This window comes from Sorghum bicolor, chromosome 2, assembly GCF_000003195.3.
Source record: "Sorghum bicolor cultivar BTx623 chromosome 2, Sorghum_bicolor_NCBIv3, whole genome shotgun sequence".
NCBI classification, from domain to species: Eukaryota; Viridiplantae; Streptophyta; class Magnoliopsida; order Poales; family Poaceae; genus Sorghum; species Sorghum bicolor.
The window spans coordinates 63,326,447-63,438,359 of record NC_012871.2 but is presented as its reverse complement, the minus strand read 5'-3'; the positions used below and the strand labels follow the sequence as shown (position 1 = coordinate 63,438,359).

The window sequence follows — 111,913 nt, the reverse complement described above, 5'->3', positions numbered from 1 at the left end:
TTCCTAAAACTTATTTCTAATTTGCTAATCTAGTTTTTTTAGACGCTCTAAATTATCTCATCATGAGCTCCAAATACTTTATTTGGATTTCTCATGTTCCATAATGTCTCTGGTAACTTTCCTCGAATTTTCAGAACTTTTCAAGTATTTTTCTAGCTTAAAAAGTAATTCTAGATTTTTTTCTAAAATTACTTTAATACTGAAATCAATCAATTCCAAAAGTAATTAATCCTAAACCTAATACTACTCGGCCACGTATGATGCATATAAATATACGTTGGTCACCTCCGTCACCTAATGTTCGTGAATATGTAAACCTAGTCACAAGCCGTCCCTCGCCTCTCACCGCCGGCCGCCCCTACACACAGCCTCGCACACCCGTGCCGCCGCCGCCGCCATAAGTTTGCCACAAATTCTTCAGTGTCGTGTCTAATCGGCGACTCGGCGTCCACGCGTGAGTCCAAGGCAGAGTTTTCTATCTGCCGGTGAAGTCCGTCACGGAGTTTGACTTCTAGTCTAGTCGAGGTGCTCGACCTGCAAGTTCCATCCATAAAGCTGCTGGAATTGCTGGCCGTCGTCGTCGAGTTTTAGCGAGCACTGCTGCTGCTATCCCAGGTGGAGGAGGAAAAGTACGCCACGTTAATCGAAGGTCTGCTGCCTGGGCCCGTTGTTGCCGTTGCGGTGAATTCCAGAGGTGAAGGCGTCGTGCTTTTGGACCATGGTCACATGGATCGAGGCTGCAAAGCTGCTGTTTGCTTGGTGAATTTGCTGCGCATCAAGCCAAGCAATTCTGTTGCCGTGGGTGTGGTGATTTTTGGTGAGTTTAACTACAAGATCCAGCAATTAAGCCTCATCGCCTTTCATGTCTATAGATGTGAACATATGCATAATCCATATCCTACACGTTGCCATTAACTCTTTGTGGTGTTTCCTCATCTTTGTTTCGTTTTAGTCTGTTCAAGTTGAGTTAGACTTATAGCAATGCAGTCCACGTTCTAATATTATTGTTAAATATATTGTTGAATCTTATAAAATAAATATTAACTCAATTAGTATTTATGTAACCGGTTCTATTAATAAAATTAGTATAGGAGTTGCACTTTGATATTTTATAGGTAGATCTTAAAACGATTTAATTGAATTTGTTTTGAAATTATAATTTGATTAGTTTTAAAATCTTTTAATTGTTTGGTGTATTGTTCTAATTATAGCTTGTTTGCTCTGTGTATGATTGACCAATGGAACGCGTGTTGTTGATTGATCGAGTTTAGTCAGTGAGCTTTACGTTGGTGATCAAGGCCAAGCTTTTGACGACCAGCAGGCTCAGGAGAGCTTTGATCAAGGCAAGTATAGCATTTGGATTTTATTTCTGTGACTGTGATCCTGTGACTGGATTAATGTTAAGTAATAAACGATAAAAATGACTTTTTAGCAACTTGATGATTTATCTGTACGTGATCACCCGGGACAACAGTGCAACCATGAGGGCTATAATGGCTCTGGCTTTAGCTCAGTATGAAGACCTTTTCTAGCTTGTTAGAGGTTACCCGAAAGGGCGGAGGGGCTGAACCGTTTTGGGTATAGTGTGGCCTCTGTCTGTATGTGTATAGGCTGCGCGTCATTGTGCCATCGGAAGGGGGGCTCTATATCTGCGCGCAAAGGAAACCTTGCGGCCTTAACATGTTAGACGAACTTTTGAAAGGCTTCATAGTGATCCCTGCCGACCTTCCTTGGAAGTGGGTTAAGAGGCTAATCACCTCGGGCGAAAGGGTAAATCATGACTCATGGGTAAAGATGTGCAACCTCTGCAGAGGGTTAAAAACTAGTATATTAGCCGAGCTCACGGTCAGGAGCGGCCTTGGGGACATCTACATTAAGGGTGATGAATCTTGTGTGTTAAATATGCTCATTGTTTATTGTTTAATGCTTTACATTATTTATGTCACATTGATCATGAGATTGTGGGATCTATACAATCTAGTTGCTATACTTGTGGAGTTCGACATGGACTCACTCTTGCTATTTTCCCCAAACCTCAGGAGAAATTTAGGCTTGTGATCAACCAGTCAGTTGGATCCTGTGGAGAGGAGTTAATACCCGATGGTTGGAGTTGTCTATCCGTTGTTTGCTATCTAAGGTTATCTCTTTTATACTAAGTACGTTATATATTTATGCATTGTCATTTGATATTACCCTTTATTTGTAGCTATATGTGAGGTTTGACTTCTAAAACTCACATATGGTGCATATCTGGTTTTGTCCTTAAAATCGGGTATTACAATGAGAATGTTTTGTTATCCAACGGGATCGCATCTTCTACTAATGATTTAGGTTAGGTGTAACCTTATTTTAAAAAAGAAAGTGTTTGATGAAGTTGTATGAGAGGATGTAGAAAAATTGAGATATTATTTGTTGCTTGAATAAGCAGATGCAATATGTCCATCTTGTGAGATTGACACATGGATGCCGCACCTTGCCCCTGCATCCACTAAGCTTGGTTGGCGAGTGAAGCTTAAACCGGACATATCCCGCATGGCTATATCTACTCATGTATAAACATAACTATCCAAACACGTTGCTCGCTCAGTTCTATATGGCTCCGCCCAAGTAGAACTATCATTTTGTTGCCTAAAAACAAAGATGCGAAAGTCATTCAGCAATACAGACCCATATGTTTGCTAAATGTATCTTTCAAGATCTTTACAAAGGTAGCAAACAATAGATTATCTACCATAGCACAAAAATTAATTAGACCCACTCAAACAGCGTTTTTACCAGGCCGAAATATTATGGAGGGAGCAGTAATTTTGCATGAAACTCTACATGAGCTGCATTCAAGAAAGAAAAATGGGGTCATTTTCAAAATAGATTTTGAGAAAGCTTATGACAAAATTAACTAGAGTTTTCTACAACAAACTTTAAGAATGAAAGGCTTCTCAGAAAAGTGGTGTGATTGGGTTAAAAGTTTCACCGAAGGTGGTAACGTTAATATAAAAGTTAATAATCAACTTGGTCCCTACTTCCAGACTAAAAAAGGCTTAAGGCAAGGTGATCCCATGTCGCCGATACTTTTTAACATAGTAGTCGACATGCTGGCTGTTTTGATTGCGAGAGCAAAAGAAGCAGGACAGATAGAGGGAGTTATTCCTAACCTTGTCGATGATGGTCTATCAATCCTCCAGTATGCGGATGACACAGTTATCTTTATGAGTCATGATTTGCAGAAGGCGGTAAACATGAAGCTTTTGTTGACCACTTTCGAGCAATTATCAGGCCTCAAGATAAATTTTCACAAGAGTGAAATCTTTTGTTTTGGTGAGGCAAAAGAGTATGAGATGTTTTATTCGCAGCTCTTTGGTTGTGTAGTAGGAAATTACCCTTTCCGTTACCTGGGCCTCCCGATGAATGTGAGGAAATTAAATAATAATGATTGGAAATTAATAGAACAAAGAATGGAAAAACGCTTAAGTGGGTGGAAAGGTAAATTGCTGTCAGTAGGGGGACGCCTGGTTCTTATTAACTCAGTGCTCTCTAGTCTACCGATGTTTATGATGTCCTTCTTTGAGCTACCAAGAGGGGTGCTAGAAAAGTTGGATTGTTATAGATCTCGCTTCTATTGGCAGAATGACCAACATAAGCGCAAGTACAGGCTAGCAAAGTGGGAAACCCTTTGTCAACCAAAAGACCAAGGAGGCTTAGGAATACTGAATCTAGATGTCCAGAATAAGTGTCTTTTAAGCAAATGGCTTTTCAAACTGTTGAATGAAGAGGGTTTATGGCTGCAATTGTTAAGAAATAAATACATTAAAGATAAAACCCTTGGGAGTTGTGTCAAAAAACCAACGGATTCACATTTCTGGAAAAGTTTAATGAATGTAAAAGAGACTTTTATGGAATTTGGTTCGTTTAAAATAAGGGATGGGTCTCAAACCAGGTTTTGGTATGATACTTGGCTAGGAGATAAACCATTAAAAGATAAGTTCCCTGCGTTATTCAATATTGTCAGAAGACAACAGGACTCGACTCGGTGGCAAAAGTGTTGGAATCAAACCCACTGAATATCTCCTTTCGTAGGAATTTAGTAGGGGCAAACCAACGTGTTTGGCTTAGAATTGTTGCTTCTATACAGGAGTTGAATCTTGAGGAACAAAGGGATGTCTTTATTTGGGGTTTACATGCTTCTGGCTCATTCACAGTCAAGTCCATGTACGCTGCGTTGATTAACAATGGAGTCCGTGTGTCGCAAGATATTTGGCATATCAAAGTACCAATGAGAATAAAAATCTTCATGTGGTATTTGAAAAAGGGTGTGGTACTAACTAAAGATAATTTAGTTAGGCGTAACTGGAATGGTGATAAAACATGTTGTTTTTGTCATTTGCCGGAAACAATACAACACCTCTTTTTTGATTGTGCATATGCTAAGTTCTTATGGCGGGCGGTGCATTTATTATGTGGGTTCTCTCCTCCGTTAGGAATGTCTGACCTCTTTGCTAGATGGTCAAAAGTTGCAAACAAAAGGATTAATTCTTTGTTATTAACGGCAGCGTCCGCGATTTGTTGGGCAATTTGGCTGACTAGAAACGAAGTGGTTTTTGATAAATGTAGACCAAAATCTTTTTTGCAGGTACTTTCCAGGGGAACACACTGGCTTCGTCAGTGGGCAATCTTGCAACGACATGAGGATCAGCAGTCGCAATTACTTCAAATGGCGCAGCACGTTGAGACATGAGCTCTGCGTTTTTTTAGTTCTAATGGATGGCTCTCCTCAAGATACATTGGTCTCATTTAGACTCTTCTATTACTTTGTTTTTGTAGCCTCTTGGTGTTGCAGTTCAAGAGTGTCTTGTGCAAACGTTGTAATAATTGGCCTGATTCTATCTTTTGATGGATGAAGCCGGATATTAAATATCCTTTATCTAAAAAAAAGGCTGAGCAGAGCCGACCAATCAAATACACCTATTGTTCCTGCTAAGAGGTGTTATAGGGACCATGATGCTTAAGCTGGAATGGAGTGAATTAGGATTTTAAAAAACTTTACTCTATGGCCTCTTAATAACAAAACCTATGCAAGAAAGAAATCTATCTAGATGTGCAACGAAGGTTTAGTTGAAAAGGATTACACAATCTATCTAGTTGATAGTATTGGAACCTAGGTTGCATAACCCTTAAGATGACCTTTTCATTGACCGCTTCTTGCCATCTTCACTATCGAGCTTCCAGCCAAATTGCCTAGCCTCATTCCCTCCTTTACACACTCGGCGGCCACACCAGAAACATGGCTGGTGTGTAAGATTACAAACCCCTATGTACAAATATGTACGCGCAAGCACTAGATAGCAAGAGGTATGCAAACCTCACTAAACACTAGGCCTATACCTAGAGCAAGTGCATAAGCAGTGGTCGTCTAACTAACCTTTTCTATGAGCACTGAAAAGTTCCGGTGGTCACTAGAGAAATGGTATATAACCCTTCTTTTCTGGTGGTCACCGAGAATAGCATTGGAGTTTTCCGCCACCGAGAGTAGCATTGGAGTTTTCCGTTGCTCAATTGTCAGCTAGACACACTTTCGTACTTTGATCGTGGCATTTTGATTCGAATCTCTTGGACTTTTTGAAAAGCTAATAAAAAGATATATATTTTTGAACTGATGTCATATCAATTTGAGCAAATCCAAAATCATGAGACAAGTCTAATTAATCCATCTCTTTGTCGTCCTGGCTTTAATGACACACTTTCTTTTATGTCTTCGTGTTGCCTTGGCTTGAGCTTATGAGCCGAATCTATCAGCCATTCAGCAATATTTTTCTCTCATAACAAATCAGCCAACAGTACTTTCTGTTATGGCTTATCAACCAAACGAACAAGGCTACCTACGACCAAAATGGGAGCGTTGCCTAGGCTAGGCGGCTCCACCCAGGAGAGAACGCTCCTAATGTCTTGCTTGAGGGCTGATCGTCATCCCGACCTCTATGTATGTTGCTTAAGTAAGCTAACTTTGCAGCCATTTAAATTTAACCTTGTATAGTAGCAAATTTTACTAGTCCAAATGATCACATCAAACACCAAATCACATAACGGTCCATACAAGGTGCCATTTTTTTCTTAAAAAAGGTGCCATTTTCCTTACAGGCGCTGCTGAAGCAATCGTTTTTCATTTATAGGTTGAATAATGTGTGCACAACAATAGCTGAATCAACGGCGTGTTCTCGAGTTCTTTTTCCAAAAATAGTAATAGTAGCAGATGTCAAACTAAAATTTTAGGCAAGTAACTCTTTTTGTCACGCTGACAAATGAATACGGTCAGGCACATGCATCTGCATGACTAGATACTCCTAGCTAGTAATAAATAAGTTTTTAGGCTAAAAAAAGAAACCGTGTTCTGCCGCCTGACGTACATTCATAGCAAATTGATCAAAGCCCAACTCCCTCTAATAGCCCGGCTGCAGCCTATTTGTTTGATTGGGCCTCATGCTTCCACTGCCCGGGCCGAGTTCCCAACCGGCCCCGACAGGCCGGCCCAATTTTTTATAATTTAGCCTTTTTTAAAAAAAATTATACATTTGGCCCCCTAAGAAATTTAAATCGATTTATGGACCCAGGGGATCGGCGCCAAGCGTCCTGGCTCCGAAGGAAGACATCTCGGCGCCACAGATCTGGGCGCTGACCAAGGCGCCATGTGGCCTGGTGCCGAGCTCGGCGCCACAGATCTTGGCGCCGAGGTCGGAGCCAGAGATATTGGCGCCGAGCTTTGGTTTAAGGCTCACCCGCCATCTTCCCTGCCCGAGCCTTGCCTGACCGAGAGAGAAGCTCTCATTTCTTCATTCTCGGGTTACTCTTCTCTATCCTCTCAATCTCTTGAAATATTTCATTTTGACCGTTAAAATTTGGATTTGATCCGTAGATCTTCACTAGCAAGGTAATCTCTCGCCCCACCTCATTTTTTATGTTGTGATTTGGTATATATTACATCTATTTTTTACTTAATGTTGGAAGTAATTATTAATTTATTTTTTGTATAATGTTAGGATGCCAAGGCGTGGTAAAGCTAGTAAGCCTAGGTTATCTCTAAATCATCAATTTTAGATTAAGTTATCATTTTTTTCCAATAGATGAACAACCTAAGTTTAGTGTTTATACTTTTTATTTTTTGCTTATTACAACGTAAAATGTTGAAATTATAGTTATGGACGAACGACTGGTAGTCCGTACGACCTTAAGCCTCTCCCTAGCGGTGTTCCAAGACCTATGTGTTTTTGTGGTGATCCTTGTAAGGTAGATATTTCTGAAGATGAGGAAACCTATAAGCAGAGATATTGGATGTGTTCCAATTTTGCATGGGAGCCTACGCCGTAACAACGCCGCAGCAAATTTATTGTGAGAAAATTATATTGTGCATTGCTTAGTTTATGTCATATGAAGCATTATTTTTTGTAACAATTTTATTTGTTGCATACCCCTCCACCGTTGTGTGATTTTGAGCAGTGGATCGACACTGAGATCAAGGAGTCAGACAAGCAGCTTCTAGAAAACCTGAAGGAGTGGGATGCAGAGCGTGCAAAGATATTCGAGATGAGACGCAAAGAGGAGGCTCTACAGAAGGAGCACAAGGAAGAGGAAGAAAGGCGACGTGTTGCTATGTTAAGGGAGGAGAGAGAGAAGAAGCTTGAGCGTGTGCGCCGAGCGAAGGCAGCGATGGAGGAGAATCCCGATGCGCAGAGGAAGGGAAAGTGGCCTCGTTGCACTCAGTAATTATCATTAATGCTAGTTGTATGGTTGTGTTGGACTTTGCAATGTCATATCATGTAATGGACTTTAAGTAAGGTCGTACCTAAGTCATGTTATGTGTTAACTGGTTTTTATCATGTATGAAGTTTTAGTGCACATGTTATATTTGTTTATGGTTTTATTATTAGTAGTGGTTATATTAAGTTCAATATTACAGAAGTAGTAGAAATAAATTGTAACGAACTAATGGAGTTACATAATTGACACCACAGTAGACATTAAATGGCATGTCAAAACATGTACCAAACTAGGGTACAGAGGTCCTGGACTAAACCTAACATGCCATAGGCAATTGAAACCAACAATAAGCACATAAAATGGCATGTAAGAATATGTGCCAAACTAGGCTACATAGTTCTTTCAACTAACCCTAACATGCCTTAGGTAATTGAAACCAACAACAAACATATGGATATGGCGTAAGAATGAGTTCGTTTTGAGCTAGTAGTGTGGCCACATAGCAAATTGTGTTGCACCTTCACCAAAGTATGCACCCATTGTTGGTGGTGGTGGCGGCGGCGGTGGTGGAGGAGGGCCCTTATTCTTGTGATTAGGGCAGGTGCAGTATGGATCATTGCACAGTGCATCTTGTGAACCGGCACCATTGTTATTTTCTTCGTCTTCGTCATCTTCGTCGTCCTTGTAACCACTGCTAACTTCCCTTTCTAAATCAAAGATACGGTCTTGCAGGTAGTAGATGTACTCCGCATGCGGATGAATAGGTCTAGGATCAACCCACCTAGTGAACCCACAGTTTTCTTTGGACAAGGAAGACTGCAACAAGTATGTTCTATAAGTATGCAGTACAAAATAGTAACCCATTGAAGCAACAAATAGTATAATCAATTACCCATGTCCGTGGGCATTTGAAGAAACGACGGCCTCCATCCATCCCCTCCGTGTACATTTGCACTAAGCAATCCTCACCATGCATGCATTTTGGCCACTCTTCTTTTCGATCATCATATCCTCTTAGTGGTGCGTCTTTGGTGAAATCATGTTTGCTCTCTAAGGGGAACCTATCATAAAGTGCCTCCTCAAAGTCTTCAGGACCAAGAGAACCCTCCCACAAAAAGGGCGTTCCCTCCGTCCCTGCTTTCCCCTTCCCCTTCCCTCTAGACGACCCTCCCGACATTTCTTCTTGAACCTAACAACTTCTTGTGTGAGATGAGTAGCAATACTTCCACCTCTGCGTATATATAGGCAGCCCAAGATTTAGTAGGCATTGTGTGGTGGCATAAAAGTTGATGACAATGCCTATGTCATAGGACACTGGACACCCTAGATTCGAGTATTGAAAACCCTACACGCCCCAGACATGATCGGTCACTGAAAAGGCTACATGAAAACCCCACTCGCTGATGACATGATACGTCACTGAAAAGGCTACATGCTATGGGTGCACTGTACATATGACATGATAGGTCACTGAAAAGGCTACATGCTATGGCTACTCTAAATGTCTGAAAAGGCTAGATTCTTTTACTAGCACGTCAGATGGTACAGTTCGTGTAGAAAGAAGGTTTCACGGAAAATTCTTTTACATGAAAAAGCTTGTTACGAGCACTTCCAACCAACTCAGAAAACAACGGCCGATCTTCAAACATGAGAGCCACTCTTTGCATTCCAACAAAACTAACGTTCCAAAACTCATCTTCCTCCACACTACCGTCGTAAATAATATTGACTACGTTGTCCATCTAGGTGGTATGCAAAACACCAAAGTTATTACGGGTATAATACACTAAGATATAATTTACTAAAGCATAACTATCTAATTAAACAACTATGATGTCTAATATAGCAACATTTTTAAGTTGACGGGCCGAATAATTGGACTTGTCTATCTAGCTAAATAACCTACAAACATAACTAAAAAATAACAAAACTAAATAACCATCTAAATTTGCTAACTACCTATATAAACTAGAACTACAATAAGTAAACTTTTAAAGAAAAATAATCCAAAATAATCTAGATTGCCTATCTAGAACTAAAATAAGTAAACTACAACTAAATTATCTAGATTGCCTATCTAAAATAATCTAGATAGACTATCTAGATTGCCTATCTAAATTAAACTATATAAACTAGATTCCCTATCTAGATTGCCTATCTAATTAAACTATATAAACTAGAACTGCAATATGTAAACTAGAACTACATTGCCTATCTAGGTAGACTACTAATCCAAAATAATGGTAGAATTAAATAACTAGAACTAAATCAGCTATACAACTAAATTAGCAAAACACATTACATATATAATCTAGATCTACAATAAGTAAACTATTAAAGAAAAATTACCTGAGCACGTGGCCGACCACACAGCCGAGCAGAGGTAGCCGACCGCGGAGAGGTGGCCGAGCCGGTCGCGGAGCGGCGCCGGGGTGCCCGCCAACCCGCAGCCGGCTCCGAGCAGAGGCACGGCGCCTGCGGGCACGCGGGCACGTGCTCGGCCGCGTCGTGGAGCAGGCCCGCGCGTGGGCAAGGGCACCCACCGGCCGGTGGACGAAGTTGCGGCCGCCGGTGGAGAAGCTCGCGCCCGCCGGTGGAGCAAGCCGCGGCCGCCGGTGGAGGAAGCCGCGCTTCGTCGCGGCCGCCGGTGGAGAAGCTCGCGGCCTCCGGTGGAGCAAGCAGCGGCCGCCGGTGGAGGAAGCCGCGTCCGCGCGGTCTCGGAGGCGCCTGGAGACAGAGAGGGAGGAGGAAGCCGCGCCCGCGGATTTAGGTGAAGCTCGGCGCCGAGATCTGTGGCGCCGAGCTCGGCGCCGAGATCTGTGGCGCCGAGGTCAGCGCCTAGATCTGTGGCGCCGAGACGTCTGCCCTCGGAGCCAGGGCCCTTGGCGCCGACCCTCTGGGTCCATAAATCAATTTAAATTTCCTAGGGGGCCAAATGTATAGTTTTATCAAAAAAGAGCTAAATTATAAAAAATTAGGTCTGGCCGGCAGAGGTTGGTTGAAGAGGTTAAAGTTGAACAAGTATTTTTGTTTTATTTAATAATTAATATTTAATTATAAATTAATTAAAATTAAAAGATTCGTCTTACATATTCTTTTCTAATATATTTTTAATTTTGTAAATAGTATATATTTAATACTTTATATATGTATATACTATATAAACATTTGACGTGATATGTGTTAAGTTTAACGTAACGAACCAAGGTGCTTGTCCACGGACGCAGGCATCTCCGGGGCAACCATGCATGCATGTCGCCGTCGGCTGCCCGTAGCTCTGTCCGTGTCCCCACTCCCACACAACAATGCAACAGCAAGGCCTACACTACAGCTAGACAAGCGATCGACGACGACAGCCGCCCATTTACTCCATGCACTACCCTCTCCAGCTGTTACGCATGCATTGCATTGCATGCAACTGCAAATTAAGCACGGCGCCGGCCGGTCAAAACGCACAGTGCTCCCGTCATCTCAGACAACTCGCTCCTCATGCAGTCGTGCTGGCCTGGCCGCACGGACAGATCGACCCCGTTCCATCTGTCGCGGCCGGTTAATGCACTGGTTAACGTGCATGCCTGCCATGCTAACCATTAACTGGCAGCTGCTTTTTCATTCCTCTGGGTTCCAATAATCCCCGCCCTAGCAGCATTGTTATTATTCCGACTCGAAATATGTATCTTACAAATTACAGTTAAATTGTATAATTAATTGTTTTTAAATTATATTAATACTGCATGTATGTGTTTAAACATTTGATATGATAAAAAATCTTGAAATTTTTTGGAACTAAACAAGTGGTTTGCGGCACAAAAGTTTGAGTTGCGACGGGTCGGAGCTACCGGCCACTTGTTTATTTATATATATAGGCGCGCGCCCACACGTACGTGTGATGTGTGCAACTGTGTACTGCAACCTGAGCGCGGTACATGACACACCAACGAGTTTACGCGAAGTCCCTTTTCCCCATTTTCCCAACAAGCACGCGCTCATCTATCTGGGGGGTAGATCGATGCCAGTTGCATGCGACGTGATCGATCGATCGATCGGCCGGCGTTGACCACCCATAAGCGCATGCCAAGCAGCAGGTATAGCTGCCGCGCGCGTATGCATGCATATGGTGCAGCGAGCAATCCATGGCAGGGCAGGGCAGGGCCACGCGCGCCTTCATCCCACCGAATCCGGGGCAAAAGCAGCTGCATGCCGCGCCCGGCCGGCAGCTCTCGTGCGCGACGTGCGTGCGTGCATGCATATGTGTGGGGATTACGTACATACATGCAGCCATTGCATGCCCAGCAGGCACCCAGTACCGTTGTCTGCCGTTGGCCCCCCTCTCGTTAATTAGTAGATCACCCTGCAACAAATTGAAGGCGAGCCTAGAGCGTGGCAAAAAGAGATCGATCGAGGCCATAGGCGAGCGATGACCGCGGGAAAGGCAACAATTGAAGGCGAGCGGCAAATGCCAAATGCAGACAAGCACCATGGCGAGCGAGCAGTGCCTGTGCGCTGTGCATCAACTATAGATGTGTGTGTTATGCTCCCATTTACCGTGACCTAGGTCAAAAATTTTGGCAAGGCCTATGTAGGCAAAAGATACCCTTCTCAAGGGTTGCATAGACTTAAAAGATGAGTCTCTGATCAGGATTCGATAACAAGAAATTTGGAATGAAACGATACATGAGATATGACAATACAGAAGAAAAACAAAAACAAAACATACCTCTTCTCGCATATGACGATTGCATTGGCCTAGCACGAGACAAAGACGAGGCTTTGAAAACAATCCAGGTTTTCTATACTAATAAAATTATTAATTTATAGCTACATTCAAAACTGAAGTGCATAAAAGGGACTACAAAAATTATGACAGACACATGGAAAACAAATCCTATTTTAACATTTATGAATTATGGGTCAATAATCGATTCTTTATGTACATGTGTGAAAACCTGAAAGTAATGAAAAAGACATGACCTTTTTTTTTCCTTCGTGAGAAACTGGGCACAAGTGGAAACAAATACAGTCAAAGCATGGTGCATAACAAATGCAATAGAGTAGCATAAATAGCAGGTTACATATCAACAACTCGCTGGTGTCAGTGATGGCTTCATAGTTTTGTTTTGAAATATGCTTCCTCCAATCAATGTTGGTGTGATGACGAGTTCGACTAACGACTGCTAGGTAATAGTGTCATAAGCAAACATTAGCATTATTGTGATAAATATAAAGATATTTAGGGAAAAAACAAGTACGGATATGTTAGCAAAGCATATGATTATTCAAAATTTAAAATTATAAGAGGACCAGAAATATTAAATATTTTTAGAAATTTAGACAAAGATTTTATCGAGGTAATGAAAGAGCTAAAGGGTACAAGCATGTCGCCATAGCAAAAATTTTACATGGCCACTAGATATAAGTGAAATAAAAAGGAAGATGTTTTAAGAAAAAAATTTTATGATGATGCATAGAGTTTGTACGTATAGATATATTTGGGAAGCATCAAGAAGAAAACAGTTACGGTCAAAAATAAAAAATTCAAAATAAGTTATGTAAAAAAAATCTAATGGCTACAATAAAAACACTAGCTCCATGCGCTATTTGCGCGGGTCACCTTGGTCTCAATATTTGTGATACGAAACAGGTATATACTATACGAACATATTCCACAAAATGAAACTAAAGATACTTATTTGCTATGATAAATATTAATATTGATATTTTTATATAGATTTAGTTAAAGTTAAAATGATTTAACTTCATCTACCTGCTACTGTCTCCCGGTCCATAAACACTCTCCATCAAACCCTCCCAATCGTGCGGTTTGTAGATTACGTGGCTAACAGTGACGTTCTCATAGGTTTTAGTTAGGCCTTGTTTACTTCCCAAAAATTTTCAAGATTCCCCGTCACATCGAATCTTTGGTCGCATGCATGGAGCATTAAATATAGACGAAAATAAAAACTAATTGCACAGTTTACCTGTAATTTGTGAGATGAATCTTTTGAGTCTAGTTACTTTATGATTGGACAATGTTTGTCAAATAAAAACGAAAGTGCTACAGTAGCCAAAACCTAAAAATTTTGCAAACTAAACAAGGCCTTAGTTGTCTTGTCGACTCTGATGGCGAACCGGTTGATATAAACTAGGCGGCTTGGACTGTCATTTGTGAGTGCCGTGCCTACTCATGACAGTATAACATAAAAACTCTTCTCCAAGTACCGCCGGTACGTCTCGGTCGCTAAGCGTCAAGGCGAAGCAATTTAGTAGGTCTTCGTCAGTGGCGCAAACGAACGCTTGGTCAAGCTCAAATAAAGTAGCTAGATCACGTAATTGCTTATTTATCCCCACTGTCTGATGCTAGCTAGCAATCTATATATCACCGGCGTTTTCAGATCAGATAAGCTCTGCACGCGCGCTAGATCGACTTACTGAAGTTCTGATGATGAAACAGCCATCAGTTCAGTTATGTTAGCCATCACTGAAGAAAACACATGCATTGACCTGCATTGTGCGCGCTTACTGCGTACACTCACTAAAAAGCATGGAACCAGCCGGCACCTCAACATTTACAGATCAATTGAGAGCACGTACAAATGTAGAGGAGTGGTACGAAGCCATGGACGGGATCGACATACGTACGTTCGTACATGGTCCAACATTCAGAGATGGGAGTGAATTCATGGTCCAACAGACTTAACTAGTACAGTAGTACTACCAAGCAACTCCGTCAATAACGCTCTTTTCTTTCTGAAGATGTAACCGTACTAAGGAGTCCAGGACCAACTGTAATTAAGTAATTGATCTGAGCCATAATTCGTCAAGACGAAATCATATGCAGTGCAGACATATATGCATGGTATGCACAAGGAATTCATGATCGTGCATCAGTGCCTGACATCTTCAGTACAGTAGTTCAGTTACGGTTACAGTAGTAAAATAAACTGACGAAAGACTTGAAACCACTAGTCTCTGTCGAGTGTCGACTCATCGACTGTATCCTTCTCAATTTCATCAGGCTTCCCCAACTCTCTTGCTTAAACAACAAAAGCCCCTCTCTATTCACACATATCACTGAGGTAATGATTTAGTGATCTTATAGGGTGCGAAACAGAAAAAAAACATAGAGCTAGCACAAATGTCGAGCGGGAACAACCGGTGTCAGAACTCCGGCAAGAGGTCGTCCTCGGGCGAGTGCTCCGCCGGCGACAGCGGAGGCTGGTGAAGCTTATCGAAGTACTCCACCACGCTGAACCCGTCGCAGGAGACAATGTCATCGGCCGGCGCGGGGATGTAGGGCGGCCGGGACACCTCCCCTAGCAGGTCCCACGCCACCCCGGCGAAGAACGGGTGCGCCCGGACCTCGTCGGCGCCGCCGGCGAAGCCCAGCCTCCGCGAAGGATCCTTCTCCAGCAGCCTCGCGATGAGGTCCGTGAGCTCCGGCCACCGCCGCCGCGCGTCCGCCGTGAACTCCGGCTCCCGGAGCAGCACGTTCCGGAACGTCTCCTTCCGGTTCCGGCCCCGGAACGGCGTCCGCCCGTGGCACATCTCGTAGACGAGCACCCCGAGCGCCCACCAGTCGACCGCGAACTCGTGCCCGTCGCCGCGCACCACCTCCGGCGCCACGTACTCCTCCGTGCCCACGAACGAGAACGACCGCTCTCCCGCTGCGGCGGACAAGAAGCTCGAGAGCTTCTTGGCGCGTTCCATCGGCGATACCCTGGCCGATTTCGCCTTCTTGATCTGGTCGACGCCGCCTTCGATGCTTCTGTCCAGGTACCAGGCGAGGTTGCGCGGTTCCTCCTCCTGTCCGGAAGTAGACGCGGTCACCGCGGACTCGCTCCTCTTGAAGATGTTCTTCAACCGTCTGTGGCTCTGGGCCTGAGGCGGCGGCGGGGACGATGTCGCCGAGCACGACGACGAGGTCGACGTGGACGTGGACGCGGCGGGGGACCTCGGAGGGAGCTGCCGCGAGAGGTCAAAGTCGGTCAGCATGACGTGGCCGTCGGCGCGGAGGAGCACGTTCTCGGGCTTGAGGTCGCGGTACGCGATCCCGGTGGCGTGGAGCTCGGCGAGCGCGGACACCACCTCGGCGACGTAGAACCGGATGGCCGCGGGCGAGAACACGCGGTCGGGCTGCGCGTGGCGGAGCTCGTTGAGGTCCCCGCCGGGGCAGTAGGGCAGCGCCCACGCCAGCAGGTCGGGCGTCTCGGCGCAGCCGAGCAGGGACGGAAGGTGCGGGTGCGCGAGCCTGGACAGCACGGACACCTCCCACCGCGCGCGCCGCGCCGCGTCGGCGCCCGCGGCCGGCCTCGACGCCGCAGGGGAGCGCTTGTCGAAGACCTTGAGCGCGTAGGCCTCCCCGCTGCTGGCGGCGCCGTCCACGGCGAGGAAGACCGTGCCCATGGCGCCGCGGCCCAGCACGCGCGCCGCGCGCACGTCGTGCAGGTCGATCTCCATGGTTGGCGTCACTGGCATGAGCGTGAGCGTGAGCGCGCGGGCTGTGTGGCCGTGTCGTGGCGTGTCGCGGTTGTTGCCAAGGGCGGGCGGGGATTTGGAGTGCCGTGGCGATATATGGGAGGGGGACGCGGAGGAGGGGTAGGGGCCGGCTGATCATAAGGTGGCAGCTTAACTGGTTCGCTTGTCTTATCTCGTCTTCACTGCAAAAGAAAACAAATCAAGTAGTGTTGCCGCAATGACACTTTGAGCAGAATTATATATATTTATTTGGTAGCCTCCGGCACGGATTTGGCGTTTCTTTCTTTCGATCAGCTCATCAGTTTTATCCAAAGCATAGTTATATCTTTTTTCCATTCTAAATTATAACTTCTTATTATGTACACATTTCTTTTGTGTCAGTCGCCTGAAATTTACGTGTGCTATGTAGATATTGCTTCACGATTTATCGACCTGAGCGGTGCAAATACCTGTCGTCTGGACATAAGCCTAATTTTAGGCACCTAAAGTATAGCAGATCCCTATTTTATATTAAGTCAAACTTCAATAACATTAGCCACACTTATTATAAAAATGAATTAACATTTATACATACAAGTTTCAATAAATACTAGTACGTTACCAAGAAATATTTTATGAAAAATAATAAAACTAATTTAATGTTGGCCTCAATAATCACATCAAATAATTACCAGCAGAACTTATATATCCGTTGTGTGGATGAAAACTATGACAACCTTGGATGATGACAGACCATTTTACGCTTTGAAAACAACACTGCTTGTTTGGACTAGTAGAGCTCAGAAGTTTGGACTGCAAGTCAAAATTGATTCGAAGTTAGTAGTCTAAACTTCTGAATCGATTAGTTTCCATTTCACAACGAGAATTTCATCTGCTGTACAACCAGTTACAAACTACTATGTACTATATCCATTTCAAATTATAAATCACTATAGCTTTGTATAAACTAAACTTCTCTAATTTTAACTAACTTTTAGTTTAGAGATGATTTGACAACATTTATAAGGTTAGATGAATAAACTATCAAATAATATTTGAGAATGAGTTAATTAAACTAATATGATGTTATAGACGTTGGTGTATTTTCTATAACTTTAATTAAGACTACATACGTTTGATTTAGAACAAAACAAAAACTGAGCTATAATTGAAAACTGACAGGATGTCAGGATCTATGCGTGCCTGCTGGTACGAATAAATCAAACCAAAATCGCTGAAATGATCATTTCAGCGGGTGGTTGGACAAGCTAATATCAATGATTCTGGACCGGTTATTCGGTTGCTTTAATAGTACTACTGTACAGTATTTTTTAAAATCGAACACGAGAGAGATCATTGGGCGTGGAGCTCGAGGCATGAAAGCGGAAGCTGGGCTCTACACGTGTGGACAGTAGCAGGAATCACGAGGAAATTCTTTTCAAGAATGGTCCAATTCAAACAAGAAGAAAAACATGATTAGTCACCAATCATGCGATGCAACGGGACGGCCATAAGTAGTATATACCATATACTATCTCCGGCCCAAAAAGTACTCTCCTTTTACCCTCCAAAAAGCCACTCACTTGGTAAATTGGTCATTTTAGATTTAAGCTAAACCAAACTTTTTAACTTAACTAATATTTTACAAAATAGTGTCAATATTTATGTGTCTAAATAGGTGTACTATAAAATGTATTTCACAATAATCTAATAAAACCTTTTAGTTACTATTTTTAATTGATTTAGTTAAATAATGAAATTATTGGATTTCTCAAAAAAATGTGAACTATATTATTTTCTAATGGAAGGCCTACAATTTCAGTTAGGTTATTAGTCAAATTTTCTAAAATGATCAAAATATAAAAGATATCAATATTTACAATACAAAATAGATCTGCTATAAATATACAAAATATTAATATTCTAAAAACCATTTGTTTCTATTCAATCCTATAGACAAGAAGTATATTAATATTCTTATACATATTCCAACTCAGATATTGATTGGACGGGCTAACGAGGAGAAATTTCAGTATTTGACATTGAATTTGCAAGTCTCACAAGATTTGATATTTGATTCATCTGTCTTTCGAAATTTAACATTGGGGCAGCTAATTGGTTTGATTTAAGGGATTTCACCCATTTTCTCTCCTTTTCCTTTTCCTCTAATCATTTCACCTCTTCCCAGCCACCTGAAAGGACCAAACTATGTCTAGATATATATTAATAAAAACAAGGTATCTAAAAGAAGGCAAAACGTCTTGAAGTTTGGAATAAGGGGAAGTACACGTATCGTGCCCTTCATGAATCTCTGAATTCCGAAACGGGGTGAGCAAGCTAACAACCATGAAACTGCACATGAAACATGATCATCCTTCAATAGAGTTTAGTGGATTGCACAATAGAGGGTGTTTTGTTCGAGGGATGAGGTAGTCCATCATCTATTCATTCCTCACTTTTTTGTTTGGTTTGTGGAATCTAGTAGTAGGTTAACGTATCATCTCACCTCATTTCTTACAAACTAATAAATAGTACTGATACGAGGAATGAAGTCATTTTCATTTACACCACCTCATCTTAAATGGAATCATTCTTCAGACAAACATAAACACGCTATAACCTGGCTTGGGAACTGTTTGGCTTAATTCATCGAGAACGTGCAAAATCTTTTCCATGCATGTCAAGATTTACGATGTTTGCAAGTTTGGAGCGGCGGCTCCACCATCAAAGTCTATCGATCCTACCATGACAAAAGATATCTGGTGTAGGTGAGGATTGTTGGTTACATAGCATTTTACATTTTTATTGGTCCATAAAGAAAACTCGTTGACTTACTCGTACGGTTTGGTGGTTTGCTTTGTCTGAATATATATGTTTTTTAAAGAAGAAGAAGAAGAAGAAGACTTTGTTAGATTGATCTCAGGCCCAGCCCAACGGCTGGGGCCTTTTCCCTCTGGATCGCGCCCTGATCGGGGGCGCCCAACCGATCCATGGTTGGTGGGCCCCTGACGCGCTGCGCTATAAAAACAGGAGTGGGGGCCGCAGGCACACTAACCTTAGTTCGCTGTGCACACAACCCCACTCGACAAACCCTAGGCCATCCGATCGGCTCGCGCAGTGGCGTCGGGAAGCACCACCGCGCCGCCACCGTTCTACTCCTTCCCCACTGTCGTCGGGCAGTGCCGCTGGAGGCACGAAGGTCGCCGTGATCTACATCGTCGTAGCAGCAACACACTCGCCATGGACCCCTCCGGATCTGCTCCCGCCGCTAACGACGACCAAGCGCTGAATGCGATGCACTTCATCAGTGCAATCCCAAAGCTGACGGGGTAGAACTATGTTCTGTGGCGCGAGAAACTTGATGCAGCTCTAGCACTTGCTGAGATAGATTTGGCTCTTCAGGAGCCAAAGCCCACTGAGCTAGAGGAGCCCGAAAGGGCTCAGAATGAGATCGATGAAGCTTTTGCTAATCGAAAGTGAGATTTTGCTCCCATCAGAGCAAAGTATGATCTTGAGAAGTACAAGTGGAAAAAGTCAAACCGCAAGTGCAAGATTGTCATCAAGAAAACCATCACAGAGGGCCTAAGAGGTGCCATCCCAGAATGTGAGACAACAAAAAAATACCTTGAGAAAGTGAAGAATCAGTTTACTGGTTCCACCAAAGTTCATGCTTCCACCCTGATCCAGAAACTCACTAACATGAGGTTCACAGGGGGGAGTGTGAGAGAGCACATTCTGAGCATGAGCACCATGGCAGCCAAGTTAGAGAAGCTAAAGATGCCCCTCGCTGATGGTTTCATCATTCACCTAGCTCTAAACTCACTTCCTAAAGAGTATGAGACATTTGTTGTTAACTACAACACACAGCCTGAGGAGTGGGATTTAGAGAAGGTGATTGCTATGTGTGTGCAAGAGGAAGAAAGGCTCAAGAATGCAAATGGTGGTTCTGTGAATTTTGTGAAAGGAAAGAACAAGAAACCATTCTACAACAAGAAATCTCCAGATACCTCCACCTCCCAGAACAAGGGAGGCAACTCTTCACAGCCTAAAGCACAGCCAAAGCAAGACAACCAGCACAGGCAGGAGGATCCGGATCGCTGTAGATGGTGTAATGAGACAGGGCATTGGAAGCATGAATGCCCTAAGTTCATGAAACATTGCCTAGTGAAAGGTGAGGACATTATAACTTTTGTTGATGAATCCTTATATCTAAGTTATGCTAGATCCACATGGTGGATTGACTCAGGTGCAACTGTTCATGTTGCAAACTCTTTGCAGGGATTCAGTGGAGGGAGAACCCTTCAAAGAGGAGAAAGACAGATTAAGGTGGCCACTGGTGTTGCAGCTGAAGTTCAAGCTATACGAAATTTATCTCTAGATTTAGCTAGTGGCTTCACACTTGAGTTGCATGATGTTCTTTATGTTCTCTCTTTAGCTAGAAATTTAATTTCAGTTTCATGTTTGTCAGACTATGGTTTTGATTGTCATTTCAGTAAGAATGATTGTAAGCTACAGTTAAATAATAAATGTGTGGGTCTTGCCTTCCGACAAGACAAACTTTATTTATTATCTATGTCTGAGAATGTGAATGCTGAATGTAATAATGCTGATAATGCAATACCCGTAGATGCTAGCAAGAAAAGAAAGAGAATTGATTCCTCATCGAAATTATGGCACTGTCGCTTAGGCCACATTTCGAGGGGGAGAATAGAACGCTTAGTCAAAGAATCAATCCTCCCACCACTAGAACTCTCAGAGTTAGAGCAATGCGTCGATTGCATTAAAGGCAAGTTAGTAAAGAACATAAAGAAAGGCGCTAAGCGAAGCATAGGAGTACTAGAATTGATCCACACAGACATTTGTGGACCTTTTCCAGTGACATCTGTGGATGGTTTTGATTCCTTCATCACATTCACAGATGACTACTCTCGTTTTGGATACATCTATCCAATCAAAGAACGCTCAGAAGCTTTAGACAAATTTAAGATATTCAAGGCTGAGGTTGAAAACCAACTAGACAGAAAAATCAAAGTAGTAAGATCTGACCGTGGGGGGGAGTACTACGGTCGACATACCCCTTATGGACAAGTTTCTGGACCTTTTGCAAGGTTCTTACATGAAAATGGCATAGTAGCCCAGTATTCGATGCCAGGGGACCCACAGCAGAATGGAGTAGCAGAAAGGCGTAACCGTACTCTAATGGATATGGTGCGCAGCATGATGAGCTATTCCACTCTGCCACTGAGTTTGTGGATGGAGGCCTTAAAAACCGCCATTCATATTCTCAACAGGGTTCCAAGCAAGTCAGTACTTAAAACCCCGTATGAGCTGTGGACCGGCAGGAAACCCTCAGTCAACCATCTGCGTGTCTGGGGGAGCCCTGCTGAAGCAAAAGTATTTAACCCAAACATAGGAAAGCTAGACCCCAAAACAGTAAGTTGTCATTTTATTGGCTATCCAGAAAAGTCGAAAGGTTATCGTTTCTACTGCCCTGGTAGACATACCAAGTTTGTGGAAACGAGACACGCCAGTTTTCTAGAAGATCAGATGATCAGGGGGAGCAAGGCAGCGCGAGAAATTACCCTTGAAGAGAAGCGGGTGTTCGTGCCCATTCCCATGGTGCAAGAACCCTACTTTACGCTGCCTGTTGTTGTCAAGGATAAAATCCGGGATCACGTCATAAGTCTTGAACATATAAGCACAGAAAAGATGCTAGCGGATCCGCTTACGAAAGGCTTACCGCCCAGTGTGTTCAGAGAACATGTAGCCAGCATGGGTTTAAGGGAAAGCCTGTGATTCCTGGATAGTAAAGGGCCCAAGGCGAGAATTTATCTCTAAATAGAAAAGTGGTTGTGGCCGTCTAATCTAACAGTGATAACTGTTAAGATGAAACATGCTCAATACACTGATTTGTGATGGGGTGAGTTGACAAAGCGAGAAAGCACAGATGAGATCAAGGGGGAGAATGTTAGATTGATCTCAGGCCCAGCCCAACGGCTGGGGCCTTTTCCCTCTGGATCGCGCCCTGATCGCGGACGCCCAACCGATCCATGGTTGGTGGGCTCCTGACGCGCTGCGCTATAAAAACAGGAGTGGGGGCCGCAGGCACACTAACCTTAGTTCGCTGTGTACACAACCCACTCGACAAACCCTAGGCCATCCGATCGGCTCGCGCAGTGGCGTCGGGAAGCACCACCGCGCCGCCACCGTTCTACTCCTTCCCCACCGTCGTCGGGCAGTGCCGCTGGAGGCCCGAAGGTCGCCGTGATCTACATCGTCGCAGCAGCAACACACTCGCCATGGACCCCTCCGGATCTGCTCCCGCCGCTAACGACGGTCGAAACCCTAAACTCCTGATCTACTTAGTTGTAATGGATCTAGTGTATATATATGTATCACTGTTTACTACTATTTGTACCCCGACTCGATACACAGATTCTGTTTCTATCAGGCTTGATCATGCACTGAGGGCGAGAGCCACGCATGTGGGCAGAATCAGAGGCGAAGTTGACACAATGCATGCTTAGGTGTCACCTAATTACAGTGTCAATGGGCTTTTCATTATATTTTGCTGCCTCTGGCACGTTCTTGTACGATTTAATTAGCAATTCTTTTTTGGTGCATGTTGCCTTTTCTATCGCTTGATTGCGGTTGCAAAGTTTGCAACTCGCAACAACCAAATACTCCTAGACTGGAGCTGCCAGTTGCAGGAGCCTTGCTGCCTTAACATACTGTAGTAGCACGTAGTTTTGCCGGCTGCTGATCCAGTAGTCATATATAGCAAAGGCTATAACTGCCATTGTGATTATAATCTGCTTCAAATATGTTGAAAATCCCAATTAAATTCGCTACTTCTCTCATGATGTGTGAGAGAAAGTTGCGAAAAATGAATCTTTTCCCTACTTTTCTTTTATACGCCGCTACGGGCACTACTGTATTGTAGCACAATACGACACTCCTGCTTGCAGACTGATGGGTCCTGCCTGGATACATGATTCAGGTCTATTGATGTTGTGACTACTGACTAACTAATTTGGGCTGCCATGCCAGAGTGCCTGCTTATACTAGGTCCACCACTGTCCACTGTCCACCAGATGACAAGCAACAGTGTACGTACATACATGTATTAATAAGTTGCGAATCTATCATGTGATAAACAAGCTACCCCTGTTAATTATTCAGAAAGAAAAAACTCCAGCATGGCAGCATGAAGATGGCCTATCTACAATCTACTCATCATGACTAGGACACATCCAAACATGTCCTCAGAAATCCAGAGTATTACAGGGCAATTCCTAGCCAGTAGTACATAGTATTGTACTTTGTTTTTTTAAAAAAAAAACTTAATGTAGAGTTATCTTGAAGCTAATATAAGTGTCATCTACTCGACTACTTTTGTTCTCTTCTGAGGGGACGTTTGGTTTCTAACAAATGCTAATAAGTTTGATGGAGAGAATAATCTTAATTATCCTGTTTCTGTCTCTTGTGTGGGTCGTGGATGGAGCCCGCCCGGCCTGAATTTAAGGGCACTAGGGCACCCTTTAGCTACACATATCATTGTTCATTAGGAACCAAGAAATTGAACTGTACTAAGTTCTCTAGCTGCATCCTGACATTTCAACCTACAACCAGGCTTCGTCTCTATTAGGGTATTCTATTAAGGCGCGACAGCAGCACTATGATGACAGAATCACTAGGGTTTTTTTTAACTTCTTTCTTCGTCCGTGCATGCCTCTGGTAATAATGGAGTTCGAAGTGGATTAGGATTTGCAGGAGTCTTCTTTCATACACAGGTGTTGCTACTCATGTGCTGCACCAATTGGGATATATACGTCCACACTCAAATTGAATCGATGGAGTGATGGGCACTTGTGCTTGGCTAAGAGCCTTTTCGCTATTCACTGATTTTTGTGAGAGAAAAACAGCAGATATATAAGCTATGTGAACAAGCTCTAAGATGGTGTGGTCTCATATATCCTGATTACCAACCATTAGCACGTTTAGGAGGCCCCGTCCGGTGTGGTCAAGGCTAATACCTCGTTAGGTGGTCTGATGATGAGCCGAACCATTGTTTGTTCCATTCATGAACCAATTATTGCGCGAACAAACAGGGTGTCGATCTTGGAATAATGTGGATAAGCGTGGCGTGTTTGTGCGTGTCACGCATGCAGCTGCAGCTTGAGGACTAGAACTACAGGAATAGGATCCCCCCTGTGGTACTTCGGCGTAGTTCGGCAATCGGCATGCTGAGAGTTGTCGCTCACTGTGCGTTTTGAGCTTGAGTACGAGTAGCAATAGCTAGCCCTCTGGCCATTAACAAATGGCAAGTGGAAGATTACACTGATGAGGTCGTAAAGCCGGATAGCGAGTTGCCAACAATGCTAGCCCGCCACCACCACCACCAGCAGCAGCAGCAGCAGTGTGCAAACGGCAAAGGACTTGGGCTGGAGGAGGAATCGAAGAGGGACTCCTCGTCCTTTTTTCAGTTTTCTATTGCCGCCCTGGTCGGCCACTGCGCTGCAGCTGCCGGCGTTCTAGAGAGGAGGAAAGCCAGCACGTACGATTAACGCTCATGGTTTGAGTAACTGAAGGCTTTTGGGGGCACTTCAGTGTGTGCCCTTGTCTTCTCTTGGCCTAATCAGAACCATGAACATAATTAAGCTGATGATTGATTAAATGATTAGGGGACATAATCAGTGACCAGAAGTATATCTAGCTAGTTCCTTTGACCTTTTTGGCACGGCATGCAGGAGCGGTTAGGGGCGACCGAATTGGATTACCTCAATCTCCTCCTTTTGTGAGTTACAGTGCTGATCGATGATCAATCTTCTTGAGGCGCAGTCATAAAGCAAGAGTACGTAGCCAGGACAAGTCATGTCATGTAGGTAAGTAAGGTTTGCTGACTTGCTGTTGTTGGGTAAAGCAGCTCGGAAAGCAGTCAAAGCCGACGATATTCAGGCTTCAGAATGCCGCAAACTCATCAACGTCAGTGCATCACCAACCATGACTGTTCCTGTTGACAGACACACTGATGATGTGCTACTGTTTCTCGTGTCGGCTACCAGCCCGTCGGGCCACACGCAGCCCATGGAGGTCCACGCCTACGTTTTGGTCGAACAGTGGTCTCTATTGTTGGGCCATAGCGCCAGACGCTAAACAAGAAGGCCAACGATAGGCGACACTAGCCCACAACCACAAGGCATCGCAAATTTCTGCTCCTGGCGCCGAGAGAAGTGGGCTTAAAGCTACTCTTGGAGACATGGGCTGCAGCCTCAGCTCCCGACTCGCGAGAGAAAGTGGGCTGAAACTCCATCGCTGCTGCCCGACAAATTTTCTGGGCTCGGCCTTGCGATTGCGAACTTTGACTTCTCCCGCCGTGGCCCGTAGCTGGTGCCTCCTGAAGCTCGGTTCGGCTGTGTGCCTGTGTCGGGCACTTGCCGCCAGCTGGAAAAGGTCAAAAGCAATATGAGCAGTTGACTCGTGCGGATGGGGTTTCGAAACTTCGAGAAAAGGATGCGTGTTCCTTTTTTTTAACAAAATCCAAAAATACTACTAGGACGTGTTCATCCGTGCTTGGCTCTGCTTTGGAAAGGCGGACACTTCACCATGTGGAGACGCTTCGACGATCCACGTCAAACCCGGAAGTAGAAATGGGCATCTTGGCACTACGCCCACTACCTGAAAAACTGGCGATGATTATGAGGCACCCGCCTCATCTGTGAGAACCCTCGGAAAAACATTACACCAATTTTTACACGTACATAAACACAACTCAGGTAATAAAAAGTTTAGTCGCTGCTGCCACGCGCCAGCTGAATAAAAAAAAAAACTGTAGCACCCAGCGAAAACAAAGAAGCAAACAACTAAACAAGCTACCAGTTCAACGAACGCGCTGCGCTGGCACGAGGACACGTTCGCGAAAAAAAAAAAGAATGCGCCGCGCTGACCGCTGTTCCTGTGCAGCGCATCGAGCAGCCGAATTACTAGCAAGCCTCTCGACGCATCGACGAGGAACAGCACAAATCGCCAACCATCAGCAATACTAATCTAGTAATAATGAAGGGCGATGACGGATCAGCAGGGGAGAACAAGTCAGCGGCCAGCAGCCGGCGGCGCCGGTCAGGGCTGCGGCGGACTGCGATGGCAACCGCGCGGAAGAAGACGAGCGGTTGGCCGGCCGGCCGGCCGTCCAATGGCGCCTCGAGCGGAGGAGAGGCGAAGGCGGGTGGCATGCGTCTCCACTGCGGCCCGGTCCATGTGGCGTCCGCGAAAGCGACGGGCACGGGACCCAGCCCAGTCGGCCCGGGAGATGACTATGTGCCGACCGCGGCCGCGATAATGCGGTTCCATTATGGAGCAGGTGGGCCACACACGGGGGCATAATTCTTCTGCGGAAAGAGGAGTTGATCGCTTCTCAATCTTTCGGTCTGAAAAAGTCTGTAAAAAATACTTCCGGGATCGGCAGAGATGATTACTAGTATACGAGCCTGCCTGACGAATGATTGACCAATCATCGCTCGTGCTGGTGTTTTCTGTACGAGAGAGACGAGAAACGTACTCGTAGTATAATAGTTTTTGCACAAAGTTGCGTGTGACAGATACATACACCCAACCCAACCCAACCCAACCCAACCCATTTGTTCATCGTTTTGGGCCCTCAACCACCACCACCACCATTATTATTACACTATTCTTCGTCCACCTCTTTTCCTCCCATTCCCGTAGGAAAATTATATAAAAAAAAAGGAGATTAAAAATCAAACACGTTCAAGAACAGCATAATAATAACACCGAAGACGAACTTTCTTTCATCTGCATGCATGCCTTTACCCCTTCCGCCCTTTGGATGGATCTCCCCTCTGCAATCTCTTCCTCCGCCTGTCCGCCGTCGTCGATCAGAACCTAACGATCTTGGCCGCGCGCACCACCGGGTTCTCCCGGGCGATGGCGTCCCTGCCGGCGCCCTTGTAGTCGTAGCTGCAGCCGTGCCGGTCCGAGTACCGGTGCGCGCCGCAGAAGAGCTCGCCGCACCGGCACCGGAACCCCGTCAGCCCCACCCGCTTCCGGCAGCTGGAGCACCGGTTCACAGCAGACGACCTCGCCGCCGTGGCCGCCGGAGCGGCGGCGACGACCTCCATAGACTGGCCCACGGCTGCGGCATCCGCAGAGGCCAGCAGCTCCACCGCTGCTGCGTCTACGAGTGCCGCCGGCCTCGGCTGCGACACCGCTGAAGCTGAGGAAGAGGAGGTAGGGGACGACGGCGACGACGACCTCGACGCCGTGGCCGCCGAGAAGCAGCTCTGGCACAGGTTCTGCGTGGCCGGGTTCCCCGGGAAGCCGCAGTTGTTGGCGCACAGCGTGATCTCCGGCGCCCGGAGCTCCGTGGGCTCCTCCTTCTTGTCGCGCTGCGCCATGCTCGTCGTGCACCTGGCAAAAGGAACCCGAACGAACAACCGTGCCTGTGCCTGTGTCTGTGTCTGTGTGTACGCGCGCGCGGGCGGCCCGGGGCCGGACCTTGCTTTTCGGAGGGTGGGGGAAAGACGGAGGAGGAGGGGGGGGAGCTTGCGAATTGGGTGGTGAGCCTGTGATCCGCGGGGAGGGGAGCGAGTTCCGCGAGGAATGGACGAGAGGCGCGCCCGGGTTTTTATCGGGGGGGGAAGTGGGAAGACGGGGACGCGTCCCCTTCCGCGGACGCGCAAGCGCAGCGGCGAAAGGCAACAGCGACGCGCCCGCCCGCCCCGCCCCGCCCCGCGTGTTATTTCCGTCCTCGGCCTCGTTGTCGCGTCCAGTTGACGACGCTGCCCCGGCGCTAGCGTGCCTGCCTCCCGGTTTCGGCTGTCCACCTGTCGCGACCTCGGCCGCCCTGGCGGAAACGGCGAAGGAACGTGAACAACATGGCGCGCTGCGGGCCACTCACGGGCTGTGGGTGCGTCCGCAGCGGTTAAGGCTGGGATCCAGAGAGCCGGCGCACGGGGCTGGGTGCCGAGGGGTAGGATGGTCCCGTTTAGTTTAGTGCGCTCGGATTTCTATCTAGGACGCGGTCGCACGGACGGGTTCGTGTGCTGGTTGTTCCGTCCCGGCCGTGCGTGTGCGTGTGCGGGCGGGCGGGGTGGGTTTGGATTGGGACCGGGTGGGGCAAGTATTCCAGCCGCCCGGGCTGACCGAGACCGACGCGGACGCGCAGGCCGAGGGATACCATCTGAGGCTGAGCACAGCAGGAAACCAAGCGAAACCGCTCAAAACCAACCGTCGGCGCTCGCGCGCGCACCGCCGACTCCAGGCAGCCGGGATTGGCGTACGATGGACGGCCGCAGGCGCAGGGGGGCTTGGGACATGGAAACCGTCGTCGCCGTCTCCCGTCTACCGCACCACACGAACGTTCAGCTTGATCCTCCCTCCCCGTTCGGTCAATCAGTAAAACTAAAGCCAACCTCGCCGCGCATGGCGTCGCTTTCGGACGCTGAGCTGTCTGGATTAGCATGGCCATCCCTCTTTCTTTTTCCGTCGTCTCCCTCGCCTGTCCATGTCACCATACCGCCCCCTCTGACAGGCTGATGCTAGCACCAGCTAGCTGAAAGACGAGAGGGAGAATACTAAATCGAGTGAGCGACCTCTTCTCTGGCCAGATTTGCATGTCGACATGGGGGCGAACTCGTGGCCGTGCCCGCCCCGGCCCGCGCCAATTTTTTCTTTTGGCTGCCGTGCATGAGGCCACGACGGACACCTCGCAGCCGCGCGCGTCTGTTACCAATTCGCTCCACCAGAAAATTCCATCAGCGCGACACAAGGCGGGATACTACGTTGTCCATCATGTCTGACGTTAACAAGGTGGCCAACCGGGGACGTACGCGATCCCTTCATCGATCGGGATAAGCAGATGGATGCTCTCTCGCCACGAGCACGACAAGAGCAGCTTGCTTTTCCCCAGCTGGCTGGCGTCGCTGCAGCGGCACCCGAAAACTGGCAACTCGCCAACCATGCCTTAGCTTGTGAGCTGAACACACGGTGCCCCGATTATTACGGGAGGGAAGCGTGGCTGTAATCGGATCACGCGTGTAGCCACGCGAAGATTGGAGGGCTGCCGGCCGTGATCACGATCGCACGGTGACACAGCGGCGCGTGCTGCCGACATCGGATTCGGATCCGTCGGCCGGCCTGCATGCGCTGCTGCAGGGGCCAGCTGCGGAGGCGGAGCGCAGCATAAAAAGCAAGACCGCCGGCGCCGGTCCGTCGCTCGAAAGGGTGGAGATCGAGCAGTGCAGCTTCAGTTCAGATATCTGACAGCTCAAGAGCAGCAGCTAGATGGCTAGTTGGATTGAGTGCTTTTTCTCACCGTGGGCCGTCTCTATCGGCAAACGGCAAACGATCCTCAGCTTGGGAGGATGAGAACCAAGAAGAGGCCAGCCGTATCCCCGGCGAGATATTATGTGGATTGGTGGCACTATGTGACACATCGCCAAGTTGTGCAAGCCCCACCAGCAGATGAGGGATACAGATGGCAGCAGATATGAGATATCTATTCTGGATACCTGGAATCACGAACTGAACCTGAACCCCTCAAGGCGATAGCTACTGCTGCTTTCTGGCGCACAGGATGCTCGATATGTACATGCTGTTTTTAGATAACAAAGTGTTAAAGTGTAGGATACAGTGGTCAGAGGCTGAGAGACACGGAGACAAGAAATGGGGGCATCAGTTCAGATTTTTCGGGCCCTTTGGAACGCAAGAATTTCCTGAACTCTGTGTGTTTTAATTAGTTCACAATTTCTAATTAATATAGTTGAGGCCCATTTGGATCCTTGAATTCAATTCATTCTAATAATTACAATTTAGACCTAGATTAATTAAGCTAATATGGTTGTATAAGAAATATATTTGTATATTTATTGTTAGGAATACAAGGGATATACTTATATGTTGCATTTTTATTGTAGGGAAAAGAGTTGAAGAATGTGTCATAAGTTGGAGAATAGAATTATAGCACAGTGATCTATAGAATTGTTTCTATTTCTATCTCTTCTTTTGAGGGAACATAATCTATTTATATCTCTCACCCTATTAATTTGAGATAGACTTATTTGTGAGCGTGATAAAGTTATGAAATGTCAAATTTTAAGCTAAATAGTCTAATCCATTATGTAGATTTCAGTTCCTCCAAAAATAAAAGGATTCAAACGACCCCCTAGAATTACTCCATTTCAAAGGAGTCCTTCCCGTTTTGATGCTGCTGCCTTTGCTTCCGTTTTGTCTTCAATTTCGTTTCAGTCATGCGAATTGTGCAGTGGATCGATACCTAAAGTTCAGTACTTCATTTTCAGCCTTCTGCTTTGACTTTCTGGCATGCGGGTACATTCCTTTTTTTTCATGTCCCAAAAAATCAATATTCGAATCAGAATTTTGCATTTTTTACTCCAGAGTTTTGCACAAAATCTCTTGCCAGAAACATGCAAAAGAGCACCTAGCCACATGTACAGATGTGCTTGCACTATCGACATACACGGCAGTCCGGCACGAGCCAATGGTTTGAACTGTGAAATTCGGGCTCTTTTCACTTTTTTAGTATTTGAGACGTGGAGTATTCACAATCACACATCACCAGAGCCTCTGCACACAGCAAAGCACTGTCAAGCATGAGCATCAGCATTGGCAAAAACACCACGCTTGATCACCGTTCCGCGAGTACCTCAGTGGAGTGGGTGTACGAGTCCTCCTCCACTGCAAGGTCCTGGCAGATCCTCTCCACGACCTCCTTCCCTCTGTCCGCGTTCTGCGTGAACCTCTCCGCGCACCGCCGCTCCACGAGCTCGGCCAGCTTGGCCGCCACGGCCGCCAGCGGCGCGCACCGGATGGTGGTCTCCTGCCGGAACAGCGTCCACTCGTCGGGCCGCGCCGGGTGCGGCTCGTAGCTGCACCGCTCCTGCACGTCCACGAGCCCCCGGAGCGTGGCATTGCGGGATGCCACCCGCATGTCCCGCGCGGGCGCGTCCACGTCCGTGCGCTCGACGCAGAGCACCACCACGTCGCCGCCACCGGCCGCTCCTCCCGCTACTAGGCCGCGGAGCAGGAGCGGGAGCGGCGGCGTCCGGCCCGCGATGGCGCGCACGGCGCGGAGCCGGCCCGACACCGCGTCCACGTCGCGGGACAGCGTGTGGACGTCGAGGATGTGGGAGAGCGCCCCGGAGTCGGCGGCGCGCGCCGCCGGGTCCGTGAACTTGCGCCACGCCGCGGCGGTGACCCGGTGCCAGGGGTGCCGGTACACGTGCTCCTGCGTGTAGGAGACCACCATGGCAGCGTGCGGCGAGGGCGGAGGTGGCGGGGACGCGCGGTTCTCCGTCAGCCGGCGAGAGCGGCGGAGCGGGATGGAAGCAAGGAGGACCTTGGAGACACGTAGCGTCAGCGTGGGGGTCTCGAGAGGCGGAGAAGAGGAGAGGAATATTCGCGTGGCGCGGGGAATTAAACCCACAAGCGCGTTTTTTTTTCCAGCTCTGCTTTGCTGTCGAGCCTGTGCGGCTGTGCCTTGGGCCTAGGACAAGCTTCCATTCGGCAATGGCGAGCAAAGCAGAAATCGCAGCTCGGCGTCGAGGCAACCAACATCATCAGCTCAACTAGATGCTTGTCTTTTGTACAACTCCAAGTAATAGGCGACAAGCAAGTTTGTCATCTTATTGGCAAAAGATTTTATTGGCACATCTGGCAGGGCAATATGGTGGTCTTCACGGGCACTAGCAGAGACCTAGAAGAGGGTGTAGCCGTCGTCGTAGGAGACGTGCCACCCGCGCTGGCACGGCGGCGCGTCCTCCTCGCGCTCCTGGCAGCAGCTCCAGCGCTTCTTCCAGTTGGCGCGGCCGGTGTTGGGCCGGCTCCCCTCGTCGTTCCAGCGGTACACGATGATCCCGCTCTTGTCGCTCCACTCGCCGTCGATGCCCTGGTGCGGCGGCGACATGGAGAACAGACCCTTCTCGCCTGCGATGCCACACGGCAGGGTTTACACAACAAGTTCACATAACCGGCGTCAACACTGGGTGGCATATTGGGTTTGTATGGGCCTCCATCTACATTTTAGTCGTGGGTCGGCATATGGGCCTATTATAAGATTTAAGTACGAAGCCCAAATAAATAGCTGTTGGGGAAGATATTTTGTAAGCAGCCCACCGTAGGCTGGAGCACAGAGGATGATTTTGAGAGGATAAGACTCCACCTGTGATGTGGCCATGGAAGGCGCAGGCGGTCGGGTGGTTCTCCTCGTCTCGGTAAACGCCGCCGCATCTGAGGCACCTCTTCTGCTCCTCCGTCGCCGCCGCCGTCGAGCTGCTGCTGCTGCTGCTGTTGCTGCCGGGAGTCGCTCTGGCTCGCGCCGAGCGCGGCCACCGTGCACTGCGACGAGGAGAGCTACACGGGGATGGGGGCGAGGGGCGGGGCAGCTTGGGCACTAGGGGCGAGTAGGTCCGGGTGGGTGCGAGAGGAGACGACGCCATTGCGTTGCGTGGGATGCGATGCGAGTATGCGACACGGACGGAACTGCGCCCGTCCGCGGCATCTCGATGATATGGAAACGTGATATGGGGCTTACTGGGCCTGTTAGTCTCGACTGGGCCGAAAACAAAGCCTGGATGTGAGCCCAAGAAGGTATAAAAATGGTGAACCTGAATGTGGTACTGGTACCTGACGTTGACTGCCGGCGATTTGTTTATTTTTTTTTTCTCCAACGGGAGCCAAAAAATAGTTTAAGAGTTTGTGGACCTAAGACAAATCTCAGTACAGAGCTTCAATACACAGTTACCAAGAATGGTACATCAAGCGAATGGAATAGTCCACCTGAATACACAATTTTATAGGTTAGCCACATCACTTAATTGTTATATGATGCTAGGATTATAAATTAAATGTATAGCCTTGCAATTGCGTACAATTCATTACTTATCTCACATAGAAGATCATTGAGAGTGCATGAGAATGAAACAAATCAGTCTCGGTGGAGCGAGGTTTCATTGTGTTGATAAAAAATATGATGGTGGTTTCATCATAATAAAACTATTTCTCTCTTTCCTCGTAAATACCATGCCAACTAAGCAAATCTCATGATGTGTCATAGTTTTAAATGAGAATGAAACTCTTGTGAAACCACCACTGAGACTAACCTTAGTGTCACCCTTGACAAGTTCAAAAATTGCGCATGTTTTTTTTTCGATAACTACCGGTAGGATAATAGAGGAGACGAAAATTGTTGATGCATTTAACTCAAAAGATATTAGAAACTAGTATGTTTCCACAAGAATTGTATAACCTCTTAAACAATTTATCACAATAAAACACATAACTTCAAAACAAATTTGTGATTGCATATCTCAATCTCAAAAGATATAAACTATTTAAAATGAAGGTAATACTTAGAAAATATTTGGATCTAGATAGCTAATTGTTAGCAGCTTAAATTAGCTAGTGTATTCAAACAATTAGCTATTAGCTCAAGTAAAAGTTTACAATACTATTTGCTATTTTTTCCTTAAAAAAATGAAGCTACATATTAGTAGGAGAATCCACACAAGGCTCACATAATAGCATAGTGAGTTTCCATATCTACACGCTAAGGCTTAAGGATGGCAAACGGGCGGATTCGGATAGGGTGGAGTCCCTATGCACCCGAACCCGAAATTGAACCAAACACCGATTCGAGTGAAAATCTATCTTCAAAACCAAAACTGTGGATACCGAAACCCAAATAGATACCCGAAACCCGCTTTGTATGACAACATAGTAATAGCAATAAGGAATTTCTATGAACATATCCAAGATATATATACCCATATTCACATGTATAAACAAGAGGCAACAAATAAAAATATTTTCATGGGTAAACAAGTTATTAACTTAGAATAAATTTAACTATCTAAGTAAACAAGTTATTATTAGCATATTATAAAATATAAATTTTAATTCTAAATAATTTATTTCAGATATCCATTGGATATCCACGGGTGGAAAACTAAACTCAAAAATCGTGGATAAAAAATCATTCATAAATCCAAACCACGAGAACTGAAACTCGCAGATATTCGACCCGAAACTACCCCGTTGCCATCCTTACTAAGGCTAACCATTAGTTGACTAGATCCAAATATTATTACTCACTTGTCGAAAAATAATATTAATTTAGTTTTTTGAGGAGTGAATCAATATCAACATTTCGATTACAGGTTTATAAAAAACTATATCAACATTCTATAAACAGGTTTATTGTAAAAATATATTACTAGATTAAAATAATATATTAGTATTCTTAATATAAATGATTCAATTTGAGATTGATCGACATGTTGAAAACCTATTTTTTGATGAGGGAGTATTTTACTAGTTTTTTTTGAACGAAATGCATGTTCTACTGTTGAGGGGAAAAAAAAGAAGATGCACTGACATGCAGTTCGAATGTACTTTGGCGCACCAGCGTATCAAACTTTTTACGCAGCGAGTGACGAGACGTTACATGGCAAAGTATGTACTGACAAGCTGAAAAGATGGAAGGCTGCTAAAGAAAGAGTGCAGTCTCCGGCACGCTGCCCTCCGTCCTCCACATTGCTTTGCACGCCGCGTCAATGCAACCCCGGGGTCCGGGACGCAGATGAACTCGCTTCGGCTCGATCGGATGCACAGCACAGCTCCTAGAGTGCAAGCAACGCCAACAACGCCCGGTGCCCACCGATCTGTCGCCGGCGTGCGAATGCGAGAGACCACGCATCCTCGTCGTCCTCGCGGGAAAGCACAGCACAGCCCTGCAACAAAAGAACGGCAATGGCAATGCCCCATGGCCCTTGCACCGGCACGATCAGAATTCAGAGGGGGGGGTCCCGTTTGATTCCCTCCAGTGCCGGTGTACTGCAGTTTTCCCTTAATTTAGGCCCAGGAGACGCGACGAAAACTCATCATTTGACACCAACATAACATCACATGGTATGGGTACTACTTCTACTATGTGCGCGCGCATCCGAATCTGACGTTCCATCCATCAGGACTGCGCACACTTTTTTTTGTCGGCCATTATTCCACGAGCCTCTCAGGTGAGCCAAAAAGTTGATCCTCCGTCGATCTTGTGAAAAGAAGATCCATCTGATGATTTCTGATCCGGCGTCTCCAAACTCGACAGCAAGTTGTGCGAGCGTGTCTCGGTGTCTGTGTGTTAAGCTTGTGTCTCCGCCGGTTCCAGGGTCTGGTGCGGTTGCGCCCTTTTCCTTTTTCTGGGGTATGCAAAACAAATGGGGAATACGACTCACAGCCTTTCCGCGAGCAGGCTGGGATGGTTGCAGCCTCACAAGTCACAACGCTGACGCCTGGTTGGTTAGTGTTGAATGTAGATAGATTCAGCTGATAAGCTCAAGTAAACAGAGCAATATCAATGTAAATTGTCATGTCAAATATAACCGAATATTATATTATAGGATCTAGGAAGCATGCATAGTGAATTTATCCATTTGCATGGCTCAAAAAATTCCTCTATTGCCTTCCAAGGGGAAGTAATCACTAGTGGAGATGGGGTCAAAGGATAAGAAAACCTACATTACATAAGTATAGTTCAAACATCAGGCCATAAGAGGTGAGGGGTAGACGCCCAACATGCTTAAGGGCAACAGATCTAAGGAGGCTGGGGATAGGATCTGGTCGAGAGCATTGAAGATTTGGTTGTGCCACTTCTAGATGTTCCGATGGATGAGGAGGGAAGTAGACAAGAGTTGAGGGTGTGAAGGTCCAATGTCACTCTATCTAGGCAAAATTTGCAATAGAACGCCGCAATTCAGAGGCTAGTGAAGAAGAGGCGCTCACGATGCTCTCAGTCACAGGATAGAAGGGGCATGTCATCATGCCAAGAGTGACATGATGGTGAAGGAATTCTCACATCCTAGTGTTGCCTCACAGGACCCACAAGAAGACATGAACCTTGACTGGGGCATGGTTGTACTAGTTGATCTCAAAAAAGGGTGTACCAGAGCTAGTATCCATGAGAGTGTAGAATGCCTCAATCTTCAATACCAGCTTGGGGGGCCAGAACAAGAGATGGGAGTTGTACCAGTCGTCGAACTGCACAAAGTTGAGGTGCTCACAAAGGTTGCTTGACAAGCTCCACATAGGTGGAGTGATTGAGGCAAGGTTGCAGAGGCAGGGACATGTCGTTGGCAAACTCAACCACCATTGAGATGCTTGTACTAGTGCAATGGGGAGGGTTTGCAACGCTAGCACGAGCGGACCAAGGTTGGTCTAATTGTGCTACAAGAGGACAAATTCACCACAACTGACCACCTTGCTGTAAGATTCAGGTAGAATGGTAGAAGGGCATAGAACAACTTTGAGGTGGGAATTAGTATGGTGTGTCATTCATTTGTGTACTAGAAACACACCTAGTCCAACCAAGGGCCGACGACCTTGGATAGGTGTTTATTTGCTTACTTGAGGAGGAGAATGGTGTTCTTGATTCCATTGTAGTTAACGCCAAGGACATCTTCATACTTGAGGTGGCAAGCAACTAAACAGGCAACGTAGTTGTCACTATTAGAGTAACAGGAGTAAGGATGAAAATAGACAAAATAATCTTGTCTCATCTCATGTCCCATTTTCTACTTTTATCCCACATGTTCCCATATTTATGGAAAAATATGGGGATGAGACAGGAAACTAGGAAGTGGGATTCATGCCCATTTTTGTTGCACACCGTTTTATTCTAGGATGAACCCGTATTTATCCCATTTCAATCTATATGGGATATGGTTGTGCTATATTAATACACCTACTAATCACCTATTACATATTAACACACATCGTCGTGCAAGTGAATATTAGACCTACCACTTCATACAACATGTATATATATTGTTGTGTGACTTCATATATGCTTACTTGAGAACATTATATCATGTGATCCTATCTTAATTTTTGACTCTCTGTTACTATTTCCCTATATTTGTATGTCTCAATCCCGTTTCCTAATCCTAACATTTTTCGAACATGATCCTATTTTTTGCCAAAAAATATAGAAACAAAAACAGGAGAGGGATGTTCTTGCCCACTTCCATATATTTCATCGCTAAACGGGAGACGTCTTTCCAAAGCATGCTCTGATGCATCTAGTCCATGCACCACACCGTGAAGTTGGGAAGCAAGAACACAACCATGATGTAGACGGGTTTCGTAGAGATCATCGTATTCGATGGGATGAGCTGGTCACCCCTAGTAAGCACTTGAACGCTCAACAGGGGCGAATGTATACTATCTTTAGGGGGTGCAGATGCACCGTACCACCCCAATTTTGAAAAAATAGTAGTTTTGGCTTAAATTTTACCATATATGCACCATCCCTGATATAAGCATATGCACCCACAAGGCAAGTGCACCACCCTTTAATTTGCTCTAGCTTTGCCACTGACGCTCAAGGTGGGGATGCGATGCTCGATTAAGATTGACAATTTCATCCAAGACATGCACAAGAAGCTTGAGAGTCAAAGAGAGGGGGGCTAAGGTAGGTTTGCCTGAAGCAGTCCAACTTACATCATAGTATGGGCATGAGCAATGCTCCAGTGTCTGGCGGGACGAAATTACTCTTCTAGAAGTTGATAGCGAGTCCGGTTGGCGTAGTGATGGTGATGAGGACAATCTTGAGGCGCTAGACCTAGGTCGCCTTGACCCACAGTATGATGAGTGGGTCATTGGATGTCATAGGGCATGACTTGTCATCAACAAGGGGTTGGATTAGGAGCTTCCTAGCATGGGAACCCATGGCCATGTGGTAGAGGAGATTTGGGACGAGGGTGAAGACGTAGGCGCTAAAAGGACCTTGCCTGAGCCCATGACTGCAGAGGATACATGGTATAGTGCACTCTCGCTCTTCCATCATAGTGGCTTCATCAGCTTTCGTGCAAAATCTTGCTTGACCTTCACCCCTTTGTTAACCACAAATGTAGACATTTTGCCTGTAAGGGTACATGCCCTCATGTGTATCACCGTAGAATGCACATGGGGGCATCCAAATGGTGCATGCACGCATGGGGGCATATAGCCTTATGAGCAAAAACAGCATTACCTTCTAGTTAACCAAAGAGGGATATTTCTTCAACACCTTGTTGTGTTTGGACGATACAACAATTAGTGCTTTGCTCGTTTACATTTCAGGATCTATCACAACAATATGCGCTCTCTTGTACTGAACGAGATATGCACGCAAGGCGACAGGATCAAGTGGCTGGTACCCTCTAGCCGTGAATCGATGACTCCATCGTTTCCGAACAGTGCATCGATCGATCACATATTGACAAAGCAAGCTAGCTGTTGAAATATTCATGCCCGTGATTGATTTCTCGTGCCAGTGATGAGCCGTGTGCAGTACTTAGCTAGGACACGGCCGGAGCAGATAAAAAGAGAAGATAACAGCAGCGCTGCAGCAGCTGCGAAATGAAAGAAGAGCTCGATAATCTCTAGTACAACAGATTTTCTTTTGCACTTGCATTGCACCGCCGGTCGGCCGGCCTGTCGATCATACGGTCTTTTGTAGTATGTAGTATATAAGATCGACCTGCCGGCCGGCCGGCCGGCCGGCTAGTACGTAGAGTGCTCGATCCATATATATATATATGTAGATGCGCATGGCATGGATCGCGTTACATCGACCTGCTGGCCGCCGTGGCCCCGTCGTGCTGATCGACGTCGGACACCGCGCCGTCATCATCGTCGTCGAGTCCTCCGCCACAGCCGGCGCCGGCGCCGGCGCCGACGACGAAGCCGTGGCCATGGCCGAAGGCGCGGGCGTGGTCCTTGAGCGAGCGCTTGTGCTTGAACTCGGAGCCGCAGAGGCAGTACCAGAGCCTGCCGCAGTTCTTCTCGTGCGTGCGCCAGTCGCCCTTGACGGCGAAGGCCTTGCCGCAGCGGCGGCAGAGGAAGGGCTTGAGCCCGTGCTTGCGCTTGTAGTGCGTCTGCAGCGTGCGGAAGTCCTTGAGCGGCTTGGCGCGCGGGTGGTCGATGTTGTTGCGGCACCCCGGCGAGCAGCAGTAGCACGGCAGCCGCAGCATCGCCGTCGGCTGGATGCCCCGCAGCGACTCCGGGCCCTTGCGGTACTGTGACCCGTGACCCCACATGTGCATCTGCATCGCATCGCATCCATCCAGAGTTTAATCAATCACCCACGCAACAAACGTACATATACGTACGATCGAAAGCACAAAGAAACAGCGCGCATATATGAATACCTGTACAACATATGTGCAGTGGCGGAGCTAGAGCAAATATGAGGGGGTGCGCTTGCCTTGTGGGTGCGTAGGATTTTTCTATGTGGGTGCAAATATGGTGAAAATTTGATCATAATCACTATTTTTTGATATTTTTGTGGGTGCACCCGCACCCACAACCCTCTACATAGATCCGCCCATGCATATGTGCAGTGTCCTAATGTACGTACATATGAGTATAGCGTACTTTTTTTTTGTTGTTGAACGAACATATATAGCGTACATGATCATATGCTGCAATATCAGGTATAGGGCAGTGCTCATGTGATCATGCATTCATGGATGCATAAGAAGGTAAAACATTAATTATTACTACTGTGTTACTACACTTGAGTTCAGTGCATTGATCTACTGTATTACTTTCTCGAAAGGAAATATAATTTTAGCCTAGTACCATATATATCAAACCGTATTGAGTGTAACCAAATTTATTTATAAAAATAAATGTTAGTATCTATATATAATATCAAATAAATAGTCTTAGATCCATCAAAGATTGATACTGCCTTTTATAAATTTTGCTAAACTTGAGATTTGTTTGACTGGAGATAAAACTAGAATGACTTCTAAAAACAAAAGATAAAACTGGCGCTAATGATCAAGTAACCCAGTGGCAGTTTGAACGCGTTGTTTATTTCGAGAGGCCATACACCTGCTATGCATATTATGCATATGCATGCGCATCTCTTTGACATATTAATGGTTGCTTATGATCAGAGAAGACTGGCTCCCGTAAACAGTGTTCTCCTTTCCACAGTTTTTTTTTTTTTTTTTTTTTACTTTTGCACCATGTCAGTGAGTGGTGAAACCGGATCAGAAGCCGCATGAGAGCAGAGGCCTCGCAGTCGCAGCATGCAAAGCGAGGGCTGTCTAGCTAGCTTCCAGAGACTAGCTTGCTATAGAGTACTACGTACTGTATAGATCGTCGCTCATGTGTGTTGTTTCTGTCGGACAGAGAGAGACTACCGTGTACGTGCGCGATTGCGTCCGCGCACAGTGAGCGTGGCAGGACGGCATAGCTAAGCTACAGCAAGAACACTGCACATCTCTTGCAGTTCTCGGGAAGCGTGTAGGAGGCACACAACAACCAGCGAATCCCAAGTCAATGGTCAATCAGTGATTTCACTGATGCTGGTACTGTTTACTAATGTGTTGTTGTTTACTGGTGTGTTGTGAGACAAAAAAGCTATAATAGCTGATAAGCCGTGTTGATAAATAGTGGTAATGTTCTGGGAGATAGACCGTGCATGCATCAGGGGGCAGGCCAGGTGTGGCTCAAGTGGCTGTGTGTAGACAAAAGAAAGTAGCGCCATGGTCTACTCGCAGAGGCTCTCAGCCTGCCGTAGCGATTTCCACACATCGACCAGACACGCACTACCTGATGACCAATGCAAAGCTGCATTCATATGCATGCTCATCTCTTTCCATGGCCACACTGGCAGGCAACACTGATGCAAGATCTGAATCTGATGACCAAGCTGCTGCATCCATGCCATGCCCAAATGAAAATTAGACCCAGAGACTGCACACTGCAGAAATCTGCAAAGACGGAGAGAGACTGATCTTCGCATGGATCTCCACAGCTCCATCTCCATGCATGCATGAATGCATTCCCTAAAGACGAACTCCCGGGAAAAAGCGAGACGATGGCCTCCCGGAAAAGCTCAAAAGTACTAGCATGCATGCATGGCTTCTCCTGGCCTGGCCATGACTGGTCTTGTTCAATTCAATCACACGAAAAGGCGGCAACTGCGGCCGGCCGGCCTGCTGATGGCCTTGTTTCTGAGCTTAATCGCCGGTCAGGGGGCGCCCGGCCGGCCACAACAGACATGAGCACGTGTATGTAATCTATCTGGCGAGCTACCTGCTTAGACCCAAAGGACAATGGCCATTGGAGAAGAACCAAAGCATCATGTGCACCTATGCTACACTTCAATCAATAAAATAAAGAAAGAAAGAGATTTGCGAAGCCACGCCTGTGGAGGATCTACATATATACATTTTGGTATGTTCTAGTACCTACGACTTCCGACAAGATCAGATCATTGTTACACTAGCATGAATCTAGACGGATAACATGTAGCATTTCATCATATATATATGCTACCTAGGACTATCACATAATTCCAAGATCAGATATTCAGATCGGCGTACTCCATATATCATATCTACATGGAAAGCATATGTTTGCACTAACTGCAATATTTTCAGAGTTTCATCGGTAGAGTGTGAATCTGTAGCCTTTATTCAATAGCATACGTTAAAGGGAATCGACAGTTAGAACATAACAGCAGAGATGACACAGATTGTTCCACTCTGTCCCGACAAAAAAACCGTGGCTATTTACAGCAACAAGCTGTCTGTGTGGGTTCGTCGTCCGTGTTCATTATTTCCTCATTTCACATACAACCGGCCGGGCTTGGCGACTGTAGAAACTTTATTTAACCTAGCTAGCTACTGCATGCCACATCATTCAATGTTAGGTAACTAGTTCCAATTATTGGGAGGGATGAGCTGGGGATCGACATCACATCTACGACGTTCCCTTGTGGCTAGCTTGCCCAAGAAACTAGCAACCCCAAAATTATTTCGTCGTTCGTCCTCATCAATAGACAAGAAAATAAAAGTCTCCGAGAGTAAATGAAGAAGACAATCGATCAAACACAGCTAGTTTACTGATCACCAACGGAAACGAGTTTAATGGCTCAAGAGAAAATTCAGTTTGGGGAGAAAACCACTTCGATTTTGTTAGTTAGTTCGATTATTTCAGTTAAAAAAAAATGGGGGAGAAATGCATGAATGGTCCATGGTGCAAGCGGCAAGAAGAACAACGGCAGCTAGTAGCAGCGTACGTGAATGAAATGAAATGATTAATCGACGTGAAGGTGACTCGATCGATCGGCTCACCTGCATGTTGTTGTATCGGTTGAAGGTCTTGAAGCAGACGGGGCAGGAAAACTGCGTGGGGCCGATGAGGATCTGCGACGGCGTCGGGATCCAGTACTGCCCCATGTTGAGCCGCCCGATGATCGGCGTGGACGGGAACCCTAGCGGCGCCGCCACCGCGGTAGTCTCCTCCTCTTCTTCCTCCTCCTCGCCGCCACCGTTCTCCCTGTCGTCGTCCTCCTCCTCGCCGCCGTCGTCGTGGTTGTGCTGCTGCCTGCGGGCGCCGGCGGCGGGGAGGTCCGAGACCTGCAGGTCGGCCGCGCCGGTGCTAGTAGTAGTAGGTGCCGGCGGCAGCGGCAGCGGCAGGCCGATGCGCAGCGCCACAGTCACGTCGCCCACCGCGGAGCCGGAGCCGGAGCCGTCGGCAGCCTCCTCCACCTCCACGTCCATCGGGTCGTCACCCGCCGCCTTGGCGTTCAGGTCGGCGAACAGCGCTCCCTGTCCCAGGCGCTTCTGCTGGCCGTGGTTGCCCCCGCTCTCGGTGGGGCCTTCGTCCTCCTCTTCTTCCTCGTCTCCCTCGTCCTTGTCCTCTTCAGAATCCAACGCCGGTGCCCGGCGGCCGCGGCGCTTCTCGTCCTGCTGTCGCGTGATACCGATACCGCGCGGGGGCGGCGGGGCGGGGGCTAGAGAGAGCAGCGGCAGGGCTTCCCGGAGCGGGGGCGAGGGCGGCGTCGGAGCAGGCGCAGGTGGTGGCTGATGATGCGCAGCGAAGAAAGGCAGCAGGGAGGGGTAGGCGGTGGGCGCCGGCGCCGGTGGCGCTGCGGGGTGGTAGTAGTAGCGGTGGTGGTGGTGCTGACTGGGATGGCTGTTGATGAAGCTCGTGTAGGGATTCTCCATGGCAGCACAGGATCGGAGGTGGTAATGGTAGTAGCTAGCTAGCTAGCTCCTGGCCGGCCGGGTTACTACTACAACTCGTCGGTCCGGCCGGCTACGTACACACAGTGGTGTGGTGGTAGACACGCTTGTGTGGTGTTGTGTGCGGCGAGGTGGTTGGCGTTGGCGACGGGTTATTATAGGGGGGTGCAGTGGGTGCGGTGCGGGCACGTTTGGAGTATTCACAGTGGCGCTTCCGTCCTGCCTGCCTGCCTGCTGCTTGGCTGCTTTGTTGGGTACTTGGGTTTGAAGAGGAACTGTGAGGGGTGTGAGTGTGACTGTGTACTTGCGGTTTGTGTGTGTGTGTGTGTGTTTCTTTGAAAAGAAAGCCATCTGCTATTTTGAATTTTTGATGGCGCAATCTTTTTCAAATACAGAAGCTGCTTTTACGTACTGCACGACTTCTTCTCCCTCTGGCTCCAACAGGAATTTACGGTGTGTTTTGGTTCGTGGAGTCACCTCATGAGTTCATCCTATGATGAAATCAAACTCAATCCTCGCGTGTGTGTATATATATATATATATATATATATATATATATACTAATTATTAACTCGTATGGAATGATGTGGTGTTGGATCAATTCATTCGATTTATTCCACGAACCAAATACAAAAGGTGAGGAGTTAGAAAATAATAGTCCACCTCATTCCTCAAACGAAACGTACCTGCTCGTCGTTAAATTCCTTTCTCAGAGAACTGCTCCCTGCGATTATTCATGTTCTCCAAAAACAGGTGCTCAATCACAAATAAGCGAAACAACTCCCTAAATCAACTTGGTATTTATTCCAACTGCGTATCTAGGGGTGCCGCGCGTGTAAATTTCCGCACTTGCTATCACATGCGTATCGACGTGCTCGCAACCGCCTGTGCCCTGCTCGCCCTCGCCCGGCTCTGCTCGCCCTCGCCCGGCTCGTAGGACCTCGCTGGGGATGTCGTGGTCGGCTCGCCGTGCCGCCGCACGAGCAGGAGCACAGACGCAAGAGCGCGGGAGCTCGCCACAGTTGGCTGGGGACATCGCCGCAGTAAAACATCGTCGCAGTCGGCTCGCTAGGGACGTCGCGGTCGGCTCGTCCTCGCCCCGCTCACCGGACGCAGGAGCGCAGGAGCTCGCTGCGCCACCGCGCGCACGGGGGTGATCAGGAGCCCGCCGCACCGGCTTCGATCCGGTCCCCTCACATAAATTGATTACTCTTGCTAGATTATCTTGCAAAGTGCCATGACTCATTGAAGTCACAGATCCGGCCTCCGTGAATTCTTTGAAAGTTTGAGGTCCCTTCTGAAAAGTGCATGTCCTCATCAGAAACTTGGATGCGGCAATGACAGGGAGGTCCATCTGTCATCCTCTATTTTTACCAAGTGAGAATAGCAACTTGTTGGAGAGAGATCTTTTTTTGACTTGCCAAATGAAATAGCAACTTGCTAAAACTCAAGATTTAGCAAGTGATTTTAACTAAGTTGTTGGGCAAAAAGTATTATATTGTAATCAAAATTGGGTTTGGCTGACTTCATCTGAAAGGGCCACCTTATTTCTGAGTGTTGCACATGTCATACAATATACAACATATATGGAACATGAGTTTGAACATAAGAAATATCATATTTCTTCTAACAAAAATATATAGACTCTACGAAGAGATGAAAACAGTAAGGATATTTTTCGACCATATTCGAGATCGAATCCATTTTGAGGAGTTCAAATTTGTCTGTATCCGAGTTCGGATATTCAACATCTTATGTTGTTTCTGTATCCAAATACTCAAATCACATATTTATAATGTCAACATCCAATTGTATCATATCTGGCATGGTTGGTACTATCAATATTCGAATCTTAATCCGACCAGAAATATGAAAACAAATATAATATCATTGATATATGTCTGTATTCAATATGTTTTCATACATACTTCACATATTGGTGATCTGTAATCAAGATTCATCCAAAAGTTCACCTTATCGTTATCCTATATATAGAACCAAAAAGTAGTTACTGCATCCATTCCGAATAAATTATAAGTCATTTAACAAATCTTGGAGAGTTAAAACATCTCAAGTTTGACTAAAATTATAGAGAGACATATAAGAATATATGATATCAAATAAGTATACTATGATAACATAATTAACAAAGAATTTAATGTTATTTAGTTAATATCATAAATGTTATTATCTTATTATATAAATTTGGTTAAATTTAATTAAGATATTTTGACTCTTAGATTTTTAGAATGAATTATAATTTAGAATAATGGGAGTATCAACTTATTTCCCCACTATTAAAGATTATATCGGCCGGACTAGTTGACATTGTTTATTTTATTTTATTCTATTATACTCCGTACAACCTTTTTTTGTTGCATTGGGTCCTTTTGCACGACCTTTGTCTCACTTAAATGCAACCTTTTGGGACATCATTATAGCTCCCTGGAATTTCCTAGCATGCAAACTTGCCGAACAAGTGTGATTGAAGGCCTATTATGTGAGATATATAGTCAATATATAGTACTCTAAAACACGTAATTTTTAAGGAAAATTAATTGAGTACCTATTTGAGATGAAAATTCGTCTGTGTCCAGGTATACAATATAATACGCAGAGACGATGTACCGCGTATTATATTTGGTGAAGAAGCTGGTTTATGTCTCTCTCACCCTCATCATATATATGAGCGACAGGCAGGTGTCTGCACAGTCGATCCATACACATCAGCGTGTGCTACTTGCGATCTCGTTTTCTCTCAGGTCAGGGTCTACCAGTCACGGATTAATGGAGACGAGCCGACGACACTGTCTGCCGTGTTGTAATCAGGACACCGACACCTAAAGCGCAGTCCGTCCAATATATGGCCAATATGGCTGAAAATATATTGCAGATAAGCTAGGAGCCAAGAGAGAAGTTTGCAATTCACACATGTGTATATGTGGCAAACAGCTTGTACTATAGCCAGCGCTAATGATGATGATTGGACCTTGCTGCGTATATATCGAATCCCTGTAGCGCTAGTTCTTTGGACAAAATGTGTTGTATGAGATTCGTGATGTGTGTTAGCTAGCCACTAGTACACAATTGATTTTAATGGTTGATATTTTTCTTAGTGGCCGTTTATAATGTATAGACGTCACTAGAAATAAAATTGTGGGTCTAAGCTATGAACTGTTTAGGGCTTTAAATCTCCATTTTAAAATTTGCCGGACTAAATACTAGGGAATATTTCTGTTGTTTAGTCACAAGTGAGTTTGAGATGTAGTGGTAAGGTGCGTAACACCTGAGACTTGAGGCGTTGAGTTTGATTCCTAGGAGTCGCAATATGCATGGAGTTCTCGCAAAAATTAGAGAAAATGCTTAGGACCATGTTCTAGCTACCTCGTGCGAGCCTCCTTGGCTTTTTTACTATTTTTAGCCTAATTTTTAATTTAAAAAATTATTTACAAAAAAGTTGCCACTATAAATCGATTTATAAGTGTAAATAATTATAGTGGTGTCTACAAGACGCCCATGAAGTTTACGATTTTCACTAGCCTTTTGTATTCGTGCCTAAAATCCTATACAAAAACTTTGGTCTTTTCATGAACACTAGGGAGCCTTTAATATACATATATAAGGCCATAAGGGTGTTGTGCAACGGAGGATCGCAATTGGGCTTATTATCGTCTCTAATCAAGATGTGCATATGTAGAGAGTCACCCCCTTTTGTGACTTGCTCTTAATTATTACCATTGTCTAAAGTCAACCCAACACATTAGCCCCCTTGGTTGAGCGTAGAGCATTGTGGTTGCCAATTTTTTTTGACAAAATACACACTTTTATTAGCAGCAACTAGCTGCAATGATAGAGAAAGGTTTCCAGGATACAGATTGTAGTGCCATTAGGAGGGGCAGCTACTTGCATGAGAGACATTTGAACATTTAACACTTGCCACATTACAAAGCATTACAGAGAATTTGGAAAGCTTGATTAGCTAGTGTATGAGCTGTAACATTCATATTCCTTTGAACCTTGAGCACTTGGATCCTTTTGTTGGCCACTGAGTTTATGAATCTTTGAGTGAGGGCTTTGCATCCCAATGTGGTGGATGGTTGAGGTCCGGACCATTGAAGTAGTTCACCAGGAGTTGGCTGCCAGTGAGGAAAGAAACTTCCTCAATCTGAAGCATAGAAGAAGCTTTGGCTGCAAAAGCCATAGCCGCAGCTCCGGTGCAAGGGTAGCCCAAAAAACCGAGTGTGCTTTGTAGTAGAGAGAGCAAAAAAAACAATGTGTCATCAAGAATAAAAATAAATTTTATGAATATAATATTCCTTAGCAAACTGAGAACCTATCCATCTGTGTTTAAGTTCTCAACTTGACACGGATACTCGTATATTCCTGAATTATTTTATAATTTAACGGCGTTATTCTTTCAGTGATAGGTGACGTTTCTGTTGACAACGAGGCACTATTGGTGGCTTTGGTAATCTCGAGATGTGCTTGCACAACCTTTCGGAGGTGCTCATAGGAGTAGGTGTGGTGACTTCATCGTCAATCTAGAGATATGTTGGCATAGTCTTTTGGAGGTGTTTATAGGGGTAGGATTTACCTACCTGTGTTCATAGAGGGTGAGGTATGTGCTATCGTCTGCGTCTGCACTTGTGTAATTTGCAAAAAAAAAGAAACTTCCTTAATTATTAATTAAGTGACTAGTATATAAAAAATGAAAGTACCTGAAATTAATATTGTTTGGTTAAAAAAGTATGCCTTGTTATGCTTTATAATAGTTTTTTAACAAAAGATACTAGTCAAAGTCAGTGTTTTGAATAGTATTTATATTCAAAAGTACATCTAGTATTTGTAACCGGAGAGAGGGTACGTATATATGTTTGTCACTCTTCTTTTTTCATCCAAAAATTATGCATGCCCTACATTTTCCTAGTATAGAGCAAAAAAGAAGCAACTTGATACTTGACAGAGCAATGGGCCCAATAATTGTGTATTAATTCAAACCCAGCATTCAAAGCGCGCACTGTACCATAGAGGCGGCCTTTACCAGCTGCAAGCCACACTGTTCTGATTTATTTAGATGGTCCTTGCAATTTCTGTAGATTGATGTGGAGATTAAGCCCGGGGAATCTTGGAATAAATAATCCAGTTGATCTACAGGTAGTAGTACAGTTTTGTTCTTCAAACAATTCTACATTCATGACTCCCAATTAGAAGTGCCTTAATTGTGCTTCTGAAAATTTAAGCAGTATGGCTGGCTGTAGTTATTCATGCATGCTGCTGCTGCTGCTGCTTTGTGGCTAGGAAATGAAGTGTTGAACATTCAGATTTAGAGGGACTCTAACAGTAGTACACGCTTACAACTTAACTGTGTGCTTGTACTGTTTCAATTAAACCATCAATATGAGAACTTCAATCATGTAGATTATTATATGCCACCTAGCTAGTTTCTTCTAGTTCTAGGCTCCTCTAGTTATTGATTTGAAATACTATATTTCCATATATTTTTTTAGTAAAAGTGTCGGCTTGCAAACCGTATGGATGTCATGTCAGATATTTAAGTAAATTTTGGCAACATTTAGTTTAGAAAATAGCTAAAAAATTATGATATCACATATGTGATTGCACGGTCTATTTGTGGCAGTAAACATGATGAACACCGTAATAAACATTGCAAACATATTGAATATAATGAATCCAGTAAGATCATGTTTGCTTGATGTCTTATTGGATCACGCGCAAAACAGCAAACATGGACCAGAAAATCCAAAATCATCTTATAATTTATAATGAGGAGAGTAGTTGATTATAAAGTCTGTGTAAAGTCATCCTATAGATGCAGTCCTTGCAATTACACAATACAACTCAGACTCATGATGCATATACACGTACACAAGTAAACTCTATCCTTATGAGCATCTTCAAAGACTTTATACCGGCAAATCCTCGAGATTGTTGTAGTTACTACAGACATCTCGCTGTCGACGGAAGCATCGTTGTCTAAAACTAAAAGCAAAACGCCTAAGTCCTAAAATATTCGCTCAAACTGAAAACCAAATCTTAGGATTTAAGGTGCTACGTAGGCTCTTATAACCATAATTTCGCGTTGGCACCACACATATATATATACTATAGCCGGTAACGGAGCAGTAGTTTTTGATCATCGAATGCTGATGCAGGTACTTTGTTCGCTTGTCTGTAAAAAGCTACGAGACTGAAAATACAAGCGAACATGCGCGCTCGTGACGACATCGATCGCGTGTAGCTAGGTGGCGCAGGCGGGCCGGCATCACCGTGTTGGCCTGTTCCAATTAATTAAAGCAGCTGGTGGCCTCAGCACCGTGTGTTAGCCGGTGGGGATTTAAAGGGTAATTGGTCCGGGTGGAGGCACAACGACACACGGATCGATCGATCCCAAATTCATGGCTGGCCGGGGACGGGGAGCTTCACCCCGTACCTGCGTGCGTGCGCGATCGGGCCTTCCGGCCGGCGTCTATTTCTGTACTGTACGTACGTCTGCAGGAACGTACTGGCGCCGTAACTTAAGTTTGTTCAAGAGCTCACCGTCGTCTAACCATGTGCTTGACGGCAGCGTCTGCCCGGCCGGCAATTCCAACTAGAACAGGGCTGCCTGTGGTTTCTTCCGTGTTTTTAATGTTGATTGATCGGTCGCAACCGTGCATGCATCGGGATGGATGGGGAATGTTCGGCTGGGGTGTAGAGGATCCGAGGCAGACAGAGTGGGTTCAAGGTATAAGCAATAACTCGGCAGCAGTGCGGGGAATTGAATGCGGAATAGTGGCCAGAGAACAAGGCGTTAGGCGTGGTGGTGTGATGCGTCCAACAGTGATGTGGTTGGCCGGCGGGCCGGACGGGGGGGGCAAGGGAAGGGAGAAAAGTGGCGCTGTCCATGCTCGATCGGTCCCGATCCCATCCACCTCCCGTCCCGACCTAGATAGAGGACAGGGCGCCGCTCTCGCTCGCTCTCTCTCTCTCTCCCTCGAGTCGCAATCCAGCCACGTTTCCTCCCAGGCGGGCCAGCGAGACAGTACAGTACAAATCGGTTGCTCATGTGAATCGAATCAATTCGCGGCCGTGCTGCGTCTGATGATCGAGTTGGTACTTATTAATTTCAAGTGGGTAGGATGTGATGCGAGTACATACAGCACTCCCTGCACTGAGGCAGCGTGCTTCCTCCGTCGGCGCTGTGCAGCTGCAGAGATGAATCGGAACGGGAAGAACCCCCGCAGATCGGCGGGGCCCGGGAAGGATTGTGCAAGAGCGAGACTGGCGCGAGACAAGAAGCGTCGATCGATCGGCATGGGCCGGGGCGCGGGGGCTCTGGCAACTGGATGGATTGAATCAAAGAAACAGGACTGGATGGGCCGGCATTCTTATATCAAACGGTGTGGGTCGGACTTTCCGAGTACTCTCGTCTCGAGTCCAGTGGCTGGGCCGCCTAGTTCAGGCCCCCGATTTTGAGCCATTTCTCCAGGTCTCTAGTCTCTTCATCCCGAAACCCGAATTCCTTGTGTTCGAGGCCTGCCCTTTCCACAAAACATGTTCATATACCACGCTCCTTCCCAAAAAAATAATAAAAAAAGATCATATACCAAGCTCCAGATAGAACACAGCAAAACCTCAGTCAGCTAACATGTTTTGACATGCGGAGTGGAATATGATTACTTTGATGATGATGCTCGCTAGCCACTGCCAAACGGGATAAGCTTAAGCTTCATGCCATTTCTGGCATTGATAGGCTAAGGTTCCAATTGAAAAGATACCTTTGGATCGATCTGCAATTCGCTACCCATCTTTTGACTTTTCTATTTGCTAGCGAGAGAGCGCAATCATCAGAGATCAATCATTAGGTTTGGCAGGCAACCACCTCTATCCTGAATTCTTGTGTTTCCTGTTATTCTTCAGATGGTTCAGGAGAAGAAGAAGAAATCTCTAGAGTCAGTGACAAAGGTAGAGAAAATTGCAACGAATTGAAATTACAAGAGGATACTAGTATACTATACAAATTCCAGATATGCATGAATGCATATCGAATCTTTAACTAAAAATATCTATCCGGACTCATAGCTGAACAATTAATTATGACCCCGAATCCTCCTTGGGCCAATGCATGAGACGCAATGGCACTGACGACGCACTGTACAGCTTGATGAACATACTAGTACTAGTAGTAGGCTAATTGTCCAATGGTTTTAAACCTGCAGTTTACGACCGAGTATTGCAAAACATCTGATCGTATCCTGTGCAAGCTCCTAAGACTGCTATGCCATGCCAAAAACCAGAGAACCTGCATCACACCAACAGAGACAAGGAATGAGTTCATTTTCTGTTACACCATCTGAGACCTGCAAGCAAATGTACTATGATGTAAGAGTTCAGTTCATCATTACCCAATGTTGGGAGCAGGATCGTCAGAGCTGCGACGCCGACGATTTTCAGCGGCGTTCCGGTGACCACCATGTCCCTGATGGTGATGTAGCCCGTGCTGAACCCGACGACGTTCCCGGGGGACCCCGTGGGGAGCAGGTACGACAGCTGCGCGCCGACGGCGCCGGGGACCATGAGCAGCAGCGGGTGCACGCCGATGGACTTGCCCAGCTCGGCGAGCAGCGGCAGCACCAGCGTGGTGGTGGCGTCGTCGGAGGTGAACTCCGTGATGACGCCGCTGAAGACGCAGGCCACGGGCGCGACCGCCAGCACCGGCGCGCCGCGCAGGAAGCCCAGCGCCTCGGAGAGGATGTCCGTCAGGCCGCTCGCCTTGAACCCGTCGGCGATGGCGAAGCCCGCGCCGAGGAGCAGGATGATGTTCCACTGCAGCTTCCGGCACTTGCCCCAGTCCATGAGCTTCTCGCCGTCGTTCTTGCCGCTCGGGATGATGAAGAGCAGTGTCGCCATCATGATCTGCACACATGCGTTATTTGCAAGTTTGTGCCCGATGAGCTCACGTAGCAAAGTCGATCAAAAGTTGTGGATTCTTTGGGCTACTCACAGTGACCGTTCCATCCCCAACTTTGCCATCGAAGAGGACTCCCCACCCAGGGATGTCGTCTGTCAGACTCCTGGTCATCCAGAGCACGATGAGACCCTGCACGAATTAGTCACTGAATCCTTTGAGATTTAGATACAATAATAACCCTAATAAAATCTGAACTGGCACAGGAACTTACCCCAAAGACGGCCAAAACCATCTTCTCAGCAAATGCCATTGGACCTGTCATAAATCAAGATGGAGACCCATCAAAAAAAAAACTGAAGGCAATCATCAGCTCTGTTTTAATGCTTCAGTAACTTTCAAAGAAAATAAACAATCAATAGTAAATCGTGGCTAAATTAGAATATTCCATCCTTCACAGGGAAAGCTGCACATTGGACGTTGATCAATCGGACCGTTAGCGAACATGCCAGACATTGCTCTTGTGAGTCAAGCAGAGCAGGCCAACAGCCAGTGAAGAACCTACCAAGCAAGCTGAGCTCCCTTCTGAGGTGGCTCCTGTCGAGGTAAGCGGAGAGCGCGCTCCCGGTGTTCTTGGAGCAGTACATGAGGCAGAGCGTGGCCCAGAGCGCCACGAACAGGATGAGCGCCATGGGGAGCCCGAAGGCCATCCAGCTGCTGAAGGTGATGGGGTCCTGCTCAGGGAAGTAGGTGGACCACATCCCCACCAGGATGATGTTCACGCCGGTGCCCGTCAGCGTGGCCATCCCGCCGACCGCGGACGCGTACACGACGCCAAGCACCACCGCCTTGGAGAACCGCTGGACCACGCGGGCATCCGAGCTCGAGCCGCCCTCCAGCTCGCCGCGCGGCAGCCGCTGCAGGATCCCCGTCGCCACCGGCATCATCATGACGGTGCACGGCGTGTTGTGGATCCACATGCTGATGAACGCGGTCGTGCCGCAGATGCCCAGCAGCAGCAGGTGCGGCTTCACCGGGTCCCCGCAGAACAGCGCCGTGATCTGCGCGTCGGAACGGAACGAGCAACAGCGCGACAATGTTACACACGTATCGAGAAACTCTGGCTGGTCGTTGATTTCATCGGCATGCAAAAGGCGCGAGCGCGCGCGGCGCACAGCGAACGTACGTTGAGGGCAAGGCGACGGTGGATGCTGTAGTGCTCGATGGCGAGCGCGAGGATGAAGCTGCCGAGGACGAGGGAGATAACGTCGTCCATGTAGGCCTTGGCGACTGCGTCGGAGGAGGAGATGCCGAACGCCGGGAAGAGGAACAGCGGCGCCATGGACGCTACGGCGAGCGGCACGGCGTCCGTGATCCACCAGAGGAACACCCAGGCCAGCACCCCGAGCATGTTGCGCGCCGCGGGGTGCCCGCCGAGGTCCACCAGCGCGCAGATCAGCGCGCACGCAGCCGGCCCCGACGCCACCGCCAGGTACTTGCTGGCGAGCAGCGTCCGGAGCCCTGACCAGGAGGAGAGCTCCCCCGTCGTCGTCGGCCTGTCCTCGTCGTGCGTCGGCAGCAGCGGCCTCGTCACGTCCTCCGAGGAGCTCTCCCAGTAGCCGCCGTGCCGTGGATCCATGGCCCAGGAAAATCGCGGTAACAAAACCTTGCCGGTGCTCTGCAGCCGTCACAGGTTTGCTTTTGCTTGTTGGAATGTGGTGTCCAAAAAGTTTGGCTCCTTTTATAGGCGCGGGAACAGAAAACAATTAAGAAAACGAAAGTATTGCTGTGAGTTCTTGTGGCCATTAAAGTTTTCAAAAAAGTTCTTGTGGCCATTTTATTTACACCTGGAAGGGTACAGCAGCAGTCTCCATGTCTTTTTTTACCAAACAAACAATGGTTTGAGGCTCTGTTTGGATCCTATATATAATAGCTATTTGTTAATAATTATCCTTTAGACCCAAACAGGTGCAGTTAATAAAAATAGCTAATTGTTAGGATCTCTAAATAATAACTATCTTACTACTTGGACTAAATCAAATAATAATAGTTGTTTTAGTAGTTTTTTTATTAGTTGTGTATCCAAACATCCTCTAGCTAATAGATAGCTAATAGTTAACTAGCTAATACGTATTAGATAAGAGTCATTAAGTAGCTAATTATTATTAGATTATGAATTTAAACAAAGCCTTAGTCAAGCGAGAAAAGGCGGTCCAAGATGAGCGTGTGCCACGACATGCCACGTCAAATAATGCTTAGATGGAGAAATAGTTTAGTACAAAGACATGCACTTTCTCCGCTGGCTCCTACGCCACCCCCAACAATGTTTAAACAGTGTGTGGCGCCGATTTGGCGTCCAGATCAGCACGGGCCCACGCCCATCTTGAAACCGGATAAGACTCCTGCCGGCGACGCCGCCGTGTCCGCTGGCCTCACGCCTCCGCAAATGCTCGCTTGCCTAGCCCTTGACAAACCCAAGAGGTGGCCACGGACACGGTTGGTGCACCGTGCACGCGGCGACCTGCGCGCGCACGGCCAGCCGCCAGGCCGCCCGAGGCCGGGGCCGGGCCATGTCGACATTCCGTGGACTTTTCCACGCACCTGCCGATGTCTCCACGCACGACGTGCGGCACGTGATATTTTCACAACTCGCTATCGCTAGGGACGGCGACGGGCGACGGGCGACCGGCGCCGCGTGTCCGGTCGATTGAGCAACCGGCGTGTTTGGTTTAGTTAAGGTTCCGACTGAACCGAGCCTTTTCTCGGACCGGTGTGGCAACACGTAATTGGTCTTGTCGTATTCGTGTCCAGGACGTTATGTTTCCGGTCGTGGCAGGCGTGTGTCGCGTAATCCCTGCTGGAGCTGTTCCGAACTTCCGATGATAGTATCTGTGCACGTGTCAGGCCATGCGAACTGTGTTTGCGTAATGGTTCACGTCTGATGAAAGTCCGGCACGTTACATTATATATATACACAAAGCCTGACTTTGTTCGGTCCTTACTTGGCGATGCATTGCACTTACACACTGGCCACCAGCAGCCGTGCTTGCCTACGGGATGACGTCAAATGGAAGCAGCCGTCTGCCGTTTCTCCCTGTAGTACTCCTGACGATTCAGCCTGGATCATTCATCAGGTGATCGATCCTTGGCGTTTCCAAGGTCAAAACAGTATCGAAGTACATATACATACTACTAATAAGAAAGTTCCAATTGCTTTTTGCGACGGTTTTTTTTTATGGTACTGAATGCACGTTCCGCCCGAACGAACGATTGGTGTCGTGGTCGGCCCTGTGTCCTGCCTCCTCGCCACAAGTTCAGGGCCGCGGCAACGGGTCGCCGTCGCGGGGCAGTGGCTGCGTGGGCCCTGGCCTTTGTCACGACTCACGACGTGGGCGAAGCGCAGGCGTTCTGTCCAGTCCAGCCTTCTACCATGGGGTCCGAATCGATCAACCATTAAAGTTTTGTTTGGATGTTTTTGGATTCAACTCAATCCACATGTGTTGGAATGGATTTGGGTGGAATTTAGTTCAAGTTCCACTCCAATCCACCCAAATACATATGGATTGATGCGAATCCGACTGCATCCAAACAAGACCTAAGTAGTATTTCTCTTTCATAATAAATCAGACAATAGTATTTTCTGTTATATCTTATCGGCCAAACGAACACTGATCTTCTTCCGCGGGCATTGGTGCAGTGCAGAGCTGCAAATGCCACGTAGATTTATCCGAATCTTTTGATCTGCGCACTTTCTCACGCCTTCCGTGGAAATTCGAACGGTGCATACATGGTAAGCTATGAGAGCCTAGAAAACACTGAACAGATGTCTGTCTACGCAGAGTAACGTTATACAATTTGTGGACAGTGTACGCTGAGGGCTACGCACCGGACGTGCCATCCCGGTCGTGATCGGTTTGGTGGTTGCCGTCGACGTCGGCCGATACAATAATTCAGGCGACGAGGGAAGATCCCGTGCTCGCGTGTCTGGTCCGGCCTGCCCAGGGCTCCACCGCGATAGCGAGACGGTGTGAGCAAGTTGGCTAGCAAGAATAGCAGCAGAACCTGCTGCCAGCTATGGTGCCGGCGACCGGCGTGCAGCGCACGGCCGGGAACGGCTCGCGGCGGCCGCAGGCCGCAGCTGCGCGGCCCGTGGGGTGATGGGATCGGTCGCCAGGCCGCGGGAAACGGAACCGCGCGCTCTTTCCTGGCCGTCGCCCTATCGATTTGGATTTTCTGTACAAACTGAAAAGATTTGGGCCGGGACCTAGGGCCCCTAGTCGGTGTGCATCGCTGGGCCGAAAATTTGGGGGCCATTGTGTTAAGAACTTAAGATTCGCTGCTATAATTCCCAAAATGTTGCGAGCCAAATTATACCAGAGAATTTTATAACAAAAGAAAATTTTATCAATCCAAAAAAAAGAAAAAAAAAAGAAAAAGGGAGTCTTTCTCCAAAACCACTTCAGGTGTTGGCTCAACTTTTTGTCAGATGAGAGCAATGCTGCCTCTGCAAGGCTCTGCTCATCTGCTAGACTACCGTTCCAACTTCCAAGTGACACGGTGAGCAGGACCATATGTGGAGCCTGAGACAAGCAGCACTACACGATGTCGCGTTGGGGCTAGCCTTTCCCTGTCCGGTGCAGAGAAACACTTTTCGGTGACAAGTCTAGACGAACAAAACTTGAGAGGGTTCGAACGCATAGTAGTAGTTAAGGCCTTGTTTAGTTCGTCTCAAAATTCAAAAAAATTTCTAGTTTTTAACTATTAAATATAGATAAAATAAAAAAAATAATTTTATAATTTGTCTATAATTCACGAAACGAATTTTTTAAGTCTAATTAATTTATGATTGATCAATAATTACCAAATACAAACAAAAATACTACCGCACTTAAAATTTTTTCATAAAAAAAAAAACTAAACAAGACCTAAGTTATAACCAGCAGAACACAAGAATATTCTCTGTATAGGCCGTCAGCTTTGTATGTGGACTTAGGGTAGTGGATAAGATTACTCTGCTGACTGTTAACTTGCTAAGCTGGATAACGTTCATGCCACCTCTGGAATTAGCAAGCTGACACGAAAAGGTTCCAATTGAAAAAAGGCATTGTTTGGAATGTACTACGCTGCAAGTCAGGGAGATAAGATATAGTAAATCTCATCTGTACATATGAAATCATTTGCGTACAAATCTCTAACTCGGAACTGAAGCAAGGAATACACAATCAAGACAATACAACCTCATTTTCTTCCTGAGGCAATGAAACTGATGAACTGTACAGCCTGAACACTTTACAAGTACCAGACTAACGTCTAGACTGCCTACAGTCTCTTTATCTAAAAAGGGACAGCCTACAGTCTACATAGTGAAATGTTCCAAACGAACACATGAACTAAAATCTGCAAGAGTTCCATTCATAGGATGATAGGAACCAGCTCAATTCCTGCAGGATTAGAAATAAATCCCACGTATCATAATGAGCCTGATAAATGTTGGCCGTCCAAGTTCCTACATTTTCGAATCCATGCCAAAAACCAGAGAACCTGCATAACAAGGAAGATAAGAAATAAGCACAAGAGAGTTGGCAGGAGTTGGCAGTTTTATAATTTACCTAACGTTGGCAGTAGTATCGTGAGAGCTGCGATGCCGACGAGTTTTATTGGCATTCCAGTGACCACCATGTCCTTGATGGTGATGTAGCCGGTGCCGAACCCGACGACGTTCCCTGGCGTTGCGGTGGGCAGCAGGTACGACAGCTGCGCGCCGACGGTGCCGGGGACCATGAGCAGCAGTGGGTGCACGCCGATGGACTTGCCCAGCTCGGCGAGCAGCGGCAGCACCAGCGTGGTGGTGGCGTCGTCGGAGGTGAACTCCGTGATCAGGCCGCTGAAGATGCAGGCCACGGGCGCGATGGCCAGCGCCGGCGCGCCCTTCAGGAAACCCAGCCCCGAGGAGAGGATGTCGGTCAAGCCGCTCGACTTGAACCCGTCGGCGATGGCGAAGCCCGCGCCGAGGAGCAGGATGATGTGCCACTGCAGCTTCCGGCACTTGCCCCAGTCCATGAGCTTCTCGCCGTCGTTCTTGCCGCTTGGGATGATGAACAGCAGCGTTGCCATCATGATCTAGGTAGAATTGTTGCAAGTTGCTGTCAGGTGAGCCCACGCGGCAAATCGTCATCGTCACTGAAGAATGATCAAGAGGGGTGCGGATTTTGTGCACTTACAGTCACTGTTCCATCCCCAACTCTGCCGTCGAAGAGGACTGCCCATCCAGGGATGTCATCCGTCAGGCTCCTGGTCATCCATAGGACAATGAGAGCCTGCAAGAATTGTCCATTGATGATTTGAGTGAGACTCATGCTATCCAAAACCTGAATTGGCACAGAAGCCACAAATGCATGCATGCAACTTACCCCAAAGACGGCCAAAACCATCTTCTCTGCAAATGCCATCGGACCTGTCACAGTTCAAGACAGAGACCCCATCAGAAAACAGAAATAACTGTCAAGAGAAGCAATTCAAGCCATTGTGAAGTCCATTTTCAGAATATTCTAGAGACCGTCAGAAGGGGGGGAAAACCTACCCATCAAGCTGAGCTCTCTTCTGAGGTGATTCCTGTCGAGGTAAGCCGAGAGCACCCTCCCCGTGTTGTTGGTGCAGTACTTGAGGCAGAGCGTGACCCAGAGCGCCACGAACAGGACGAGCGTCATGGGGAGCCCGAAGGACATCCAGGAGCTGAAGGTGATGGGCCGCTGCTCCGGGAAGTAGGTGGACCACATCCCCACCAGGATGATGTTGGCGCCCGTGCCCGTCAGCGTGGCCATCCCGCCGATGGTCGACGCGTACATGATGCCGAGCACCAGCGCCTTGGAGAACCACTGGAGCTCCCGTGCGTCGGCGCCGCCGCCGCCGTCCAGCTGGTCGCGCGGGAACCGCTGCAGGATCCCCGTCGTCACCTGGATCATCATCACGGTGCACGGCGTGTTGTGGATCCACATGCTGATGAACACGGTGGTGCCGCAGATGCCGAGGAGCAGCAGGTGCGGCTTCACCGGGTCACCGCAGAACAGAGACGTGATCTGCGCGTCGGAACGATCACGTTAGTCTTTTTTGTTTTGTTTTGTTTTGTTTTGTTTTTTTTGGCCGCGTTCGAAACTTCAGTGGCGCGCGAGCACGTACGTTGAGGGCAAGGCGGCGGTGGATGCCGTAGTGCTCGATGGCGAGCGCGAGGATGAAGCTTCCGAGGACGAGGGAGATGACGTCGTCCATGTAGGCCTTGGCGACGGCGTCGGCGGAGGAGATGCCGAACGCCGGGAAGAGGAAGAGCGGCACCATGGACGCGACGCCGAGCGGCACGGCGTCCGTGATCCACCACAGGAACACCCAGGCCAGCACCCCGAGCATGTTGCGCGCCGCGGGGTGCCCGCCGAGGTCTCCTACTCGCAGTGCGGAGATGAGCGCGCACGCCAGCGGGCCCGACGCGACGGCCAGGTACTTGTTGGCGAGCACGGACGACCTGAGCGCGGAGCACCAGCGTCGTCCCGCACCCGCAGGCCGCCTGTCATCGTGCACGGGCAGCAGCAGTGGCCTCGTCACGTCCTCCGTCGAGCTCTCCCAGCAGGCGCGTCGCGGATCCATGGCAGGAGAAAAATCGTGCCGTGCCGTGCCGTACGATCGCTTGCTTTCTTGAAGAGTTAGGTTGGCTGCTTTTATAGGCGCGCGAAACCGGGGGGACACACAACTGTTACAAAAACGAAAAGTGCCACGGCAGTGAGGAGTTCATCCAAGCATGCATGTACACGTAGGCACAATGGCCAATACTACAAACGAATTTTCTAAAATTTTGAACTCTAAAAAGTTTCTAAAAAACTCACAGGTAGGCCCAAGTGTCCTAGCGGAACTTTCCAGCCGTGACGTGTCATCGACGTGCCATGTCAGATAGCAGTGCCCAACTGGGGCAGGCTCCATTTGCACGATCTGGGCCTTGTTTAGTTCATCCCAAAAAGCAAAAAGTTTTCAAGATTCTCCGTCACATCGAATCTTGCGGCACATGCATGAAGCATTAAATATAGACGAAAGCAAAAACTAATTACACAGTTTAGCTGGAAATCGCGAGACGAATCTTTTGATCCTAGTTAGTCCATAATTGGATAATATTTGTCACAAACAAACGAAAGTGCTACAATACCGAAATCCGAAAACTTTTCGGAACTAAACAAGGCCCTGATCTCTCTGCCACGACCAGCATCGGATGCCAAGTTGGCGTCCAGATAAGCACGGTCCCTGGCCCTGAAACCGGATAAGACATGCGGTCGGCCCGTCGATGCCGACGCATCTGCTGGCCCTCTCCCTCGCCTCGCGCCTCTGCCACGACCGGTCGCGCCACCGCCTGAATCCAGCCCTTGCCGGACTGAAGAGGCGGCACGGCGGCAGCGGTTGGTGCACGGGGCGACCTGCCCGCGCGTGGCCTCACAGCGACAAGCGTTCACCTGCAGTCCCTTATCCGGACAAGTCGGCCAGCCGGCATTTGCCCGACCCCGACACGGACTTTTCCACGGACGGGACGACGCTGCCACATGGAGTATCCAACGCACGCGACGAGCCGACGAGACGACGTGGTGCTGTTCGTGGCCCGGCGGGCGCGGCGAGGGCGAGGCCCGAGGCCGATCAGGATCGGGCGAGGCAGCTGGGAGGAGAGAGAGAGAGGAGGCCGCGCGCTCGGCGCTTCCGCGCTTCGATCGGTCCATCATTGCGCTGCAGCGACCGCGACCGGCGGGTCCGCTCGGCGCTACGGTTGCAGGCGGCGCCTTCCCGAGATGCAACCGCGCGCGGCGGGGCGGTGGAGCAGGGTTTCCATCTGATGTGATGCGTCATGCACGTCGAACAGGTGCATCCTCGACCACATTCCGACGGCTTGACACGAACGAGCACCGTCTGTGTCTGACCGATATCAAGACCCATGCCCATCGTCACGGGGGTCGAACTCCTCGTGTCCTGCCCTGGGCTCGTGGCCCGGGACGTCAGTACTGTACGAATGTTACATGGTCGTTGCAGCTGGGCAGTCTTTTGCGTTGCCCTGGGCTGCTTGCGACCGTGTTTTCGAGCTGTGTGGCTCAGATATTCTTGTTGCACATGCATGCCGTATTGCCGTCCGTCAGGCGGCGCCATTGCCACCGAGAGTTGTGTTGCGTCACGGCGCACGGATGCTGACTTGGAAATATCAGATGCTCGTATCGTATCGACACTTCGGCGGCGTATGATTGCTCGTACACGTTACAGGCGCTGACTTCGTCCGGTAAAAATCCGTAACCTGGCAGGTGCGTGCACACGCAGCCAGCGAGCAAGTGGTTGGTTGAATCGGGCCAGCCAATATGGTTGCTTGCCTACTGCATGACGTCAAATGGTGTTCCGGTTGATCGGTCGATCCTTGGCGCTTGTCACTTCTGAAGATCCAAGGCACCATCCATTGTACTGCGACAAAGTTCCAAACTATCTCTGCGCCGATTTTCATGCTACCGATTATTCTCGTCTTCCTCCGGATGATTAGTGATTTCACTTGATTTGGTGTGGGCGTGTGGCCCTCGTCGTTGCGCGCTTTGCTGTCCTGCTCCTGCCTTCGCGGCACCGCCACGAACAACCTCTGTCCTCTGCTCAGGTCAGGGGGTCGCCGTCGCCGGCCAATGTGGCTGCCTTGCCATATCACACGTAGGGCGTGCAGTGCAGCCTGCAGGCGTGCGTTCTGTCAGTCCAGCAATCAGCCGTAACTTTCTGCCGCCGTCCTGGTCCTTCAGTGCAAGCTACAGGTGGCACGTAGACTTGCTCGAGATCTCCCCTAGGTGCCGGAGGTCCGCGGTGAAGCGCGGCCGTGCAGGCGTGTCCTGGCCGTGCTCTAGAATCCCAGCCTCCACGGAGGATTACACCTTTGTCGTCTGGACTCTGGAATTCGCTGTTTGTAGCACTTTCGTTTGTTTGTGACAAATATTATCAAATCATGGACTAACTAGGATCAAAAGATTCGTCTCGTGATTTACAGCTAAACTGTGTAATTAGTTTTTGTTTTCGTCTATATTTAATGTTTCATGCATGTGCCACAAGATTCGATGTGACATAGAATCTTGAAAACTTTTTGGTTTTCAGGATGAACTAAACAAGGCCCAGATAGAAATAAGTTTTGTTTTTTTAAGGAAAGAAACAGTTTTTTTAACTGATCACAAATGCTCGTAAGGTGGTTCGGAAAAGGAAAAGAAGGTCCTCCATCATAAGATGGGTGGGTGTGCGTGCTTTTGTAAGGTTGAGACAGTATTTGTGTCATCGTCTTGTTCGTTTGACTGATAAATTATGATAAAAAATATTATTAACTGATTTTTTATGAGAAAAAAACACTGTTGAATGACTGAAAGATTCAGCTGCAAGCGAACAGGCTATAACGTGGACCTTGGAATGGAAATAATAATAAAAGAAAAACAGTGGTCTCTTGACGATCAAGCCGCGTTTCTGAACCACGTGTGACCTGGCCTTCATTTTCGTCCAGTTATCAGGCAGGCAACACATAATCAGGCTGGCAAGCTGCTTTGTCCGCAGTCCCGGCCGGACACCAGACGCCGGAGAAGAGCCAAACCGGCGAGCGATGCGAGGACCCGTGCAGGCACCGGGCATCGGCCAGAGCTAGCCGTCCAACCGTGACGACGACATGTCACGGTCGCGCGCACCATGCCCCGAGGAACATCCTTGGGAGAATCTCCCGAGGGTTGGAAACTTGGAACAGACCTCGCTAAAGCTAGTATAGGATTACGTGAGGATATACGTACTACGGAGCATGCCTTGATCGTGATGAATTGGTATAGGATTGTAGCTAGATTTGTAGTAGCAGAAAGTAACGAGATGTGTCGCGCAAAGGTTGCCTGGCGTAGGAGCTCCCCGAGGCGTCTGATTTTGGACGACGGGGTGGAGATGGATGCCTGGCCGGAGGAACCGAACCAAACAGCCCCGCAGTGCGACGTGGATGTCCATAGAGTATTTGGGACTGTTGGAGCTTAGCGAGACATGACTTGACTCTTTTACGGCCCTGTTCATTCGCTTCTCATAACAAATAATTTTGCCTATAAAACATGACGTGGATCTCGGTTTATAGTTTCGTCGCACGCCTCTCGGCTCTCGTATGCGCGCGCGAGCTCGTGGACGGTGATGGCAATGGCGATGCCCCAAAAGGCAACATCCATTGTTCTGGCTATGGTGCTAGTCCGCCTTGCGATGCTGTCCCTGGCCGCGGGGACGACTACCGCGACTTTCTACACCCCAAGCTACACACGTATACGCGTCCCAATTAATAAAGCTCTGCTTGATCAGCCAGCTATATATTAATCTCTTGTAATGATATATAGCATGCTCATCCCCTGCGTGTTCGTGCAGCGTCGGCTTGCTACGGGTTCCAGGACAAGGGCACGATGATCGCGGCGGCGAGCGAAGCCTTCTGGAACGGCGGCAAGGCCTGCGGCGACCGGTACGAGGTCACGTGCAAGGGCGCCACCAACGACGGCGTGCCGGAACCGTGCACCGGCCGGAGCGTCACCGTCCGGATCGTGGACCTCTGCCCCGCCGCCGGCTGCCGGGGCACCATCGACCTCTCGCAGGAGGCCTTCGCCATCATCGCCGACCCGAACGCCGGCAAGGTCCAGATCGAGTATCGCCGGTACGACCCGTTATATTGCTTCAGCTTTGTTTTTCTCTCGTTACAAATCAGCAAATAGTAGTCTTGATATAGAGTACAGCTAGCTGAAATGTAGTGTACTCCTGCACGCCACTACTCATCACAACAAATTATTTGCAGAATTGCTAAAGAGCAACCGATTGTTTAAGGAGTTCCTAATAACTGATTTTTCTGATATGCTGGCCAGCACACCACCATTACCTAGAGCCTGGCGTCCGAGAGCCAACCAGCCAACAACACCGGTTTCCCTTGCTGTGTTTCGCATGCCGATTTTCGAAAACAGAAATGCTAATGGTCAACCGGTTGATTTGGAGCTTCCAATCAACCGGATTCTTGGCCGTTTGATCCGCCGAGGCACCGCCCTTGCCAAGCCTGCTGCCCACCGATACTAATGCCGTGGCCTGGTCCAGTGCACATCGCGGATGACTACGTACGTGCACGTCCGAGCATATTGACATGCAATCGTCGTCTACACATCGTAATTTTGCAAGCTAGCTAGTGTGATGCAGATCAACTTTCCAGTTCGTTTGTTTTCATCTTTCCGGTTCGTTTGTTTTCATCTAGATAATTTGTTCTAAAATTTGTGAATAATTTGATGATATTTGTGAATAATTTGACATATATTTCTATGATATCTGGAATACATAGAAATAATTTGTAACTTTTTTTTGAAAAAATTGGCATATTTGTGTTATTCTTAGATTACATCACTCTGTCCAATAAATTATACCGAAGAGATTATTATAAAAATAATAATAAGGTGGTGTAAATATAACTATAAGATAGTGTAAATACATGTAAAAATTTCAGTTGATGGAAAAAGCTAAATCAACCGGTTATTGGCTAGACAACTCCTTCGAAAATCACCGACTGCACGGCTACCGTTTTGCGAAATTACTACAACATTTGGATAATTTGTTCTAAAATTTGTGAATAATTTGATATATTTGACATGTATTTAGCTGCGATAAATGAAAATAATTTGTAAATTTAGCATATATTTATTTGGAATATGTAATTATCTTTAAATTATATCACTTTGTTCAATAAATTATACTAAAAAATCATTATAATTATATTGTAAATATAGTAATAGAACAACACAAATATAGCTATAAAATAGTGTAAGTACATGGACAAAATCCAGTTGTTAGAAGGGGCCAAAACAACCAAATGTTGGCATTTTTTGACATATATACACATGGCTAATGCCTAATACGTACTAATAGGTTGACGATTAACTGAAATGTATGTGATCAATCGTGTATAGGATCTGAATTTCGCAAGGCGACGACTGCGAAGCAGGAGTATTTCGTAAAAGAGTTAATCGATTGCGCCTTCAGAAAAATAAGAAGAGCTTGAACCTTTAAGGCGAATGTGGGCGAATCTCACTAACTCCATGTTGTACTTTGTGTGGGGAAAGTGAAATAAAAAAACAGTGCTGCTCCTGTTTGGTTTGCATCTTAATAACGATGCATATTGTTATAAAAAAAACGAAGCATAAACCAAGCAAAAAAAAAATATTGCCTGCAATATAAATTAGCTGACATTCTAAGACAAAATTCTAAGAAATGTGATTCGATAAAAAATAACAAACTTTGCAATGTCATTCGATACACATGTACTAAATAACACAATACGATTTTAATTTAAGGATCAAGTTGAAACTATTCACAAAATACAATTAAATAAATTGTGCATGCATGATTGAGATTGAAATCTCACGTGTGATTCCTAAGCAACCTTATACTCACATGGTAGGTGTACCAAACAACAGTTCAATGTATTCCCTCTTAGTGGTGAAACTAGAGTAAATCACGCACTTGGCTTGTGGGTGCATATAGGGGTGCATATATGGTAAAATTTTAATTAAAGCTTCTGTTTTTGCAATTTTGAGGGGTGCATTTGCACCCCTTGGAACAACACAGCTTCTCCCCTGTCCCTCCCCCCCCAACCCCCCAAAAAACGAACAACAATTCAATCTTGATCGACTCTGGTTTTGGGACAAATCCTCGACCTCGCTGCGTGATGGATGATTTTATCATATTAGCATTTAGCCAATAAAAATTAAACAAAGACATGGTTTTTTATAGAAAGCTGTTATTGCCGGCACCGTTGTAGGGTAGGGTTGTAGGCCTCGGGGGGACGAAGGCTAAAACGCCAAAGGGCCGAGAGACGTGGGCATTGGAATTGCATCGAATCTCGTGATCACCCTGAATCCAAGATCAAAAGACTCCTCCATGCTTGCACGCGATGGAAACCGAGTGCCAACATTCGTGTCCCGATGCCTAGTTGCATGGACCACATGGGCCTCGTCCTCGATGACCTGATGATCAAGTCCTCCATCGTCTTCACTTGACTTGGTCAATTGTCGTCTTGACTTGTCAACACAAAGTACTCCTTCTCGGGTACTCTTTGCTTGTTTTGATGATCCCAAGAGTTAACATTTAATTGGGATTCGTTTTGTTTTCAATACATATTTTTTGAACATTTGGCGAATTCATTTTTATTGATAAAATTAATTTATCGCAGATATGTACACAAAGCGACCCATGTTTGGGGGTTAAAATTGAATGCAACAAACTAGAATAGAACGATAATTAACGTGAGGAAAAAAAAGAACCGAAAATAGTCTATTCGTTTTCTTTCTTCATCCTGTGTTCTGTGTTTCGCCCTACTCTACGCCAAGCGCTACCATCGCCTGCGATTTCCAGTGCCTGGCCTTCTCAAACCCATTGGCGTAGCACTCGAAGTCGTTGACGGTCATGTCGATCTCCTCCTCGGTGTTCATGACGAACGGGCCCAGCTGCGCGACGGGCTCCCCGATGGGCTCGCCGGCGATGAGCAGGAAGCGGAGCGGCCTGTCGTCCGACCTGTTCCACACCTCGACGCCGTCGCCCTGGCCGAGCAGCAGCAGGTGGTGGGCGCCGACGGGCGCGCCCCGCTCGGCCCCGAACACGCCCTCGCCCTCCAGCACGTAGGCGAAGGCGTTCCACGACGCGAGCACGGGCTGCCGCACCACGCCGCGGGGCCGCACCGTGAAGTCCAGGTACATGGTCGGCGTCCGCGTGCACACCGGCGACCGCACGCCCATGGCGTGCCCGGCGATCACGCGCACCGTGACGCCGTCCGCGGACGTGCATGCGATGTCCTTGCTCTGGATCTCCTGGTACCCGGGCTCCACCCTGCACGCACGCACGTCGTTTTCCGATGTCAGTCACCACGTTTTTCTCCATCCCAGCTTGCAATGATCTCGATAGAATTGACACTTGGCTACTAGTAGCTGCGCCGTGGCGGCGAGCGTGGAGACAAAGAGGAAAAGGGTCACGTACATTTTGTTGCCGGAGGAGAGGTTGACCCAGAGCTGCAGGCCCTTGGACGTGCCGGGGCCGGCGGGCATCTCGGAGTGCACGATGCCGCGGCCGGCCGTCATCCACTGCACGTCGCCGGCCTTGATGGTACCACGGTGGCCCTCGAAGTCCTCGTGCGTCACGGCGCCCTGAAACAAGGGGGAGGAGGAAGTCAGAACTCAGAACATGACCCTGATTCGTTTTTACACGAGCTCATTACTTTCTTATCAGAAGTCAGAACTACTGGTACCAACTGATGATTATGGCCCTTTCACAACTTTTTTTCAAAGACCAAACACACACACACACACAAATTGTTTACGGGGACGATGGCACTATGATCTTTCGGTAATGGCTTTCTGGTGCCGTGTCCATCCCTTAATCGCGGAAAAGTATCGCAACGCGGGTGGTGGTTGACGGGCGCGTTGAGGGGAATGGGGGGAGGGAAGGCTACCGAAACCGGGGCCCGTCGGGACGGATTCTTCGAGTGCAGGGGAAGAAACTTTGAGAGCAACCCAACCGCTGGGATCGGCATCATTTGGCCTTGTTGTTGATGTTGACAAACGGCACCACGCGCGCGGTTCGTTTCCTAACGCCGGTTTGGTTGCCAACGAGCAACGACGCTGCCGTCTTTACGGCTCAGTGGGTCAAGCAAGAAGGAATGCCTTTCGTGGTGAAGCCGCCGCAGAGGACGCATGGCGGCTCGTTCAGGTTTGCTTTGCTCTGACGAAAACGGAAGAACAGATCGACCAAAATGGCGGAGATTGAAGATGAGCGTACCTCGAGCATGTAGGTGACGGTCTCGAAGCCTCGGTGCGGGTGGTCGGGGAACCCGGCCGGAGCAGAAACTGCGCGGAATTCGGGCAAGGAACCGGTTAGTTCATCCGAAATGGGGGCATGTAAGTAAGATGAATATCGATCGCTCAGAAAGAGAAATAAAAGGGGCGAATGGATGATGGGGAGCTCACCGGAGAACTCGTCGAGGACAAGGAACGGATCGAAGTACCTCAGCTCGAACCTGCGCGGACAGAATTCCATCCATCCCCCAATCAGCAAACCAAGCCAAGGAATGCATGCCGAATGGCATGAAGATGAATGAAACCTACCTGCCGATGCTGCGGCGGACGACGGCGCCGACGCCCTCGTGCTGCGGCCGGGCCAGGAACTTCCGCACCACCTGCCGGGGCTTCTCCATTGCCGCCGCTACCTCCAAGATCCAAGCTCCTCTGCTCTGCTTCTCCAACCGCCAGCAGCCGACCTCACCCGTGTTCTTGTGCGAAAGTACGACGACGACGACGACGATGGCTTTGCCGTTGCCGTTGCCTTTGCGGTCCGTTATATAGGAAGGAGCGAGCAACTCGTAGGAGTAGCTGGGCGCGCGCGAATCCGCCTTGATTCCGTTACGGCGCCCTAGGTCAAAAGCGACAGCTGCTCTCGCCCTCCTGGCCTCCCCTCCCCTCCCCTCCCTCGTTTTCCTGGCCGCTCTCCTGTCCTGCTGTGCGCGGAGAATATTATAAAAAAAAAAAAAACAGGACGCCGTGAGGACTGCGTGGGCGCATCTCCCCAAATCCTCCTCCTCTTGTAAGCCTCGCTTCGCTGCTCACGCTGACGCCAGGCGCACGCAATGCCCCCGTCGCGACGCTCCTCCCCGGTGCATACGCGCGCCTTGTGACAGCGTCGCATCAGCAAAGCGGGCGCCGTCATCGGAGTATGTAGTAACCCTTGTGGAGCCCGTTGGATTGGTCGAATTTATCGGTCATTTATTAGTGTTTTTCTATCACAATAAATTAGCGAATAGTATTTTTAATCAAAGTTTTTCACACAAGATAACAGGCTCATATTAGTGAAAGGTACTCCTGCTGTAGAAGTAGGAAAAACTTTTTTTACTGGAAATTCTGGACCAGATTGATCGTGTAGTGGAATGGAACGGGACCCTAACTTGGACGAGCGCCCGCCGCGGCAGGGCAGGCTGGCAGGGAACGCGATCATTGCCTTGCGTGGGGATTTTTGTTCTTCCAAGCAACGCTGGATCCATGGGCCATGACCAGATCACCGAGGCGAGCGGCTGCCTCATCTCATGGCTCTAAGAATCTCTGATTCTGACTGACAGAGAGGGGTTTCACACGGCCGGGCTTGGCAGAACCGATCGGCTGGTGATGGTAGCCTGACGTACAAGTGAGATCACACTCGCCGGCAGGCAGCTAGCTTCCCAAGTGGCCAAGTCTAGCTTCGTGGAGGTTTCCCGGATGCAAACGCCAATTGGCATGTGCCCAGCAGCAGCCCAGATGCCGGTGCATGCCATCCTTTTCTCACATGGAACAGCTGCCTGCTAATCGCCGGGTAATCCAGGGCATCGTTATCATCATAGATAAACAAAGTGCAGATTAGCCGCAGGTGAAGTATCTCACTCGAGTTGTCTATCTTTTTGTTAGTAAAGTCTGTGAACTTAAAGTGGGGAGCAGAAATGGAATAGGCCGCTTGGATCCCCCTCTTCTTTTTTTTTAGCTTTCTGGCCACCCAACGAACGGCCCCGCCCATAGATTGATTAGGGCATGTTTACATGCACTTAAAAATCTAAAAGTTTATGAGATTCTTTATCACATCGAATCTTGCGGTACATGTATAAAACATTAAATATAAATAAAAAATAACTAATTGCATAATTTACCTGTAGATCGCGAGACGAATCTTTTAAACCTTAGTGTTATAATGTTAAAATCCAAAAAAAAATTTACATCTAAACAAGGCCTTAGTGTTGTCTGTGGGTCCTTCCGAAAGCTTCTGATGAAGGCACAAAAGGTCGTCTACATCTGCTACAAAAGGCATAAAAAATCAAGATATTTTCCAGGATTTTGGTGATCGAAATGCGTAAAATACTACCAGATGGTCAGTGCACACAATCCCATTTCTTTATGCAGCAAGTCCTTTTGACTGACTGAGTTTTTTTTTTCTTGGTTGATCTGGAGTTTCAGACGCTATACTATGCCGAGAAGAATTGAGGACGATGACATTGACAGTCATGCCTGGAGGTGATGATGCCGTCAGGATCGGACGACCGTGTCCGTGACAAACAAATTAAGGCCTTGTTTAGTTCCAAAATATTTTGCAAAATGTGAATAGTACCAATTTCGTTTGTATTTGACAAATATTATCCAATCATAGACTAACTAGGCTCAAAAGATTCGTCTCGTCAATTCCGACCAAACTGTGTAATTAGTTTTTATTTTCGTCTATATTTATTACTTCATGCATACGTCTAAAGATTCGATGTGACGGGGAATCTGAAAAATTTTGCAAAATTTTTTGGGAACTAAACAAGGCCTAACAAACAGTTGGCAAATCTGCAGCGGGAAGCTAGCTTTCTTTCGTCGAGGTGAACGAGATGAGACGGGATTCCGGATCAGTACGGGTACGTGTTCTTATCAGCAAGCTCTCGCTCTCGCCTTACCTAGTTGGCGTCTGTCATCAGCCTGACGTCTGTGTGAGTCACGACGACGCTGTCATGCTGGGCACGAGACACAGGTATCAGGAGTTTTGGACACAACATGGGGTGAGACGTCCGCGTCTCATATTCGCATAATTCGCATGTCCAGGCCATCATTATAGGGACCCCTTAGCTTACTCCAGCAAAGGGAAAAAAACTACTTTTATGTTGCTGCTTATAGGAGTAAGCGATGTACTAATTAAGACTGTATTAGTCACTTCATTAGGAGTGCTGCCTTGAACTGACAGTTAGCTTACCAGAAACATACTACGTTCTTGAGTTTTATGCTTATTCATTCAGCTCAGGCGAACCTAACTCTTTATCACGATTTGAAGTATAGTTCATTATATATATTAACCCATACTCTAGCAAGAGTTAAAAACGTATGAGACACAAAGCATATAGATTAGATATTCATGTCTAATACCCTATATCTAAGATATTATTTATATTAACAGAATAATTTTAACAGAATACGTACAGAGACTTAAATACCAATCTATATGTTTCTTTATCTTTATCTGCTGTTTTTTTCTCTCTGTACGGCACATTCGAGTGTCTTAAATACACATTTAGTTGAAAACCGTAGCTTTAGTTATCGTGTCTCTTGTTGTGGCCTATGTTACATAACGACATAATGCCATGAATTAAAGTAGCAATTAACATAAATTAGTATAATTTAAATAACTTGTTAGTACCATTCTTGTAGGAACACTTTCATATTGTTGAATCATAGTATATATACTTGGATCATCTATCATAACAAAAGGTGGGTAGTTAGATATAAATTTAGAAGTTACTTTACATTATGTTATATAATTAATGGCACATGTTGGTAATTTAATATCATGTTGTTTTCATAATGGCAGAGGTAGTTGACTATTTAGAAAAACTAGGTGAATTCCCCGCGCGTCGCTGCGGGATTTTCTTAAAAATAATTCATTATATATAGCATTACTACATGGTATTCACTATATTTTGTATACATATATATGAATTTGACTTGCATGTTATTTTGTTGTATTAAATCTGGTAAACAATAGCTAAGTTAATAGAAGAAAAACAGTAGAATATTTGATTACATTATAGAGACATAGGTGATCAAACAAATAGCATATGTAGATGACTTGTATGTTAATAGATTAAATATTTAAAGTGTTTCACATGATATAGATGACATGGATATTTTTTGTAATTAATATGGGATGACATAGACTTAGAGCATCTCCAAGAGACTAGGTAAAATTATAGTCTAAACTACAAGATTTAGCCATTGTGTAAAATAAAATACTCACTCAGAGCATAGAGTTCCACAACAGCCTTTGTATAGGATATCTAGTGAGGACGACATGCTATATATGACAAGCGAAAGTTTAGGAATAACAAACTTGCTATTTTAGCAAACCAGATAGCACACCTATTGGACTTTAATTTTTTGCTTTGAAAATATAAAAATAGCTTAGATAACATGGATAGCATATCTGTTGGAGTTGCTTTCAGTGGAGAATAATGTGCACACCTTTCATGAAGAGATAGAACATTTAGTGGGTCACTTAGTGGAAAATAATGTGGACACCTTGCGTGAAGAGAAAATTCATCTAGTGGAGTTTAGCTTTATAAGAGTATATTATAGAATAGGTCAGATGAATAGTATTATCAATGGTGTTATACTCTATCAAAACGATGGCCAAATCTTTTTGTCTTAGAATTTCTACAATTTATCATTTTTTTCTTCTAGTGCATCTCATGAGGATTAACGCGGAGCTCTAATGTGGACCCCTAATTAGTAATGCTAAGATTTGTGTTGTCATCTTTTACATTGCACATATGTGGGTATTTAGTTGAATCCTAATCCTAAGCTTAAATATATATAGCTATTGTTGCATCTTTTTATGTGACATCATGAATATTTTAGTTTTCAACCTTTGATATTATTAGTTGTCACAGATATTTATTGTACAAGTTAAGTTGAAACCGTGTGCTTATTATATCTTTTTTATCCAAAATTTTATTTTATATTTATTAAAAAATTCTAGGTTAGTAACTATGTCGTATAAATAGTCGTCTCAACTTGCATTGCAACATTCAAGATACTTATTTGCTATATCAAAGAAGGCAAATTTTGTTGTTGGACATGTGAAAGTCCAAGTTTGGTTTTGGTAATTAATGACACCAAGTTGCTAATGCCTTGTGTTTGAGTGATGTGAGTTAGGCATAGCAACACATGTGATGAAGGTGCATGGTGGCATGGAAAGGTGGCCACATGATCACAAAGGGATGAAGCATAAAGTGAAGATCATGGTGATAAACGAGGAGCAAAGTTATCAAGGCAAAGGTATAAACATAGGGTTTTACTTTTGCCGGTCTAAGATGAGTAGAGAAGTGATTGACCGGGTTTAGGATAGATAGCCGACTATCAAGAGGGGAAATCACGGTCATCTCTCGAATCAAGTGCTACTAGGTCCACTTCTTGAGCATATGCATTAGGATCTAGTAAAGTGCTAACTTAACTCCTTTGGTGAAAATGTTTGTGAAAAGCTAACACACTTGCACTTTGGTGGTGGACACTTGTTGGTGTTGGCACATTTTCGAAGGAGGTGGAGTTCCTAGGGTTGAGAGGGGTGTGGATTCGGCGCTTTTGAGAAAAATAAGTGTATATTTTCTATTGCGCCGGTGGGAAATTTTGAGAAGTCGCGGGAGTGTTTTCTCACTGAGAAACACTCACCGGACGCTGAGTGCGGAGGCACCGGACGCTGGCCTCAGCGTCCGGTGTGCTTGACCCTGCTAGGGTTGAGCACCGGACGCACTCTGAGAGCGTCCGGTGGTTAGCGTCCGGTGTGAGGAGTTTTTGCAACCCTCTCTGCGCACGAGTCCGGTGAGCACCGGACCGTCCGGTGCCCAGCGTCCGGTGAGGTCGCGAGTTTGACACCCTCTCTGCGCACGAGTCCGGTGTGGACTTGCAGAGCGTCCGGTGTGTTGCAGGTAGCCGTTAGGATCTGACACGCGAGATTCAAAGAGGACACGTGGCCAACTCCAGTGCACCGGACGCAGGGAGTCGAGCGTCCGGTGCTCACTTAGTAGCGTCCGGTACCCCCGTTTTCAGCCTAGTGAAAACAGCCAACGGCTAGTTTCTTTGAGGGGCTTATAAATAGAAGGTGGCCGGCTTTGGGAGGCTCTCTCTTGCACTTTTGAATACTTGAGGCATACTTTGAGCTAGAGAACACTCCCTCCACTCATCTCCTTGCTTGATTGCTAATCCTAGTGAGATTGAGTGAGATTCAAGTGCGTTGCTTTGAGAGTTGCATTTAGTGGCACTTGATTCTTGAGTTTGCTGCGGATTTCTTGTTACTCTTGGGTGTTTCCCGACGCCCTAGACGGCTTGGAGCAGCGGTGGTGTTGAGCTCGTGATTGGAGATTATTTCGAGCCTCACCAAGTGATTTGTGAGGGGTTCTTGAGCCTTCCCCGCGGGAGATCGCAAATTGGTTACTCTAGTGGATTGCTCGTGGCTTGGAGGATCCCCATCTTGTGAGTGGATGTGCGGCACCCGCTGAGGGTTTGGCTTTGGATTGCCAATTAGCTCGTGATCCATCAAGTGGGTGTATCGCCACAACGAGGAGTAGCTTGCCGGGAAGCAAGTGAACCTCGGTAAAAAATCTTGTGTCATCTTTTGCCGAGGTCTTTCTTGTGATTGTGAGTGATTGGTTGGATATATCTCTACTCTACAACGTTGGTATAACAATCACTCTCCACTCCTTTACTTACTTGTTTATCTTGCTAGTTGTTTAGCTTGTTTAGTTTAGTCTTCTTGTTTAGGAGTGTAGCAAGTTTCTAGTGTTTAGCTTTCTTGTTGTAACTAGTGTTTAGCTTTCTTGCTAGACTTGTGTAGGTGGCTTGCTTAGCTTAGTTGTGCTAGTGCTAGAATAGCTTCGCCTTTTGTTTTACTAATCAACTTGTCTAGTTGAAGTTTGTAGAAAATTTAAATAGGCTATTCACCCCCCCTTCTAGCCATTTGGACCTTTCAACATGCCAAGTGACGGCTCTTTGTTGGTGGACACCTGTTTTTGAGTAATTTTTGAAAAACACCCTAGTTCTTAATAAATTGGTTGGTGGACACCGTACCTAACAAAATACTTTTATAAAATAGATATAAAATTATATAAGTGCTCCAAAATTATACCATAAAATCTTCTAGACTCTACACGATGAGAACCATACAGTAAAATATTGTTTTACACTAAAATTGACTATTTTGCCTCTCTTCATAAATAAACAAAGTTAACCATGGTTAAATTGTTCATGTATTTGTAGGACACTTAAAATCTTGGAAAAACATAGATTACGTACATCACCAAATCATCACCATGCTAAAAATATTGGCTCAAAATAATAAAGTTTCATATATCAATTAAGTTTGATAGGAGATAAATCTATAACTCAGTTATGCTAAATATATCATTATGAACTTTATTATTTTCATCACACAAGAATCTTATTTTGTTCGCACGTGATTGTGCCACCACTAGTTATGGCTTTGGAGCAGACACGCACCATGTCCAGACTCCAGACACCTCAGGGTTAACCGTTGAAGCGGTTAGCTGATGTTTCCTCAGGCTAATAAGCTTAAGCAGCTGATGTTTCCTCAGGCTAATAAGCTTAAGCTGGAGTGCCCGCATCATGGTGTCTTGCGTCTTCTTGGCACTGTTAGGCTTGACCCATCCACACTAGAACAGGCGCGCACGACAGCACGCGTCCTAATCGGTCACACGTGCAGTTAATCGTCGTGCCGCTCCGTTCTCGGTTACACTTCAGATCCGTGTTGGCCGTCACATGATTCTGTGTCTGCGTCATACAGTACTCACCTGCGCGTAACGGTCGTGGTTCGTCTGTCCTGGTGAAACAGTGCTTTACCTGATGTATAGCGGTCTTTTCCTGTACTAATCTTTACTTATTATTAACTTTGCTAACTATTTAACAACATTTTTATCTCAATCGTAACTTTTCAGCCAAGGGAGCCGGGCCGTTATCCGCGTGGCGTGACCCAACAGTGGAGCCTCGGCCACTCGCGGGCCGTTGGGTGTGGTTTGACAGAGCTCCAAACAGGACCGAAAATTCTTGCGCTAGCTGGGCCCTCAGCGCCACCTACGGGCCTTGGGCTCTAGATTTCGATACTGTACTCGCATCTGCCGGCCTACTTCAGGAAATAGGCTCAGTTCTTTTTTTTTCTCTACTCCTTCCGTCCCAAAAAAGTGATATTTTTTATTTTAGATATCTCTAATGATAAAATAGATCTTAACAAAATATATAATATTTATATAAAAAATTAATAAGATGAATGATCAAATAATATGTTTGAAATTCTAAAACAACTCGGACGGAGAGAGTACATATACTACTAAAGAAATTATGGTTTTATTGATCGGTTGGTTGTTCGATATTCAACGACATTTATTTACACAGAAATTTCTTTCCGCATGCATATAAAATTTGAGTAGATGTTGAGGGCACCTAACGCGGTAGATGAGGAAGGACGACCTTGATCCCCCAAATTGCACTAAAATAATGCCGCAGCTGGTAAATCACGGCATAACAACGACCAATGGGCATCTTTGCCGTATGACCTTTGCGACTTAGAAGACATACGTATATATATATTCCTTCCGTTTTAAATGTATAGATTTAGTATCAGGAGTTTTGGGCACAACGAAACATGGGGTGAGACGTCCGTGTCTCACATTCGCATTTTCGCGTGTCAGGCCATCATTAGAGCAACTCCAACACTACCCTAAACTTCACTTGGCAAATCTTGGATTTTGCCAAGTGTAAAGCTCAAATGCCAAGTGAAAAAAGAGGCTTCTCCAACAGTTAGCTATTTTTTTGGCAAATTTGGACTATCTTGTGATTCCTGAAAAAATCAGAGAGACTTTTATGCAAAAGTTGCAATCTATTTAAGGCATGCGTGCATGCTGAATGTGTGGGTCCCACCGCGTAGGCAGGATGCCAAGCGCTCCCAACGCTCCTAAATTTGAGCCAGTTGGTCCTCTTTTTGCCAAGCATCCTATTTCGCCAAGTGCATATAGGGTAGTGTTGGAGGAGATTTTTCCATGTTTTGCCAAAAATTAGGATTTGCCAAGTGCATATAGGGTAGTGTTGGAGTTGCTCTTATAGGGAACACTTAGCTTAGGCCTTGTTTAGTTCTCAAAAAATTTTAAGATTCTTCGTCACATCAAATCTTGCGGCACATATATAGAGTATTAAATTTAGACGAAAACAAAAACTAATTACACAGTTTGTCTGTAAATCGTGAGATGAATCTTTTGACCCTAATTAATCTATGATTGGACATTATTTTCCACAAACAAATGAAAGTGCTACGGTACCTAAAATCCAAATTTTTGCCAACTAAACAAGGCCTTACTCCAAAGGAGGGGAAAAAACTACTACTATCTCCATCCGTAAAAGAATATAATTCTCGATTTGAGAAAATCAAACAATCTAGAATTTGATTAAACTTATATAAAAAGTACAAATACTCACGATACAAAATAATACTATTAGATTTTCTATACTATTAGATTTTCTATAGAATATATTCTCATAATAAATTTAGTTAGAGACATAAATATTAATACTATTTAGTATAAATTTGATCAAACTTGAGCTCCATTGACTGAGACAGATACCATAATTGCATTCTTTTATGGACAGAAGAAGTACTTACTACTTTTATGTGACCAATTATAGGAGTAAACGATGTACTAACTAAAACTATTGGTCATTTATTAGTAGTGCTACCTTGAACTGACAATTAGCTTACCCACAAGCATAGTATGTTCTTGAGTTTTAAGCTCATTCTGCTCTCAGACAAACCATAATATATGAGTATCGTAATTAGAACTATAACAACGCAAAATATAGAGTTTGAATCACAAATTGAATCGAATACCAAGCTTTCTAGGTGTGTCAACACCAATTCCCTATAGCTAGAACAAGATATACAGGTAGATTGTGAACCCTAAAGATGAATTCAAACAATAGAAGCTCAAAGCAGCAGCAGCAACAGCAGCAGCAGCAGCAACAACAACAACAACAACATTAACAAAAAACAACAACAACAACAACAACAACAACAAGGGGCAAGACACAAAGGTTTGCCTACATCCTCATTAGTGAGGGAGCCACAAAGGCCTGAAGTCTGTTCCAACTACCACATCTAGACTCAAGCGAACCACAAAGACCACGCTTAGGGGTTTTCACTATTGGTGCTCAACCATGTCCAATTGGGAGCTTTTGAGCAACCTCTAGCCATTTAGGAGCCCAAGAAGCACCAAGAGAAATGAATTCAAACCACAAGCTAGAGGGAGAACCAAGTCCTCTATGTTGAATCCTTGTCTCACTAGCTCTCTAATTCACTCTTTAGCCCAATATCTCAAATAAAATCACCAAGAACCAAGGGGAGAGGTTGGGAAGCCTTCAGTGGAGCAAGGGACTTAGTCTAGTTGGTGTATTAAGTTAGTAGATACGTGATGGTAAATTATCAGCATCTTTAACCATTGCTTTCTCGTGGATAAATACGATACTCTAGAATACTCTCGGGTAAAAGCTATAACGATATTCGTGCGCTTGCGGATTTTTCTATGTGCCTTAATAAATATCAACAGAGATAAAGTTCACGCTATGGGAAATCTACGGGTACAAAGGAAGCCTTTGAGCCACAATGTCTTGGTCTCCCAATGCCAGAAGGAAGAACTAAAAGAGAGGCTTTCCATTCAATTGAGGAGCGCCTTGAGAAATGACTAGATAACTGGAATGAGAAGGACTCCTTAGCTACTACAAAAGAAATTCTTATCAAATCTGTTACATGAGCCCTTCCAGTCTACTATATCAAAGTTTTTAAACTAAGATTTATGTGAAGAACTTATGAGGAAAATAAGGTGGTCTTGGTGGGGAGGTGAGAGGTGTTCGAAAAACGCACTCGTGTGCATTGGAGACATTGATCAAAACAAAATCTAGAGGAGGGCTGGGCTTTCGTGACCTTTAAATTTTTACTCAAGCCTTAAAAGCAAGACAAGCATGGAGTTGATACAATTCCTAGATAGCCTGTATTCACGCGTATCTGTTCGCTTGAGCTTATCAGCCAAATCTGCCAGCTATTCAACAATGTTTTTCTCTCACAACAAATCAGCCAACAATACTTTTTTCTATGGCTTATCAGCCAAATGAGTTTGGACTTGCTAAAGAAAGGAATTATATGGTATGTGGGGAATGGACCTAGTATCTAGATTTGGCGTGATCAATGGATCCCGAGAGAAACGTCTCTTGCTGTTTTAGGGGAAAACACCATAATCAACTTTGTTGGGTGTTGGAACTTATTGACCAACATAGTAATAGTTGGAATATGGAGTCTGTAAATGAATTATTCCATCCTCCTGATGTTGATGAGATTCTGAAATTGAAGCTTCCTTTGAGAGGCAAAATGGCTTTGTGGCTTGGCATTATGAAAAGAGTGGTATTTTTTTAGTCAAAAGTGCTTATAGGTTGGGCTTTTGCCAACAACAGCAGAATACCAAGCTTCCAACACATCTCTAGATAGATCTCGGTCACTATAGAATAATATTTGGGAAGCAAATGTCCCTCCTAAAGTAAAGGTCTTTGCTGGAAAGACCGCCAATGCCTGTCTCCCAACAACACAAAATAAAAGGAGAAGAAACTTAGAAGTTATGCCAACCCGTCCTATCTGTGGAAGAGAAGAGGAAATAAAGTTCCGTGCTCTCATCTGCTACTCGAAAGCTAAAGCATTAAGAGAGGCTATGAGAAGGGAATGAGTTCTTCCACTAGAAGAAACAATACAGTTAACTGATCAAGATTGGCTTCTTTTAATCTTTGAACGTTGTGGGCTACAGATGCGTGATAATTTCCTCCTATTGTTATGGCGATGTTGGTACATGAGAAATTAGACTATATATGAAGGAGCTTCCATGCCAATTGAGGGCTCCGTTTGTTTTTGGTTAGCTATCAACAGAGCTTGATGGGAAGTAGTCAACAAGTAACAAGTGATAGTAAAAGAAAAGGCTAGAGTGAATACCATCCCATGGAACCACAAGCCTAGCGCTCAGGCAGATTGTTTGCAATATTGGTGGCAGCCATCAAAATCTAGGCATGTAAAAATAAATGTTGATGCATGCCTAAAGGATGGTCATGCTGGTTTAGGAATCATTGCGAGAGATGCACATGGTTTGATTTTACTTGCTTCAAGCCAAATCTGTTTCATTACTCTCATCCGGAAGTTGCTGAACTTATGACACTATCTGAGGGGTTGAGATTGACGATTCAATGGATTGATCTTCCTGTTGTTTTGGAGACCGACTGCCTGTCTTGCAAAGCTCTAAACTTTAATGAAGATAATCGATCTAAGCTTGCAGTACAGCTAAAAGAAGCAAAGTTGCTTGGCGATGAGCTTAGAGAGGGTTGAGTTTATCCACTGTAATAGATTATGTAATAGGGTTGCTCGAATCAGGCCAACATACTTGTAAACATCTCTGTTTCAAGGTGTAAATCAAGAGAGCGCCGGACTTTATTGGCTGATGCTGGTAATCTGTTCATCTTGAAATAAAGCTCAACCTTTTCCCGCAAAAAGAAAAATTATAATAAATTGCAGAGTTGGCAACAGAAACAAGCCTCCAAAAATACATACAAACATATATATGGGTGGAAACAACTACCAAAAATTGGTAAAAAATTGAAACAAAATCTAGCAGCCTAGGAGGAGATAGAGTCCAAACATAGCGAAGGAGAGCTGTCTCGGTTTCTCACGCAGCACACTTGTTAATGCCCATTGCCGTGCGTAATGAGAACGCACGGCACCCCAAGCCCAACGCAACTCACGATCAAAAGGAAAAAAAAAACCACGGCAAAGGGGGCAAAAAAAACCTCAAAAGCCATCCCTGCTTCGATGAGAAGCCAAACAAGACGCCAAACGAACCGAGGAAGAGCGAGGAGAGGCCACGCCCAGACAAACCATCTCTCACAGTCCCCACCCCACCTCCTCCAGCTTCCTCCCCCAAATTCCGGTCGTCCTAAACCCTCGCCCCCCACCTCCTCCTCACGGGCACGACCTCAATTCCGCCCTCCCCGACCCCGATGAACCCGATCTAAGCATGTCCGCCGCGCTCGCCTGTCTCCGCCGCACCTCCAAGCGCCGCCGAGACGCGCCCGATCATGCCCTCCCCCCATCGTCGAAGCAGCCGCTGATGGCCCACGCCGGCGCCGGCGCCGACGCCGCCGAGTCGTCCTCGTCGGCCTCGGCCTCCGCTTCGGGGGGCGATGGCGCCTCCGCGGCGGCGGCGGCGGCCTCCGCCTCGTCACCCCCCGCGTCGCCGCGGGAGCTGCACTTCTTCGTCCGCGCCACCGATTCCAGGACCATCGCGATGCACGCGGCTTGGGACGACACCGTCGGCGCCGTGCTCGACCACCTCGGCGCCTGCGGGTACGGCCGCGATTTGCGGCTCGTCTACGCGGGGCGGCAGCTCGCGCCGGAGGCCACCCTCGCCGAGCTCTGCCTCCTGCCGGACTCCACACTTCACCTTTTGGCCCGCCTCAGGTCCACCCAGCACCCTCACGCGTGGCAGCTCGCGTCGCACATCGCCAGCACCGCCGCCGCCGCGGAGTCCGAGCCATCTAGGATCCCCGCCGCCGCCTTCTCCCTCGACGAACTCGTCAAGGAGTTTATCCTCCGCGCCCACCGCGCCAACCTGGGGCTTTCCCGCCACGATCGCGCCTCTACGGGCGAGGACCGGGCCCCGGCGGACCACGCCGCCGAGTACCTCGACATCTTCCTCCAGGCGGGCGCCGCCTTAGCGCTGGTTCGCCTCTACCTCTCAAAGTCCCCCTTCCGCTCTTACGCCGAGACTGCCATCAAATGCTTTGTCGCCACGGACCCTTCGTCCTTACCGATGGACGTATTGGTCGTGACGGCACCAGTGCTGCTTGAATTCTGCCGCTTGCTTTCCTTGGCTGCGGGCAAGAAGGAATTGCTGTATAGATCATGCCGTCGTACACTTGCCTCAGTCTTATCCACTCGCCCCAGGCTGCCCCCTTCTATGAACTCACCAACCAGGTTGATCGAGCAAGTCCTGCCATTTGCCCGTGAAACAGTGGATTTGGTCCTTGATGGACTTGCATCAATGCCAATGATTATACCGCCTAGTGATCTTGATGAGTTCTCAAACTTCCTCAAAGTGATGTGCCAGCAGGCACGCCATTGGATTTCAGGTGAGGGGCCGATGCCCAGTAATCTGTACAGCAGGGAGTCTGAGCATGGTGACACATGGATATGGAGGTTCCACAACATGTCGATGGATATGTTGAAAAGGTTGGATGAGTGCTTGAAGACATTGGAGATGGACCTGTCATTATCATCAGAGAGTACTGGGGTCATGGATAGTCAAACCACATGGGCTGCTCGATCACACATCCTGGTCATATTGACTGAACTTGATTTCATCTCGGCGATTTATGAGGATGTGGGGCACAACCTACAGCTTGTGTTGCTGGCACACAGGGCGCCACTCAATGCTCTTGTCCGTTGTTCCAAGAGAAATGAGCGTCTACATTGGCTCGTGAAGCATAAGAATCTCCTTTGCTTCGAGGCAAGAAGGAATTTAGTCTTCATGATGCTCCCTGAAGGGAAGGATGACTTTGGGGAGCTGCATGAGATGTTAATCGATCGATCACATTTACTTGATGAATCCTTTAATTACATTGCACAGGCGAAACAAACTGAGCTTCGTGGTGGGCTGTTTATGGAGTTTAAGAATGAGGAAGCTACAGGTCCTGGTGTTCTGAGGGAATGGTTTTGTTTAGTGTGCCAAGCTCTTTTCAGTCCGAAGCAAGTTCTCTTCTCGCCTTGTCCTGAGGATAAACGAAGGTTCTACTTGAACGAAAGTAAGTGTCCTGGGTACTAGTAAACTTACCACTTTCTACAGTATGTTTCATGCATCAATCTTGATATTTTTGAAAACATTATGATAGTCAAAGCTTCTAAAATTTGAACTCGTTTATTTCCTATATGACATCTATTTTGTGACCTGATGCACTACTAAATACTCCCTCCTTTCAAAAATCTCCAGCGTATTAGCAATTTTTTTTTTTCTTCAAAAGTCTCCGTCGTTTAAGTCTGGGACCACGCTCCTGCATCGTTCCAGGCACCCGCGTAGCTCCTCGTACGCGTACACATTCACTTCTGCAATGTTGCCCATCGCTTCGACTAGCCCCTCCGTTTCCTCCCGTTAGAATGCATACGTGAGTGCAGGCGTTCGGTCTTGCGTGCGCTAACGGCGGCGTTTTCAGCGGTGTTTACTCGGGCAAATGAACGGACGCCGGGCGTTAAGACATGCATGGCGATTAAATGAAAATCGGCGCTTCTGGCTGCATGTTTCCATGCTTCTTGGTCATTACGTCCAGGGCTTAAACGCTGGAGATTTTTGAAAGGAGGGAGTAGTAGTTTGACATTGCTTGGCTGCTTAATTGCGCACATTGTGTGTGTGTGTGTGTTACCGAATACAATATCTTTTTTTGATCAACGTTAACGAAGGGAAAAATGCGGCGACTATAAAGTATATTTTTGAGCTTATCACTTAAATTTGTTTTGTTGAGCTTATCTATCCTGATAGCTGCCTTATCTGATAAGCCTATGCTTCACCAAAGAGGTACTATAACACTTTTAATGTATCCAACAGTAGGAGCCCTTATAGCTTTCATGATTATGCTTTCATGAAATGGGAAGATTATGATGTAATATGTATGTTGACACTCTGCCTTTATAAAGAAAATAACAATACTTATCATAGTTAGAATGCAATCTTTTGTCTTTCTTTATTCTATTTAATTGATTCTTATTTATCTATTATTATCTGTGAGATAACTGATGTCCGAAGTGATGTTTCCCCGATATTCTCTAACCTTTGACAGCTATATGCATATTGCAGCATCTGCTGTGGATCCACTGCACCTGAAGTATTTCACTTTTGCGGGGCGAATAATTGGATTAGCCTTGATGCATAAAGTGCAAGTTGGAGTTGTGCTAGACCGTACTCTGTTCTTGCATCTTGCTGGGAGAAGTATTACATTAGAAGATATTTCTGTTGCAGATCCTGTCAAATATGCAAGCTGTAAAAAGATTCTAGAGATGGATGCTGCTGAAATTGATAGTCTATACCTGACATTTTCCCGTGGAGCTCATGAATTAGGTACTGAAAAGGTTATTGATCTTTTCCCAGGAGGACAGGATATCAGTGTGAATATCAGGAACAGAGAGCTTTACATTAATCTTCTTATTAAGAATATCTTTGTGGACTCTATTTCATCTCAGCTAACCCATTTCACGGAAGGATTTGCTGACATACTAGTTAATCCAAAACGCCGGGAAGAGTTTTTTGAGTGTTTAGATCTAGAAGACTTGGACCGACTGTTAGGGGGAAACAACAATGCAATAAATCTGCAAGATTGGAAATCACATACTCAATATAATGGCTACAAAGAAAAGGATCGTCAGATTACCTTGTTCTGGAAGGTACGCTGTATTATTTGTGTAAATGCATTCAATCATGAATTATATGTTTGCTGTACAGCTATACATTTTGACCATTTTTTCTTCATGTGTGCTCAATTTCACATGGCAACATACCATTTCTCACTAAACTCTGTGTTAGATTATGCTGAAAAATGCCAATCATTTCCACAGATCGATTAGGTCTGTGCATGTGGTACATGTACCAAAGTTGTGGTTATAATCCTAATATAATTGTATGCGTTAATAGCATCATTCACTTATGAGACATATTTATGATTTATTTAATATATGGCTGTAGAGAATTATGTGCTTCAGAGTATGGTATTTTGTATTTTTGTTCACTATGCTCTTCCAGGCTAACCTTTTATTTTGCCTCCAGCATTTTCCTCATAACAGTTCATGAATTTAGTTTGTTATTATGTATATATATAGTTGTCTCTTCCAAGACATGTCAGCCATTATGTCTGGGTGTATGTTTCATGTGGCCTTATTTTTTTTTGTTGTCTTGGTTATCACAACCTTAAAATATAGTGAACTTGCAGCGTGTGAATGGAGCCAAAAACCTTGTGTAAAGGAAGTGAAACAGTGTCTTGTTTGTGTGTGTGGACTCTTTAAATGGCAGTTTTATCTGATCAGATTTCTATGAGGTTGAACTTTAGTGTTATGTCATGTTTAGTTGATCTCATGATGAGATGTGCCGGTTGGCCAAACCCACTGTTAAGAATTTTGATTTCATTGCCCTCAGGATTTTTAGTGGGCATGTCATTGTGATGAGATCCTTTTTAAAATCTTTAAACTGATTGCTATGTGGGCTGTTTTTCTTAATTTTGTTTTACAATGCATGAGTAAACGGGATGAACAATAAGGTGTCTTTAATTTAAAGGAGAGTGCTGGAGTGGGACAGTGGGTACTTTAACCCAAGATCTTAACCATTAGAATCTTGCACTCTACCATTGGGCCATGGCTGTGTATGTTTTAGCATCAATGGAGTACATGATTGTACCATCTTTCTAGCGTTCTGGAAGTCTAGAGCAAATAAACAATCACTGTTCTTTATTCATTTTGTAAGTTTAGTTTTGGTACCTCATACAATCCTTGTTGATTCTTCTATAAGTGAGATGAGAAAGATGAAACAGCTTTTCTCTAGTTATTGCGGATTCATCTTGGTTGGAGCTTCTATCAGCAGGCGCCACGATCTGGTGCTGTTACTTGATATATGGACCAGTGTTTATATATTGGACCGTGACATGTAGTGGTAAAAGTGACAATATATTGTGCTGCTTTAGTATTGTTTGAAACACGGTTATCAAACAAAAGATGTCCCTTGTTACCTTGCATGCATATCAGTTTAGAAATCCTGCTGAAATCTATATCTTTCTTATATAGAAGCTCTATTATGTATTGGCAATCAGTTTTGTGCACGCTTGAATAGTTTATCTGTTGACACTGCAGGCTGTTGAGCGCATGTCACTTGAGAGACAGAGGCAACTCCTCTTCTTCTGGACTTCAGTGAAGTATTTACCATCAGACGGATTTTGTGGGCTGAGCTCCAAACTTTACATATACAAGACGTCCGATTCACCTGACCGGCTCCCATCATCTCAGACCTGCTTCTACCGGCTCTGCCTCCCTCCTTATACATCCTTGAAAATGATGGAAAACCAGCTGCAGAAGATCACACAAGAGCATGTGAGCTGCAGCTTCGGTACATGGTAGTTGCTGCTGCTGTTCTGGATCCTGAACCGGTATATTCTGTACATATGGTAGGCTAGTGACACCCTACTGTCTCATTGAATCTGTTCCTAGAGCTTGAGGAGGTAATAGGCTGTCTTTCTTTTTCATGTATCGTGAGTTAGTCTCCGAGACTTTTATTTAATCTATCTAATGCAGAAGGAATTGATAGAAAGCAGGTTCCTTTTGTTTTCTAAAGAGCAGTGACGCTGTGTAGTCCAGCCGGTGGCAGTAATGTAACATGTGCATGTAGCCGCATTGTTCTCAGTATTGACCCTCCGATTACCAATGAACGGCTGGTGGGCTATTCTAGTTGATCCGTTACTGAAACAATGCATGTCATTGATTTTTTTCCCCTCTCTTTTGATTTTATGAAACTGACACACTTCGGTCAGTTCTCTTGTAGCAAGTAATATGCAGTTTTCAGCTGACGCTTAGACGTGTTTTGCTTGGGACTGAAGCTCATATGAACCATGGCAGAAATTTCAGAAGAGGCCTTGTCTAGTTCCCAAATTTTTTAAAGATTCTCCATCACATCGAATTTTTAGATGCATATATGGTAGATAAAAAAATAACAAATTATATAGTTTGTTTGTAATTTACGATACGAGTCTTTTGACCTTAGTTAGGCCATGTTTGGATAATAATTACCAAATACAAACAAAATTACTATAGTACTCAAACCCTTTTTTTTAAACTAAACAAGGAGTCATACGTGTTTTGCTTGGGACTGAAGCTCATGTGAACCATGGCAGATCTTTTTTGAGGAATGGATGGACCAAGGCTTCCCTGCCCGACGCTGGGAATCTGAAACTGAAATTCTGAATGACAACCGTTTCTTGGTTGTGTTCTGGAATTCTGAATCACATCCATTTATTTTTTGGGATCTGAAATCAGTCATATGCATGTCCAGTTGAACTGAACGCTGGTGCATTGGACACCTCTTCGTCTTCGCTCCGTATGTTTTGCGCGTTCCGCACCGCAGCCGCTGGACTGGAAGCACGTTACTGAATGCCATCATGGACCACCATGGAGCACGTGTATGTCCTTAGCAAATCGCCATAGGCCATGCTCGATCCTACCAAGTACCAGACGTCGGCAAAGATAGCAAGTCGGCACCGAAGCGGCTGCCGGGTGATGAAGACCATTGACAGAACAGGCTCACTAGTCACTCGTTCTGGCGGATCCGGCGTTCTGATTTCTGAACTGCTGCACTTACACAAAGCATTGCAACCTTGCAGGTTTGCCGATGAACAACTGGCTCTATCTATATATATAAAGAAAAATATCACAATCATAATATTCATACCACACAAAGGAGAAACGCAATAACCAAAGAAGACGAGAATGCAGACATGCTTGATACTCATCATACCCAAACTGCCATTACATACATGAGCATAGATAGACAGAGAACACAGAACAGGAACCAACACAACACAAAAGACACACAAGCTGCAGTGGCAGGCCATGGGGCACCGCGCCACTGACACCGGGCCCCACTTCCCCCCGCCACACGAACACGACCCTCACTTTATTTAGCCCACGTCACTCGCAGTCCGCACCGGACAGTCCACGCGCACAGCCACTGCTAGGTACGTAGAGAAACGCCAGTAACCGTAGCGTACTCAACAGCAAAAGCCCGTGGCATGTACGCGCGCACGATGAGCCATCTCACTCCGATCCCTTGGCCGCCGCCGAGGAGGCCTCACTCGCTGGCCTTCTCGGGCTCCTCGGCGGCCGGCTCGGCCGCGGCGGGCTCCTCGGCAGCAGCAGGAGCAGGAGCAGCAGCCTCGGGCTCGGCGGCCGCCGGCTCTGTCTCGGCAGCGGGCGCCGCAGCCTCCTCCTCCTTGACCTCCTCGACCGCGGCCGGCTCCGCCTCCTTTGGCGCCTCTTCTTCCGCCGCGGCCGCAGCAGGTGCCGCCTCCGGCTCCGCGGCGGCAGGCTCGGCCTCAGGCTCAGCGGCGACAGGCTCGGGCTCCGCCGGGGCAGCTGGCTCCTCCACCACCTTGGCCTCCTCGGCGGGGGCAGCCTCCTCTGGCACGGCCGGCTCAGCCTCGGCGGGGGCGGGGGCAGCCTCCTCGGGCACGACGGCCGGCGCCGGGGTCTCCACCACCGGCGCTTCCTCGGTCGCCACCACGGTCGGGGTCTGGACCTGCACATGTGCACGGCGCGTACAGATCGTTAAACATCTTAGCTTCCTCCATTGTTAACGCAGGATCGTCGTCCATCGCTATCTCATCAAAGACGAGCAGGCGATCGCCCGATCGATGAGAAAGAAGAAGACAGTATTCACAGGTATTCGATCGGAACAAAGATCCAAAAGCGTGATCCGTGCATATATATATATATATATATATATATATATATATATATATATATATATATATATATATATATATATATATGAATCAAAGACTAGGATCGATCGAGCTGAGCTACCTCGGCGGTGGCCATTGGTGACGATGAGAAGGCTGATGACGACTACACGAAGGATTGGCTAGCTGGCTAGCTAGAGCTAGAGCTAAGACTGATCGAGCTGAAAGAGTGAGCGATCAGCTGAGAGTGGGATGGATCGATGGAGCTTGTGTGAAGCGATGTGGTGAGACCGGGGGCCTATATATAGAGGCCTGCCGGGCGGCGAGGCAAGAACGGGGAGAACACACAAGGTGCTCATCACTCTGCCGATTTTTTTTTTTAAAAAAATCACCCTTGATCTAATAATTAAAGAGGTGTCACTGGTATCATGATCGGGAATCTTGAGGAGCTGTACAAGCACACACATGAACATGTCATGCGATGCAACCAAAAGGTGCCCATATGACCGTGTCATGACACATGGAAAGGGTCCAAAAGGGGCGGTGTGCACGGTGTCTTGGTCCTTTTCACCCCGGCACGCCACGGTGCGTGAATCTGTGGGGGGAGAGAGATGAGTAGATCACCAACACCAAGTGATCACACAGGCTCACACACAGACCGATCGATCCATGATGTGTGGTACTGGTTTTGCGTACGTTTGCATCTCTCTCCAGGCTGCTCCAGCATGCATTGCGGTGCAGGACGACACGACGGGCATTGTGAGGTGTGCATCGCTGCGCCTCAGGCCATGTTTACTTAAAAAAAATTGCAAAATAAGAATAGTAACACTTTCGTTTGTATTTGACAAATATTGTCCAATTATGGACTAACTAGGCTTAAAAGATTCGTCTCGTCAATTTCGACCAAACTGTGCAATTAGTTTTTATTTTCATCTATATTTAATACTCCATGCGTATGTCTAAAGATTCGATGTGACGGAGAATCTGAAAAATTTTGCAAAATTTTTGAGAACTAAACAAGGCCTCATTGTTGCTGCACGTTGCACGCCGTCCTTGGCGTCCGACCTCTCCTCCCCTGCAGCAGCCAAGATCAGCGAGAGAGATTCGGCAGCTAGCTTTGGTTACAGGGGAGAGATTGATTATTACTAGTGCGTTTTTTATTTGCTCGTACGAGATTAGAGGTGACAGGAATAGAGGCGGATGTCGGGGTTAGCGTGCAGACAATGCAATTGGGACCGGTGAATGTGCATCTGCTTGTTAACAGTGTGTTTGTTGAGGAATATGCTATGACAATGAGCCCTACTGCGAATCTGCGATGTGATTTTGGAATTCGGGGTGAGTAGCTAGATCAGCAAAGTTATTAGGCTGCATCTATAGCTAGCTGGACTTTTTGGACGCTGGATGACTGGATCTATTTCTACAGTTTTGTTAATGATGTGTTTTCTTTTCTCATGTCAGTATTGGTGTCGATTCGAATTTTGAAGTGGCATATGTTTGCGTACTGTTGTGATATGGGTGCGCAACTGCACATCATAAAAAGCAACGGTTGCAGTGCAATTGACAGAGAGAAAAAAAGTTTGTTTTCTGTGTTACCTAGTCGATGACATGATGAGAATTAGAATTACATCTCGAATCATCAAGGACAAGGCTATGTCATGATGGGGATAATTGGATCATGATACTGAACCCTCCTACCTCGTCGTAGTTCTTTTTTCTTTCGTTTCTCGTTTTAATGATTATTTACCAGCTGCTGATTATCAGGAGCTTTAAGCAATTTTATGACAATTTTTATTATTACCAAATATTTTCGTGTGCTTCAACAGAATATACAATTTCTATCATTCGCTCTAATATGAAATAGGACATTGTGCCGTAGTTGATTTGTATGGACGCGACGTGAGTCTGACATGAACAAAACAATAAACCTGCTAGAACCCTTATATTTAATTCATCACGTTCCACTGCACTTAATAAAAACCGGCCAAAACTCTTATTCTTGGACCTCAAGGGAGTGGATAGTTACACGGATCAGCAGTGACAAAGCTAGAGCAATTTAGAGAGTGGCGCGCTTCTTTTGTAGATGCAAAAATATAAGCAACAACCATGGTGAAAATTAATTTTAGTAGTGATTTTTAAAAATTTTATGGGTGCATTTGCACCCACAAGCTACAACGTAGCTTCGCCACTGCGGACCAGGAGAGAGGGAGCAAGCAAAATTTAGACGAAGAAGTTTTCTCCATTTAATATAACCAACAAACATACTCGTGCGCTGCAAAGAGACATTCAGTTTTTTATGTGGTTACCTGAACGACTTATGGCTTGGAGATTTATTTAGCGATCATGTCATCATGCGTTTCAATTTGTTTGCCTCCATAGTGTGCCTAGATGCGTGTTGCTCTAGCTCGTATGGATATAAGAACAATAGATTGAGTTCATCAAATTCCATCCGACAGTTGTAAGAGACAAAGGACGAAGAAACCTTTTGCTCTTTAAATTAGAGATAGAGTAGATATATATTGTTAGAAAAATTAGATTAGTTCATTAAAAGAACTCTGAGTCGACCCTTATATAACAATCACCACCCACTGAAAAGGATATTTTATTTGATGGGAAAAAGAATTAGTTAGACGAGTGCTTTATTCGACGCTATACTTCATTTTCAAATCTAAATTTGGCCAAACTTTGAGAAGCTATTTGAGGATATGGAGTTTGGCAAAAACAACTTTCATGTGCATCATTTAGGTAGAAACCAAACCTGTTCCTATCAAGTGTCTTGTTCCGGTTAATCAAGGCAAAATGGATCAGATTCTTATCAACTTTGGGTCAAGTCCGTCATGTTGCTTTAGACAACATTAGGCACCACCACCTTTATCCAAAAGCTATCATAGAAATATTTGAACCGATTGTACTGTTCCGCGGGAGTAGTTGTCCATGACCATGGATCAACTTTGTCTTGCAAAATAATGGAAATGGCAAGTAAGGATGCCATCAGCAAGGACAGCGAGGTCAGACTCGTTTTGTGGTACACCGCAATGTGGGCAGCGAGACACCTCATTATCATCGCTTCAGTGAAAATAAGTAGCATAGCTAGCTCATCACTGCCGAAAGGATCAGCGATCACATGGCAGCTAGCTCAAGGCCGGTCCACTACAAGCATTAGGCCTAAACGCTTTTGATGTCATTGGTGGCAAGCCGGTGATCTTTGTTTCTTTAATTTTCTCCAGCTTTCATTGAAGTTAATTCTATACGTTATTAGGAATATTTGGATCTTCATTCGCAAGTTTTTTTTTTTTTTGTAAAATTCCTATGGTTCAAGAAAAATTGCTAATTATTACATTTCAAAGTTCAAACGGAGTCTCGATCATCGGCCAGGTGCAGGGAGAGCAACGGTGGCGGGCGACGGCAGCGGAGAATGATAGGGGAGGTGGGCAGCTTTCTTTTCATGGGATTTTGGCAAGTCATTACAAGGGGCCACGATAGCTTTTTCGTACGCGTCGTTTTCCCTGCTCCAACCCCGGCCATTGAGATGTGGAGATGACAGGGAAGATGACGGCAAGATTTCTTCGCCTTTCGGAGCGCGAGAGCCCACGCCCAACATCCAACATGCCTAGTAGGACGGCTTGATCGGCGACAAATCACAGCGGAAATCGGCATGGCCGGCTGTCAGTGTGGGCCCGCCTGCACCTCCTCTCGGATCTCCAGCGGCCTCCAATTCTGTTGCAGCAGCGTTTGTGTGAACTGATGCCTTGTTTAGTTCTATGGGTGAAAAAATTTCGGACATTATAATATCTTTGTTTATATTCGATAATTATTGTTTAATTATAAATTAATTAGGATTAAAATATTTATGTTAAAAATTACAAGTAAACTACGTAATTTGTTTTTATCTATATTTAATACTTTATGAATGTATCACAAGATTTAATGTAACGAGAAATCTTAAAAATATTAAAACTAAACAAGTCGAGTATCTGTATAAGTTTTAGCAATGTCCTTTTGGTTGCTAAATAGGAGTATGAATTAAATTAAAGACCAATTTCAGAAAGTAGTGGAAAATGGAACGCTCCTTGTACTTGTGCAGCATACTCCATGGGCGAGGCATTGGATTCGTGCAAGCTGTAAAGTTCATTTGGTTGATGCGCCACACCTGCTGCCATGGAGTTCCTGGCCACAGAGACAAACTGGCATAATTGGTGGCCATGACCCGGAACTCGACGGTGACGTGGCACCAGAGCTAGGGGCGGTGGACAGGACCCCACTCTTCACAGTCACAGTCCTCGGCGAACAGCATCCCCACTCCCTGATGACGCCGGATGCCGCCAAATATACGTGTTTCCATGTCATCCTGCGACCACTTGCAATTATATAAATGGCGCGAGTGTGTCCGAAATTCTCAAGATCAGACCGAAGATGCATAGGAACAGCCAGCCAAAACTTGCTTAGGAATGAAAAGCGTGCTATTTGAATTCGTGAATTATGACCCGTGTGTTCTATTTGAGGGCTACTCTTTTTTTTTTTTGGGCAAAACTGTTGTTTTGCCCAACTCGCATTAATGCAAGTAATAATTAAAACAACAAAAATTTTCAAGAGAACGGGCATGTATGGTTGGTCTAACGACATCTAACCTTTTTGTTTGTTTGTTTTTTTAGTTCCGATATATTCATGCTAAAGGGGTAGCAATAGGTGCCAAAATTCGTAAGCTCGACGTGAGGAGAATCAAGATGCTGGTTGGAAAAACTGAGATAAGCAATGTGTGTATTAATTAAGGACACTTGCATTGATTTAAAACTGTGTGTTAAATTTTAGTAGTAAGAATTACTAATTCTTCTCCCTAACCTGGTAATAAGTTCAGAACCTGTCCAGTGGCATGCATGTGACATTATATTCTGGTCTCCTTGGATCTGTGATCAGGTACACATGATGTTGCTTGTAATATTCTCCTATTGTACTATAGTTCCTTTCAAATAAACAAGGATTAAAATACCTATTCTCAACAGAGGTAAACATAAGTGTGAGCGTAAGTAAATTAATGTAAGAAAAAATTACTCTTTTTAAACAAAAAATGAGACCAACATGACAAGAACGAGGTGATAGGCATCCAAATTCAAGTTCAAGAAGACTAAAACTTGGGTGGTTCAGTTGTTTGGTGCATGGCCATATGTCATAATCAACCAATTGAGTTAGGCTCACTTCCTAAAAAAAATAAGACTAATCTAAGAGAAATCATGTTTTTTTTCAATAGGCAACCAGATTTGAGTTGAAGAGAACTCAAATTTGGTGATTGGGTGCATGACTGCATCTTCCACATCCAACAAGTTGAGCTAGCATGTTGTTTTAAATGTGAATTAACTGCATGACATTACTATTTTCTATGTTCCAAATTCTAAGAGGTTATCTGTGTCCTAAAATACAAGGGATCCAAAGTACAGAATTTATACCAAAATATTTTGGATCCTCAAGCCTCTCTCTTATCTGTCTATTTTGGCAAGAAATATTAAGATTCATTTTAAATTTGGCGTCACCCAAAACAGCTAGCAAACTAAATTACTCCCTCCATCCTAATTAACGAGGCGTAAGTTGATCTTTTATCAGACTCCTTGTAGTTTAGAATGAAAGAAGTACTAAGTTAAACTTTCCTAACTTTAACCAAATTAAGAGAGATCATAAAAGACACATGTATCCTTATTTTATTTTCTAATCAGTCACTATCATCAATATGATTAACGGAGATTGGTTAATAAATGGAAAGTATTTAATGTAAAATTGGTTTTTTATCCTCTAGAATGCACTATATTTGAGGATAAAATTTGAATGCTAGAAAATACTATATTATAGGACGGAGGAAGCATACAGAAAAGTCTATTAAGATCTACGATAGCAAATAAGTACTACCTTGTGGATTTAATAGAGTAATTTTGTTGTTGTAAATAGTTGTGCACTTTAAAAAAATAAATGTGATTAAGTTAGATACGTGTGGCTTAAAGGCGCGCAAAACATCCTTGGAACAGAAGGAGCACTTTAGTACCCTTCTACTCATTGACAGTTCCAGACCTTAATTTGATCACTTACCTTATTTTTTTCCTTCACATTATATGTTACCAAAATTCAGAAAATAATTCAATATTTTTTTCGACAACGAGTCTGTTGAGATCATCATTTCGTGAAGAATAATGGAGCTGGTACCTAGTCCTATATTTGTACCGATGTTATCAGAAAAGGTCAAAAAAGGGTCATGAACAAGTGCTGCACCGACACGTCGGCCCTTGCAGGCGTAAATGCGCAATGTAGTAACCACTTGCCTGCGAATCTGCGATTGGACGTGCATATGAGCTCACTGTCACTGCAAGCAGGTCATGCCAATGGCCGTGAGGCCATAACCAATCAGAGATTCCCATGGCCTTTTGCAAACAAATGGAGGAAACAAAAATAAGAGGGCGTGTAGTGTACTAGCTAGTATATATACGCCTCCATCCCTCAACTGCCATGGGCGCGACGTCGACGTTGTATCGAGTATCTATCGACAACGCATTTTCAGGATAAGAATTTTTATTCTCTCGCCATGTCAAAATTAATGTCGAGATCAAACAAGAGTTTTCAGACTAATGATGCAGCTATACGTTTAGCCGTGTTTGGGGTTATTCGTAGCAAGTCAACGAGGAAGATGATATCAAAGGCATGCAATGTGAGGGAATGTTGTGCTTGTCAACCCGTAGTAGTTGGAATAATACTAGTACTCTTAACCGTCAAAAAAAAAGAGAAGAGTTTAAGGCCTGCTTTGTTGGGTACCAAAAATTGTCATATCAAACACTTGGGTAATTCCAAAAAATAATAAGGCAAAATTACCATAAATTTAGCATGCTGATTGTGAGATGTTGGTAAATTTTGCTAGTCAACCAAATAACTGCCAAAATTTTGGCTTGACTAAATTTTGGTGACCAAATTTTAGCCATCAACCAATTAACTGTATTCATTAGTAATAGGGACTTGCAAGGAGCCATCGACACATTTGGCAGGAGAGAAATCTAGTACTCCCTCCGTCTCAAATTGTAAGTCGTTTGACTTTTTTTACCTCAAGTTTGACCACTTGTCTTATTCAAAAAATTTGTGCAAATATATCAAATTTTAAGTCATTCTTGAAGAACTTTTATTAATAAACCAATACACAACAAAAAAAAGTGATATTTTGTACAAAATTTTGAATAAGACGAGTGGTCAAACTTGATATTAAAAAAGTCAAACGACTTATAATTTGGGATGGATTGAGTAATATTTTGGAAACTGTTGTCCAAGGTGACATGTAGAAGATAGTCTTAGTGACTTCATGTTTACTTGCCTCTGTTCTTCCCCACATTATGGCCTTGTTTAGTTCCCAAAAAATTTTGCAAAATTTTTCAGATTCTCCGTCACATCGAATCTTTAGACGTATGCATGGAGTATTAAATATAGGCGAAAATAAAAAGTAATTGCACAGTTTGGTCGGAATTGACGAGACGAATCTTTTGAGCCTAGTTAGTTTATGATTGGACAATATTTGTCAAATACAAACGAAAGTGCTACGGTGCTCATTTTGTAAAAAAAATTTGGAACTAAACAAGGCCATATATAGGCAACGTATCATTCCATTGAAAATTAACAGTGTATTCAACTTTTTTTAAGAAACAATTGGGTATTCAACTTTGTTTTTGAGAAAAGCCACCCTTTATTAGCTCATAATTGAATTACAAACACCATCGAGTGGCGATAAAATCTAGACATATCAACAAGAGACATTGGATACAAAGCTCCTAGCTTTTTTAAGCAGATATACAACTACTAGCTAATCTGTGGGCATCTACATTTAAACTTGTCCATTCATGGACGAACACACTAGACCTTCTTTTCACCCTTTCAAGTCTTCTTCTCCCATGGACATAAGCAAAAGGCCCAATCAGTAATCTACTGTAGACACACTGAAGCCCAGGTCATAGGCAACCTCAAGCCCAACAAATCCCAAAATCGGGCACATCGACCGGCCCAAGCCGCTTAACCCAACGACGCGTCGTGCCGCTGCGCCTGCGCCGCCGCCGTCTGAATTCGCAAAACCAGCGAGCAGTCAGAGCGAACGCCGCCGCGGCGCCCGTGTCTGTGTCTGGCGGGCGCCACACCGAGCCAATGGAGCCCGCGCTGCGCGAGCTGTGGGCGGAGTCCCGGGACCTGCTGGGCCTCCCTTCCTCTTCTCTGGACGCCGCCGCCGCCGCCGCCGTGCCGCGCGTCGACCTGCCCCCGACACCGCTCGCGTTCCTCCGCGACCACGTTTCCCCGGGCCGCCCGCTCCTCGTCTCCGCCGCGGCCACCCGCCACTGGCCCGCTGTGTCGCTCTGGCCCACCGCCTCCTACCTCACCGACGCACTCCGCTCCACCGCCGTCTCCCTCCACCTCACCCCCGACGGCCGCGCCGACGCGCTTGCCTCGCACCCGCGGCGCCCCGGCGGCCCCGGACCCTCGAGGTGCTTTGCATCCGCGCACGTCCGCCGCGTCGACTTCCCTACCGCGGTCCGGCTCATCAGGGCATCCGACCCGGCCGCCGGCCTGGTAGCGTACGCGCAGCAGCAGGACGACTGCCTCCGCGGGGAGTACGCGGCGGTCGCCGGTGACGTGGATGCGCACGTGCCCTGGGCCAGCGAGGCGCTCGGCTGCCTCCCCGAGGCCGTCAACCTCTGGATCGGCAACGCCCACTCCGTCACCTCCTTCCACAAGGACCACTACGACAACATTTACGTCGTTGTCTCCGGCGAGAAGCACTTCCTCCTGCTGCCCCCGACCGAGCACCACCGCCTCTACGTCCGCGAGTACCCCGCCGCCCGCTATGTTGCCGCAGAGCAGGACTCCGAAGGGGAGCATCAGTTGAGGCTTAAGCTGGAGATGGAAGAGCCCGAGAGGATCGTGCCGTGGAGCAGCGTCGACCCGTGCCCGGCGTCGCCGGAGGAGATGGCCGTGCAGGCGTCGTCGTTTCCGCTCTACTTCGACGGGCCGGCTCCGATGCGGTGCACGGTCCGGGCCGGCGAGATGCTCTACCTGCCAAGCATGTGGTTTCACCATGTCAGCCAGAGCCCAGGGTCGAACGGGCTCACCATTGCCGTGAACTACTGGTACGACATGCAGTTTGACATAAAGTATGCCTACTTCAACTTCTTGAGGTCGCTGGATATCGATGGTTGTTCATCGGGCAAAGCTGGTGCGTTGGAAGGTGATCTAGAGGAGAAGAAAGATTGAGATGGCGGGCAGTCACTCTGATTACTCCTGGTTTCTGCTGAACATCATGGAGATCAATGGTTTCTGCTGAACATCATGGAGATCAATGGTTTCTGCGGTGTCAGGCTGAGTTTCTTGCGGCCATTGTCTTACAGAGTAACAGATCTTCAAGCATTAGAAGATGTTGCTGGACACCAATTAATCGGCCATGTATATTTGTACAACATTTGCAGGTGCCAATTGACATATCAGGCTCAATATGGTTGCAACTAGAACATTTGATTTGGTGGTGCATTGGCAAATTTTGGCTGCATTCACAAAAGAGAACATGAATTTTGAATTGTGTCCATGTGTTCCTGATCCTCTCTGTTCCTAGTGATGATTCTTCGTATCCTGCATTATATTCACTGGAGGGATGGATTGTCTTTGTAGAAATCAGAAGGTCAAGACCAGCTAAAGAACTGTGCAGGGTGGATAAAGAACATCATGGGTGAGACGCTCCCTTTACAGGTTGGATCAAGTATGCCTAATTCATAAGGTTGAAAACCAAGATGAAGCTATGTCGACGGGAGTTTCCGGCGTGGAAGAAGTGGGAAAGAGGGCAGAGTTTCTCTTTTGTCCATGTGTTGATGGTCAGACTACGTTGTTGTTGTTGTGAGAGTCAGCACCCAAATCAATCTGGTTCCTGTGCTTGTTGTAGTTTGCCTTTGCCTATTTGGTTTGTTTCTTCCGTATGAAAGTATGAACTCTCTCTCTCTCTCTCTTTTCTTTTCTCTTTTAGGGTTCAGAGGCATCAGCGAATGTTGAGTGTGCATTAGAAAAGCTCCATGTTCCTGTGGTGAACACATGATGCAGCACTCGGCAGCATTTAGCCATGTAGTCTAAAGTCCAAAACTGATATTTGATTTTCTTTTTCTCCTTTGCAATCATAACCATAGTCACATAAAACGGGTTCACCACCTTCGACTCTCGACTCAGGTTCGTGACCTTGAACTGAGTTCACGGGTTCATTTTCGATCCGAAGTGTAAAAATCTCTCGCAAGTATCGTACCACGACCCCATCGACCCAGAAACTTTGTGACTATTCACAACTGCGCAATACTGTGTATCTATTTTTATTTCTCATTTTCAAGGACCTGAGAAATCCGAAGTGTTTCTGGGCTGATGGTTTTGATGGGATTTGTCATACTTGTGGCAGAAACTCGAAATCCCCCCCCCCCCCCCCCCCCCAGTTAACCTGTGCCTTGCATTGCTTGTTACGCGTGACAGCATTTTCAAGCATGTCCTGAACTTTTGCTTCTTGTGACAGTTTTCAATGTTCCATGATACCACTCTTGCTTTCAAGAAGCATTTGGAATTTTGAATCATCGAACTGCTCTAAGGTGTTCAACAACAATGCAGCGTGAGAGAACAGTGGCGTCCAAATGCCTCGGAAAACAGCAGAAATAGGCATTAACATTGGGCAAAGTCTGCTAATAGCAGTGCCAAGAGGTTTCACTAGCATTGCCATACCAAGCATAAACCACCGAGTACTCAAAAGAGCTATTATGAAGGTTCACACCCAGAAGACAATATGAAGTACTTAGACATGACATAAAGGTTCAACATCCAGCATAAAACATGAACTAGGACAAGACTTCAACTTCAACGATTCTGATAATGACACTTTGGATGAAGCTTGATACTTGTCGCTTTGGTTGCTTTCTATTCACGATCAATACCATACTTGGAGACAAACTTGTGCTTTTCCCTCAACTGAAAATTGAAGAATTTTGGAAAAAATACATGAGTCTAAAGAATGAATACCATTCATCACAAAGTAATTGCCAGTAATGAAATAAGGAAGTCCACAAACATGGACTAAGATAGGCTATATAACCGAGGTAGCACAGATGTGTAGTACTTAATTGTTAGGACTAAGGCTATCTCCAATAGAAGACCTATTTGGGAAGCCAAACACAAAATAGGTTTCCAACACAATACCTATAGCCTCCAACAGAGTACCCATACAGAAGATCCATTTTGGGTGTCAAGAGAGGCATAACCCAAATTTGGGTATCCTCTCTCCTCGAGACCCATTTGCAAAGAGTGTTGTCTTTTAGGTCTTGTTGTTGGAGAAGACTAAAAATAGATATGGAACCTTTTACCTGTAGCGCTACCCAAAGACAAATGAGTCTTGTATTTTGGGTGACCATTGTTGGAGATAGTCTAAGATAGGCTATATAATCGAGGTAGCACAAATACATAGTACTTAGGCCTTGTTTAGATGCGAAAAGATTTTGAATTTTGCTACCGTAGCACTTTCGTTTGTTTGTGGCAAATATTGTCCAATCATGGACTAACTAGAATCAAAAGATTCGTCTCGCGATTTACAATTAAACTGTGCAATTAGTTTTTATTTTCATCTATATTTAATGCTTCATGCATGTGCCGAAAGATTCGATGTGACAGAGAATCTTGAAAACATTTGGCCTTAATTGTTAGGAGAAAATAACTCTCACCTCATTGTTATGACCGCACTTCTTCTTGCGACAGTTGGTAGACCTGAGGGGAAGGCGAGCATAGCACCTGAAAAGAAGAAAAAAAAGTGAAAAATCAAGGCAATGTTGGCACACAACACTGTAACTCATGGCAATAATAAGACTTGACGAAACAGCACATAGTTAAAGACTAGGCTGATGACTAGACAAACTAAATTAGCAAGACAGGAAGCACACATGTTAAATTGACAAACTAAACACAACGATCTGCCAAATCATAATAAGCAAGCCATCTATTTATGAACTAAATGCCTGTCATGCATCGACCTCTGTTTCACTTTCACAATGCATATACATTGCAGTTATAGAAGTGACTTAGCTCAATGTAAATTACACAATTTGAACATGCAGCATAGAAGCACAAGAAGAGCCAGCACACATGTTGATTGTTGACATGCATATTCAATCGTACGTAATAAGCAGCAAATTATGAAATGTATGCATGGTGCTAGGGATATGCTAGCGTACTTGCGGTTCATTGCAGTTACAAAAGTGGCTTGGCTCAATGTACACCACAACCACACAGACAAGCAGCATAAAAGCACAAGAAGAACCAGCACACATGCATAATAACCAATCTAAGTACTAGAAGTCTAGATGTAAGCAACAGATTATGCAATTATTGATATATATGCATGGTGAATTAGGGACGTGGGTGCGTACTTGCGGCAGATCAGCTTGTTCTCCTTGTACTTGCGCGCGAGCACGAGGAGGTTTGGTGGGATGTTGAATTTGAAGCTCTTGGTACCGCCGCGGAGGCGGAGCACCAGGTGAACGGTGGACTCCTTCTGGATGTTGTAGTCGGCCAGGGTGCGGTCATCCTCCAGCTGCTTTCCGGCGAAGATGAGGCGCTGCTGGTCCGGCGGGACGCCTGCAATGATTGAGCCAAAGCAAAGCCAACCAAACATGGACGGTTACTTCAATCTCAATTAATTAATTCGAACACAGACGACGCCATGCACCGGCACAATTTGCACAGAACCAGAGGCACAATTTGCACACATGGACGATGAAATTGAACCAGAGAAATGATCAAAAACAGGGAACTTCTAAAGCAGATCCAGTTCAATTCTCTAGCTAGTAGCCAAACAAGAAAAGGGTAATAGATCCTACCACCTCCAAGGCTCCAATTCCTTCCAAGAAACAAAGAAAGAAGCCAGTTCAAGTGTTCAACATTGCAGTAAAAAACAGGGATGGAAAGAAAGTTTTGATTCAGTTCAACAAGACTATCAACCTCGTCGATGTGTTCTGTTTTCTATCAGATTATGAATAACACAGAAAAATGGGGATCTGACGATACCACATATCTAGATGCTTAGATTACTGAACTTTCTCCCAAAACCCTCATAGGTGTAGAGGCCTAGTTGGGGTTTTAGCTCCTTCAAACAAACGTCAAGCGATCTAGTAGTAGTGTAGTACACATGGACAGACCTTAAAAAAATTCAGTTCGACTGTCTAGCGACTTGCAAAGAAAGCAGTACATCGATCGAACTTATCTTGGTTCCGCTTAAGAAACCAAAATAACAAGCTAAATCCAACCCTATCCTTTACCCACCAGATCAAACGAGAGCTGTGATTTTTGGCTTCAAAATAAAGGCCAGCCATCCAGGTCCACTGCGGATGTTTCAGATCGAGAAGATGAACGGCAGTAACACGGGGGTTTGGATGAAGATGAACACGACTTTCTCTCTAAAAAGGCTAAAACCCGCATATGTGCAGTGCAGAGAAAAAAGGCAGGGGTTATTAGGCCTTTAGCTTCTTCAAACAATCGATCGAACACACATGGTCAGACCACGACGAAAGTCGAAAACGCAACAAATTAAACGAGCAAAGAAGCAAATGGATGCTACGGCGGCCGGAGAGCATAGCGGACGGAGGCGATCGAGAAGGTGGTCGGAGACGGCGCGTACCTTCCTTGTCCTGGATCTTGGCCTTGACGTGGCCGATGGTGTCGCTGCTCTCGACCTCGAGCGTGATCGTCTTCCCCGTCAGCGTCTTGACGAAGATCTGCATCTCGACTCGCCTTCTTGGGATCGCTCGCTCGCCGGTGGGAGTGGGTGGTTCCGTGGTGGTGTGGTGAACTGGTGAAGAGGCCGAGGCGAGGAAAGCACCGCCGCGGACGCGAGCTGGTTATATAGGGGAGGCAGTGCAGGTGAGGAAACGCGGCCGCCACGGAAACCCCCAAAACCCCCAAAGCAAAGCAGAAGCAGGGCCTCCTTGAACCCGGTCCACTCGGCCGAAGACCGCGGTCGCACGGCGTTGCACCACGCCGGCATGGGACTGCCAGCACCAGCATACAGCGTGGCCTTGCGGGAGGAACGGGACGGGAGCGAGTGGGTGATACACTGGGTCACTGACACCCCCGTGGAACGGAACGGGGTCATGAGTTTCGCAGGTGTTGGGCTGGGCCGAGACCGGAGATTAGAGTCTTTTGATGTTTGTGGCTGGGAGTCCGTGAGGAGAAACCAAGGGCCCATGGGCCGTGGACTTGCTGTTTTTACAGTCCTTGTCGCGCTTATTATATTAGTGATTTCTCTTCAGTAATCTTTAAATGCTGTGGTGGGTAGATCACTTTCACTTGGGAGCAAATTCCATAGAATCCAGTTTCAAAACAAAAAAACAAAGAGTACAGATAGATCCAAACCAGAACCGTAGAACAGGCTACTGAGAGAGGGCAGAGAAAGTCACGGAATCGTCCAGGGAGTGTTCCGATGCAGCAGTTCCTCTGATGGGAATGAGAATTGAGATCAAGCAGGCACCGACATACAGCAGCACCGGGCGAGATGACAGGGTAAAACATTTCCAGCGATCACCTGTGTTTTAGCAAATCCGCAAGCAAAAAAGCTGATCTACTGCATCCTATGAACGCATCGAACTCGGGCTAAAGAGTTAAAGATTTAACAGCACATTGAAAATTGCACACAAGGTCATGAATGAGAACCATACCGGCTTTCTTTATTCAAACATGGCCGATTATTCAGTGCCGCGGCAAGAGAGGTCAGGCACAACCGCACAAGAAATACACACACACACGCCCAACAGGATTCCCCAACTCTATCAATACATCGCAGATGGTCAAGATATATGCCTGGAGTATAAACAGCTGAGCACAACACACGGTGGTACACGCCAAAATTTCCTGAAGCGAAGCGAAGGGGTACACTGATACCGCACGGTCTCACTTCTGCGTATGGGTCTACATGCTTCAACATGGGCAAACGAATGCGGTGCAGTACATATAGGAAGTTGTAAAAGAGACCAGAAGCTGACCATGCACCCAAGTTACAACCCCAGCTCCGAGAGGAGATTGCGCCACCTTGGTGTCTCTTCATCGAATATGTAGGTCAGCTTTGTTACCAAGACTCCGCTGCCACCAATCTGCAGTTCCGAGTCCACAGATAAGTATATTAGCATTGCGTGCACCATTAACATCAAGAATCATTCAGGCTCAGAAAATATAAATGTATATACATAGGTACTAATGATAGGTTCTGATAGGAGCTCCAACAAGTTAGTTTGGTAGTTAGGCGAGAATATTCATCTTTTTCAATCATGTCATTGCACTATGGCAATTTGTGTGTGAACAAAAGAAAGGATGAAGCAAGAGTCGTACTGATCTCAGTTGTTGGATAGATTTGTAAAGCAACTTCTGTGGAACAACCACATTAATGGCATAGTATTCCAAATCAACTTTTCCATCACGTCTGCAATAGACAGGACTTACAGTCGGGCCCTGTTCAAATCAACATTGAGTAAATGAAATCATTAGAAAAAATCAGAAATATAAGAATCCAACCTTGATATTTCAAACTACTGCAATTTCAAATATGGATAGTGATTAATTTCATAATATTTTTTATACAATTAGTAGGCACTAGTCCCATTCTAATGAGCCAGAAGTTACCTCATCAAGAAGAAAGGGAACCAAATATTATAATCCCTTATTCAGTGGGGAAAACTTAAATGATGCAGAATATAGATTTGCTTCATGTGCATATTGGAGCTGCTACAGTTGTATAATGACTCCAACTATATTTTGGTCACAGATATAGACACTATAGGGCCTATATATGATATATAATGAATGCAACTCAATTTCCGAACACAAAAATAATCATTTTACCCCAAAACTACACATAATACATTGACAGTTCTAAGAAGATAATGATTATTGCTAGTTATAATTTTCCTAATTATTACCTGCAATCCACATATTGATGTCTGGCTAAGAACTCTCTCTGCCACTTCTTCTGCGCTGTTTCCCCTCATGTTTGCGGTGACCTAATAATATAACAATAGGAAGTACAATAACTCTGTTCCAACCAGTATAATCATGCATACATGAGTTATATGAAGACTTACCATTAACTCTGCAGTTGCTCTTAGGTGAGCTTCTAGTCTTTCAAGCAACTCATGAGTAACCTCCAACACACCTTTACGCTTGTGCAGAGATTTCCTACTTGCTACAAGAGTGGCCTGCATAGAATTTGATATCTTAGGAAATAATAAGAAAGGGATAAACTTTCCTCTTTGACAAAGGAACCGCAACTGCGAAGTATACTGAAGGGTGTGAGCCCGACACATGCATGTGTGTGAGAGAGAGAAACTTTACCTGGCTTTGTAAAACTACTCCACCATCAATTTCCTTTAGGTTATTCTCACGCAAGGTCGTTCCGCTACTTACGAGATCCACAATAGCATCAGCCATACCCATCTTCACAGGGGAAAGGAAATTAGCAACATGTGTTAACCTTGATAGCCTCTTTACACAACTCGCAAGCTAGTCAAAAGTGGCACTAGTGTGCATTCCAGTAGTACCTTACAATAGTAAATGAACAAATCGATCCATGTGAAGGGTTAAAGTTCAGACACCCATAATCTACGTCAGTCATATATTACCCATAAAGAATTCATGCCAGCCATCATAACTACTAGAGCAAGAACATAAACAAGTATAGCAGAGTCAATAGTAAAAATAATTCTATGTGGCGTAATGATTTCTGGATAGAGCAATGTCTAAGATATGTTAACACAAATAGGTACCATTTAGATTCTCTTAAGATCTAAATTTAAGTACTATTGGGGAACAGAAAAGGGCAACGTTAACAAATAGTTACCACTTAGCTTCTCTTAAGATCTAAATTTGAGTACTATTGGGGAACAGAAAAGGGCAACAAACTATTGGGCCAATCAAATTCAAAATAAATACATGGAAGAAAAAAAAACAAACGGGGGAATCGCAAGGAAACAGAAGGAAATCAAGTGAAGAGAAAGCACACTCACAGGAGGATATGACTCAAGAGCTCCATCAGCAGATAAAAAGCGAACATGCTTAAAACCTTTCTCTCTTAAGAACTTATCGCCTAGCTGCAGCACAATAATATAACTGGGGTGAATAATCAGCAAAGCAGTGTGTGTATGTGTGGTTGTGTTGGACTGGTGGGGTGTGGGTGGGTGGGGGTGGGGAGCAAGAATTAGACTGCTTGGGTTTGGATCATACATATCCAAATCCTGTAACAACACGCAGTGGCCTTTCTTCTGTCCATTCAGGCATCTTTAACAAATCTTCCAAAGTAATTATGTTCTCAAAAATGCCTTCCTTAGGTACCTGGTCACACAAGTTGACTGTTTCAGATATAAACTTCAATTTGGAATAACAAGACTACTACTACCCATGAATGCGCCTGGATAACAACATACCGCAAGGGACAAACGACAATGTCCAAAGTCAAGAGCGTCATGAACAACCACTAAATCCTCAGTGCCCTGACCAATAAAATTTACATTGGTCAGATAAAGGTTTCTTCAAAGCAGAATAAATTTCACATAAAAGAATATTGCAAACTCAATTAGCAGAAATTCATGTTTTATATATAATAAATAAGTCCAGAACCATCTGTGTGCACAAACCAGGGAGTCTAAGGACAAGATAATGAGAAATAATCAAATGCATGCGGAAAACATCTTTTACCTCTTTGACGGCATTATATAGGGTATAAAGTGCAAATTGCAATAATTACACACTTATTTTCATCCCAGGACTAATAATGTGTGGTGACTCTTGAGTAAAAGGACTTATGGTGTGCTAATACATACAACTAAAACATCTGAGACTAAAAGCATGTACAAACAGAGCAAAATATTGATATGCAGCTCTCCTGTGTGTTCGAGAGAAAAAATTTAACAGGATTGCTCAAAATCTTACCTCCCCGTATTCACTAACTATGTCAAAACCCACAATACCAAGGTCAAGATCGCCTGACTGAAGTTTACGAACAATGTCCTTAGGCCTTTGGAACCAAACCTCCAAATTTGGAATCTGGAAAGGATAAAAGATATCAGTGTGTTGCATAAACTCAGCAAGAATTCTATTGAAACTATCAATCAATCCATCCACATAATGTGTCAGACCAACTATCGACTCATAGAAACCAAATAAGGAGGTATAAAGTTGAAGTGAAGGGGGAAAAAGTAAGCTTCCAATGCCCTGCATACCACTACTTAAATAAGATTATACTGAACATGGTACTTCTTACCTCTGAACTTAAAATGGGAGGAAAAAAGCGACAGGGACTATACCAATGGTTTAGCCAATGGACAAATATTGTCAAATGATGTTGCATAATAAGGCTGACACGCTATGAATGAGGGTGAGCATACTTAAACATGGATGCCTGGACTGTACGAGAACCACAAGAACCAGAAGGCAAAACAGAGAAGACAGAACCACATTAACCAGAAGGCAAAACAGAGAAGACAAGGACCCCAGGCTGTGCTGTTGAACATTGATTAGATTTAGGAAGATATAATGACTCCACATTGGATATTAATCCATTTAAAGATACAAAGCCTCAATATATACAGCTATAAATCAGATGTTTGGGTTCATCTCTGTTGCGTACAGGTCATGCTCTGCAGGTAATAGGGTGTGCTAGTTTTGCTTCCAGCAGGGCTTTAATGATGCAAACAGGGATGTGAGAGTGATCTAGTAGAGATTTCATTAGCCAAGAAAGCCTTCTTAATTCTTGAATCTAGAAGATTACTCGAAAATGCTAAGGACCCAGTTGGACTCAAATTTATTGACTACTTGTAACTTATGCAAAAGCATGTTCTGCAGTTTATAAGGTTCTGCTATGCAATATTATGAATCACATAATTAGCCTCAGATAGTGTCGGGTCAATAGGCACCATGAAACATCTACTTGTCATTGCTCCAACCAAACATCGAGAAGGCCTTGCATGTAACTATCAGAATTATAGTGGCCATGTCCCACTAGCTAAACCTAAATGTTAAGCTTACCTTACAGTACAAACAAACCAAAGGAGTAGAAAGTTACACTTAAAACTCCTAAAATTCTTATCCTACCAGTGAATCAGGAACCCTAGCTAAACCTAAGTGTTAAGCTTACCTTACAGTACAAACAAACCTACTAACAGCATCTCGTTGCCTCCCTGTCAAATATGACAGAAAGGTAATTAAATCAGAGAGATAAGAGAACATAGTGAACCTCACCAGCGGGATATCCGCAGTGTACTGCCGTGGGTTAAGCTGCCTCACCGACAATTGGCAACTCTGCATCATCATGCACAAAAAAGCACAACCTTAACCAAATCAGCATACTAATCATACAATTCAAACTTTCAAATCCAGCAAAAGAAGCACCGATCGGAAAGGAGCGCCAAACCTTGAGGAGGCTTAGGGTTTGCTCGGCCATACGGCCCTTGCTGGGAAGCCCGATACGGACGACCTTGCGGTCCGCAACCAGGGGAGACGAAGCCGCCGCCGGTTTAGCGGATACGGCGGTCGCAGAGGCTGCTGCCCGCGGAGCGACAGAGCGGGCCCTCGCCGCCGGGGAGGGGCGGATGCCAAGGCGGAAGCTCGACTGCGGCGAAGGTGACTGGGATAGATGGAGAACCGTAAACTTCGCCGCCAACATCGCCGGCATTTTGTGGGGTTGGTGGGTGGGCGGGGCGGCTGCAGTGCGCCTCGCTGCCGTTATTCAGTGGAGTGAGGGGGAGGCTGGCGGCGGTGTTCGGCGGCGACAGAGGAGGTGAAGCGAACAAGCATGGAACTTGCGGCGCCACGAGTCTTTGGATACTAGTGCGGGTCCGGACCCACTTTGGGCCGATCGCGGGCCGACATGGTGAAGCAAGAGGCTGAAAGGACCTTTTTTTTTTTTTACAAATGACGGATTCGAATATTCCATCCATCCATATACCCCTAAAAAAATCATCCATCCACTTATATACATATAATATACAGTAATAATAAATATAAAAGGAAAAAATCGTATTTACGATCGTCCCACTGCAAGAATTAAAAAAGTCTCACCAAACACCCCACATACCAATGCTCTTTTTCACCACGCAAGACATAGAAACCACGAGATTGAAGTTGACTAGGGCCTTGTTTAGTTTCCGATGCGAAATATTTCGCGACACGTAGCACTTTCGTTTGTTTGTGGTAATTATTGTCTAATTATGGACTAACTAGACTTAAAAGATTCGTTTTGTCAATTTCGATCAAACTGTGTAATTAGTTTTTATTTTCATCTATATTTAATACTTCATGCATACGTCTAAAGATTTGATGTGATGGGAAATCTTAAAAAATTTAGGTTTTTGGGTGGAAGTAAACAAGGCCTAGCCTAGGCACGATATTATGAGTTTGTGTTTTGAGGTGGTTACCTAATTTTAACTAAAAGCATATAATAAACACTTAGCAAGGTTTCTGAACCATGAAAAATATTCACAAAATTATTAAATATACAGAAACGATCCTATACATAGGCTAGGACATAAGAAACCTAATAAAATATTTAGAGCTCATGAAAATATATCTAGAAGCTTCCTAAAATTAAATAGTTCTAGGAGAATGGGAAAATATTTAGGAAAAATTTGAAATTTTCTCAAACAGTTATAATCAATGTACGGATGGATTTTTAAAACTTTCCACAACAAAACTATAAGATGTAATCAGCATGAGTACAACATATACATTAATGTTAAATTCGTTCATGCTAGTTATATCCTATATTTTGTATTGTAAGGTTTCTAAAATGCATTTAGACATTGATGAGAGTGGTTTTATCATTCTACCATATGTATCAGATGTTTTTGCCATTCTACTAGAGTGTCTAAAAGTGTTTAGATATTTTTTCGTAAACTCTAAATATTTTATTTTGGTTTCTCATGTCCCAACTCATCTTTATTTTTTATTGGAAACTTTAGAAGCTTAGGTATGTTTTCCATGGTTTAAAGCCCTTTCATCACGTGTTTCTATACTTTAAATTATGGGATAATGAAACCACTAGAGTTTGAGGAAGAAACATGGGCAATGACTTTTTTAAAAAATGTTATAACGCAAGTTAAAGTCTGATTCTTTGTATGATGAATGTTTCTGGAATATTTTTTCTATTGTTTATATAACACGTACAATTTTATAACAAACAATGAAGAAATACTCAAAATTGAATTTTCTTTATTAAAAGGAAAACATGGTAGTAGCTAGGAGCACAATAGGCAATAGGCCAAGTCTAGACGGTCGTTTGGCTTGGCACCTATTTTTGGATAGATCCTAGATAGTAACTACTTATTTCGTCCTAATATATAAGGCATAAACATTTTTTATATAAGTTCTATAATATAAGGTGCTCTTTCTAGACATACTTATATCAATGCAGTAGTACTAGTGTTTAAAAGGATAATTAAATATGTTTATTGGTCTTTGAACCAAATGTGATTACGTTTATATACGAGAATAGAGAAGTACAAGCAACAAAAAAAAATATCTCGACCCAAACCCGAACAACTTCTTTTATTATTTTCCAACTAAAAAGAATGGTGTCCTCAAGCCTAGTCCGAGCTAGGCTCAGAGATAGAGACCCGACTTTGCCTATTGGGCGTTGTTGACCACGAAAAGGCTTTTTTTACGGAGTCTGAAAAATACTTAGGTCTTAGCAGTACAGCCATTCGCTTAAAATACCATAGAAGCATAAAAGTATTTTGCATAAAGTGACGTCGATGGGCATGGGCAGCCAATGCCACAAATGTATAACCTACTACTCCTAAGCACAGCACAAAAAAGGTGCCAAAACCATCACCAAAAAAATCAGCATAAAGTGCATAAACCCTTTCTGGAGCCAAAGGACAGAGGACACACTTGTGCTTCCTCGCACAAAGCTGAAGCTAAGAGCATCTCCAACAATTGGCAAAATTTGGCTTGCCAAATCTTGAGTTTTTGCAAGTTGCTAAAATAGATGGCAAATGAAATTTTATGTCATCTCCAATAGTTTGCTATTTTGAGTTGCCAAATTACAAAATCTAGGACCCACTTGTACCTAAACCCAACTACCGTCGATCCCCCGCACCCCCTTCCGCGCGACGACGCATCGCGGCCTGGGCGCCGCCCTTCGTACGTGATCGTCGCCGGCCACAGTACGTATACGCCAAGGCTGTTCATCTCGTCGGCTTCCGTAGACGAGAAGATCGCTCCGATCAGGTTCGTCGCCCGACCATCTTCATGTATTCGCGTCGATAGGTTGCTGATCGTGTATGTTTGTTATACTGACCTGATCGAACATTCATATTTAAGTAGGTTCACCAATTGAATATTTATTTTAATTAAATCATCTCTCACCCAAACACTGCTCAATCAGGAATCATGTCTAGATGAACACGATGGCAAGATGAACACGATATAGAATCAACATCACCAAGACGTACACACGGTACTGAAATATATACTCGATCAGGAAGATGAACTGAAATATCCATCGATCAGAAATATACTCGACGGCGGATATATATACCTGATCAAAATGTACGCGATGATATAATCTGGATCAGCAGTTCTCCTACTACGATGGATCACGCCCTGATCGTCGGGCATGGATCAGCGACACTACGATGGATCAGAAAGATGTACACGTGCAGAACTCTGATTGCGGCATGGCGGAGATTGAGAGATTGGCAAGGGATGGAGATGGACAGGGCATGGACATCAAACATACCTGATCACGGCAGCCGGCGGAGGAGACCTCCTCGCGACGCAGTTGCGCACCTGGTCGCGGGGATCTTGCCCAGCCGGAGGAGATCCTGGTCGCGGCCGAGACGAACGCGGAGGCGCTTCAGTTCCAGTCGGGGAGGTGAAGAACGAAACGAAAATTCCCTCGCATATATGCTCGGCGACGGCGCGGGAACAGTCCGGGAAATTTCACGAGGGCGCGCGAAGTGGAGTCGAGGGGCGCGTGCGGCGTTTGCGACGGCCTCCGCGCCGCGAATACTTGTTCGCGCGGAACAAAAGGATGGCAAGTGTCGGGAATTGGCAAGTCCTTTTAGCAAATTGTTGGAGTTGGTTTTTTGCCTCTTTTGCCAAATTTTTAGGATGGCAACTCCATTTAGCAAACTCTTGGAGATGCTCTGAGCATCTCCAACAACTTGGTATTTCAGCATGCTATCCTACCAAATTTGCTAAAAGCATAAAAATCCTCCTCCAACAACTTCTTATCTCAACTTGCTAAATTTCACAAGTTGCTATCCAGAGGTTTCTACTGCCGAGATTTGTCAAGTTGCTATCCCGAGCGCAACTTGTTGGAGACACATATTCTTTTACCAAGTGAGCGGGTCTCATCTGTCATCCTCTATTTTTACCAAGTGAGAATAGCAACTTATTGGAGACACATCATTTTTTCTTTTGCTAAACAAATTAGCAACTTGCTATAACTCAAGATTTGAGAAGTGAATTTTACCAAGTTGTTGGAGATGCTCTAAAACGGCCATTGCATGCACCAAGAGTCCATAGCAGGATAGGCCTATCTA

General features: G+C 45.7%; 14 protein-coding genes across 15 annotated transcripts; 3 read left to right on the top strand and 11 right to left on the bottom strand.

Annotated features, from left to right (window-relative positions):
* LOC8055869 (serine/threonine-protein kinase UCNL) lies at positions 14,621–16,368 on the bottom strand. The gene has a single exon (XM_002460403.2). It carries the CDS (start codon positions 16,219–16,221, stop codon positions 14,905–14,907), a length of 1,317 nt encoding a protein of 438 aa, XP_002460448.2. The 5' UTR covers positions 16,222–16,368; the 3' UTR covers positions 14,621–14,904.
* LOC8055868 (zinc finger A20 and AN1 domain-containing stress-associated protein 1) lies at positions 26,745–27,920 on the bottom strand. The gene has a single exon (XM_002460402.2). It carries the CDS (start codon positions 27,612–27,614, stop codon positions 27,096–27,098), a length of 519 nt encoding a protein of 172 aa, XP_002460447.1. The 5' UTR covers positions 27,615–27,920; the 3' UTR covers positions 26,745–27,095.
* LOC8055867 (PRELI domain containing protein 3A) lies at positions 26,939–31,632 on the bottom strand. The gene is made up of 2 exons (XM_002460401.2): positions 30,884–31,632; positions 26,939–30,804 (listed from the first exon to the last, which is right to left on the bottom strand). The coding sequence occupies exons 1-2, from the start codon at positions 31,484–31,486 to the stop codon at positions 30,793–30,795; spliced, it is 615 nt and encodes a 204-aa protein (XP_002460446.2). The 5' UTR covers positions 31,487–31,632; the 3' UTR covers positions 26,939–30,792.
* On the bottom strand, positions 31,634–32,979 carry LOC8055866. The gene is made up of 2 exons (XM_002460400.2): positions 32,399–32,979; positions 31,634–32,163 (listed from the first exon to the last, which is right to left on the bottom strand). Exons 1-2 carry the CDS (start codon positions 32,673–32,675, stop codon positions 31,934–31,936), a joined length of 507 nt encoding a protein of 168 aa, XP_002460445.1. The 5' UTR covers positions 32,676–32,979; the 3' UTR covers positions 31,634–31,933.
* On the bottom strand, positions 38,500–43,378 carry LOC8055865 (zinc finger protein WIP2). The gene is made up of 2 exons (XM_002460399.2): positions 42,366–43,378; positions 38,500–39,314 (listed from the first exon to the last, which is right to left on the bottom strand). The coding sequence occupies exons 1-2, from the start codon at positions 43,239–43,241 to the stop codon at positions 38,835–38,837; spliced, it is 1,356 nt and encodes a 451-aa protein (XP_002460444.1). The 5' UTR covers positions 43,242–43,378; the 3' UTR covers positions 38,500–38,834.
* On the bottom strand, positions 51,228–53,892 carry LOC8055864 (tonoplast dicarboxylate transporter). The gene is made up of 6 exons (XM_002460398.2): positions 53,354–53,892; positions 52,733–53,228; positions 52,442–52,485; positions 52,264–52,359; positions 51,665–52,175; positions 51,228–51,561 (listed from the first exon to the last, which is right to left on the bottom strand). Exons 1-6 carry the CDS (start codon positions 53,804–53,806, stop codon positions 51,536–51,538), a joined length of 1,626 nt encoding a protein of 541 aa, XP_002460443.1. The 5' UTR covers positions 53,807–53,892; the 3' UTR covers positions 51,228–51,535.
* On the bottom strand, positions 57,287–59,857 carry LOC8064842 (tonoplast dicarboxylate transporter). Its single transcript, XM_002460397.2, has 6 exons — positions 59,344–59,857; positions 58,748–59,243; positions 58,578–58,621; positions 58,389–58,484; positions 57,777–58,287; positions 57,287–57,708 (listed from the first exon to the last, which is right to left on the bottom strand). Exons 1-6 carry the CDS (start codon positions 59,800–59,802, stop codon positions 57,674–57,676), a joined length of 1,641 nt encoding a protein of 546 aa, XP_002460442.1. The 5' UTR covers positions 59,803–59,857; the 3' UTR covers positions 57,287–57,673.
* LOC8055863 (EG45-like domain containing protein) lies at positions 63,290–65,307 on the top strand. 2 transcript variants are annotated; one of them, XM_021454722.1, is made up of 3 exons: positions 63,290–63,472; positions 63,574–63,853; positions 65,142–65,307. In XM_021454722.1, exons 1-3 carry the CDS (start codon positions 63,349–63,351, stop codon positions 65,146–65,148), a joined length of 411 nt encoding a protein of 136 aa, XP_021310397.1. In that variant the 5' UTR covers positions 63,290–63,348; the 3' UTR covers positions 65,149–65,307. The 2 variants fall into 2 exon arrangements, with proteins under 2 accessions (XP_021310397.1, XP_002462560.2); XM_002462515.2 differs by lacking the exon at positions 65,142–65,307 and adding an exon at positions 64,059–64,503.
* On the bottom strand, positions 66,351–68,720 carry LOC8064841 (pirin-like protein At1g50590). The gene is made up of 5 exons (XM_002460396.2): positions 68,328–68,720; positions 68,190–68,239; positions 68,002–68,069; positions 67,204–67,370; positions 66,351–67,056 (listed from the first exon to the last, which is right to left on the bottom strand). The coding sequence occupies exons 1-5, from the start codon at positions 68,414–68,416 to the stop codon at positions 66,546–66,548; spliced, it is 885 nt and encodes a 294-aa protein (XP_002460441.1). The 5' UTR covers positions 68,417–68,720; the 3' UTR covers positions 66,351–66,545.
* Positions 80,631–86,359, top strand: LOC8055862 (E3 ubiquitin-protein ligase UPL5). The gene is made up of 3 exons (XM_021453096.1): positions 80,631–82,646; positions 83,690–84,273; positions 85,726–86,359. Exons 1-3 carry the CDS (start codon positions 80,861–80,863, stop codon positions 85,987–85,989), a joined length of 2,634 nt encoding a protein of 877 aa, XP_021308771.1. The 5' UTR covers positions 80,631–80,860; the 3' UTR covers positions 85,990–86,359.
* Positions 87,334–88,615, bottom strand: LOC8064840 (induced stolen tip protein TUB8). Its single transcript, XM_002460395.2, has 2 exons — positions 88,447–88,615; positions 87,334–88,159 (listed from the first exon to the last, which is right to left on the bottom strand). Exons 1-2 carry the CDS (start codon positions 88,459–88,461, stop codon positions 87,713–87,715), a joined length of 462 nt encoding a protein of 153 aa, XP_002460440.1. The 5' UTR covers positions 88,462–88,615; the 3' UTR covers positions 87,334–87,712.
* Positions 96,015–98,447, top strand: LOC8055861 (jmjC domain-containing protein 7). Its single transcript, XM_002462513.2, has one exon. The coding sequence runs from the start codon at positions 96,474–96,476 to the stop codon at positions 97,572–97,574; it is 1,101 nt and encodes a 366-aa protein (XP_002462558.1). The 5' UTR covers positions 96,015–96,473; the 3' UTR covers positions 97,575–98,447.
* On the bottom strand, positions 98,973–102,158 carry LOC110433115 (ubiquitin-like). Its single transcript, XM_021454777.1, has 4 exons — positions 102,004–102,158; positions 100,757–100,964; positions 100,055–100,121; positions 98,973–99,308 (listed from the first exon to the last, which is right to left on the bottom strand). Exons 1-4 carry the CDS (start codon positions 102,104–102,106, stop codon positions 99,258–99,260), a joined length of 429 nt encoding a protein of 142 aa, XP_021310452.1. The 5' UTR covers positions 102,107–102,158; the 3' UTR covers positions 98,973–99,257.
* LOC110432925 (ATP phosphoribosyltransferase, chloroplastic-like) lies at positions 103,024–108,201 on the bottom strand. Its single transcript, XM_021454162.1, has 11 exons — positions 107,779–108,201; positions 107,607–107,666; positions 106,299–106,412; positions 105,794–105,859; positions 105,594–105,701; positions 105,377–105,460; positions 104,706–104,807; positions 104,456–104,569; positions 104,294–104,374; positions 103,707–103,826; positions 103,024–103,471 (listed from the first exon to the last, which is right to left on the bottom strand). Exons 1-11 carry the CDS (start codon positions 108,037–108,039, stop codon positions 103,376–103,378), a joined length of 1,206 nt encoding a protein of 401 aa, XP_021309837.1. The 5' UTR covers positions 108,040–108,201; the 3' UTR covers positions 103,024–103,375.

Coding starts and splice junctions, on each gene's coding strand:
- LOC8055864 (XM_002460398.2), bottom strand. CDS start 53,806: ATGGATCCACGGCACGGCGGCTACTGGGAGAGCTCCTCGGAGGACGTG. Junction 53,229..53,353: donor ACCGTCGCCTTGCCCTCAAC/GTACGTTCGCTG, acceptor TCCGACGCGCAG/ATCACGGCGCTGTTCTGCGG. Junction 52,360..52,441: donor TGGTTTTGGCCGTCTTTGGG/GTAAGTTCCTGT, acceptor TAATTCGTGCAG/GGTCTCATCGTGCTCTGGAT.
- LOC8055869 (XM_002460403.2), bottom strand. CDS start 16,221: ATGCCAGTGACGCCAACCATGGAGATCGACCTGCACGACGTGCGCGCG.
- LOC8055863 (XM_002462515.2), top strand. CDS start 63,349: ATGGCAATGGCGATGCCCCAAAAGGCAACATCCATTGTTCTGGCTATG. Junction 63,473..63,573: donor CTACACCCCAAGCTACACAC/GTATACGCGTCC, acceptor GTGTTCGTGCAG/CGTCGGCTTGCTACGGGTTC. Junction 63,854..64,058: donor GTCCAGATCGAGTATCGCCG/GTACGACCCGTT, acceptor TATGCTGGCCAG/CACACCACCATTACCTAGAG.
- LOC8055861 (XM_002462513.2), top strand. CDS start 96,474: ATGGAGCCCGCGCTGCGCGAGCTGTGGGCGGAGTCCCGGGACCTGCTG.
- LOC110433115 (XM_021454777.1), bottom strand. CDS start 102,106: ATGCAGATCTTCGTCAAGACGCTGACGGGGAAGACGATCACGCTCGAG. Junction 100,122..100,756: donor AACAAGCTGATCTGCCGCAA/GTACGCACCCAC, acceptor TCTTCTTTTCAG/GTGCTATGCTCGCCTTCCCC. Junction 99,309..100,054: donor AGTGCGGTCATAACAATGAG/GTGAGAGTTATT, acceptor TTCAATTTTCAG/TTGAGGGAAAAGCACAAGTT.
- LOC8055865 (XM_002460399.2), bottom strand. CDS start 43,241: ATGGAGAATCCCTACACGAGCTTCATCAACAGCCATCCCAGTCAGCAC. Junction 39,315..42,365: donor ACCGATACAACAACATGCAG/GTGAGCCGATCG, acceptor GATGCGATGCAG/ATGCACATGTGGGGTCACGG.
- LOC8055867 (XM_002460401.2), bottom strand. CDS start 31,486: ATGGTGGTCTCCTACACGCAGGAGCACGTGTACCGGCACCCCTGGCAC.
- LOC8055862 (XM_021453096.1), top strand. CDS start 80,861: ATGTCCGCCGCGCTCGCCTGTCTCCGCCGCACCTCCAAGCGCCGCCGA. Junction 82,647..83,689: donor AAGGTTCTACTTGAACGAAA/GTAAGTGTCCTG, acceptor TGCATATTGCAG/CATCTGCTGTGGATCCACTG. Junction 84,274..85,725: donor AGATTACCTTGTTCTGGAAG/GTACGCTGTATT, acceptor TTGACACTGCAG/GCTGTTGAGCGCATGTCACT.
- LOC110432925 (XM_021454162.1), bottom strand. CDS start 108,039: ATGCCGGCGATGTTGGCGGCGAAGTTTACGGTTCTCCATCTATCCCAG. Junction 107,667..107,778: donor AAACCCTAAGCCTCCTCAAG/GTTTGGCGCTCC, acceptor ATGATGATGCAG/AGTTGCCAATTGTCGGTGAG. Junction 104,375..104,455: donor GAGCAACTGCAGAGTTAATG/GTAAGTCTTCAT, acceptor TTATATTATTAG/GTCACCGCAAACATGAGGGG.
- LOC8064842 (XM_002460397.2), bottom strand. CDS start 59,802: ATGGATCCGCGACGCGCCTGCTGGGAGAGCTCGACGGAGGACGTGACG. Junction 58,622..58,747: donor AAGAGAGCTCAGCTTGATGG/GTAGGTTTTCCC, acceptor GAACTGTGACAG/GTCCGATGGCATTTGCAGAG. Junction 57,709..57,776: donor GATACTACTGCCAACGTTAG/GTAAATTATAAA, acceptor CTTGTTATGCAG/GTTCTCTGGTTTTTGGCATG.
- LOC8055868 (XM_002460402.2), bottom strand. CDS start 27,614: ATGGCGCAGCGCGACAAGAAGGAGGAGCCCACGGAGCTCCGGGCGCCG.
- LOC8064841 (XM_002460396.2), bottom strand. CDS start 68,416: ATGGAGAAGCCCCGGCAGGTGGTGCGGAAGTTCCTGGCCCGGCCGCAG. Junction 68,240..68,327: donor GTCCGCCGCAGCATCGGCAG/GTAGGTTTCATT, acceptor CTGTCCGCGCAG/GTTCGAGCTGAGGTACTTCG. Junction 67,057..67,203: donor CTCTCCTCCGGCAACAAAAT/GTACGTGACCCT, acceptor GCGTGCGTGCAG/GGTGGAGCCCGGGTACCAGG.
- LOC8055866 (XM_002460400.2), bottom strand. CDS start 32,675: ATGGCGTCGTCTCCTCTCGCACCCACCCGGACCTACTCGCCCCTAGTG. Junction 32,164..32,398: donor CTTCCATGGCCACATCACAG/GTGGAGTCTTAT, acceptor GTGGCATCGCAG/GCGAGAAGGGTCTGTTCTCC.